Source organism: Electrophorus electricus, chromosome 9, assembly GCF_013358815.1.
Source record: "Electrophorus electricus isolate fEleEle1 chromosome 9, fEleEle1.pri, whole genome shotgun sequence".
In the NCBI taxonomy this organism is placed as follows: domain Eukaryota; kingdom Metazoa; phylum Chordata; class Actinopteri; order Gymnotiformes; family Gymnotidae; genus Electrophorus; species Electrophorus electricus.
In genome coordinates this window covers 11032299-11176477 of record NC_049543.1, presented here as the reverse complement: position 1 = coordinate 11176477, position 144179 = coordinate 11032299, and the positions used below count along the sequence as shown (strand labels likewise).

The 144179-nt window shown below is 39.0% G+C and overlaps 2 protein-coding genes across 6 annotated transcripts; both read right to left on the bottom strand.

Moving 5' to 3' along the window:
• Nucleotides 1-34171: 34171 nt before the first annotated feature.
• LOC113587343 (probable E3 ubiquitin-protein ligase HECTD4) lies at nt 34172-121894 on the bottom strand. 5 transcript variants are annotated; one of them, XM_035530083.1, is made up of 76 exons: nt 121288-121894; nt 118101-118711; nt 115585-115674; nt 115163-115290; nt 109847-109955; nt 109321-109459; nt 108794-108964; nt 108227-108419; nt 107405-107566; nt 105168-105281; nt 104867-105007; nt 103596-103831; nt 103348-103490; nt 100347-100417; nt 100059-100164; nt 99804-99924; nt 99247-99375; nt 97471-97595; nt 96535-96688; nt 96334-96437; nt 95114-95318; nt 94349-94468; nt 87161-87265; nt 78720-78883; nt 78374-78619; nt 77032-77224; nt 76744-76848; nt 76406-76494; nt 75250-75419; nt 74850-74985; nt 74415-74559; nt 67656-67822; nt 66892-67038; nt 66366-66550; nt 65721-65874; nt 65156-65436; nt 64496-64685; nt 60962-61043; nt 60504-60706; nt 59552-59687; nt 57897-58079; nt 57617-57781; nt 57067-57236; nt 56839-56954; nt 56231-56334; nt 55762-55923; nt 55312-55460; nt 55100-55179; nt 54802-54965; nt 54299-54536; nt 53729-53865; nt 53515-53641; nt 53128-53265; nt 52466-52602; nt 51317-51477; nt 50968-51149; nt 49776-49981; nt 49343-49473; nt 48938-49143; nt 48444-48623; nt 46963-48347; nt 46675-46882; nt 46173-46396; nt 45862-46007; nt 42567-42670; nt 42184-42313; nt 41630-41820; nt 41303-41449; nt 40971-41090; nt 40734-40889; nt 40516-40619; nt 40186-40407; nt 38189-38355; nt 37178-37373; nt 36713-36935; nt 34172-36096 (listed from the first exon to the last, which is right to left on the bottom strand). In XM_035530083.1, the coding sequence occupies exons 1-76, from the start codon at nt 121432-121434 to the stop codon at nt 35960-35962; spliced, it is 13413 nt and encodes a 4470-aa protein (XP_035385976.1). In that variant the 5' UTR covers nt 121435-121894; the 3' UTR covers nt 34172-35959. The 5 variants fall into 5 exon arrangements, with proteins under 5 accessions (XP_035385976.1, XP_035385978.1, XP_035385979.1 ...); XM_035530085.1 differs by having other exon boundaries at nt 60962-61040; XM_035530086.1 differs by having other exon boundaries at nt 99253-99375.
• A 7700-nt stretch (nt 121895-129594) lies between these two features.
• LOC113589082 lies at nt 129595-134723 on the bottom strand. The gene is made up of 8 exons (XM_035530024.1): nt 134207-134723; nt 133963-134095; nt 132888-133022; nt 131715-132589; nt 131334-131459; nt 130137-130266; nt 129908-130027; nt 129595-129775 (listed from the first exon to the last, which is right to left on the bottom strand). Exons 1-8 carry the CDS (start codon nt 134721-134723, stop codon nt 129595-129597), a joined length of 2217 nt encoding a protein of 738 aa, XP_035385917.1.
• Nucleotides 134724-144179: the final 9456 nt, after the last annotated feature.

Sequence of the window (144179 nt, the reverse complement as noted above, 5' to 3'; positions counted from 1 at the left end):
TACTGATGGCTGAGAACAATGAATTAATAGTCATTGAAGTAGGAATGGAAAAGATGACAGGAGAAGAGCTTGCCTCAGAAATCTTTAAGATGGTGGTGTAGCTCCATCTAGTGGCTATGCATAGTATTGTAATTTGTAAAATTACAACAGCAACAACAATATGATGATGATGATGTAGGTGTCTACATAAAAACAACGACAATAATAATAATTCCTCACTGTAATAATCATAAGGAATATGTTAAGCCCTTCTAAATTACTTTATGACTTTTTAAAGTGATATTACACAAGTCCTGGTGTTCATAAAACTAGTAGATTTATTTATTAGAGTTGTGGCGGCTCAGTGGTTAAGGTACTAGTCTACTAGTACCAAGTTGCCACTGTTGGGCCCCTGAGCAAGACCTGTAACCCTCAATTGCTTGAATTGTATTCAGTTGTAACTGTAAGGCAATTTGCATAAACCATTTTCTAAATGGCTTAAATATGATAATACAGAACAATGATTGACCCCATGATGATTAATATGATAGCCTTACTACTCTGGATCTTCCAGTTTGTTTAACAGCTGGCAACATTATTGATTACAGGTATCATGGAAAAGGATGAAATATGTTATATATGGTTTTTTTTCCCCATTCATTTACATTTACATGTTACATTATTGCATTTGGTAGATGCTCTTATTCAGAGGAACAAAAATGCTTTGTCATTTACTCATAGAATACATCCTAGCTAGTACAGTAGGTTAGAGTTCAAGATACCATTGAACTAGAATACTGTTGAAATACAGGGATCAATGGTGATGCCTAGAAGTGCAAAACACATATAAACTCTATAGCAGACAACAATAAGTGCAATAAACAATACATACTAAAGTTTCAGTTAGTCTACATAGGAGCAGGAGTGGTCATTTAAATATTCCACAAATAGATGAGTCTTCAGTCTGTGTTTGAACACTGCAAGGGACTCCGCTGTCCAGAAAGCCAGAGGAAGTTTGTTCCACCATCTGGGAGCTAGGACAGAGAATAGTCTCAATTCTTGTCTTCCATGAGACTTGAAGCATGGTGTTTCAAGCCAAGCGGTATTTGAGGTTCAAAGTACTCGAGGTATGGATCAGGCTTTGACCATTGACCTTATGTATGGAGGGGCTGGTCCATTTTTGGCTTTGTAGGCGAGCATCAAGGATTGGTATTTGATGCTTGCAGCTACTGAAAGCCAGTGAAGGGAGCATAGTAGTGGAGTGACATATGTGAACTTCAGAAGATTGAAGACCAGTCGTGCTGCTACATTCTGGACAAGTTGTAGAGGTCTGATGGCCCTTAGAGGAAGACCAGTGAGTAGTGAGTTACATTAGCCTAGCTTTGTGATTAAAAGATACTGCACAAGTACCTGGGCAGCTTCCTGTGAGAGAAAGGGCAGAATCCTTCATATGTTACAAAAGAGGAATCTGCAAGACCGGGTTACATTTGAAACATGAGTTGAGAATGACAACTGGTTGTCCAAATTTATGCCCAGGCTACAAGCAGCTTCAGATGGTGATACCAGCGAGTTCTCAAAGGAAACTGAGAGGTCATGGTAAGGGCTGGGAGTTCCAGGTATGTATAGAAGCTCAGTTTTACAGGGGTTGAGCTTCAAGTGGTGGACGCAATGTCAGTCATGCATGCTGAGATATGTCTGGAAACCTGCATGTTGGAGGGTGGGAAAGAAAGAATTAATTGGGTGGTAGGAGAAGCCATGAGAAGATATTATATCACCAAGAGAACAAATATACAAATAGAAGAGAAGAGGGCCTAATACTGAGCTCTGGGGGACACCAGGGAAGAGTCTACATGGATTGGATGTGGATCCTCTCCATGTTACCTGATAGGACCTTCCCCCCAAATAGGACTGAAACCATTTCCATGCAGACTCAGTCACACCATGGCTGAAGAGAACAGAGAGGAGAAGGATGTGGTTTACTGTGTCAAAGGCTGCCGAAAGGTCAAGAAGAATCAAGATAGTTTGGCAGCTTTGGCAGCATGAAGTTTCTCTGTCACTGCTATGAGGGCTGTTTTTGTTGAATGTGCAGGTTTGTAGCCAGACATTGGAATTGTGGAGCTTTTTCTGGGTGAGGAAAAGAGATGATTGATTATAAAATGTACAATAAAGAACCTTTGAGAAGAAAGAAGTGATACTGGTCTGTAATTGATTATGTTGGCGCTGTTGAGTGTGGCCTTCTTTAAGACTGGTACCACCCTGACGATTTTAAATGCAGTTGGTACATGTCCAGAAGATAAGGAGTTGTTTATAATGACAGACATGAAAGGAAGCAGATCTCTCGAGGTTGTCTGGATCAGAGTGGAAGGAATGGCATCCAGTGGACGTGTAGTCGGATTACTGGAAGTCAGGAGTTGAAGCATTTCATCTGAGGAGAGAGAAGCAAAAGAAACCAGAGAGTTGGATGTAGGGGAATGAACACAGCTTGGAAGAGTGGGAACAGAGGAAAAGGACTGGTGGATTGCTGCAACCTTCTCCTCAAAAAAGGTGATGAAATCGTCAGGAGTAAGAGATGAGGAAGGAGGGGGAGAGGGAGGGTTAAGGAAAGAAGAAAAAATACTGAAGAGCTTTCCTGGATCCGATGCTGATGCTTATAATTTTCCTCTGTAGTAGGATGACTTTTCAAATGTTACTTCCAGTGAGAACCTGGAAAGGAGAGAATGGTATGAGCTGAGGTCTGAATCTGGGTGAGTTTTCCTCCACTGCCTCTCTGCAGTCCTTATTTTTCTCATGTGGCAGTGGAGTGTTTCTGTTAGCCAGGGGGCAGGTGGGAAGGTCTTGCAGGTCTAGAGGAGAGAGCGCACAGAAGATTAATCGATGAGGAGAGTGTAGAAAGTATTAGTAACTGTATCCATGGAGAGAGAAGAAAGAGTCAGGGTGAGGAAGGGTGGACAAAATGGTAGAAGTAAGGGAAGAGGGAGCGATGGAGCACAGATTGCGACAGAAGGAGGAAAAACATATCGGGGAGACATGGATGGAAAGAGAAGGGAGGGAGAGAGAGAAGGACAGAAAATGATGGTCTGAGAGGTGGAGGGGGTGACTGCAATGCTGAGTGTTGTGGTGATCTGGGTGAAAATCAGGTCCAGAACATTGCCCGCTCTGTGACACCGATAAAACTGATAAAACTGACACCAATGCTCAAATTACAAAATTGCCTATGTTCCTAAATCATTCAAATTAGGAATAATCAGACCACTTATCAAAAAACTAACCTTGGCCCTTGTGAGCTGTCAAATTACAGGCCTTCCATTTATTTTCAACATCCTAGAAAAAGCTGTATTTCAGCAGCTAAGCTCATATCTGAATCAGAACCAGATACATGACGTCTTTCATTCAGGGTTTAGGCTTAATCATAGTACAGAAACAGCACTAATTAAAGTAGTTAATGACTTGCTGTTGGCTTTTGACCAGGATTATGTCTCTTTGCTTATATTGCTTGATCTGAGTGCAGCATTTGACACTATAGATCACAACATTTTACTAGATAGATTTGAAAATGTTGGGATTAGGGGAATTGCCATTTCTGGTCGCTACCAGTTTGTTAATATAAATGGAGACTTCTCAGCATAAAACAAGGTTAGCTATGGTGTCCCACAAGGATCTGTTCTAGGGCCTTTGCTTTAATCTTTAAATATGCTACCTCTAGGTGACATTATACATAAACAATGTGCTAGTTTCCACTGCTATGCTCATGATACTCAGTTATATGTCTCATCCAAACCAGAGGACGTTTCATCTTAGTATTATTGACAAATGAATAAAGGACATCAGACACTCAGGAACTTTCTCTCACTTAATCCTGACAAAACAGAGGTGCTTCTATTAGGCCCAGAGACAGCTATGTCCTCACTCTCTAATTACTCAGTGAACCTACATGATCTCCAATCACATCTTCTCTAACAGTTAAAGATCTTGGAGTGATTATGGATCCCGGTTTCTCATTCGAAGCTCATAGTATTTCTAGGACTGCCTTTCTCCTCCTTAGGAACATTTCAAAGATTAGGAACATGCTCTCCTCACATGATGCAGAAAATCTAGTCCATGCATTTATCACTTCAAGATTGGACTACTGTAATGTCTTACTATCTGGCTGTACCACTAACACATAAACAAGCTCCAGCTATTTCAAAATGCAGCTTCCAGAGTTCTTACTAGAACTAGAAAATCACATCCCTCCTATCTTAGCTACTTTACACTGACTCCCAGTAAAATGTCATATTGATTATAAAATACTTCTAGTGACCTACAAAGCACTGAATAGTCTTGCTCCACAGTACATTAGAGGACTCCTAGTGCATTACGATCCACCATGTCTGCTTAGATCAAAAGGTGTGGCTCTTTACTAGTACCAAGAATAATCTACCGCAGGGGGCAGAGCCTTTTCCTATAAAGTTCCCACACTATGGAATAACCTTCCTGTAAATGTTCAAGACTCAGACACAGACTCTAAATTTAAGGCTACGCTGAAAACCTATCAGTACAGTCAGGCATTTTATTAACTACTTCCCATCTTAGATGAAGGTGTAGATTTGGGGGTCCATGGCACTGAGAGTTATGGTAAACTGGGATGTTATGATGCTGTCACTTTACCTCCGCTGAGAACAGCGGAGTGTTGATGTTCAGGGTGCCCTCATGCCTGTGTTTCCTTGTGGCTCTTTCGTTTTAGCTGTGCTGCCATAGCTAGATCTGCCGGAGTCTATCTCTGCACATTATAGTGCCATAATTTACACACTCTCGTACCTGGACATGCCTAATAATCTAGTCTCTCTATCTGCCGAGGTACACTCGATTACAGTTTTTCACTTTTCCCTGAATAAGACAAGAACTAATCATATTATTGAGGACTAGTCTTAGGCTGCAATGTAGGCATGGGGCTTAGGTATATGCTCTGGACTTATCTGGTACTTGTCTTGGTCTTTTATCTATTTATTTATTTATTTTTTTATTTATCTACTTACTTCTGTTATTATTGATTTATTTATTTGTATGTTTATATTAGGCTTAGGGTTGGTTGGGGTCAGAGGTCAGGCCTTATGTTCAGCACCTAGAGATGGAGCGGATTATCTATTTGAGGGCTTCAGAGTGATGTTTTATAGGAAGACAAGAGAAGTGTATTGCCATGTAGAGGCCTTTTATTTTACTCCCCCACTATTAGTTATTAAGGAGTTTAGCAGGGGTCTCCCTCCATGTGCCTGTGGTTGGCTTAATGGGAGGTAGGGAATTGTGTTTTAGGGGATCACATTATTGTGCTTAGGGGTTTGGGTCAAGGAGTCATTTTAGTTAGTGTATGGAGAATTTGTAGGACACATCATCAGTAGTGTACCACACAATCACTGGATGTTTCAGCCTTTTAAACACTAGACACCCTCCTCTAGATGGCCCACCTTAGGTTGATCAGTCCCAGGCGTGTGTCCTAATATGTGCAATCAGGATTAAAGTTTACAGTCAAGGGGTAGGGGATAATTTTAGATTTTAGGCCCAATGACTGGTAGGTGGGAGAGGGTTAAGGTATTAGGGCAGAGGTGAGCATTGTGTTCGGTTGTAGGTGGTTAGGTTTTAGGGCCTGAGGATGGGTGGTTGGTTAAATTTTGGGGGATGGGGATGGGGGTGTCTGTGATTTAGGAGTTGGTTTAGGTTACAGGGTTATAGGTGGGAAATGGTTTTAGGTTTATGGTTAGGGCCTGGTTAAGGTTAGCGGTGGGGGCATGAGATGGTTAGGGTCAGGGCTATAGTCAGGGTTATGGTCAGGGCTAGGGGCATAAGATGTTTAGGGTTAGGGACAGGGTCAGAGTTAGGGTCACAAAGTCAGGGTTAGGGATAGAGATGCCTAGAGATGGAGTGGGTTATCCATTTGAGGGCTTCAGAGTGGAGTATTATGCGGAGAAGTGTACTACCCTATATAGCTCTTTTGTTTTTCTCCCCCAAAATAAGGGGTTTGGCAGGTGTGTCTCACTACATGTGTGGCTGCCTTAATGGGAGGTAGAGAATTGTGTCTTAGGGGATCACATTATTGTGCTTAGGGGTTTGGGTAAAGGGATCATTCTAGTTAGTGTATGGAGAATTTGTAGGACACATCGTCAGCAGTGTACCACAGAATCATTGCATGTTTCGGCCTTTTAAACACTAGATACCCTCCTCTGAGGTGGAGAGCTTTTCTACAATTCCAATGTAATTTTTCAGAAAGATATCAAGCTTCTAATGCTTTGGACCCATGGCGGGGTACACTAGTGGCAGACTGTCTCCTCACCTTCCACAAGGTCCCAGAACAGCCAGGCTTCTACCATCAGCGTTCCGTCCACTAATCTGTTTGTTAGCTATGGAGGAGTCTATTTCATTCATACTTTTTCCATTCTTGGTGACCTCCCTCTTTGTTCTCTATAGGAATGAGTGCAGAGGAGATTGAGAGCTTTCTAATGCAAAAAACACTTGATTCTAGGTGCTACCATTCCTGAGATATTACACTGCCTGGCCAAAAGAAAGTCACCACCTGGATTTAACTAAGCAAATAAGTAAGAGCCTCCCATTGGATAATTACTGCATGGGTGATTATGTTTCAGCTGGTAACAAGTTATTTAACCCTAACTGATGCAGTGAGTAGCTTCTTATTTGTTAAACAACCATGTCAAAAGACACATCTTGTGGTTGTGGAAAAGATGTTAATCTGTTTCAAAAGGGTCAAATTATTGGCATACATCAAGCAAAGAAAACATCTAAGCAGATTGCTGAAACTACTAAAATCGGGTTAAGAACTGTCCAACGCATTATTAAAAAGTGGAAGGACAGTGGGGAAACATAATCTCTGAGGCAGGAATGTCATAGGAAAAAAATCTTGAATGATCGTGATCGGCAATCACTTTAATTTGTGGTGAAATCAAGTCGTAGACAAAACAACAGCAGAACTCAGGGACATGTTTAATAGTGAAAGTAAGAGCATTTCCACACGCAAATGCAATGCAAAGGGAACTCAAGGGATTGGGACTAAACAGCTGTGTAGCTTTAAGAAAACAACTTGTCAGTGAGGCTAACGGGCAAAAACGGCTTCAATTTGCTAGGGAGCATAAAGATTGGAATCTGGAGCAATGGAAGAAGGTCATGCGGTCTGATGAGTCCAGATTTACCTTGTTCCAGAGTGATGGGCGCATCAGGGTAGGAAGAGAGGTGGCTGAAGTGATGCACCCATCATGCCTAGTGCCTACCGTACAAGCCTGTGGGGGCAGTGCTATGATCTGGGGTTGCTGCAGTTGGTCAGGTCTAGGTTCGGCAACGTTATGTGCCCAAAGAATGAGGTTATTCCATCAATGGATTTTTTCTTCCCTGATGGCACAGGCATATTCCAAGATGACAATGCCAGGATTCATCGGCATTCATCTGTGAAAGAGTGGTTCAGGGAGCATGAGACATCATTTTCACAGATGGACTGGCCACCACAGAGTCCAGATCTGAACCCCATTGAAAATCTTTGGGATGTGCTGGAGAAGACTTTGCGCAGTGGTCCAAATCTCCCATCAATACAAGATTTTGGGGAAAAATTAATGCAACTCTGGACAGAAATAAATGTCTAAAACAGTAGATTATGTAAATTCAATAGGCATTTAACCAACCTTCTAAAATGCACTTAGGTCCCTAACATTTAATTGACTACTATTTTTAGGGGGTCACCATCCAATTGTGGTATAAACCAAGAATGTTTTTCCTGAACTAGGGCTCAGAAGTTAGGGTTAGTAGGGTTGTATAATTTATCCAGGATTTGTCTGTTAATATATCTGCGGTCGTTAGTAGCCTAGAAGCGCCTGGTGTCATTCAAAATCTGGGTATCTGAATTTTAAGGCTGTATGGTTTCAGGGGAATTGGACGTAGCATGGCTGAGAAATATGCATTTAAAGTTGAATTACCCTTATATTGCTTGTTTGTGTGTGTGAGATGTGCTATGGAATCAGTTCCTTTAATATCTTCGGGGTCCTGCAGGCACTGCATGCTGCAGTCATTTGTCATAGAGAGAAATGTGAACTAAGGCAGTTTAAAATGGCACGTGTACAAAATTGCCACATCATTTAAACTTTAGACTGTATGTGTGTGTAATGTTCATAGCAGCCTTGACTTTCACTTTCTGGAGTGCTTTAGAATCTGAACAAAGAATGACATTATTTTAATATGTTGGCAAATAAAATGTTTGTTTGTGATATTTGTTTATTGCCTGTTGTAATGTTGTAGATCACTTCTCTCTCCAGAGAGATTAAGGCAACATTCTGATAAATTAAACAGACATCAAGCAGAAAATTGAGGGGTCAAATAGGAGAATGGAGATTCTTTTGTTATGGCTCTCAGGAACGGGCTGTTGGAACATGTTGTAACTGACGTGAGTGTGTTTTAATGTAAGCAGATACAGTGATTCATTGTCCTACTCATTGTGCCTTTTTCCCATTGTCCAAAAGCCAAAATAGGATTTTCTAGGGTAAGATGGACAAGGTTTGATTAAACAAAATGAATTAGTTGTCTGATTACTTTAGCCATCAACAGGATGATCTGTCTTACCACTTCTAACAGTGGCAGTCAGTGGTTAAGGTACTTGAGTAGTAATCAGAAGGTTGCTAGTTCAAGTCCCACGATTGGCAGGTTATTTCTGTTGGGCCCCTGAGTCAGACCCTTAAAGCTCACTTGCGCTGTAAAACATCCTGATGTTCCTTGACAGTGAATGTCCCTGTGGCTTGATTTATTACACTCTTCTTGACACATTATGGTTTTTGTGGCTGTTCACCATCAACTATGTATGGAATTTAGTTTTAAATCACTTTCCTGTTTGTGTGCTAACCTGTGCTCAAGCACATAGGTTAGGTGTTGTCTCTATCTCACACGTTTATGGGGAAGATAATGGATTATCTGGAAGTAGCTGTGTCCATTTGTGTGCCTGATGTTGTGCCCACCCCCATTACCTGATCTGATGAGTCGGCCTGACTTACCTGCTGCTCAGACATCTGATGAATCCCTGACACATTGCTTTAAGTTAGTTGGCAGAGAAAACAAACTGAAAGGTTATCGGAGCATATATTTTATTTGAGATTGTGTTTTATTAAGGACATGGGGTCAGTGATTCCAATGAGGAGTAACTCTGTAGCCCAGGTAGTTGTTCCCGTGTCATACCGATCACACATTATCACTAGCCCATGACCATCCCCTGTCTGGACACCTAGGTATCAGAAAAACTACTCAACAAATTCTATAATATTTCTTTTGGCCATCGATTAGGAGTGATGCTGGACACTGCCGTTCATGCCACACTTGCTAGTTGGCTGGCAAACCAAATCATGTCATTCTGTCCGTTCCTCTGTGCCCCATTCCTGCAGGTGGTGAGCCCTTTGAAAGGGTGTGGGTTGATTGTGTGGGCCCTTTGCTAAATTCCAATTCTGGCAATTGCTACATATTGACTATAATGTGTGCTGCCATCCATCCCTAAAATCCAAAACAGTAAGCAGAGCTATAATTAAGTTCTGCACTACCTTCTCATTGCCCAAACTTTACATCACACCTGTTCTCCTAGGTGACACGTTGTCACGGTTAGTCCCTCCTAGCTTCCTTATTTTCCCTGTCTTGTGTATTTTAGTTACTTGCCCTAGTTTCGTTTTCTCCGCCCCTCGTTTGATTTCTCACACCTATCCCTCGTTTCTACCTTGTTGAGTTGTATTTAAGCCCTGTCTGATGCCCTGTGTTTTGGTGGTTCATTGCATTTATGTGGTTGTTTGGATGTTTGAAAGTCTGTTTTCTGATATTGATGTGTTTGAAAGCCTGTGCCCATAAGTTTGTACTCGGTGCCTTCGTGTTTCTCCAAGCCTTCGTGTTTCTTAGCCTATGTTGTAGTCTGCTTCCCTTGTTTGTCTTTGTGTGCTTTTGTTTCTTTATCATGTATCCCCGTAATCTCCGTATCGGTAAAATGGCCCTGGACTGCTCCGATGACTCTGAATCTGAATTTGCCCCTAAAAAATCTTGCTATTCTCTGCACGCGTCCGCTTCCTTACCGCTCAACGTTACACACGTGAACTTGGTATACAGCACCAGTTCTCCAATACTTACCCCCCGGAGTCCCAAGGTGCTCTGGAGCGTGTTCACTATGACATGGCCACATCATCTCAAATTAAGCCTCAAACATGACTGGCGCATAATTTTCTCACCACATTTAAAAATGGTAGTGGGAAAACTAAGTGTTTATATTCAGACCTTTCCAACGAGCCCACCCTCGAATCTCTCCTCCCAGGGACCCTGGAGATATTAAAGAAATGGATTCCATAGCGCGTTTCACACACACACATGCAATATAACGGTAAAGGGTAATTCGACTTTAAATACTTATTTCTCGGCCATGCCACGTCCAATTCCCCTGAAACTGTACAGCCTTAAAATTCAGATCCCCAGATTTCAAACGACACCAGGTGCTTCTCTGCTACCAACGACCACGGTTATATTGACGGACAAATCCTGGACAAATTATACAACCCTAATAACCCTAACTTCTGAGTCCTAGTTCAGGAAAAACATAAATGGTTTGTACTACAATTGGATGATGACCCCCTAAAAATAATAGTAAATTAAACGTTAGGGACCTAAGTGCATTTTAGAAGGTTGGTTAAATGCCTATTGAATTTATGCAATCTGTTTTAGACTTTGAAAACTACTGTATTTGCAGCACACTGTCTCTGTAAAGCACTTGAATGTACATAACAGATATGTGGATGTGGGTATGCAGCTCAACTTCTACAGCGCTGGCTCATCTGCCTTGCAGAGTGATAGATGAGGAACAGGGTTACAGACAGCTGTGCAGGCCTGACAGGGACTCATCACTGGGTTCAAATTCAGCTCACTCTCCTTCCCGGTCCACACCTCCAGTGGCCTGCCAAGTTTTGCTCAACACAAAGCGCACACACAGCACCCAAGCGTAGTATGATGAAATGTTTGACTGTGAAGGACAACATCTTCTTAATCAGGCCATAATGTAACATCAGCAAAACTCTACATCTAAGGGAAGAGAATAAAAGATAAGAAAAAGAAAAAAGACAAAGGTCATATACAGCAAACTTGTAGTGTTACCATCTGAACATGCTGCACATATAACAAGTTTAAAAGCAGTTTAATTTCAAATTTCACTTCTACTCATGTCAAGCACCTTTGTGTTTGTTCTTTCTAACAAGATGGATGTCATGTTTTCTGGTGGAGGCTGTTCACCTGTGACTCCTCTATAAATCCAGAAAGAATGAGGCTTAAGAATAATGTGATGTTTTTCACTCCTCTTGTGCCAGTCACCTTTGTGTAGGTTCCACTAGGTTTTGCTGTTATTCTTTATATCTATGAAATATTTGTTAGATAGGACTACATATATGTATTAGTTGGGGAATACAGTAGTTTGGCAAACGCATCTTTAGAATCGTGTCATGTTGCTTATGGCAAACACAAATCAAGCATTCACGTATATGCATACCATTCATGAAAATATTCAACCATATTCCTGCATTGACCACTGGAGAACATGAGCTTACACTGGAAAACACAGTAGGCATCGATCTGCAAATCAATTCTGCTTTGTATAAAATAGGATAAAGCATGCCTTTCTGTTGGACTTCAATTACATTTCCTAGAAGTCATCGCTATGGAAATGCATTTGTGTTTAAGTATGAGTGCTTGATCTAAAAGTGGCGAAAGAAGGGCTTTTCTAAAGAATACATATAAGAACACATAAAGCCTAAGAGAGCTAATTTTTTTTTTTTTTTACATTTACATATTAGCAGAGTTGGAGTGTGAGTCACACTCCACACATACTACGGTTGCACTGCAAATTGTGGGAGAAATTCATATATAATGAGTCTGAGATTGAATATGTAGAGATTAACATGTACTGTCTTAGTTTGTGAATTGTGTATAAATGTGCCAGTAAGTAGAAACGTCTTTTCCGAACTTCAAATCGCACTCTTAAGCTGTCTGCAGGTGTTTGTCTTTGATACAGAACAAACGTGTTACTGTTAGTGAAGCTACAAGCCAGTAGATAAGACTAAACCAGTTAGATCAAGTCTTTTTTTACTATGTATTTTAAGGAGTGCCTCACTCACATCGGGCAGTACGTGCTCTCATCGCTTTCCTGATTTTTCTGCTATGCATTCACCTCTTCTCTTCTGCTAAGTAAATCTTCTTTGAACACGCAAGGATGATGCTGACTCTGTTAGAGAGTACCATGACAAATTTGTGTCCCTGGGTGGGCAACAAGAGTTCTGCTTTCCTCTAGTGGAGAACCGGAGGACGCTCATGAAATCTACGTTGAGGCAGGCAGTTCGGACTTTCACGCAAGGAGCAGACTGTCGTTCCCCCATGAATTACAACAAAGAACAACAAGGAATGACAAAGTAGTAATTAGAATTGATCTTCTATTTTGAATTGGATGAAATACAAGTTGGCATATTGAAGTGATGAGTATAGTAGTGTGTGGTTGCAGATGTTCGTCAGAGTTGAGACAATGAACAAGGAATTATGAGAATTCCAAAAGATTATAGGAGATAATCTTAAAAGACTATAAGAGATAGTCAGTGAGTGTTCAATGTACTGTGATAACGATCACAGTTGTTCAGCTAGTGGATGCAGTGAACTAGGAACCTTATACTGACGAGTATTTGTGTTTAGTGAAGATGCAGCAGTGCCAATGGAACAGTCTGACGAGCATATGTAACAGACCACTCTATTTTTTTCTTAAATCAGCATCTCCACATGTACAGCAGCCATTCCATTCAAGTGTTTGTTGAATTCCTTCAGGCACACCTCATTCTATTTAATGAGATGCTAAATAGGTGATCACCTTAACAAAATCCTATTCTAACGAGCAACAATATTAAAAACCACTACTGCTGTCATTATTATTCTCTTGTTATAGAACCAGCTGGATGGGAAAAGCAGTGCTAGGACTACCTAAAAATTAAGTGTAGTCAAAATACATCTACAGGCCATACCAAAAGAGTTGAAAAGAAAAGTTCTTAATGCGGAAAAGAGTGGTTCAATTGTAGCTTTACTGGCAGAGGGATACAGTGAGCGTCAGGGTGCTTCCATCTGAAAATGTAAAAAACTGCACTTCATAAGAACAAGGTCAAGCAGCAAACACATGGGACAACAGCTACAGACTGGCAGACATCAAAAACAACTCTCTACCAACCATGATCGCCACCTCATTCGAATGTCACTTAACAACCGTAAGATGACGTCAAGTGACCTACAAAAAGAATGGCGTGCAGCAGCAGGGGTGAATTGCACAGCAAGGACAGTTCGAAACAGGCTTCTGGAGGCAGGGCTGCAGTCGTGCAAAGCTAGAAAAAGCCCTTCATCAATGATAAGCAAAGAAGAGCCAGACTGAAGTTGCATAAGACTGTAAGGATTGGACTGTAGAAGACCGGAGTAAGGTCATCTTCTCTGAGTGCAATTTTCAGCTTTGTCCAACACCTGGTGGTGTAATGGTTAGCCAGAGACCTGGAGAGGCCTACAAGCAAGAGTGTTTGGAACCCACTGTAAAATTTGATGCGGGATCGGTGATGATCTGGGGATGTTTCAGCAAGGCTGGAATTGGGCAGATTTGTCTTTGTGAAGGACACATGAGTCAAGCCAGTTACAAAACTGTGCTGGAAGAAAACTTGCTGCCTTCTGCTCTGACAATGTTCCCCAACTCTGATGATTGTTTTTTTTCAACACCACAATGCTCCATATTACACAGCCAGGTCAATCAGTGTGGATGAAGGACCACCAGATCAAGACCCTATTACGGTCAGCCCAATCTCCAGACCTGAACCCCACTGAAAACCTCTAGAATGTGATCAAGAGGAAGATGGATAGTCGCAAGCCAAACAAAGCCGAGCTCCAGGAATTTCTGTGCCAGGAGTGGTATGAAGTTATCCAACAGCAATGTGAAAGTCTGGTGGGAAGCATGCCAAGATGCATGAAAGCTGTGATTAAAAATCAGGGTTATTCCATCAAATATTGATTTCTTGACTCATCCTAAGATGAAATATTAGTACTATGTTGTTTATAAATGAATATGAGCTTGCATTATTTGTGATCTGACATTTCTGTAACTGTTTTGTTATTTTCATAAAAATGCATACTCTAAAATGCAATATTTTTATCTGGAATTTGCACGAAATGTTGCCAGTTGTTTATAGACTAAAACAAAACTGCTCAGCCTGGTCAAACACATACCCATCAATTGAACTGATAATTGAGAACTGAGAAACTGAATTTTGTAGGGGTCTTTTTTTTTATATATAAATTATGATTAATTATTACTATTGATTACTATTGTTGATAGTGGGAAGATGGGACAGATCCATAGTAAAAATCAAAGAAAATGCCAATGAACCAACTCTGCCAGTTAAGGGTCAGGACCCCCCCTCCCCCATCATGAGATAGAGAACAGAGTGTTCTTTTGTCAGTCCAAATATTCAGTACATGAAGGTCAATTATGGAGAGGAATGTTTAGCACAGTTTAACGTGTGGGTTCAGGACTGTGGATTCCCAAATAAGGGAACTCTGAGCACTAGACAGATAGAACAACTCAAAGTGAAATTAGAACAAAAGGAGAAGAAAGTATGGATAGATAAAGTGTTTTTAGCAGACAGGAAGGCATTGTGGCATGGTAGATGGAGGCACAGTGTTCTCAGTGTTTAAAGTTACAGAGGGACCCCGACCTGGACTCTGCCCCACCTGTACAGCCGAGACGAGAGTCACCACAACGTGCAACCACTTCCACCTGTGAACCGACCAACACCTGAAGGAGGAGTCCCATCACTCTATCCTAACCTTTCCCAAGTCCAGGAGCCTCCCCCTTACACATCAGGTGTGTCAGCTCTACCTCGTGACTGCAAAGATCACCCCCCACTCTCCCCGCCATGTACTTGCTCCGGGACAGCTTATCATGCAGAGGAGATGAGGCATGATGAAGGGTGCATACTAAGTAGTCCTATGAGAGCCAATTCACAAGGTCATGTCCACCAAGAATTCTCACTACCTAGGATCGAGGTGTCAGGCGTGATTCTTATCCACAGGCCATGGACTATGAGCGATATCAAAGAGAGCACAACCACTCTGCAAGAGGTGGGAGGAAGAACGTTTGGTGAAGAATTACAAATCTTCTGCAGGGAGTTCCACCTGACAACTCATGAACTCCATCGCCTCCTCATGGCCAAAATGGGCATAGACTTTAGCAAGGTATGACATGGCTGCCCCCATGAAGACCATATGATGACCAATCCAGACTGGGGCCATGCTGACAAAATGTGACTGAGATCATAGCTTTTCACCAGCGGCTGGAAGCAGCTTTCCCAATCAGAATAGGTATAACCAAAATCAGCATGCGCAAGCAAGAAGATGGGGAAACGGTGACCTGCTATCTTGGACGCTTTACAGAGCTGCACGAGAAACACTGTGGCACTGAAAGGCCAGAGGAACTGGCAGCGGGTGAACCAGCTCCGGGAGTGTGGGAAGCCCATCTTTGAAATAGCTTCATGAATGGCCTGCAACAAGATATTGCATGCACAGTGAGGCAACTCTGTATTTTGTGGGAAACTGCTAATCTCACAAAGAACAATATGCTGTGCATGCTGAGAAATTGTTAAAGGGCAAAGAGAAGCAAAGGAACGAGAAACAGCAAAAAGATCTTGATGCAGCCACTCTCATCACGTTCCAGGCTGCACATTCCGGTGAAGGAGGAAGAGACAAAGGAAGGGGGAGAGGAGGATATAAGTCAGGTGGACAGAAAGGGGCTTTGAACATTTTGAGCTTTGAACATTTTGCTAAGAACTGTTCCAAGAAAGGGGGAGAAGAAAGCCCAGTCTCCACACAAGATCAAGCAGACTGATGGCACGGGCCCTCTGCTGGGAGTAGGGGAGGTAACACAAAGCACCAGCAAAATCATTTAGCTCACATTAATCAGGATACACAATATGAGAAGTACGAGAGGTTGGTTTAAAGACTCCAACATTAGTGAATGATTGACAACCACATTCTGGTCTGCCCATTACTGTGCCATACAGGTTCAGCTTGCTGTATGCACTGAAGGCTGTCCGGGGGTTGGAGTACCATCCCCCCTCATGGCTGTTGTCAAAATGATTTTTTATTTATTTTTTTTTTAATGCAATGGGCTCCAAACCCCACATTTCTCTGGCTAAGCTCTCTTATAGGGACTGGAAGGATGTGACCCGTTGGGTGCAGAAATGCTCAAACACAAGAAGTGTTTGGGTTGCCACAAAAGACCCTCCTCATTGTATAATGCATCACTGGGGGACTTTAAGCAAAGTCATGCCTCATTTGTACATGTTGAGTTCAGCGTTGTATTAACCTCTCATGACAAGCGCAGCACAGGAGTATTTGTTTCTGTTTCAGAATCAACCACACCAGCTGAAGTTCATCCCAGACTCTGAGAAGTTCCAGAATCAGTATGGATACGAGAAAAATGTGATGTGGGCTTAATCAAAGGAGTAAACTCCCCAAAATCTGATTTTAGGCCAGGACAAACCCATTATCCACTGAAGACAGAGGCCATTGAAGGCATTAGACCTGTGTTTAACTCACTAGTGAAAGCCAGAGTAACTGTCCCTCCAAAACATGGATGAGCTCATGATCTGTTCCCCCACAAAAGAAGTGTGAAGATGATACTGTAGCATTGTTGCAACACTTCGCTAAAGAGGGCCACAAACTTAGCCTATCCAAACTGCAGTTTGTAGAACAAGAGATGCATTTTTTAGGTCGATATCACGGGGGAAGGTAAACGTGTCAGCAATTCAAAAGATTCCCAGTCACAGTAAAACAAGTATCATCATTCTTGGGCATGTGTTCTTACTGCAGGACCTTTATTCCTAACTACTCCATCCTGGAAGCTCCTATTAGAGAGATGGTGCATGGCACTTTACTCAGCGCATCCTCACAAGTCACCTGGTCTGAGGAAGCAAGTAAAGCTTTTGAAGAACTAAAACAAACTCTGCAGGCAACTCCTATGTTAGGCTTACCTGATCCTAGTGAACCATTTGTACAAACTGTTGATTAAAAGAAAGGACGTATGACTTCTATTCTTTTGCAGAAACACGGGGACAGGCTGAGACCAGTAGCCTACTTTTCAAGCAAGTTGGACCTGTTGGCAGCTGGTCTTCCGGTGTGCCTCAGAGCTGTGGCTGCAGCAGGAAAGGCAGTGGCGGCTTCCAGAGATACTGTAGGATGTTATGATTTGACTCCTTTGGTTACTCATGCTGTTTCCCTGCTTCTGCTGGAATGAAAGACATCACACTTCTTGACAAAGATGGTTCACTAAGGGTTTCTGTAATTACTCCAAAAGTTTTTGGAAATAATGTGTAATTTGTGCACAACACAATTCAGGACAGGGTTTTAGAGTGGAATAGGTGGCACACCCTATACCAGACAAGCCATTTGATCATCTACAAATGGACTTTATAGAACTGACACCTAGTAAGGGAAAGAAATGTTGTCTGGTGATAGTCAATATGTTCTTCAAATAGATCAAGATTTTTCCAACGGCAAAGCAAGACTGATGCTGTGGCAAAAGTGCCTTGGAGAGATATCATTCCAAGATGGGGTATACCTAATAAGATATCTAGAGACAATGGTACACCTTTTGTATGCGAAGCATTAAAAATGGTGGAAAAATCCTTGGGAATAGATCTAAGACAGCATTGTGCTTACCACCCACCTAGTTCAGAAGCAAAAAAGAAGGAAAATGGCACCTTGAAGAATAAAACTGAGCAAGGCATGCGCAGAAACGGGGTTAGGAGGGACTAAGGTCCTCCCCGTTGTGTTTTGGTCTGATCTGTAATCTCATTTGCATGAGTACAAGTTAAGACCATTTGAAATTTTGTTCGGACGGCCACCTAACACCGGCATAGGCCCTGTGAAACCCTCCATATCTGATATATCAATGTGTGATGATGCAATGTTGAATTATTGTGTAACCCTGTCCTGTGCTCTTGAATCTGTTCACAAGCAGGTGAAAACATCTTTACCAGCCCCAGTGGCAGGACCCCTACATGACATGAAACCTGTGGACTGGGTGGTAATCAAACATTTCCAAAGAACAAGGTGGACCAGACCATTTCAAGTACTACTTACTACACACACAGCAGTGAAGACAGCAGGAAGAACAACGTGGGTCCACGCCAGTCAGTGCGGGAGAGTCCCTGAACCAACTGAACAATCCGAATCAGAAGAACTGAGTCAGTCAGAACAGTAGATAAGGGTGTATTTGTTAACAGCTAGCTTTGGGTACCACTAAGCCCCAGTAAGGTGGGAAGAGTGCATATTGGGTATACCTGCACTCTAAGCACCAATAAACATCAAGAAGGGCAAGGTTCTACCCTAAACAGGTTATACCTAGATTTTGGCCTCCTGCAATACCATTGTGTCAAATCTTTGGTCATAGACATTATTGTCAGGTGTGTTATCCAGGTGGAGTTACATTTCCACTGATACATAGTATGCAAACGACTATGGCTCCCTGGCAGCTTCGTTCCAACTCCTGACCCTAAGCCCTGTGCTGCCAGTAACTCAACACATTGTATTTCAGGAGGGGCAGAAGGGGGGGAATGTGAAAGAAATTAATATATAATTAGTCAAATATGTAGATAAATTCAATATGTAGAGATTGATTTTAACATGCACTGTCTTAGTTTGTGAATTGTGTTTAAATGTGCCAGTAAATAGAAACTTATTTTCAGAACTTGAAGCTGTCTGCAGGTGTTTGTCCTTGATACAGAACAAAAGTGTTGCTGTTAATGAAGCTACATGCCAGTAGATAAGACTAAATCAGTTAGTCTTTTTTTACTGTATCTTTTAAGGCGCGCCTCACTCACATCGGGCAGAGCGCGCTCTCATCTCTTTCCTGATGCTTTCGCTTCTTCTCTTCTGCTAAGTAAACCTTCTCTGTAACATGTAAGGATGACTCTGACTCTTTATTAGAAATTATCATGACAGATGGAATCTTCCAGCTGCTTACCATCCTCCTACAAAACAGAAACATGCTTAAAACACTATCTAGCTCAACAGGTTGTCCTACAATTTAAGTTGGATCTAAAATGTGACAACTTGCTGCTACTAATTTGAAGGGAATGGATGCTGTTCCGCCAAAGATTCAAGCCAGTTTTGTAAGCGCATCTTTTTAAGATGATTACGGCTTGACTTCTGACTACCAGTTATGATGCCACACGACTAGTATTTTATACCTATGGTGCTACATGGTTACAAGATTCAAAAGATTACCACTAGGGCAATATTGAAGGCACTTTAAAACATGCCCATTAATGAGTTTAACAGACAGCTATTAATTTGGATACAAAAGGAGAAATTACTCCACACATAGAGTTCAGTTACGCGTTAGAGGAAAGTAGTAGTTGGCCATATTGCTGTGAAATTGAGTTTCTTTCTCACCAATTTTGTACAAAACTGGTGTATTCCATTAGACTTAATCCTATAGATCGTGATACAATCTCCATACTAAAACCTCTGTACATTAGCATGATGGAAATTTATAGAATGTTGGAAGGAGTTCAGAAATCTTTTACTGCTGAAACAGCAGAAATTCTGTAATTTTACACCTAGTTTTTTTCATAGGTGTAAAATTACATAATTTCTGCTGTTTCAGCAGTAAAAGATTTCTGAATTCCTTCCAACATTCTATAAATTTCCATCATGCTAATTTCCCAAAGGCATATTATTTAGAAATAAAAAATAACTTGGATATTAGGACCCATGGGGGAAGCATTTTAGTTACATTTATTTTGCCAAAGACATCAATGACTGAAACAAGCTTCCTCAACCTACTACACTTAAATTGAGGAGGAACTCCATAAGTTTTTAACTTATGGAGTTTTTAACGCGTAACTGCGCTTTTTTGCTCCTTTGGGAAATTGTATAACTGTTTTCTTCTATATTATTGTGTTTTTTGACTTTCTTTTATTCAGAAACATGGGAGACTCAGGTGAAATAAGTGTGATGGAAATGATTCACTTATTATATCCTAAAATGTCTCAACTAATCATAGTTATCAGTTTAATGTAACAGCATCAGTCCTGCCCACTAGCCTTTCCCCACCCAGACATAGATCACCCTCACCTGAATATGGATTGACTACACCTGTACCTCATTTCAGTTTCTTTTATAACCTCCTGGTTCCCATAGCATACTTGTGAAGTATTCTATTCTCATGCAAGTTCAAGTTCAAGTTCAAGTTCGGTTTATTCATCACATACATAGTCATACACAGTATAACCCGCAGTGAAATTGTGGAGAGTGCTCTGTCCAAACTGAGGAAAGGAAACAGGGGTGCATAGAGAAAAATGTATATATGCAAGATAAATATATATACTCTATGTATGTACAAAATATATTAACAATGTATGTACAATATATGTATATTATGATTATATACACAATGTACAATGTATATGGTTGGGTATATATGTACACAATCTACAGAATGTACAGTGCAGGAGTCCATGTATTTTATTACCAACAGTCTATTATCACAGATGAATATCATGTGTTATATTAATTTCATAAGAAAGGAAAGATATTTTTGCCTCAAGATACATTGCCAAATGTATTTATTGAATATTATCTCATGTTTGTAAACATGTCTGTATGTTTTGCAATTATTGTGATTAATTTCACTACTGTAATTAAAATCCATGTAATTAATGTGATTGATTTTTGTCTTGCTCTCTGTTCCTCTTCAGTTCCTCTTCACTGGGTCAGACTGGTGGTTGGTGATAGCTGCTGCTCTGGGAGACTAGAGGTTCTATATGAGAGAGGGTGGAAGAGAGTGGAGAGTCATTTCTTTCTCCGCAGTGGTGTTGTGTAGACAGCTGGACTATGAGAATGCAGTCAGCGTTACAACTGGAAGTGAAGCTGGGGATGAATATGGGGGAAATGGGAAAGTTTACATTTTACTGTAATGGAAATGAATCACCACAGTGCCACCCCATCCATCACACCCATTCTAAGTTCCTAAACATCAGCACTGCTGCACTCTGTTCAGATGAGAGTTGAAACCTTTTCACCACATATTTTGGTTGTTGATTATTTTATGAAATTTGATTCAACATTTTAGAATAATTGATGTAGTTTATCATTTTCACATTTCACTCGTTTTTTTTGGCCTGTGTTTTCTTAGACTCTGTGAGACTTCAGGGTGGAGCTGGATTCTGCTCTGGGAGAGTGGAGGTGGAAGTGGAAGTCCCCTCAGTCCTGGAGCACAGTGTGTGAGACTGACTTTGACTCGCAGGATGCAGAGGTAGTCAGTGAGGAGCTTGATTTTATAAAATAAATGTTTCAAAAATGAGAATATTTAATACAAATATTCAGCAATGTATCCTGGGGTAAAAATATATTTCCCATATGAATTTAATATGATAACACATGATAATAATGGACTATTGGTAATAAAATACAGACAGGCCAAACCATGGATTTTAATTACAGTTGTTAAATTAAAGTAAGTGTAAAAGAATACATGAAGACACTTGACTGGGGTTTTTATTCACAGCAGAGTAATCAACAATCGTAATAATCAAACAGTTGAGGGTCAAAGCGAGAGCAGTTAGGTGAGCAAATCCAAGGGGAATAAACTAAATCTCAGAGAAGAACCAGTCCGGGGTCAAAACCAGAAGACAATCAAAGGAGCAGGCAAAATCAAAAGCACAAGTGAAACAAAACAGGTAGGTAACAAGCAGTCAGAAAATACATAGAAAGCCACTCGGTACATGCAGAATAGCAGCTGCAATGCCTTGCAGAAACTGCACGGAACAAGAGAGAATAAATAGGATTATCATGGTTAGAAACAGGTGACATTAATAATCTGGTGATGAGGTTGTGCCAGGGAAGCCAGGAGTTACAAACTGTGGGAGACAGCGTGACATTATGAAATTAATATTATAAAATGTCTAAAATCCAGCACACGCTACAAAACCCATAAGTGATCTACAGACTCGTTACCAAGCACGGCGACATAACACATGGACTTTATTGTCTTCGTTACTGGATTATTTCACACACCAAAACCCTCCCACTAAACTTTAAAATGTTGGCTTCAAACAAAAAAAAAATTGAAATGTCATTCCTAAAGGATTTGTCCCTATGCTGTTTCAGAAAAGAACTTGTGTTGCTTGTTCTTTTCATCATATATCGTTTCTTATACATTATGAGATGTATGCAGAAGGTGTTGCACACCTGTTGGGACTGTTACAAACATTGCACACACTTCTACCATTCATTCATATACAGATTACTTTGTCCATGCTATACCTCTGCAATCATTGGTAAGCTATAACAGAATGCTCCAGTAAACCACAAGAAGTATTAGCTTCTGTAACTTACAGGTTCATAATATTCTACCATAATAAATATATATTTTATGAAATCATAAAAAGTGAGACCCTCAGCTCACATTTATACCTATCAACACACACTGCTGGTACAATTTAAACAATTATCCCATATATCACAGCCTTTTCACTGTTCATAACACATTACTATACAAATGGTATGATATTCATATATGATCATTATTAAAAAGTATTACACATTGATTCATATAAGAACTAAGAGTATTATACATTGATCGATGCATCAACATTTTATGACTACTAAATAAAGGTAAAACACTGAGTTAAACAGCTTTTTATTGTTTATGTTTTTTCATTTTGTGCAAGTCTAAATAGGTCCACTGGGACACTCACACAGAAATGCTAACACAGCAATGGTCCCTTAATTTGGGACAATTTTTTTTATTTGAAATGGAGCCGAACTGAGCATGGGAACACAGATTGAGCAGCGTGTGTCTGGGGAGAAGGCTGAGGCTTAAGAGAGCCTCGTCTTCAGTGTCGGAAGTGATGGCCCTGGGACGGAAGGATGCCATTCTGGTGGAGGATGCGGTGCACCAACGAGACAGACGTGTCATGCCTGCAGAGGCAGATAAGCAGAGGGACAAGGTGAAGTAACAAATCTCCAGGTGCATGCATAACTTGAAGATAGTTATGAAAGCCAAATGGTCTACCACAGGCAGTGCCATACATTTCTAAACCAAAACATCAAAACTTGATGTGAATATGGATTTAAATGTTTCTCCCTCTATGTGCACAGTCTACACGGGCACTTGAGACAGAACTGTTTAATAAAAAGATTATGTTAAAAAAAAAACATAGTAACCTTTTGATGGACCATAATGTAGGCATCTGGTTCTTTAGTTACAAATAGTCTAAATTCAGCATAGATCATATGGAACAAATCATTTGTAATACGTTTTCTAACTTTTAAGTATTCTAGATCAGTGTTTAGTTACCCAGTCCAAAGGACACATGAAATGCCCCACATTTCTACTCTAACCCAGCCCAGTACACCTATTCCAGGTATTAAGTTTCCTAATGGCTTGGTTAAGGAGCTAGGATGATGTTGTTGGCAGCTGGCATAGAGGGAAAATGTGGGATGTCTGATGGATCCCAAGGACTGGGTTGAGAAATACTACTCAATAATACATGCAATACCTATTTTATTTTGGGGGTTATTTCGTATCTGACTGAACAGGTGGGAGATGACTACACTGGGGGGACCAAGGGCCCAGCTGGAAATCTGTGGAAAGCGTGGGTTGATCATTAGTGGGTAGAGTACACATAAGCTTTGATCAAATAAATTACAAGAGGTTTGACACTTTTATAAGCATCCCAAAAGAATGAAAATATGGGGTCAATTGTCACCATAGGTTTGGCAGGAAAGATTACCTGCAAACAGCAGAAAACTAAGAGTAATATGCTGAGAACTATTTTAGTATTCACATTGATGGTTCTATGGATTTTTTTTTTTTGCCCGCCACCAGAGGACTATTATTTGTATTTATGGCAATGATTAGAGCTGTAAGTAGTGCAGTGGTGGTTTCTTTCGTCGTTATTGTGGAACGATGAGCAGTGAGGATGCAGATGCATGTGCGGAGAAGAGCGAGATTTATTATGGGTTGATCCAGCGTCTGTTACGAACCCCAGGAACAACCCTCAGCCCCGCACAGCCACACCCACTTGCACACCCCCCTCCCGATCTGGCTCACCGGAATTCTAGCAGACACCTGATTCCCATTCCCCTCATGACCAACCCCCTTTATAAGCTTCCCTTCCCCAGGGACACATCACGAAGTATTGCTTACCTATGTGGTGTACCGAGCATTTCCTTATCCTGAGTGTTTTCCCGGTTATTGACTCCTGCCTGTTCTCTAGACTTCGACTCCTGCCTGACCCTTGGATACCTCCCGGACGCTACCCCGAGGTTAAGACCCAGGACCGACCTGACCACGATTCCCCATCTGGTTCCATAAATTAGTTTGTTTGCTAAAATAAAACCTCTAGCAACTGGATCCTCTTCTGTGTGTGCGCAAACATTACAGAGTCATAGTCATTAGAATAGTCCAGGGTGATAGAGCCAATATGGAGAGTTTGAGAATACATGATAACACAAAAACAAGGGCTGGGATATTATACACAAAGTCTAGGATAAACGAAGGCTAGGAAACACGAACAACAAAGACTCACACAAACAGGCTTGGATAAACACATGGCAGCAAGATTACATACGGGCTTACATACATGGGTTAGACTTCCACTGAACCTACTTACAATTCACATACGAGCTTTCAGTAAACATACAAGACACAGGGAACAAGATGGTTTAAATACACAAAGTAATAAGGGTTAAACAAAACAGGTGCAAATAATAAGGGGTGGAGAAAATGAGGCTAAGGATCAGAACCACAACAAGGAAGTAAAGCAAAACAAAAGACACGAGACAGGGAAACCATAGGGACATGGACGCTAGGTGCGACAAACCATGACATATTGATTGCTGATGTGTCTCCTAAAAGACATAATTCTGGAGATACAGGGATCATGATGTTTAAGCAGATTGTGTTCACAGATTGATAATTATTGCATTAGGCTCTGATAGCTTGTATGCTGCCTGGTCTGCCCAGCCATCTGCCTGAGCGTTAATGTTCATCAGGACAAGGCCCTCAACCAAGTCTGGGTACTTCAACTGCAAGACATTTATGCACGAGCAGTCAAAAGGAGAGAAACCTTCATGGCAAAATCACTTTAGATGTCAAACTGTTGTAGTTAAATGAGCAATTAGGAGTCTCCATATTTGGAGTTCTTGCTTTTTACATTGCACTTAGAAAAAGGTTTGTTTACATGTGCAAGCAGAGGAGCACTAGTGAAGTGTCAGTGTTTTGGAGAGTAGATGTCTCTCTAGCTTGCTCAGTGTAATGATCAGGATTATGCTGCAAGTATTAACACTCTGTTATGAAGCAAGAATTTCACTGAGGAGTAATCCTGGTTTGATCAATGTGTTGAAATACATTGGGAAGAAAGTATTGCACCTCACAGCGACCCGTGTGAGGATGTTTGCTCCTGCTCCAACTGCCATACCAATAACACTCTTAATGCTGTGGAGAGAAAAAATGTGCCTTACTTTGAACCATTAGAGGACAAGGTTTCAGTTTAGAACAAGGATGGACAGTTTAATCTCAGAGTAAATGGCTAATCTGATTCACTCACGTAAAATGCTTGAGCACAATTGGGAGAGTCTCGGAGAGCTTGTCCATTGAGAGATATGTGAATCTACAGAACAAGAATTACACTGGGTGAGTTATAATTCTAAGGGACGCCATTGATTCTCCAGGATTTGAACCTGCTAAACCTAGCTATGATATACTGGGAACCACAGTCAGCAATGTAGCATGTGAACACTAAGAAGTTCATGAAAGAAACCCAGGTACACGACAAGCTAGACATGCTGACAGTCAGGGCCTCCAGATGTTAGTTTAGATGGGTCTGCAGCAGAGCAGCAGATGCAGAATCTGCCCTGTAAGAGAGGGCAGATCTGTTCTTCTTCCCTCAGACCCTGGCACAAATGCCATGACATAGTCTTCCTGTCTGACTGCAAGGGAGGAGTGGTCTGAGGGCAGACGGATGCCTATGGAGTAGGTTCTGGCAAATATATACATTCCAGAAAAATGGTATGGGGTAGCTGAAGGTCACGTTTTAGATTAAGTTTAACCTTGGGATGTCTTTCAGAACCAACTCTTTGGAATGAGCTTCATTTCATGAGGAATGCCTATCATTTATTTATCATTTAACAAGTTAATTTGTTTACAAAAGATTGTGTTTGACTCAGAAGACATATGACAGTGCTTGAAAACATATGCTTTATTTGTAAAAAGCATTAGCCTATTGAAACAGCTGTGAAAAGGTAGTGCTGTCTACCACAGCTTGACCCCAAAATGCCCCCTTAAAATCCTTCAGACAAAAAAAAAGCAGGCGGCTAGGAAAAGAGGCTAGGAAAAACAGTCAGACTAGGAAGCACGAAGTACAAACTATCAGATACGGGCTTTCAAACACATCCATACAGATTCATTGAACAGCCAAGACACAGGGAACAAGACCGGGTTTAACAGGTGCAAATCATGAACGGTGAAAACCAAAACAAGGACTGGAACAGAATGGAGAAAGAAACATGACAAGGAAACCATGGCACATGGACGATAGGAGGGACCAACCATGACAAAAACTGAAAAAACTAAAGAGACCCTCAGAGGTCCTTTCGAGGCACCTGATCTCATTCGCGCCATCCCCGGCGTTCCTGGATACACGATTCACCCAGAAACCAGAATCTGCCCCAATTTCTGTCCTAGGTGGCCTCCATGACCTCCCCGGCAAGGATGCAGGACTATGGTGATAGATGGTGGGCCGTGTTTCGCATATTGAGTATCCATGTGCATGCATGTCAAGTAGCCATGTGCTTCATGCCGTTAGACTGATTTTTTAAAATCAGCGATCGTTAGTTATTTAGCAAACTCAATGATTCATAAATCAAAATAAAATTTGACAAATCGAATTTCCGATCCCAGGAAGCACGCAGATTATCTTAACTGTAAACAGAACAAGTTGTACCCTACAAGTGATTACATTTGATCCAAGGGCTACATAATGTACTAGAAAACTGCAGTTAATTAATTCGATGATGTATCATAAAAGGAAACAATGTGGTTAATGATTTCCTCAAGTTAGGTTATATTTCAGGATTGAGTCTTGTTTACTTAACTATGAAGTCATCAGAGTAAGACACTATTTTATAAGTTTATATGAGAAAATCAGCCATTTACTATCAAACAAGGACACACATTCACTGACAAGAAGCTTCATCATTTTCCTACCTTATGGAAAATTCTGAGAACTTTCTGAGAACTGATGCCACTATAGACATGAATGAGTGATGTACAAGTCAGGTCCATGGAGTGCTTCAAATCTAAAGCCTCTTGTCATAACATAGATTACAACTAATTGATTAATCTGTTGCCTGCTGTGTTCTTCATTTTCTGTACTACAGATTAACACAGTTTGCCCAGGAGATCAGCTTCCTGCTGATGTGTCTGCCCCCAGCACGAAAAGCAAGCAGACAAGAAAAGCAAAAAGCAAATGGTTTCCAGGTGTGCTTTAGTGTGGTAATATCTTACCAAATATGTGATGTGTTACAGTTATTTATTGACAACAGTATAATTTTATATAATTGAGTTTTTATAGTGGCATTTGTTTATGTGTAATCATTAGTGTCTGCCTCCCTCATGCTTAAAGGGAATATTTTGTCTGTCTTTCACTACAGCTCTTTGCTGTGCTGGAGTGGAAGAGACAGTGAGACAGTATCTCAATGTGTCTCCCTGTGGGAGAGCAGGTGGAGTAACTTCAGCCTCTGGAACTGATTCTGCAGTTCTAACTGTACAGTAAGTACACTCTTTACACATTATTCACATCTGTATTTTGGATATTAACACTTTTTTTGAATATCTTCTTCAGACAATGGCAAGAACAAAGGAACATTTTGTGAGTACAAAATCCTCTGTCAATTTGTTTGTGTGTTTACTACTTGAACAATACTCAAGTGTGCATAATTGTAAGAATGAACATTTAAAGGCAACATTTATTAAACATAGCTTCGAGAGTTGCATAACATTTTAACTAGAGGGACTAGTTTTTTGGCTCTTTAAAGCAAAATCAAGCTCTTATGAGTTACAATAGCAGCCCGTGCCTTAAGCTGTGACTGTTCAGAATTTCATGACTACATGTTCTTTGCATTTGCATTTGACTTGTTTAAACAAGTCATCAGTTTGTTTAAAAATCAGCTGTTTCAGTGCAGTCAAGCAATAACTGAAATGATTTTGTTGGCCTTTGTTTTATACATTTGATTTTAACCTAAAATAGATGACAAAGGAGGATTTTGTGGAAATCTCTGGATGGGTCAAAATAGCTTTAAAGAGGGTTCCAGCTCTTGAGTCAGGCCTATTAGGGTTGAAGTCCTCAGGAAGAATCTCAATCTCCAGCAGCCCTCGTAAAGTGGTGCACAGAGAGATAAATGATTCTTCCTCTCAGGTGAGAGGAAGACATGTTGAGAAGAAGAGCAGCAGTTGCAGCACCTCTACTCTTTAAATGTCCACTTCTCCATGCAGGTATGTCTGTACTAAGTCTGAAGCTTGGAAATGAGTATTTATTTAAGTAGTAATGGGACAATGAAAACCTAGCTCAGTTAAATCCAGAGGCACTGGAATTAAAATCCATCAGTACAATAGTATAATAGTTTTTGCTGGATTTCTAATATAATTAAGCCCATAATTGCCTTATGCACTCTGCAGTTTATTGGCAAACATTAATTCCAGTACCGGTTTTGATATGTGTCCTCAAGAAACAGCAGAACATCTCAACAAGAGCCCCTCAGCACCTTCTTTGGCATCAAAAAGGACAGGATTTTCAACAGGATCCATATAGAGGTCACCTGGTCAAAAATGGAAAATGTTACCACCAAACATAAAATATCTGAGCAGGAAAGCAACTTTCAGTCTCACGGCTGCTATTTTGAATAACTCCCTAAAGCAGGTGAGGGACCTTGTTGATTTAATTTATTTCATTATTCAAAACAATGTTTTCCTCCATAGCAGTATATAATCTTGTTTCAGTATATACAATCTGAAGCAAGATTATAAATGTTAAGACCAAGAGCTGTGATGAATGACTATAATCTTGCTTACTGCTCTTGTATGTGTTATTGTTACGCTAGATTAATTTGTTTCTTGTGGAGATCTGTTCCAACGCTCAGGGTCTTTTTCTGACTGGAAGTTCCACTGAGGATTTTGCCCAAAACCTGCTGCTTGCGACTTTGGCCAAGATGCAAGATTTTGTGCAGCTCTGCACACTGTCTGACTGATAGAAAAACCTTGAGTGCCACTTAACCAATCACGAAAAACTGGAAGAGATGGGAGTTATTGTTGTTAATAAGCTGAATGTCTGCAGTGAGGGAACATCATGTTATTTTAATGAATATGGCTCAGACATACCCCTGTGGCACTTCCTACAGGCTGTCTGATAACATCACCTCTGCCCTGTATGACCCAATGAAACTAGTTAGGATTGTGCCAAGTTATTTGTCATATGAGGGCTCATCTGATGAACGTTCGACCCAGCTGTGCTCCGAATATAAAGAGACTGATGCTACAGAGACACCAAGTCAAGTATCTCTCCAATTCTCCCAGAGCAGCTGGTCTGCAAAATCAGGTATGGCAGTGCAGAAATATATGAAGCCAAAAATCCGTTGTGAAAGGGTCTTGGAGGCAATCATTTTTGACTGTACAAATGAGGATCAAATCTGGGGCACAGAAACTATTGAGATAAATACACAGGCACTCTTCTGGATGTCCTGTGAGACTTTCCAGAGATAACCAAAGTATCAGATACCATCAAAGCCCAAGACTCAAGCTTTAAAAATTCATATATGAGCACATCTCAAGTGTCTGAAGCTAAGATGAAAAACAGTACATTTGCTTCAGCAGCATCAGTTGTAAGTGAACTTACTTATGTATTCAGATGCACTTTTGAGGGGATTTAGACATGAAGTTGGCTCATCCTTACCTGACCCAGAACTGTACAGATCCCAAGTTCAACTGGTGTCCGAAAACCTGAGGTCCACCCAGGATAAACTCAGGGAAAGTTTCTTGACAAACCTCCTCATGAGAGCTGAAGTAGATATGTCAGCCAAAAACAGAGCCAGCCTGAGCTACAAACTCTTATCAAGCGCAAAAAAACATAACAAAGAAGATTATTGAATGTATTGTGTCAATACTACCATGCTCTGAAGTGCATATTTCCAGATCTTTGAATGAAAATCTGGACATTCTTTATATAGGACAGCTTTTAACACCATCTGTGATACATTTAGAAGCCCTCAGTGACTTTATTATTGCAGATGTTTCTGAAAGGATTGCTGAAAAAGTGACGAACAGTGCAGCCCTTGAGGAATCTGAGTCTTCCTTGAAAGCAATGGACAGGATACTGTCCAAAGACTCGATCAAGCAGTTCTCCCAGGATCTGATCCCCTTAATGGGGAACCTAATGCTAGAAAGGATCAATGCTCTGGATAGTGTGAAGGCACAAACAAGCTGTAGGGTGGCTCAGCCAGTGATCTCAGCTGACATCGCTGACATCTCCTCTTATCAGTCAATGCAGGAATACGCAAGCTCTAATCTGAATAGTTCTGCACAGAAAGTTGGTATGGGGCTTGGTGAGAAAATGTCTAGTTCGTGGTTAAGGTTGCCCAAGTTTCTGAAGCTCAGATTCAAGGTATCTGTTTTATTCTTTAAAAATTATTATATTTATTCCCAGTGACATCAGTAGCTTTAGATTCTGGTCTTTGAAAAAAATTCCAATTGTACATTTATATATTACTATCATATAACCATATATTACTATCATATTTTGAATGATTTTAATCAAATTGTCTCCTCTTTGTAAAGAAACAGAAAAACAAAGTGGGTGTTTCGGCAGAAAAACGGACGCTGGATAAACATATTCCATATGGTACTTCTTTCAGTATCTCTTTAATTCATGACATGTATTATGTATTTTTAAGTTTTTTCCAAAGCCTCTGAAAAGGAAAAGGTAAGAAGGGTTGTGTAAACAAAAAAGCTAAATTAACGATTATTAATCTTCCTGGTGGCACACCACATACTGTATCCCCTGTACCACCAATTTATGTTTAACAAATATGGTTATTATTATTGCTTCATGTATCAGCATTATTGGCTTAATGGTATATTTGACAAAAAAACCAAAACAAAAAACCCAAAACTTTCTACCCATCCCATCTCTAATTCTCTACTCGCGGACATCCCAGAGGAAGATGAGAGAGCCGAGGACAGGAATGCCCCCTGGAATTTCCTGTGGGGGGGCCTAGGGCTACCGAGCCGGGACCACAGAGAGCTGAAGGGCTCCACTGAGACTGCTATGTAGGTGGTCTGGTGGAGTTGGCTAGGTCCCAGGCTAGCGATGTAGTAGCCTGGGTTCTCCCTCTTCCTAGTACAGGCCATGAGCACTGGATGGGTCCGCCAAAGCCCTAGAGGAGAACTGCCTCAGGGGCTCTCCCTGGGCGGTTGGAAATAGGTGGGCAGCAGTCTGTGGCAGCATGCCTGGACCCAGGGAGGACGTGCTGCACTACAAATCGGTTGAGTCATGACCACATATTAAACTGTATACCACTGTGATCTCATCGATCATATCAGTAATGATTCAATGTTGATTCAAATATAATTCACAAGAAGCAAACTTAGCCGTCTCCCACTGTTATTGTGGCATCCCTCGACAATAGTAATCTATTGAATTTCTACTAGGTAACAAGTTAGCTCAAATTTTCTTAATGTTTTTTTCATGCATAACCTGCTGAGTTGTTTTCACACAGTGAGAAAATCAATTTACCCTTTTTCTACCAATAGTGTATAGTACAAAAATACACTTGCTAAATGTTGTAAAAGTTTAAAATAACATTTGTACCAACATCTTTACAGTATTTTACTTGACTCAACCCGTATCGTAATTTTAATGAGAGACATGTTGCCTGAACTGGCCTTTTCCACGCATGCGCATTCCACTACTTTAAAAAGGGCATTGTAATTTAATGTATTAAAGGTTATTTCATGTATATTTGCTTAAATATCAATTATATTTTCATTTGGCAAAAGTTGCTGTTGAATCTAACCTTACTATGTTAGGCTATGTTAGCGTAATTAAATACAAGATATTTGCTTTGATGTGTAGCTATATAAAGCTATTTTGTGCCTTTGCTCACAATTCATTCAGTGGCAGCACAATGGCCAAATGATATACTCCACGTGAGGCTATTGATTATATCGTCAATCAAGACACTGTTGGGGATAGAGGCCATGAAACTGACAGTGACAATGCAATAGAGGAGAATGTCAGAAGATGGTGCAGAACATAATCCAGACCAAGAGACAGCCATACAGAACAATCCAGTGATGAGGACATTACATGCATTACATTATGGTTGAATACACCATGTCTTGTTCTGAAACAGTGTTTATGGCGAATAGCATGGGTGGAAATGCTGTTTCATAGTGTACAGAACTGAACAGACAGAGTTGCAATTACATTTAATGTGCATATTGCAAACATGTTACAATAGCTTTTCACTTGAACAAATTGTATTCACTTGAAATACATCATGCCTTACATTTACTTGCAAACTCTTTCTTGCACTGAAACTCTTTAATTTGATTTGAATGCTTGGAACCTGTTTCATAGTATGCAGAAGTGAACAGAGTTGCAAATACTTACATATTTCATTTGCATATTGCAAACGTGTTCCAACAGCTTTTTTCCACTTACACACATTGTTTTCTCTTGAAATACAGCTTAGAAAGTGTTTTCTTATCATGCCTTACATTTACGTGCAAACACTATGTTTTGGCACTGAAACTGTGAATGCTTTAAAACCCTTTTAAAGAACAAAACAAGAGCTGCACTTAAGTACATAGACAGTGTTTTCTCACTGCCAGCTATTCCTGTAAGTCTGTTTTTGGGTGAAGCTGAAAGCAAACAAAGGCATCATACCTAGACAGGATTGTAACATCACTTACAAAGTGCATTTCAAGTACATAATCATTGTAGCAACAAGGACACTAGCAAAACTATAGTACTGTATAGATGAATCAGTGAGGAAGGATAAGGTGTAAGTCTGTGGCAACCACCTGCAAAACCTTCCCCTTTTTGTTGTCTCACAGTGCAACTGTTGTCACTTTCATTTGCACCAAAGCAGGTGAAAGTGATTCACAATCCCTTATGCTTCCAAACTGATATCCCTGAAGTTTAATTGGTGTTATACTGTGATGACTAAGGGTTCCCTTATTTTTTGAGCAGTGAATAATTCCATATAGTACAAACAACATACAAACAATGAAGCAATCAACACTACAACAAATATCCAAGTCATATGCCTAAATATCTTATGTTGAAGATGTGCTTCATATGAAATTTAAAAGGATTAGAATAATGAGTTCAATACTTCACAGAAGTGGTCATAACTAGACTGCACACACCCAGGGCTCAGCCTGAAATTAGTGCTTTCTCTATGAAATGTTTGTGAACTCAGATCCAAAATGAATTCAGATCTTACTGTAAGGGGCTTTGCTCTACTGGTACAATTTTTCTGAAAATACAAATTATGTCGCAGGAATAAATTTAATGAGATTACTTTAGTATGTGACCAATAAACCTCTAAATAGCAGGATACCTCACTACAGCGCTCAAATTCTGGGTAATTCTCACCTCATATGGCTAACATGATCTGGATGCATGTTTCTCCTCCACTATTTCTCTACTAAGGTGCTTGATCAGTCTCTTGTGATTTCGAGATTGGACCACTGCAACTCTCCTGACAGGTTTTCCCCTCTGTGCCATCGGACCCCTCCAACTCATCCAGAATGCAGTTGCATGGTTTGTTTTCAACTTCCACCAGTTCTCCCACACCCTTGCTGCGCTCTCTTTACTGGCTCCCTGTGGCAGCACACATTAGTCATCTATTAAGCAGCTTCCACATACCTAAAAGCAATAAATCAAACCCCATTCTATGAGTGAGTGAGTTCATATAAATTCATATGTACCCTTTCCCAACAAGGGTGTTGATAATTCTGCAGCGCACTGTAAATATTAAATGAACCATTGCATTCTAAAACAACTCTGCTTACAAAAAGTGTACATCAAGATGTTTTATTATGTTTTAATTGTGACACAAATCTCAAAATCAATTTCACTTCAATGGACATTTATACATCTGCATTATGTTCTAGACGTGTAGAGGTAAAACAGGAAAAAAGTTAATGCAAGCATAAATTATTGTAATAAATATCAAGTAAATGTATAGCAGATTTTTACTTTGCTTCAGTGGATGCCCTGTAGACAAACCAGTAATGCTTCCTCCTAAAGATAGACTAAACAGAAGGAGTATCCTTGATAACAGCATCACATCAAAATGTACAGCATGAACAAAGTCTGAAGTCTATTTTGAACATAGGGTCAGGTTGTCATGTCTATGTTACAATGGATCCAGAAAACATAAGAAAGCATTTCTTCATATCCATTAGAGGTAACGCATCTGAATTATAATCAATTTAAGTAATGCATTAATATTTTTAAACTTAAAAAAGGACCACTGGAAATCCCACAATGAACATCCATGTTCAAAATAAAACCTGTTTGTGTGCACATTTTGGAAGAACAAAAAGTAAGAGTGGTGACTGAAAAGGGAAAAAAAAATGCTTCCATATTCAACATAGAAGCTTATTAAATAGCTACAAAGTACAGACATTTCTACATAGCTAAAGCATGTTGGATAAGGAAATTAAAACAGACCAACACAAATGTAGATTTGTCTGTGCAAATCCAGCAGGCAAAAAACAAGCAAACAAACTAAAAAGATTTCTCCAAACCCTGTTGCTATAATGAATGATCCGTGCAGGGCTTTCCCCATCAGAAAAGGGAAAGGAAGAAATCGATTAGTGTAATCGCATACAAACATTGAGGGCGAGATGCCAAGTGAGATCACCTTTAAAATAAAACGCATCTGAGAGGCTGTGGCAGTTCCATTACCACAGATATGAGTGCACTCCACAGGCTGGACCAAATCTTTGCTCATTTGGCAAAGTCACAACCTACATGTTGCATGTAATGGGCAAACATTACATGAAAACAAAATACAACTTAATATATTACTATAGCTTGACTTTATACATGCCTTACATACTCTTTATAGGCTCAAACAAAATATATGCACCTTTACCAATACAGGCAAATAAACCCTCAAGAGATTGCAAAGCAGTCCAATCTTGCTTTTAAGAGTCGAACTATTTATATAATCTTGTCATAGCACATGCTAAGTTTTTGTTGTAGAGCTGAGCTAGTAGCATCAAAAATTTATGTGAATGGTAATAAGTTTTTAATATCTCTTGATGTAGGAGGTAGTCCTTCTCAAGTCATTTCCTATCATCGGTAAATACACATGTGAATACTATTGTCTTTTGAATCCAGACTGCTAAACTCTTAAAGCTCAAGCAGCATTGCTGTAAATGAAGGCATGTAAACAAGCACCACTGGTGCTGACAAGAAAGGGGCAAAGAAAGGGGGAAGATGTAAAAATACAGAAGGATTAGACGGGAAAAGGAGATGAATGGCAGAGAGAAATTGCAGAGAGTGAGGAGTGGAGAACCAGAGAGGTGAAAAAAAGGAGAAAAGGAAAAGAAAATCTTCCCCAGTCGACAGACCAAGGGATAAATACCACCGAGTACAAAATGTGTACCACCAAAACTCTGATCTTTATGACGGCAAGTGGAGCAGGGCTGCTTTCAGTCAGTTCTGGTCTAATATAAAAGAAAGGACTTGAGGAGTTTCCAGTGGATATCAGCCATGGTGATAATATCTGTTTGCTACTGAACTAATATAGGTGACGCTTTGTGTGTGTGATGTGACATAAAGAGCTTTGGAGACTATCCACTTAGGGGGTCCTCACGATAGTGTATGGCATAGCGTAACTTCTCCAACATCACATCAAGCGAAGAGTACTGGGGCAGCTTCACCATGAACATGCAGGTTTCCACTCGAATGTAACGCACATCTGGTGAACCTAAAACACACACACACAAATATTTAATTTCTGCTGATCCCTAGTAACAATTATATTAGTACAAGAAGTTTCCAGTGTAAAACGTAAAATATGAATATAATAAAGAATATAATGTGGACTGGATCACTGCATTGGTTGGCTTGCTCGAAATATGAGCAGTTCCCAAGCAATAAGTAAATTACTCAGACTGATAGCTAAAAATAAACCACATTTAAACCCAAATGTTCAGATCTGGATTCATATTTTTTTGTTGTTTTAAATTTTGTATATTGTTTTTGTGTGAAGGGTGTCATGCAAAAATGAAAGGAGCTATACAATGAATGAAACTTGATTCTTGTTCTTTTATTATTTCTTATGTACTCTGCACACACTGCAACATTTATTTATTTTTTTTTACAGTGGGGATACCATTTGAGGGTTTTTTTTAAATTTTTTTTTATAGTGACATGCAATATAGCTTTTCCAAAAAAGCATCTTTTTACAATCACAAGTAACAGGGCAATAATCAGTGTCTAGATGCAATCTGAGTGGAAAAAGCTTGTTTTTGCCTTTCGTCTGCAATGTCCTATTTTACTCATCCACAAAGTAGCATGTAAACGTAGTCTACTGCACATACCTACAGCCCCATCTGGTGGTGCTATCTTCATGGGGTATGGGGGTACATGAGCAGTGTCTGGTCCGCCATCCTTGCATGGGCAAGTGAAGGGAATGCGCTCTTGATTACAGGCGAATTTTATGAACTTGCAGAGTTCCTCCTGTGTAAACATCTCCAGTGCCGCCCAGAAAAACTCAATGTGCTGGTCAGTCTCCATTAACCCCACCTGGTACATAGTGTGAGCCTAAAGAAAGAATGTTATGATAAATGGAGGCTGTGAACTTGTGAACTTTGAACTATGTGAACTTTGATGAGGACTCGGGGAATGGAAGTATGGTTCAGTTGTAATAGAAAACACCCAATTACCAGTAGGAAAATAATATTTAACTCCAAAAAGCCTATTTTACACTGGAATAATAAGGCATACTGGTTGCATTTAATAAATATTAATGAAGGTAATTTAGGTACAGAGACAAAAGATTTCACCTTAAGGAATTCCAGGTTGATGTAGTGGAGGCCACAGGTACGTAGTTCCATCTCTAAGGGGCTAAGTGCGGTAAGGAGCTGCAGAGGGATGATAGAACCAAGGCCTGCACGCACAGCACTCATACACTCCACATTTTGCAGCTCCCGCAGGCGTAGAGCACGTATTGCCAGTGCATACATATCTTTGTTCTCCCAACTGAAAACATACAGGACAAATGGTAGATCTTGGTAAGTCACAGAAAGGACTGGGTGGTTTTGTGATTTCAAGAAAGTATTCCATTTTTTTTAACCAAAGAAAGCAAGGATAGGACAGTCACCACGGTAATGAAAACATGTTTTTGAATAAACAGGCCTTGTATGTCTTGTATTCAGAGTATTATTTTATGCATGGCTCTGGATGAGGTAGCTACATTATAGCCAAGTTTGATTTTTTCTTTTAAAATCAGAGGTAACAGCTCTATTTAGGCTATGTGTTTATGAGCCATTTCTGTGCAGACTTTGAGCAGTCACCGATCACATGCAAATAAGCAAATTACAACAACAAATGTAAGCTACCAAAACCATGACAATAATAGATCAAAGAGATAGGCCAATGCAAAATATTAAAATAATGAAAGATTCAGTTGTTACTGTGCACAAATGCTTTTCATCGGTTGCCGCAATGCGATACATATGGGTTAATTTAATCCCCCATGCAAATTATATATATCATATTTAAATATATAAATATAAAAGCTTTTGAAATAATTTAATTATCTCGGACCCATATTCAAATATTAAAAAGGCAGGAATTAACCTTATTCATTAATTTTTTTTTGTTGTTGATAGTGGTTTTTATCTTGGAACAGGCTGGAATGCAGGAATAAAATATGGGTTCTGCTCAAAACAAACAAACAAACAAACAAACAAACAAAAAAATCCCAATTTTAATCCCAAACCCCTCCAATCTACACCCATTCTGATCATGTATCTTTCTTTCCACAATTCTTCCAAAGTTCTTTTGGATGGTACCTGACAGCAAGGTTATATCCACCCTGACACAGTTCCACCTCCTCGCCTGTCATGGTGATGTAGGTGAAAGTACAGCATGGGCGACTGGGAGAGTCAGGGCTCTCGCCAGATTGGTTCTGCGATGAGATCTCTGCACACAATACCTCCAATTCAGCCTCATCAATCACCTAGAAGGAAAAGTAGAAGAGTTTCCCTACCAAGGTCAGTTGCTAATTGCATAAAACTTATACAAGTTATTTCCTTAATCCTGCACATAAGTAAATAAAAAAATATTCTTTTAGCATCAGTTTTTCTTAGGCAAACATCATCTCCATAGCAAGAGTTTCTTGACACTTGCTATGGAGTAGAAAAACCTGCTTTGTATCTACATTCACTGACCACTTTAGAAGGTATATATGTGCATTGTGTACGACTATACAATTGCAATCTAGTCTGCTAGCATGCACTGTTCCTAAAACACTTTCAACTTCCTTCATAACTGGTCAGTTTTTGACAAAAGGACCACTGCTGGAAAGATTAATTGGGGTGCACAGATGGCATATAAACTTGATCTATACTTCTACAAGTTATTTCTGGTAAAATGTCTGGTGAGTGAATTCGTTATAGCTGCCATAAGCAATTTATTTTAAGAACACTCTGACTAAATCCCATTACAAGTATGGCATTTAGGAGGCACTCTCCTCCAGACTCAGAGAGTGCTAGAAATAGTGTTATCCCTTTGCTGAGATAGTGTTTCAGCACTAAAAACACCATCCATCTCCAAATATTGTCTGTAATAAACCAGATTTTTTTTCTCCCTGTAGAAAGCAGGCACATGGTGGTGGATGAGGGTGTGGGTGGGTGTGCATGTCTGTCTGTCTGAGACTGGTGGAGGGGAACGTTCCAAATTAGTATATAGGGATTTCAAAGCACTAGCAATATGGTAACAGCAGAAATTTAATGTTGTGCTGAAGCGTGTATAAACTGCATGTATTGTTGTCAGTGCTGAAACAGAGTTCAAGTGCTTTTCATGGAGATGATGTCTTCAGTCGGCATATAAAGACAGCGAGGGACTCTGCTGTTTGGAAAGCCAGTGGAAGCTCATTCCACCAGCTGGCTACAATGTCTTCATGCATGTTTTCCATGAACTGAAGAATGACTGGTCAAATCATGCTGTAATGGTAGCTTGACAGGCTCAAGGTGTGAATTTGGTTTTGACAACTGTCATCAAGTAGAAGGAAGCAGGTCAGTTTTTAGCTTTGTAGACAATACTTTTAAATCTGATATGAGCAGCTACAAAACACCACTGAAATGAATGCAGTGCTAGAGTGACATGGGAGAACTCAGGACCGCTGAAAAACGCTAAAACAATTGCTCTAAGCAAATGTAAAAAAATAAAATAAAATCAACATGTGGCATACCTAAAACAGTGGGCACAACAAAACTTTGAAAATTTCAGAAACACTACTGCTCAGCTTACATGACATTATCACTTGTGGAAGCCTTGTTGATGCAGTAGTGTGCACACGTCATGATCAAATATAGATAATGCTATAGGAAAGAGTAGGAAAGAGTAGGAGGAAAGAGTCCATGATTCCCAAATCCCACCATTTCATGAAAATACATGTGAGAAATAGCCTGGCTAAGGCTAGGGTTGTTGGCACCAGGAAACTTAAAAATAAAGGAGAAATTTACAGTTTGTATCAGGCACACACAGGCTAGCATCAGTGGCAGTGAAAAAAGTGGAGGGTTTGTTCAGAGTCAGTGAAAAATATGGATGTAATTTATAACACATTATATAGAAATAACAAGAGTAAATACTATAATAACAATATAGAGAAGAATGCTTTTTAGTTCACGGTACCCCTAACAGGATGAGTTTAAACATTCAGGAGAGAAAATCCTGCATTTAATTTCCCCCCCAATATAAATGTGCATATTCAAAAGGATGATTATATCTAAAATCAGATTTTTGGATTTGCTTGGGCAGTCACTGAAAAAACATGGCTATGCCTTACACTTTCAAACTTCTTGACATGGTTGTAGGTGAGGAGGTCAGCTTCCTGCAAATCTGCATCTGGGTCCAGCACCTCACCCACTAGACCTTTCCAGAAGGATCCCAACAAATCCAGTGGCAAAGGCACATCTGCCCGGATGGCAATGCCCAGCAGCTGGCCGAAGAAGTGTAACAGCTGCTCTTCAGCATAGCTAATGGGGCAAGGCGTCAAGATGTACTTCCCCTAGACACAGACATGCATTAGCTTTATGCTGCATATAAACTTGATAAATAAAGGGAAAACATACAATTCCTATTACCTCCATTTTGTATGAGATGAAGAAGACTGTACCTTGTTGTGGTTAGCTGCAGCACTGGGACACAGGAGAAGCAGAGAAAGGGCACTGCTTTGCAACTCCTTGCAGACTTGCCAAAGGAAATGGCGAAATGAACCACCTAAAAAGAAACAATTTAAAAGTACTAAACAGACTTAAATAAAATCTTGGATTGGATTAAATATATGAAAAAATATTTTGACTGTGTTTGTAAATGCGAATGCCTTGAACACACTAGTGCCATGAACTTCCTCCCCAGTGAAGCGGATGTTGAAGGCATAGGTGGGGTCTCCTCCACTTGCGAGCTTCACACAGAGCTGAGATGAAGGTACGCTAGCCAGCTGTCTGGCTGCTTGACAGAAATAGGTGTTTTCTGATGACCGAATCTCTCCTGGACAACATGAACATATGCATATGAGAGTTTATAACAAGACTGAGAAATTATTTGAAACTGTTGCTCTGTTCTCCATACCTCCCACTATCTCTAGAGGGTCCAGTATGATCTCAGGGGCAGCATGGTCAGCAGTGCGCTGCACTGTTGCATTCAGCACTCTGTTCATAAATGTCACTTTGGTGTCATAAAAAATTAGGCCTGAGAGAGAAATTAAGTAAAGCATAAGAAATATGAGGGCTTTAACAGCAAAATATTTTATAACTTACTACCACTAGTTGCCAGGCCTAAAATTAAGACTTACACTGTCAAAACAGATTTTATACTAAACAGGAGGTTTCTACTTAGACTGGAGAGAAAAAAAAAAAAGGACTTAAATAACCTCAACAACAACAACATATGCAGGATCCCACCTTTGGCCTCACACAGCAGGGCAGCAATACTGTTCTGATAGGCATGTGTCTGCCTGAGCTCTACAAGTGGCAGGAAGAAACTCTCCAGCATGTTATTAAGAGACTGCAACAAGGCAAATCGCAGACGCAAACTTTCCACAGGTACACCTAAAGAGTAAATTTTAGATATTAAAAATTCAGTAAAAATGGGGAAAAAATAAATAAAAATGTATGACCCACTTCTATTGCAAATGCTCAAATAAAAAAGCCTGAACTATTCCCATGAATAAATAATGAAAATGCATCATTAACAGCATGTAAAAGTGTAACGTATACAGCTGTTCTTACTTAACAGACATGAGACTCTGGGGTCTGCTGCATCTGTGGGGTCCAGGTAAACTTCATGTGGATGGAGGCGTGTAGGTGTGATGGCCAGATGACGACATAGGCGATTAACATATTGGACTAGTGCGATGTCCATCTCCAAGGTCCATTTCTTGCTTGTCTTCTGGGCATATCGTGTGTCAACACACGAACATCTACAGAAGACACCACACCAGTAGTAATATTCAGAATTTATACCCAATTTACTCCAGACTTAAAAGGACAAAAAAAAAAGAAAAAGAACGGGCAACCCCGTACCCCCCAACCCAAATTAAATATAACAACTATACATGCAGTTTATACAAGCTTCAGCACAACATTACATTTCTGCTGTTACCATATTGCTAGTGCTTTGAAATCCCTATATACTAATTTGGAAGGTTCCCCTCCACCAGTCTCAGACAGACAGACATGCACACCCACCCACACCCTCATCCACCACCATGTGCCTGCTTTCCACAGTGAGGAAAAACCTGGATTCTATACAACATTTGGTAATGGATAGTGTTTTTACTAACCTTTCAAAGTGTAGGTCATAACCACATGCCAGGATGGCTCGCCAAACACTGCGAATGTCCTGCTTGGACCGATCAACAGTAAACTTGTGGAAACCTTCCAGAGTTAAATATTTTTCTTCTGGGACTGAAACTGAGAGTGGGGGAGTGAACAGGGGAGTTTGATCTCTCATATATGGACCTCAGAATGCATTTATACACAGGCACCTGGACATTTTTGACATACAAAAGTTCCAATTTGTTTATGTGGAGTTGTGCAAAGGGTAAATTCTTTGCATAGAAAGAAAAAAAGAAACACATGTACATCTAGATATACACCAACAAATACGTAAAATGACATTTCTAAACATAGCAAACATTCATTATTGCTATTCTATTGTAAAAACCTTCCATCTTTTTGGTAGGTGACTTTTCAAGGTCTTTCTCATCAGGCCTGGATTTCTCTGGAGACTTAGGCTTCAGGACTGGTTTCTTCTCACTTAATGCAGTCCTGAAATTAAAAGTAATGGAAGAGAAGTATGACTGACAAATTCTTGATGCATACCCATGATGTTTAATCCATGACAACCTGTACCAAAAGCTCACACACAATACAGTTTGTCACTGATCTAACACAGAGCAAACCACTGTTGCTATTTTAGACAACACTACAAGATATCACAGTACTATTAATCACTGTTGAACACTGGCTAAAGTGACTTCTTAGGCAAACTAATATAACATGGAGATCATTTAAATACTTCAATATGTTCATTTCAGTAACTTTTTTATATTCTCATACATGCATGCTACATATATGCTGCCCTCCAAAATTACTGTCACACTCAATTAATATGATTAAAAAATCCACTTTATGATTTTTTTTTTTTTTTTTTTTTACTATTTCCAATTTTTTTTTGGAAATACACGAGCTTTCATGCAACTGTCAACAGCATGACATCTGAAATGCTTGTAAATCTCCTGTAAATGATCATAAAGGACTGTCTATGGTCTGTGTCAAATAAATAATTTCCCATATCCCTGCTACAGTAATAATTAAACTGCTGTATAGTGTGCTAAAATATTAGTCCAGTTTGTACTTGTCAAATATAGGCACAGGTAACAGTAAATATGAAGCATGATCTTTCAGCATATTTCAGCAATGGAGAGGTTGCTTGCATAAAAAAAACCCCCTAACCTTGAGAAAAGACGACCAATTATACAGAAGTTCAATTGTAACTTTACACAGGATATGATTTGAAATATCCTATGCCAGTGCATTAGACCTTCATATAGGGCCCATCCCTCTCACTTCATACCAGCAACCAAAACATTGCAACCTCTTCCAGGGGTCATCAGGTAGGCACATTCCTTTGGTGTTTCACAGAATTAAGACGACGACACCTCAAGAAGGCTCAACAGTGAGGGCTGGCATCTCAGCCCCACCTCTCTGCAAGCTCACTTTTAAACCAAGCTGCACTTTAGACATAAACACAAATTGGCTTCCCTGAAGGAAGGCTGAATTTATTCCCCTGAATAAGGCTATACACAGTCCCACTGACACTGTTTGACTACAGTGTATGTGTAATTGTTATATTACAAATTTATGTAATCTTTGTCATTTTTAATGCTAATTAGTTAATAAATATGCTTGGCTTGCTAATAGTACTGAACTGGGCAATCTGTAATGCTCTGGATCAATAATAATTACAAGAATAACTACTACAAAACCATTCCTGAAAGTAATCAACATAAGGGTCAGGGGAAATATGGCCAGTAATTATCTGTTACATTAGCTACAAAGGCACCCTTCATTTAGCTCGCACCTCACAGCCCAACTTTTGCTAAACAAATGCATCCTATATATTTTCTACAGAGTACATCCTTGGTAGGTATGTGGAAAGATGAACTTCTCCATTTCAAGAAACTGTGTGGTCTAGCAAAAGCACAAAATGTATATTTAACAGAAAATGTATTTAGTAAATAAACTGGTAGATTAAGATTTAATTAATTTGATTGTAAATGTAAAATTAATGAATGTCAAATTAATGAATAATTTAAAATACACTGTTATTTAATTTAAAAATTGACACTAATAGCCCCAAGAAACCTAAATCTGTGATTTCATTCTAATTAGTTTAATGTTGTATCAAATTATTAATAAGTGACCTTCCAATTTACTTTATTTTCCAACGCTTTATGCAGCACAATCACAATGCTGATGTCACATGGTGCTCCCACATACCATTTATTACAATTAAAACGTGCACTTGAACAGTTCTTTAAGTCTGAGTAATCTATTGAGCAAAGGCTAACCTAGCAAGAGCAGTCTCCTGTAATAATTCTCAAAATTGCATCAGTAGGTTTGTACCTGTATGTTAAAGTTCTAATTCTCCTTGCTCGTATAATTATGTTTAATAACAGTAGACAAGTATGAGTTATATCTGAAAATTAATAATCAAATCAGCAGCAGTTTACCATTTTATTTTACTTTAAATATCACTTTAAAATACCATTATATATATATATATATATATATATATATATATATATATATGATGGAAACATCATAGTCCATGCTAGAAGCCACTGAACCATCACTCTCAGCTTCCAGCTAATGCACCCAAACATCTGCACTTAAACTTCAGCTAAAGTAAGTCTCCTCCTTTTCATGATGTCCAAACGTACTGGCGATCAAATTATCCACAAAAAAACCCTGACTGCCAAAATATCCATGATATCCATATGTTTTGCCAAACAGGATCACATGCATGCGCTAAAACTTATCTGGCTAGAGCACACCAGAGATATATTGTTTTACTCATTGCCCTCCCTCACTCAGTGGATGACAATACAAGGCAAGTGAGCTGTCAACGTTTTCACCTATGGGAGTGGAACAGCTGCTAATCAATCTGGGTGCGTTGTGAAAACCCTTGTGAAGTAATTTCATGACATCAAGCTGTATGCCAGAAGTGATTGACAATGACTCACTTATCCATCACACCAGGATATACAGCAACAGCATCACAATATCATCTGGACAGGATAAATAAAGTTGGATGGTTACAAAGGGAGGGAAGTTAGCTAGAATAACTCTTCCCTCTCATCTTTGAGACAGTCTCCTCAATCCTGTAATTAGTCCCCAACCATTATCATTAAGTCTGCAATTAATTAGAATTACCTCAGAAACTAATGATTATTTGTTATACAAATACTTATATTGTAACAGAACTGCAGAAAGAAGCTGGAGAAACCACACTGGTATATATATTTTAGGGTCCTAGATACTTTTGCATCAATTATTTGGAAGAATTTTAATTATTTGGGGAGAGGAGGAGCTGAGTGGAGGAATATAATGCTTGAGGCAAAACAAACATATCTGGAAATTTGGTACAATGCATGGGGTCTACAATCAATATACACACACAGTGCATGTTCAGAAATAAGCCAAGAGTCTGTAAGGAGTCAGTAATGTAGACTGTAGATTGAGAAAATAGTATTGGTGACTACAGAAAACAATCTGATCATGTGCAAATAAGTGATTTGGTACAGATATAAATGTTACAAAATTTTGATTTTGATTTTTAATTATTTAGAAGAATTTGTGAGGAATTTTTACTTTTTCTTCTTGTTGCCAGATTATTTTATAACATTTAGCATTTGTAACAACTGGTTTTGCGAGCAGTGTGTGTGATGACTCACCGGACACTGTTGAGTACAGACTTCTCTTTGATGGGGGGCTTGGTAATGGGTCTCTTTGTGCTGACCACTTTGCCTTGGTGCTGCTCCTTGCCTGCCTTACTGTACTTGCATTTGTTTGGTTTGACTGTGCCATATTTGCGGAGAATCTGGTGATAGAAATGTAGTTTATATTGTCATTTTTAGCACATTTCAATAGAAGACTGACATGAAAACTGGTTGATGACTTCTGAGTCATTTACATGTACATGGTAAATGGATTTCTGGTGCATAAGAAACATTCCATATATGTAATTATATACGTTAGCAGTAACCTGTGTAAGCTGATCTTCAAGCACTTTCTTAGGAGGTCGTACATGGTTGAAGAACACGTACAACAGGTTGCCAGGTGTTTGAGAGTTGATCTGTTCTTTGCTGAGATAAATGTCAGACACTTTCACTGGCTTTGTTGGGGTTAGGCTTAGCATCTGCTCTGACTGAATACAACTTTTAAAGATGTCTGTCAACACATCTCGTGCCCCAGGAACAAGCTTGTCTCCTGTTAGAATATCATAATGTAAGTTAGACATGCAAAGCAGTCTGCCTCCTAAAAATTAAACATACTATTCAACTGTAGTTGAACTGATTTTAGTTAACTGGCTTTAATTACTACTGCAACAGCTGGGTACTTTAACAGATAGCATGCATACCAATAGCAACTGGACTGATATCAAAAAGATATTTTAAAATTAAGATTAGAATAACAAATACTTTGTGTTTTACTCTAAAGCACATACAATAATTATCAACAGAAGAGAAAATATAAAATAAAACAACCTCTGACTGTCTTATCAAGAAAGTAGTCCTCAAGTGCAGAGCTTCCTTGTGTATCAAATAGGCTTTGATTAACACTGGAAGCAGTCAGGATTTCTTCATTGGTCATTTCCATTAGCTCCTCCTCTCCTTCAAGGCTGGACAAACCAATGAGATCACTGCTGTTGAAGAGACTGGCACGAATTTTCTCTACTTTGGCCCTGGCCCGTACCTGTAAAGCAAAGACAAGCGATCTACCAGCTGGCAATAACCAATATGATATCCTTTCAAATCTGTTTTTTCTCCACCTACCTCTATTACAGCATAACCTTTAATGGAGCGTGCCATAGTGGTGTTGTTGCCAAGTGAGTTGACTGTGTACAAGGATCCCCCATCAGACACTGAGGCTGTTTCTCCCCCATCTAGCTGCTCCCCAAGACTACCAAGACTACCAATGCTTCCTGTGCTACAAAGTGAGATATCAAGGCTTTCTTGACTGGAGATATTGTGGGGATCAAGAGGTCCTTGTGGCTGAGCAGTGGTTACTTGTGGAGTCACAGTGCATGCTAACACTTCCTGGTCCACAGACAGCTCACTGGCAGTCCGGGACACACCCTGAGAGGAGCTGCAAATGGATGTCTGGCTCGTTGAAGCTGAAGCACTCATGCTGATAGCTGGGGTGGCACTGCTGGAACTATCTGGACTGTCCATAGTGCCTGGATGAGACTTCTCTGTTTTAGTATCCTGGGCAGTGCTTGGAGTCCCAACCACAGCTCCTTTAGTCTTCTTATGGTCCTCGACCTGAAGCGGAATGAAGATCTCATCTTTGAAAAGGCCTCCGTGTGCATTGCAAGCCCTTCGGATAGCCTTACGCACCACAGCTTCTTCCAAGTGAGTTGGAATGCCAGAGAGCACCAGCAGCCGCCCATGAGCAGTAGGACCAACCAGAGCTTGGCAAGCATCAGCTACAGCATCCCCAGTCACGGCCAGCCCCTGAGGGTCCTTGTTAGTTAGGTGCCGTATGATCATGAGTAATGTCAGCCCACGGTGGAACCACAGCATGTCTTCTGGCTTTCCCCCTGCCACATTCAGTAAAGCACTATCACTCTCGGATAGTCTTGAACTACTTCCAGAGCCCCGTTTTCCTGAAGCTACAGCTGCAGCAACCACAGCTGCAGCTGCCCGTTCACGTTTCAGCTTGACCTTCTTACGCTTAGTCAACAAGCTTGGACTTTGGGGGGTTTGGCCTGGTGAAGATGATGATGATGATGACGAATCACTAAGGTTTGGTGCATTGGATGATGAAAGAGTGCCTACAGAGGAGGCTCCACCACCCACATTTAGTGGCAATGTGACTTCTGCTACAGCCAGGCATACCTCCATTAGGGCATGGAAGTACGTGGAGAAGCGGCTTTGCTCAGCAGTCAGAGCCAAAGAGCCACTACTTCCTGAGGTAGAAGAACTTGCAGTAGCCAGCCCCCAGCCCTGGGTCTCCCGGTCATAAAGCTTTCTGAGCTCTGTCTGTAGAGCCATGAGAACTGCCAAGCAAGGATTCAGGAGCAGTGCAATTGAGCTGGATAAGCCTGAGGGACCTTTGCACTGTTCTAAATGATGGATCTTGCGAAAGAGCTCAGCAAGCAGGTGAAAGATTAGCTCCTTGATACAAGGTGCAAGATCAGTAGTCCACAGAAGACCACCTTATGGAAGAAAAGTATGGATGAATAAACTGACTGATTAAAAAGCAGAGGCTAGAATGATCAGACCAACCAGTTAGTGAAGAGGATGTTTCTTACCCAGTAACTCCACAACCTGCAGTAGCACAGAAGATGGCACAGTGTCTAGTTCCTCCTCTGAGTGCTCACTGCCCTCATCCAGTGTCCACGTCAGGAGCTGTTCGGCAAAGGCCATGGCCAAAGGAAACTCCAGAGGCAGTGCATGCAGTACAAGCACCACCCCAGGGGGGGGAGACACACCTTTGAGAAAAGTCCAGAGAAATCTTAGCAAGAGATGCTTATATGTAAGCACATACACATGATCAGTTACATTTGAGGACACTTGTTGGAACCTAGTTCCTTTACATGTGAATGTATAATGTAAAATTATATTACATAAAAATAAAAATAAATGGCCTCTAAATTTTGAATTCCTCAGCACAGTCTAATTTCCCAAAATAGCAGCTTCAAAAACAAATCATTCAGTAAATTTGATCTATGAAACAAATTGGGAACCAAGTTAGATTATCTATAATAGAAACATATTGAACTATACAATGTATTGCTGTTCTAACCTAGCTTTATATGCAATCTGTCAGTAGGAATGATGATGCTGGGGTATTGGTTGGTTGTGGGAGGAGGCGTAAGGCCTGTATTAGAGGGAGATGCATCCAGTGGGTAGCAGACGGCCTCCATCAGATTCAGCTGGCCATTGCGCCGCACCTTGTGCCCCAACCCATACACCATGATCCGGGCCCAGGGAGCCTTATATAGAGATGAGCTGAAGGAAAATAAAGAATGAAAGTGAGAAGAGGTGGTACAGAAATATCAACAGACCTTTAATCTTATATTCACATCTAAGGTGGAATCATAGGTTTTATTGTACAATGTCCTTGAATTCTTTTTTCAAGCAGTTTTTTTTTTTTAATAGAAGCTTCAAATTGTTTAATAGAATTATTCAAATTGTAATGTTTACTCACTCTTTGCGGCATCCAAGCTGTCCTTCTTTACAAGATACAACCACAAATGCAGCACCAGGGAAGTTGACATCCATGCTGACTTTTGATTCCGAGATTGGGAACTCCTCTGATGTGAACTGGTCTGGGGCACTCTTGAGTTTCCCCCCCCAAAAAAAAAAAAACCCATCATGTAAGAAAAAATCTGTCTATTATTGCACGTTCACTGTCACTTTAAATAAGTTTGATATGTTTGTATGGGTGAGCCCTATACAAATGAGTAAATATAACAGCATGTGGGAATACAGAGTTCATATAAAATCATATGGTGCATGTAATATTCTAAGTTTAACTACAAATTATTAAGTATTTACAGTGTAAAACCAATGGAGTCATATTGGAGAGCTTTCACTAGACTAAGATCTCAGACCAAGTGATGGACTCTGAGGGTTAGTACCTGGAGAAAGCAGCAAATCTGCTTGGTAAGATCCAGCAAGCTGTCTTCTCCCTGGTGCAAGGCTCTGCTAATAGCCACAGTCAACCACTCACGAATGGTCTGTGCGTTACCTTGATAAAAGAGCTCAGTTGGAGAGCAGCTTTGCCCTTGAAGGTTGTGAAGCACAGACTGGGCCAGCAAAATAGAGTTTGAGCTGATGGAGCCATCTAAAAGGGGTGAGATTAAGAAGGAAATATTTCAGGGGGAACTGACAGCAGAATTAACGAAATTAATGAACTTACAAAAGAGCACACCCAATGCTCTTTAATGCTCATCATGTGTAAAAGGTAGCAGCTGCTAGTTAGCCTTATGCAAATGAGCTGGCTCATTAATGAGTTAACATGGGTAAACTACTCAACACAAAAAAAATGAAAGCAACTCATCCAAAGTCAGAAATAAAAAAAATAGTGTGTGTATTTTAGCTGTCTTTACCTTATCTGGAACTACTCAACATTTAAACAAATTAGCAACTTAAGAGCATATATAAAGACAAATTACACAGAATACTAATACTTCTGTTCATTTCTCTCTAATGAAAATTACAGTTTAATATAATACTTATTGTAAACCAGTTTTTTCTATAATTGGTGCAATGATGCATTCTTTGGATAGTTGTAGTAACTGATCCTCGGTTACGTGTACAATATATGGTATCTACTGAATGCTTCAGCCAGCTACGGGTCAACAAATCAGTGTGTTGCTGTAATGATGTAATGGTAAGAGTTGATTTAAAGAATATTTTTTGTTATGCAAAATTTTAGATAACTAAATAATGGGCTTGTACTATCACCAATTTGTTAGTTTAACAAAGTCTATACAGATCATGTAGATCTAAATAGAATAAACAATATTTTCTCCTTTTAAAATTCACCAGCATCACTGACAGGAAAAATGCAGCATTTCATTTAAACCTTCATGAGTGAAATAACGTTGTAGCTTTAGCATTGACAGACGAGCCTGGTACACCCATATGCACATACATACAAAACATTTTACATTTCAATGTTACATCGCTGAGTTAAGCTGTCACTCATCACCCTAAACAACATTGAAACCCCTGTCCCAACCTAAGAAGGTCTGAAGCAGTTTGATTTTGGAAACCCTGTTTCACTTTTGTTACATTAAAAACTGTTCTTCCAAAATATAGTTTTACCTGCCAGTGGTGGAGCAAGCAACTGATTAGACAGGAGTTGCAGGTGTTCAAGGGTAATGTCACGAACAGCTGGGATGTGGAAGAGGCGTGTGAAGGTGTGAGGGCTCTTTGGGGCAAAGATATTGAGTAATGCCATGCGACAGTACAAACGTGCAAGAGCACTCTCACAACGCAGTAGCTCCCTGAAACACACAAACACACAAATATCTTAACAAAGAGTGAAAGGCCACCAATGTGTATTTCATTGGTAGCAGGGATAGACAAAAAATAAGCAGGATATACAAATAAAATAGTAAAGTAACTTATTATGCTGCAGTCATTGAGTTTATAGTGGTGGCGTTTGTTTAACCTGTGAATCTGAATGTTGCTGCTGTCCAGAGACACAAGGCCATTGGCTGCAATTCTACGAGAACCTGCAGGTGGGCGCTCCAGAATCTCAATGGGGTACCAGTACCTAACCAGTACACCTTCACTGCGTAAATATGTCTCCACCTGGACCAACTCATTTACCTGGACAAATGTGTGCATGCACACACATGCATACACGAGTAAACACAAGCACACACAAACAGGCAAACACACAACAACAATCATCTACATAAATCTGTCTTGGCCCAAGTAGTACATTCTTTGTTGAGGTGTTCCTAGATGTCTGGGACTAGACTTTCATATTTTTTCATAAAATGTAAGAATTTAAATCTTGGTAGAAATGTGGACAAATATGCCACGTGAAACACTGCACTGCAATAAAGACTGAGAGACAGTCAACACAGTAACAATCTTCCGGAGGGCACGTCCCATGAGGTTATAGTGCATCCTTTAGTGCATCTGGTTTAGCAGGTAGCACATGGTGCTAGTAACACCAATGCTCAATTCCAAGAAGCACAAATATTGTTATTCTGATAAATGTGTAAGTTGCTCTGGATAAAAGCATCTGCAAAATGTGATAAATGTAAACATAATAGATGCTAACAATTAGGCCAACAGACTTTAGATCCACAGATATTTTAAATGAAGGTTTAGCAGATTTTCATGTTTTTGAAATATTTTATGACAATGTGTGTTTGTCTAGTAGAACAGTATATCAGTCATGTGTATGGGTGCAATTGCATTTCATTCATTGTCCAAGTAATGATGAAACATGTGGGTGTTGAGTATTATAATGACTAGAAGAAGCTCAATGTGTTTAAAAAGTAACGAGAATGCCCAGCAATTTACTCCTTGGCATTGAAACTCTGAAGGGAAAAAATATGGATGTGGACAGGGGGGACTGGCTTCTATATTTGCAAAATAGTGCATATTTAAGAAGAAAATGTAACCAATCTCAATGCAGTCATGCTAAACCAACATCAATCATCTCAGGCTAATATTAGCATTGTCAGCCATATTTATATTCTCTTTAGCGTAATGAAAATCTGCTCCATATTTCTCTCTAAATAAAAGTACTTATTCTAGAAGAATTGTTTCACAATTAATTTTTTTTTTACAGTAAACTTACAGAGTCAACATCAAGAACCATTCCATGAAGGCCAAATGTTTTTATCATGCCTCGGACAGCAAACTTGGGTAAGGCTGTTCCTCCTGTGCTGCTGCCAGTGTTGTTGCTTTCAGGGCAGCGTATAACCACAGTCAAACCTAGAGGAAGTTACAACCACCACAACTGGGTTTGAGGAAAATTTCCACTTTTGAATTCAATGAAAAATTTCCAACAATTATTTATTTATTAATTTACAGAAAATCTAATCTCTCAAACATAGGCATTCTTTCAGACAAACTAGAACAAATTAAAACTGTGATGACAGACTATTACCCACATGTAGCAGGTTACTAGTTTCTGCTATTACATCTGTTGAGCTCATAGTAAATATTAATTAAAATGGTAAATAGTGACACACAAGCTTGGTATAAGGATCTCAATAAATTCGGGGAGACAATGTTAGAGTATAGGAGCCTGATGCAGACATTGTGTCCAAAACAAAAGGGCCCAATCTCTATGAATTTACTTTGTCCTAATATCTACACTTACTTAAAAGGGGAGTCTGAAAAGAAAAGGTGCTCTTATTCCAAAATAATAAAGCAATAAAGCATACATGATGCACATAACTAATGGTGACATAGACATAACAAATAAAAATGTTCACTTTAAGTGTGGGTGTGTACCTTTACGAACTTTGTCTATAGTAAATTTATTAGCTTCATCCTTGATGTCCTCAATAGTGGGGAGGTAGAGGTCTCGGGGAATACCACCATTCTCCTCATATAGGAACTCCACTGTTTGTCTTGCTATGTCCACCATTCCTGTCCACCATGCACACATACATGCAGACAAAGCAAAAAAAGCACAAACAAACAAACAAACAAATAAATAAATTCTCCTCCCTTATATTTTTTCACTTAAGTAAAATTTCACCTAAACATAAAAAAGACCCTGCAATTATCCAGTTATTTATTTATTACACATTTTGTGTTCTCAATTTTGTATTGTATTGTATTAGGTACTCAGGAAATAAACCTGTGTTAACTGCCTATGTAAAAGATTGTTCTCACCAAGCTGGAGGGCTCCCTTGATCTGATCTAGACCCGATTTCCTCTCAGCTTCATTCCTGAAGCGGCGGCGAATAGTGGGGAACACTTTGGTCTCCCAGGCTTTCACAAGAAGGGCATAGTGATCCTCCTGGGACAAAGAGAGGTAGAATAAGATTGGGGATGATGGTCAACTTCAAATAAGTGTCTATAATGACAGTAAGACCTCTTTCCTCACCCTTGGCACATCTTCGTCATCCTCATCATCACTCTCATCATCAGCAAGATGTGGGGGGTGTGGGTTAGGGCCTGAGGTCACCAGATTCTCATAGCTAAGCTCAACTTTGTAGTAGCAGGAAGCATCACTGTTATACTCTACTCAGAGAGGAGGTAAAGTAAGAAAAGATAAGTGTAAAGGCTTCTTTTACTTCATTTGCACATCATGGAGACTTTGAAATACGAATCCCAGCAACACCTTATAACCTAATGAATTACCAAAAGAACAGGAGAGAAAATAGTTTTTTGTAGCATAGCAGAGGAAGACTACAGAGGCAGGCAGGAAACAGATACATTTTCATTTATGAAACAAAAGTGAATAAAAACATTTATAATAATATGAATAATAATAATAATAATACTAATGATAACTGGTTAGGTGTGCTCTTGGGAGAGTAGAATAGGAATACTTAGTGTAACTGGAGGTCTCTGACAACTAGATTAGAGCACATTACAGGACTACATTGCTACAAACAGCACTACAATCTAGCTAACTGTCACTGTTGCGTTAACTGCATGAGATGAGCCTTACGTTGCTGAGCAGCAGCAACAGCAGCGATGCGACAGGGAGGTCCATGGGAGCCCGAATCAGATGTCACACTGGCACCAGTGTCATTGTCACTGTCTGAGGCCATTGCAAATGGCAGGGCCTCAAAGTTGGCACTAATTTCCTCTGAGAGGTCTATACACAGATCAGCAGCATTCCGGTGAGCCTGCCCCTCTGCGTATGCAAATGGTCGGCACCCAAAGTTAGCACGGATCTTTGTGTTCTAGAAATGGGCAGATACACAAATACATCGTTTAGGTACGTAGAGGGGGAAAAAGTAGAGTTCATGATATGTCACACAAACCTTCAGCTACTAAAATAAGCATTAAGCTTTTAAAAACATACTGAGAAAGAACAGTATCACAGAAATCATAAACATCACTAATCTTAGAGTAATTTAACTACAGACTGAAAGCAGTTCTAATCTACTCAATTGACTAAGTAAAATAGCTTGAATCTATAGAGAACCAACTGCAAATAAAGTTCACCTTCTTCTGAATGTGGACTAGGGGCCACATGCCTCCAGCCACATCTTCCAGGCAGGGGCTGAGGCGCTGGCCACAGTAGGTAAAATATACCCTGCCTTTAGGGGCCTGCCCTGGAGGAGGTGGTGTGCCCTCCAAACGCTCCCAGCCTATCCCAGCGATGTCTCCTGAGTAAGACGAGCAAAAGAGAGAAAAATGATATTACCCTGTGACATAACTTTTATAATTATGTTCAAAACATTATAAACGCAAAAAAAGCCAGTGTACGATCAAAGCAGAAAACACGTCCATCACATCTCACCAGGAAGCAGCGCCACATCTAGTCTCACACTTTTCCACTGGAGCAAACTGGAGCCATTATAGTGTACTGCCCTCCCATTACTGACAAAGGAAGAAAATAAAAAAACATACGAGTATTACATCAAACAACGGGTCTAATCTAGAGTGATAAAGAGTACTCAGTGTAAGCCAACGCGAAGAAATGGAAAAAGAGTAAAAGGACATAAAGAGTACTTGTGAAAGAGGCAGGTTCCAACAGGATTAGTCCATGCACCATCTCTCTTTTCTGCTTCTGTGGCAAAGCCAAAAGAAACAATTGGACCGCTGTCATCCTCAGAATCTCCATAGGTCACTATCTCTATCTCCCAATAAAAGGATGGAGCCTAAGAAAGATACAGGAACAATGAAGAAGTATAATGAAGTGAGGCAAACAAGTGAGACTCTTTTCAAAACACTCCTTTGTTTTCCAAAACAAACACACCGGAAAAAATTAAGCATTTGAATTGTAATTATAAAGGACACAAATCTTACATTTCGTACATATATAGTAATAAATTTGCAACATTAATTTCGCCTTTGCTAGGCCAGGCTAACTTACTGAAAAGATTTTTAAAAACACCCTGCAAACAGATGATGTATGCAGTTAAGGCTGTATGCTGTTTATATGTTCTTCATATTCTATACCTGAACAGGAACTGCTGAAGTGGCATAGATGAAAGTGCCTCTGGGTAGGCCACCCCCAGCACTGGGGTCCGCAAGAAAGGTCACAGAAGTCAAGTGGGATGAGAACATACAGGCACGCACAGGTGGGAAGACACGTGACGGACACCATGTAATTTCCTTTGGCTGCAAAGAAAGACCCACAGAAAGACGTGCTAAGAGAATATTTTAAAGTAAAATACATTTCACTTTTTTATATTATGTAAAACATGATAGGATAAAAATCCACTAACTTGAAAAAGCTGAGCTTTTATTGAATAGCAAAGTTCAAATCAGCTTGGCAAAAACAACAACTTCCAGAACATGAAAACACGTAAAATCCAAAAGGAACACATTCACTGCTTGTTTACATATTTAATTACAAAAACGTGATAATGCCACTAAACTCTTTTACTATGATAACACAATATTCCTAAGGAACAGAAAAACATACCTGTCTTCTGTCTGTCTGCAGAGGAGGAGGTGGGGGGCGGGCACAGTCTCGATACAACATTCGGACTCTCTCACACTGACACTCCACCATGCCCAACCTCTCACCTACACACACACACAACACAAAGAACCTACTGAGCAACCAACCAAGAAGAAAGCATTAAAAAAGAGGAAGCAAAGCATCACAAAGAGTCAAATCATATACAAAAACTGGGCACATTTCCAGATAGCTGAAAGTGTGCATCTGTTACATTGAAAAAGGCATATGGATTAACATTATCTTTTGAGGAGCATAGAAATATGACGAGTAATCTATTTTGAATGTTAGATATGAGAGAGTATCTGGTTTTACTTGCTGATTTACTTGCTAAGTATCTACAACATCAACTGCATAAGAGCCAGCAAGTCCGTGAAGTCAGCAAAGCAAACTTGAAGACTGCAAGATGACTGCAGATATAGTGAGATGACTACAGATATAGTCAATAAGATATAGTCAATGAGTAGCATAGCATTGAAACTACTGAGAAACATTCATGAATGTTTATTTATTATTTACAAGTCCAAATGTAAATTGTGTGCATTTGTTCTACCACATGTCTGGTACATTACCAGGGCTACACTCCTGTGCCACTAGGTTGAGAACCTCCACAGCAGCAGGGCACTGCTGGATAAACTCCTCACAGAATGAACTGTCCTCCAGCAACTGAGCCATTACCAGACATGCTCTGTGAAGGGAAGACAAACAAAGCCACAATCACACCATTTATAAGATCCATTTACATATAAGACAAGAACAAACAAGTGTGAAAGTTCTGCTTTAAATTTCTACGTTCTGACCTAGTCCTTATCTCAGCCAGCAGGCGCACAGCAGCCATGACTGGACTGGCGCCGTCTCCAGAGGCTGGTAAGGAAGTATGGATGGAGAGGCTGCCCTCCTGTGGCAGAAGCATGGACTGCACTGCCTGCACAACCTTTTCAGTGATTGAAAGCTTATAAAGTGGCAATGCCTGTAACAGAGCGGGACATGACCATATACGGTATTACAGAAGATTATCAATGCCAAATAAAATATCAACATTTAAGAAAAGCCACAAAAAGCCCCAAACATGAGGAAATGTATTGTAATTTATTGTATATATATATATATATATATATATATACAATATATTGATCTTACTAAATTGAATTTGTTTTTAATTAATGTGTAAAAAAAAAAAAAAAAAAAAAAAATTCATAAATTACACTCACAAATGATTGTGCTACATGCAATAGCTCAATAGCTCCTAGCCATAGGTAGATTTTCCATTTCATCATTAAATTTAGGAAAAGTTGTCTAACAACAAGGCAAGCAAGTCTGCAAGTTTATCAGCTTCTTTAACAGCTTTACCTCTGAGCGAGGTGTGCAGAGGCGGGAGATGGGTACGGTCAAGATGTCAGAGGCCTTACAGGTTCGCCGATATTCACATGAGGGGAACTTAACTGTGGCAATGCCTTCTTGCTCATTGATGGACATGACAATACCAATGCTTCCCAGGACTCCTTTACCCCCAACCTTTAAAAGAGGTGGATGCAACACTAAATCGCAAGCAAAAATTAAGATGTGGGCCAGAAAAAGCCTATGGAATGTCTGTCACTGAGCCATCTCATACATCACTTTATAGTCCCACCTGGACCTCTGAACCGATCTTGATAGTCTCCTTGAAGCCGCCCAGGGCGCATAAAGCTGCCACAGCCTGTCTTCCAATTGCCTGCAACTTGGCCAACTTCCTGCCACTGCTGCTCCCATTCTCCAAGATGCTTTCTGCATATCTCCCCAGCTGAGGTATATACATCAAGGCTCGGGACAACACCTGTAAGATGGAGAGTGAGTGAGTGAGCGAGCAAGTGTGCGTGCGCATATGTAAACTGGGAAGACAGACAGATCATTATGGTAAGATAAAAGTTGTTAAAGAAATCATCAGCATATTTCAAAAAACAACAATGGTGGGTTGATATTAAATAAGACCACTAGGCAAGCTTGGTTTTATCGGGACACTAGCAGTACCCTTCATGTAAATGTCTACAGTCTGACATCTGAAATGGTTAGACATCTTTCAAGGTAGAAATGGTTAGAAACCTTGCAATATAATCTGCTGAATAAAGTGCCAAACTATTAGTTTACTTTTCCCTGTTAGTTATAGCTACAGCTAATAATAAATGGTCAAACGAAGTCTGTTAGACGTGTTATGTTAAACTCTTAATTCATGTTAACACACATTTCAAGCAATGCAGAGGTAATCATTCATAAAAAGTTACCCTTAGCGAAAATATTATAAGGCAAGTCCACCCCCCCAAAAAAATCTGACAAGTCATTGATATGTTAAAATGTTATTAATCTTAGCTAACAAATGCCTGTGGCTTACAAATAGCAGTTTGCATTTAAGTCTTGAGCAGCCAAAATCACCATTTGTTTTTTGAAACTGGGTAAAAATGAACACGATATTTTAAGAATTATTATATACAATAAATTGAGATAAAGCACCCACATAACTATGCACTTAATTATGTGAGAAAAAACAAATTATTGCCCCTCAAAAAAACAACAACAACAAAAACAACAGCAGCAGCAAAAAAAGATTACTCCTCACAAGCAACAAGGTTTTTACTGCTGTCTTGTTATCTACTTTGTGCAATTTGGCTAGTTGCCTAGTTTGTTAGCTACTGCACATGTGCACTAGGAGTTTGTTAGCTACTGCACATGTGTTCTGAGCCTCAAATGTAAGAAGGCTCAAATGTAAATACATTTAAAACTAAAAACTTCTGAAAAACCTCAAAGCAATATAAATAATAAACAAACAACAAAAGGGAAAACCTTTTTAAGGCTCTATATCAGGAGCTAAATTTCAGTAACAATTTGATCAATCAAAACAATTTCAAGCATTGTGACCTTAGGGGTCACAAAACCTATCTAATAATACAAAAAGGAATGGCTAAAAACCTCAGAAAATGAAAACCAAACAGCATAAACCTGACAGCATCAGAAAGTACATGCTAAAACAACATACCTGATTTGGCAGTGAATATTTTTAGTTTTGTTTTCAGTTTAAGCTTTTGTTCGGAGTTTAGTTTTCTAATACTATGCTATCAATACTTCAGTCTTGGAATGTAATGTGTTGTGTATCCGTTAGCCTTGACATTTGTGATCGTGTTTAGTGTGTTTGCTCTAAGAACTGAAAGTGAACTTGAGCATGGGAAAGGTACTCTATACGTAAAAGTGGTGGTGGTGGTGGTGATGATACAATCAATCAACAGGTTTTAAACCAATCTTGAAAAAGATGCTCACCTTCTCTACAGTTGTCGTCCAGATCTGAGCAGTGTTTGACTCTGGTGCGGTAAGAAGACTGTGTAGCAGAGCAATAACTTCAGCAGCCATGCTATTAGCCACGTGGCCACTAATGAATGGACGGATCGGGTCAGACCTGTAGGAAAAAGAGAGAGCGAGAGAGAGAGAGGGAAGGAGTGAGTGAGAGAGAGAGAGACCACCATATTTAGAACTGTGTGGTTCCGCTTTTATCTGATCTGTTTTAAATACTGATCTGTTAAATGTCATTCTGTGTGGTTTATTAACAACTTTGACCCTTATAAGTAAAACTAATATAATAATGATGCTTGTACTTGACTACAAGTAAAAACAATGTACTTGCATTACTCTTATGTTTTTAAATAGTTAATATCAATTACGCAGAATGTATCCAAAATATAAACCCTAATAGAGTGCACTTCCATTTTCTGTACATGTATGCACTTCTTGCTATAGCTGTGGAGCTATGTGGACTTAGAGCATAGAAATCTTCACAAATTCTTACAGGAGGAGACTGAGGGAAAAGTGGAAATATTACTTTCAATTTGTTGTCCATCCACAACTGCAGGTGAAATTTAAAGAGTACTTAATCTGTTTAAGCAAATGGTACTTAAACAATCAGACAGCATGTTACAAAACATGAGAGGTTGGTGTGTGCACCAAAAGGACTTGCTGTTCTTTAGCACATTTCTAACCAGTGGTGTTGTATTTTCTGTAGTTGTAAAAGTCTGGTTTCTATAGAGAAACATGGTAAAGAAAGAATAGTCTGAGCAAAGTGATGTACATGTGGATTAAAAAATTCGCATAGGTTTCAACATCTGACTAAGAGCTGTGTCAGCATATTTTGCTAAGGCCATATAGACGTTATAACTAGTTTGGTAGCCTGTGAGTTTAGAGAACTTTGGAGTCCAGATTAGAGCTTTATTGCTCTTACCTGGCCAGTTCAGAATTCCTGTCCCTGCACACCACCGTCTGGGCACTTTTCTTCTTGTCTCCAGTCGTGGCTCCTCCTGAAGTCTCCTGAACAAGGGTGTCTACCGGGGGGCCCACGCTCACAATGAGGCCAGACTGAGCCCACTTATTCGCCTTTCGCAGCGCTGCTGAAGCTTCCTCTGTGATCACTTCACAGCTCCCAGTCTGTAAGCAGATGAATGAGGTGAAGGAGATTCATTGGTAAGATCCACTTATATTTAAACAGTAATCATTCTTCTTATCAGTAATCAGCTCAATAACATGCTTATTACAGAATTCCACCAGGAAAGTAAATACTGGTGCAAGGCTTTATAGGCATACTTTAAAAAAAATGTAGCTTTGTATTAATCATGACTATAGAACACAGTGTTAAAACTTTTAATAGTAAATAATAATTAAAAGTAGAAATACAAGACTGACCTTAGTCATATCTCTGTCCATCTTCACCACCTTCTCCATGTTGGCCCCAGTACCAAGCCGAAAAGGACGTCCCTCTGAGCTGCTGCATAAAGGCAGGGACAAATAACAGGGGCATAGAGAGCCTAATATAGATAATAACCCTGAAACTTAAGATCCCCCAAGCACATTCAAGTTGTTTCGCAAAACGTCCCTGGGCAGTAACACTTTAAATTTGCTAGTACATATCAGAAGACACAATCCCGACATTGATCTCTGCAGTTTGCAAAAGAAACCTCCACAACAGATAACATTTCTTAGAATTTTTCAAATGAAGCTACAGACAAATCAGAGAATCAGACCAGTGCCCTTTTGCAGTTGCTGAAAATAACAGATTTAAGCATTTGCTCAGTGCGATGGAACTGCCAAACTGACTGCATTTCCGTCAAAATGTGCTGCCTAAGCTTAACAATGAAGTACAGACTAAACTGCTGGAAGACTTGCAGAATGTAACATTTATTGCATTAACTACAGTTGGGTTGACAAAAGAGTTTTATCAAATCATGGCTTCCAACACTTCCGACAACTGGGTTACCCCATTCTCAAGACACGCACTGTCTATGAAAATCACACAAGTGACCATTTTTAAGAAATACTACAGGGAGCTGTATCAAAGTGGAAAATTAACAGACCAAATGCCACTATTCCCATAACAATGGACAACAGCAAGAACATTGTGAATACAGTTAAAGCAGTTAAAGGTTTTAGTACATTTAGTACATACATTCAAAGATTTAGTATATACAATTAAGCTGGCTTCATAGAAGGGGATGAGCATTAATCAGACATCCAGGCTTTTAGGCAGAATTAGAAATGTGCTAAAGAATAGTGCTAGCCATATTACTACTGCTGCAGCAGTGTTAAAGGGAAAAACGAGATGGTCCAGCTTCCTTCACACAAGCCAATTCATATACCCATGGCTTGGAAGTCAAGCCACCTTGGACAGCACACCTTGGACAGCAGTTTTCTCAGCACTTCTCAGACAGGAGTATTAAGAGGAACATTAATACCAATACATCTGATGATGTAAAAATAGCTGAAAAACATGGAACAGCTTAAAACAGTTCCGATGATAATGCCACTGAAACACACAATACTAGCATTCATAAAGCAGAGTGACTCAGAATCAGCAGTTGTGAATAATGTCAAATGTGCCTGTGCCTATGCTCCTAGTTTCAAGATAACTGCTTTTATCTATTTATACCCCTTTTTAAAATTTATTTACAGTACAAAAAGCAAGCTTCTCACTTGAGAATGTGGAAAAGATGTTCTGGAAAAAGAGCTTTAAACTTAATTTAAGCATGTCCACAAAAATGTGTGGTTAACTGAATGGACTTTCTTTCTGACTGGTTTTCAGAGAGGTTTTTAATTAATTTTTGTTTAATTAGACTGGTCTTCAGATAATTGTTTTTTATTGGTTTAATTTTGTTTAGGTAGTTAATATGAAGATATATGCAATTAAATTAATCTACAATGTTATGTAGCCCATGTTTTTCTAATTCACAGCCCCACCAAAAAAAAAACAACCCAAAAAACAAAAAAAACAGATCTGAACCAAACCATGAATTTGGAGAACACGCCTAGGTAATATAGAATGATACATTAGAGGGCGATAAAGAACATTGTCACGTCACGGCCCTGCCCCCTCCTCAAACGTCTTCGTGTGTGTTCCTCTGTGTTGCCACGCCCTCTCGTGTCGTTCACCTGTTGTGTGTTAGGTGTAATCATCTTGAGTGTATATATGTCTCCTGTGTTGTAGTGCGTGTTGTTGGTGTTTGAGTTGTGCAGAGCGTTTTGAGGTTGTCTTATGTGTTGCGTGTTAGTAGAAATAAAACTGTGTTTCATCGTGCCTCCTCCCCACATCCTGCTTGTCCTTGAATTGTCACAGAAACACTAACCGAAGAAGGATGCCTGGGATGGGTAAGAAGAAGGGGAGTAGACGCACTTCCCCAGCCCGTACATGGGAGCCCCCCCATGTTCTTGGCTACCCTATTGACTCCCGCAATAGGGGAGCGTGCTCCTGGTGCAGAAGCAGAGGAGTCACACGGGACTACATCTGACTACCAAGACTGGTATAATGATTTCCAGTCCTCGGAGTCGGACACCGTGCCCCTGAGAGACCATCGCTCATCCTGGCCTCGCTCCATGGGTCCACAGCGGGGGAGGGACCCGTTGGGTTCTACGGAGACCAGCCTGTCCGTTATGACCGGTACTCGGAGTTGGAATCCGCTGGGCTTTCCGGAGACCAGCCTAACTATGTGGATCGGTATTCGGAGGTGGAATCCGCTGGGTCCTGCATGGACCTTAAAGAGGGCTATGCGGAGTATGGCGAGAGAGGGGAAAGTAATGATGTTGCTCTGGAGTCGGACATGGGGTCCGATCGAGAGGAGAACCCATCAATGAAGGGGGAGGAGGTACCTCAGGAGGATCCTCCCTCTCAGATTGACATCACAGGCTCCTAGGAGAATGAGCCCCCAGCACCTAAGGCCCCACCTTAAGCTCCACCCAGGGCACACCGCTCCGGAGGAAGCAAGCTGCCCCGGGTGACTGGCAGAGAAGCGGCGTCATCGTCAAAGGAGGACCCTCCTCCCCTTGAGGCGAAGAATCCCAGAGCGCATGTGCCTACGCCGAAGCCTCTGGGAGGCAAAAAGGCAGCGGCACCGGGACTTGCTCCACAACCAGGCAACACAACCGGTGTGCTTCCCTACGCGCATGCGCCAGGGTCCGGACAGCCTTCGGTAACCGAGCTGGCGAAACACTCCTCCCCAGGCTGGTTGGCATCCGACCCAGCCGACAGCTGGGGTTCCCCCACTCTTCCCCGGACTGTTTAATTTATGTAGTGCAGTGCCTGTCCCTGTCACTGTGTCTGTCCCCATTACGGTTAATGTGCCTGTCACTTTGTTCCCCTCTGTGTCTGTCCCTGTTAGTGTGTTTGTTCCCATAACTATTGTCATGTTGGTCCCGGTATTTCCCCCTGCGCTGACCTGTGGCGGACTGCCCGGTCCTCTAGCCTCGCCGTTTGGTGTTGGTTTTGGGCCCGCAGCCAATTAGTCTGGTGCGCCGGGAGTCGCGCCCTTGAGGAGGGGCTCTGTCACGTCACGGCCTCGCCCCCTCCTCAAACACCTTCGTATGTGTGTGTTCATCTGTGTTCCCACGCCCTCTTGTGTCGCTCACCTGTTCGGTGTAATCATCTTGAGTGTATATATGTCTCCTGTGTTGTAGTGCGTGTTGTTGGTGTTTGAGTTGTGCAGAGCGTTTTGAGGTTGTCTTATGTGTTGCCTGTTAGTAGAATTAAAACTGTGTTTCATTGTGCCTTGTCCCCACATCCTACTTGTCCTTGAATCGTCACAAACATAGGTTTAATCAAAACAAAACAAAAATTTCCTTATTCATCTCTTTATCCCTGTATCACTACAAACCTATAAATTGTCTATAAAAAGCTTTCCTGGTCTAGTAAACACAATGATCAACTTCTCTCGTGGGAATATCTTTTTTTACCTGAGTAATGGCTGAAGTACTTCATGGGAAGATTGATCTTCTCTCTTATGAATGAAAATGGAGAGTTTGCCATCCACAGCTTCTCCCTCCTCTCCAGCATCTTTGTCTGTCTTGATGCTGTTCTTTGGGGTAGCCCGGCTAATGCTGGTATCTGGCTCAGAAGAAGCAGGAGAAAGGAGTGTCTGGCAACCTAAGGATGATATACAGGCATGGAAGACAGTAATACTCATGTGAATGAACTAAAAAATACAGATGGACAGATGCACAGATAAACAGAGAGAAAACAACAAATGTATTTTTTCTTCTTATATTGTTATTAGCAATAACCTTTCTGAGTGATTCCACCTCCACCTGAGGATCCTAAATGGCTGGTGCTGGTACACAACCATGCAGGCCATTACTAGAATTCCAGCTGTAAAGTACACTTCTGTTCTGAGAATTTTACTCAGTTTTCATAAAACTGAGCAGAGTAACAGTCTGAGTGAGCCATCTTTTGCTCAACTGGACACAGGTCATGCCTTAAGTTATTATTATTGGGAACAGTTTAAAACAACAAACAAATGTAAAACAATAAATTCCTAGAAAATATGTTCGAGACAAACTAAACATAAAAACACTAATACTGCCCAAACTCTTTCATATCTTCATCCTTGGTCTCACCTGGCACCACGTAGTCAGCTAACTTGGCCAGCAGAAGTGCTGCAATGCAGGAGGCTGGGTCACTGGCATCCTGTTGTTCTGTTTCAATGGCATTAATGGAGTAGCTCCAGGATGGCAGTGCCACATTACCACAGTCCTCAACACTCATAAGAGGTAGGGCAGCACGGCACAGCTGTAGGATAATCAACACCAGTTTGGGAGAAGGCCGCTGGTCGAGGAGCAGTGAGAGGAGCTTGGAGACACAAGCCGGTTGGCTCAGGATTGTTTTGCCTATATGGCTCCTGGAAAATGCATAGGTATTGAAGGTGATAATGAAATGCGTTCCTGTCCAGTAGGATCATACGATTTGAACAGAATCCTTCTTTTAAAAAATACACTTTATATAATGAGTCTCACATAGGTATTTCAATAATATATCCAATCATTATGCCCTTAACCGTTGCTTCTAATGTTTCTACAGACAAAGCAGGGCTAATGGGACTTTCTTTCAATGACAGCTGAAGACCTAGACAAGCTGGTCATCTTGAATACCTAGACAAGTAGACAAGTTGGTTATCTTGTATACCTAGACAAGTCGTTGAGTAGACTTAGCACATCCTGTAGGGCATCGTTTCCAGCTGCTTGGTTACCACAGCATTCTGTTGCTCTCGCCAAGTGGTTGGTCAACAGACTGGACACCTGCCTCGCTAGCCCAGAATGCACTGCATCTGTGGAACCACCTGAAACACAGTCATGCATTTAATTCCTTACAGATTCTTTTTAGGCATTCATATTTATTTCTTCAGCACAAGGATTGCAATAATTGTATTCCTCAGAGTGGATATCACTTTTTTAATACTGTTGAATTTATTTGGTTTCTTTCTCCTGGTCCCTTGCATTCATGCCAAAATACAAAAACAGATCTGCTGAATGTCCAGATGCTCTATGAAAACAGAAAAGTCAAATTTCTGAGAAAACAGAAAAATCAAGTCCCCTTGCTGAAGTAATTTTAAATATCACCTTGTAACTTACCTTGTACCACTATATTACATCTGTAGTGAGAATACATTTATATGTAAACAGAAAAGAAAAGTATCAAAAGAGTGACAAAAAGGCACAAAAACATTACTACCTAACAAAAACAGTATACACTTTTAAAAGTTGTCATATTGGTTGCCATGCTAGTCTTAGGTAAATGGACATATGTATGTAGCAGCACATCAGACAGTACCTTCCACCTTCTCCCACTCAATGCAGCGGTTGGCCAACACTTGGAAGGCTGCCCAAGCCATGGTGGCCACTTTCTGCTTTTTGGTTTGTTTCTCATTGGAACTGCAATCTCTTTGGCTGCTTAGGCTGCACAGCCGGTCCATCAGCTGAACCAGGCCACTGCGTACCAGACATTGTTCCTCACTCCTAGAAATGCAAAAAGTTCTCATGTTTAAGGGCTTTGGAGCGACACATTGCAGAAAATTTGTTACTGTATTACTGGCCTCTTCAATATGACAAAAGGCTGAAAATGATGGAAATGGTCTTTCCTTGTAATCATAAAAACAACTGCAGAAAATTATAGTATGTCCTGTCCAAGCACACTGGTTAATTGCAGGTCTGAATTCTATCATCACAAATTACTTTGTAAATACTTGTAAACATATAACAGTGCAGCCTGCCTTCTTTAAGTTATGCTTTCAAAAGTTTATGCACAATCTTTCCAATGTTAAACTTTAAAACATTTTATGTGAAAGCGCTGTGATTACCTGGTGTAAGGGATGGTGCACAGCAAGCCAATGCTATTGGCACAAGCAATGGGATAGCGAGCACACAGAGACACCACAGAGGTCATAGTCTCGCCAAAGGCTTCCTGAACCTGCTCCACCACACCACCACAGGTAAGTTCCTCAATCCTACAAGCAAGCATAAAGCAGACACACAATGCATTTTAACAATTTCTCAATAACTATAAAATACAGTGATCTAATGTACAATTGAGATGTTATATGGCAATTGAACATTTGAACACACTGAACATTTCCTCAAGAGACCAAGAAATAGAATATAAAGGCATTTATCCCTTCCTTGTAACGGATATTGAAACTAAGGAATTATTGCAAGTTAATGAAAGAACAAATACATATTGAACTTAAATCATTTTAATCACCAACACTGACTTTCTTTATATTGAGGCAGCCTCTAAAGTGCTTTTAATGAGAGATATTGTTTCAAAGTAGCTTTAATTATTACTGATGTTAGAGAAAACCGCAAGTGTGGAAGGAGGCCTTTTTGTAAACACACACACACACACACAATATATATATATATATATATATATATATATATATATATATATATATATATATATATATATATATATATATATATATATATATTTTTTTTTTTTTTTTTTTGTGTGTGTTTTTTTTTTGGTTTTTTTTGTGTGTGTGTGTGTGTACAGAAGGTCTCTCCCTCTCCCTCTCCCTCCAAATAATTATTAGTATCAGTTAGCTGTATACTGGGGACGTACCTGGGCCCACCCTGCAGAACCATGGTGACAGGACCCACCAGGTGAGTTACTCCCCCCACTCGAACAGCGGCAGTGAGTAGCTCCCTCATGTGGACAAGAGCCTGCTTCCTGGTGCTGCCTCTCCTCCATCGTGTCTGAGCTGCTGCTAGAAAACTACTACTGGACACCTACACAAGATCAAAATGATTACTACGCAGTTCTAGATCTTTGTACATAAATGATTGGTGGAATAAACATCACATCTTATTATCTTGTACACATTTTGTATACAAAATATTGAGCAAGAACAAACAGAAGTCAACAGGAAAATAAGAACCCTAATGCACCCCTCTCCAGGCACACAAGAGGCAGTTGTACATTACCACTTCTCACTCCCTGTGTGCCACTCTCATCATATTTAAAGTAACACCTGCCTCTTGGATCCTGCCCTAATAAGCTCATAATAATAATAATTAAAAAATGATATAATACACAAATGATAAACAAACAGTCATTTACACTTCATATTCCATTGTCCATACAAATGTCCCCGCTATCTGAGTTAGAAGATTTTCTTAATCACTCAGTCAGAGAAAGTCAAATCAAGGTAATATTATGAATCATCATCATCACAGCTGAATACAAATTTTTGTAATTGTTGTTCAAGGAGCTTTTACAGGTCTTGACCTTTACTCTTTTCATAAACCCTTGTCTATCTGGGATAAGATACTCATTTCTTCCAGTAATCCAAAGATTCTGAGGTGCAGATCATCAACCACAAGTACGGCATCTTCAGGATTAAAATTGTGGTTAGCAGCTGAAGTGATGGTAGGAACTCTTTATCCTGCCTGTTCCAAAAATCTCCAGACATGCACTGAACTTGCCTCCATCTCTTATGGAGAGTATGATGTTCATCCATGTTGCACCTTCAGTATAGATTTAAAAACAACTCTCACAAAGCTGATCAACCTTTCCCAAGCGTCTCTGTAATGTGAGCCCGTAGGAGTATTAAAATTCCATTTAATGCCTTTCTGCAATAGTTCAAGAATATCTCTCATCCACTCTGCAACAGTCCTTTTCAACTCTAGATTAGCAGCCACAAATTTAGTCCTGTTGTATGAAGACATGGTAAATCTGCCATTCTGCCAAATCCATGCAGATAAACTACACACTTGGAGAGAAATCTTTGCTTTGTCACACTGGCATCAACAATTCAATATCTCCGATGTCTTGATAAAGTGGTTTCTTTCTTTCATTTTACCATGGGGACTCAACCTTCTTTAACGTTAAGATACAGCTCATGATTCATTTTAATTGAGTCCATGATGAATTTTGATTGATTAACTGTCACTGAATTCAGCTGCTCTTTTGCATTGCACTGGTTAAAACAGGTCTTCTGATTTCTAAATCTTCATCACCACCTGACGTCAAGACATTTGAGCCTTTAGGCCAATATTCCTGAGGTAACATCAGAAAGTGTGCAACCTGTGCAATCATGCGATCCCAAGCATGTCATCTCAACCAAGTAATTCCTTCACAAATTCAGCCTTTAAAATAATTGTTACCAAGATTCCTAGTGGATTGTAGATTAATCTAAGAAATGACAATACTTCTGCAGATTAGAGCTCATTGTTGAATTGTTCCTTGAACTTAAAATCATCCTCAGGTATAGCAAAAAACAACTTATGACTTGAAGAGCGTCCTTTTATTGTCTGTGCACTTTTGTAGTTCCAAAGTTAGCACAACTTGGTGATGTTGCCCCAAACAAGTGTACAACATCCTGTAGGTCACTCCTCCATTTCCTGATTGAAGTCTCCATCTGCCACCAAAGGAACCTTAGCAGATATCAATCCTCAGCTAGGACTAGCATCAGGTAAAACATTTCACCAATGTCTGTCTTCAAAACAATAGGCTCTTTCCAGAATCTAGCTAGCAAACCCCAGGCAAAATCAGGTCCCTGCAACAACTGTGCATTCAGTGAAGTTCCTTGAAATGAGGCAGTCAAATACTACTCTGATCATCTTTCTGAGGGTATGCAGCATCATGCATGATGTATCATATTTTGCCAAGATTTTGTTGCAGTTCTTCATCAGGAACTTTCTCAGAATGACCTTTATCAGTGATGGCGTTCATAAAAAGCAGTGTCAGCATGAAACAAAGAATGAAACAAATGTTTTTTTTTAAATCACTGTCTTTTTATTTGTAACAGATATTCAACATAAAAAAAATATCCATCCCCCTCCCATGAGACAAACATGTAAATGTAATACATAGCCAGACTTCCATAAAAGATAAATAATAATAATAATAATAATAATAATAATAATAATAATAATCATAATAATAATAATAATAATAATAATAATAAACACTGTAATTTTAAATTATTTGAAATCCAATTTGAAATGGCACATGACTTCTCTGATTCAGTGATGATGTTTGTGAAATAGGATGTTTCAATTTAAACAAGAGCATTCTTCTGGCCAAAAGAGGGAGCTGAAGGCCAACATGACAGATTCCTCCCAGAGAGAAGGGTGTCTGCCAAGGCCAGGCTAGAGAAGGATTTGAAGATGAATTGCCTGAATGTGAACAGCATGTCCAAAACGTGTAGCAGAGAAGCTGGGATGGGTCTATTCTGGAGTTGCAGTCTAACTGTAGACCAATGCAGAATATGTACAATTTTAAATTGTACAATACCATGCTTATTAATATGAAAGAGGAAAAAATTCCTCATATTTTGTGCCAAATTTCTTTTGAAATGGGCTCATCTCCCATTTAAGGAGGTCTAAAGGCATTGGTTTTAATATTGAGTAGTTTGTAAATTACACTTATAGTCTGCTTTTTACTGATTTATAGCTACAGATTCTAAAGAGTCTAACAGAGTTGTGGGAGGGCCTAACAGAAAGATACAAAATCCAATACCTATTCAAGGCTACAAAGTCCCATACCTATAAAAGTGTGATCTGGAAAAATCACTTATCTGTACTAACTGTTCAAAGAATGCAAAACTACAGTCAATACTGAGAGCAGACAGTGATACCACACCCCTTTTATACCAGAGAGTAAAGGCATCATCCATCACTGATGGAACAAATATTTGATTGCAGGTGGCACTACCTGTGAGATACTCCTAACGGAAAAAAAGATCTCCTAAACCGATTCCAGATTGAATTTGACCAAAGTGAATGATAATGAATGATTACTTCCCACAGTTTAGGCCATCTAAGACGATCCTACTGCTGAGATATACTGTTCAAAGTCACTGACATTTCTGTGTAATGAGGACTGGAAGACACTAAAAATCACTGTCTAATCCAGCTACCTCTAAATCTCACTCTGTTTAATCCAGCCACTCATAAATTAATCTGCAACTCTGTATGATTCTCTCTTGGCCCATAGTGCATAGAAGAATGTTTGTTCCTCTTCCTGAAAGACTTAATTTATTCATCAGACCCACTCTGCTGAACTCCCTTGATCTAAAATGTATGGGTTTCCACAAACCTCAGACCATTTTTGGACTTCACCTTTACTGGAACAACTGTTACGTTTACTTTCCTGCTCATCAGCTCCAGTAAGACCACCTGTTTGTACTGCAATGACAGAACTGGATTCAGCCTTTTCAGTTTGCTCCTCCTCAGTGCTCTTTCCATTTTGTTAAATATGAAACATGCATGGGTGACTGGAACAACATACTTAAACTCCTCTTACAATCCTTACATATACAACTTAGTTTTGCCCTATACACAAACAACTAAAGGAGATGCAATTTTCTTTTAAAAAGGTAATTCCATCGCTATGAGCTCTTCTTTCCAATAAAGAGCATAAGTGCATGACTTTAACATTACAGATACTCCTTGTCAAATCTAGATTTCTCCTTTCGTTTAAGCTCCTTCTGGAGTTTTTCCTTCCAGTATGTCAACTGTTATAGCAAAGCTATTTCTTTTTGGCCAAACCTGGATCTTAAACATTGCTTTAATGCCCTCTTTAATAGATGGAACCTCTTCACAAATATCTCCACAAATAGAGTCAATTCAAATTGACTCCATGAAGTGTACAGTATCAGTAAATGTTGATGTCCAGTGGATTCTCTCCTGCATCTCACAGGTCACCCTCCTTCATTTATCTGTCAACCTATAAGGAACCTCTATCACCATAAGCAGGCATGTGTTGTTCCTAAATCCCTAATCAGCTAGTTTTAAAATTAAACATTAAAATAAAGATGCAAACTTCAGAATTAGTTGAAGAGAATAGCTGGTCCCGTATTTTATTGCAAATCAACGCCATCAAGAATTACTGAGGCGCCCTCATGAGAATGTCTAACAATCACATAAAGAACCCACTTTTGCTACATTTTTTCAGAATTGATTGTTTTTACCTCACCTTCTTTTATATATTAGTGTTTACATTTCCCATCATTACATCCAAACCATACAACATTGAATATCAGTTTGCATATATTGACTATCTACACCAGATGTGACCCATTAGCACTACATTCTAAGATTATTAATATGTCTAATTCAATGTTTAAACCTTTTTCCTGTAAATACTCATTTTATTACCTCACATGTACGACTCAGTACTGAACGTCTTTGATGGCATTGCTATACCTTCTCAAAAGGAGACTAAGCTTGTAGTGCCTTTACATCTTAAAGGCCACAGTGACTTAATCACTTGTCATGTATGAACCTTCTGCAGATGGGCTGAAGCAATTGTCTGATCATTTCCTGAAGTGTTCTTCCAGAAGTGCCTTTGCTATGAAATATCCTCTGTCTGCACCCATTTGTTGACAACTTCTAACAAGCTTTCTTGGCTACTCCAAGAGCTCCACGAAGAGCAGGGAGTCAGTTGTCTGTTTTAGTCTCAATCATTTATTTGAAAGCCCTCATAAAGGCATGATACTGCAGAGGATCTCCATCAAATATGTGAATATCTTGGTTTTGTCAGAAATGATAGAGAGCTGCTTTGACCTCATACAAGCAATTCAATTTGTTTTTCCTTTATAGTTAAATTCATAGTTATCATGAACACCTGGAGCAAATGTATTTGAATGAGTAGGTAATGAGGGAAAGTGACACTTTGTATTTTGATGCCTCCTGCTGCTAAACACCAGCAAGACGAAGGCGCTGGTGTGGGCCTTCTGCTGAAATATAATTTTAATCATTTTCCACAAACGTTCTAGGTGCAAGTTGATCTGCATCTACATTCAGTAAAAGGTGTTTACCATTTCCTATGCATTTGCGCCATCACTTTGCTGAGTGAGACACAGTGCTTGACAATAATTATTTTGGACAGTACAATCTTTAGTTTAGACATCAATGCTGCTATTTCTGTTTCCAGTTCTAGCTGCTCATTTTGCTTTCTCATTTGCTCTTCATTTTCTTCTAGAGCAGGTTTTTTTTTTTTAGCAGCTCCTGATGAGCTGTAAGTGCAGCAACTTCAGTTTTGGCTTTTAAGCATGCAGAGGATGTATAGCTATAATTTTATGATTTACTAGAAACTGGACTGTGATCCGTAGCATTTGTTTAAAATGCCATTTAGCCTAATGTCATAAAGGAGGTTAACAATTTTTGGTCTAAATATTATTGATTTTGATCATGAGACGATTGCTTGTTCTTTTCTAAACTGTGAAGCTTTTCCAAAGTGTCCATGGAGTCTTCATTCCTTTAGAGTATCCCAGTTTGAGAGCGCCAATGTTTTACATCCTCAATATAACCTTGGATATAAAAACTAACACTTAGAAATCATGGATAGTGTTTCTCCTTGGGTAGTAATAAAAGCATTAATATTTCATGCAAAGTGTTTGCATACTTAAATCCTTAAGTCAGAATGTTCAACTGAATATGTACTTAAATATAATCTTAATTCATCAGCTCTTTCAAACCTATATCATTATATCGTCAACATTGCAAAGCATGTAACTTAAAGCACCATTTCATATTCAGAGTGATCACTCAGACAATCAACACAGACTTAGCACCACCTCTATGCAGTCTCAATTACTTAAGCAGCAGTAATAACTCAGCGATGTACAGACTTCACAGCACTAGGAGCAGCAGCACAAATTTCAAAGTATATCCATAAAATAAGAATTCCATATAACACCTTTGCTGCACTGATTAAAGCATTGCTCGACCGTTTATTCAACTGACTGATATGACTCGGAATTAAAATTATCATCACGTGTCATTTCCATTTCCATCCGTTTCCATGTGGTTCAATGCATGCTTAAGTTTTCTGTTGACAATGAATTAGTAAATTTAATCAAAATCGCTGAGTGGCTAAGAAAGGAAGTACTGCCTGACATGTCTTGCCCAAAAAGATCCAACAGACTGCATGAATTTGTTCATTTATTTAGTCCATAAGAGAGTCATGGCTCCGTCTTCTTTTACACGAAACATCAAATAAGGACCAACAGTGATCAACATAAAAATAAGACTGCCTAACAAACTCCCTCTACAACATTTAAATTGACAATATATTTAAACATACCTGGTTTTTACATCTAGGCCTTTCCTGATCCTGTTCAATAGTCAATTTTCACACCCTAAATATGGTCATTTCTTATTTGATCATACAGATTTAAGGCAAACGTAACACAGATCTGAACAGGCACAGACCTTTTCTGTTGGTACATAATTTAAACCAATTTATTCTAACATGAGCACACTTCATTTTATATTAGTAGGCTCCATCAAGATATTTTCCAGATGATTAGCTCTTATTGGAAAATTAGACATAGTAAACTATTCAATAAAATGTAAAGGTAAAGGTACTCACTGCTTGGTTGGGTGTGGTCCCTATAAAGGCAAAGAGCTGTCCCAGCAAAACGCTGTATGTTGGTTTGTCTCGGCTGTCTTCAATGGCTAGAGACTGCAGCAATGTAAATGAGCTGCTTCTGTGACTGGTGGGATGATGCCGCCTCCTACAGAATAAGGGACATTGTTAACTGAATTGTCACATTGTGTACTGATCTGAACAAACTGCACATCACATTTTCTTTGATCTCACTTTGACTCTCCCTTTATGTCTTCACCGAGTTTCCATTCTTTTCCACTGAATTTCCTATGTCTTTACCATCAACTTTCGACTAACTTAGAAAACTATAACTAAATATCTTAATGTCAGTGAAGCTTACTGACCAAATTTTATTTTTCACTGTTTTTTTGCTGCAGTTAGGAAATCCCATGTCTATAGAAAGTAATGTCATCTCACCGCTGTGTTCCATGTGTGAACTCCATGTCTTGGTTTGCTATCATTTCAAGGTCAGATGGAGCAGACATACTACGCAGGAAAACTGGCTGCTTCACCAAAGGAACCATGGTCTTGGTGTCAGATACTGACTTACATGCTGAAAATGACAGACACCAGTTGATTATTTGCATATGTACGTGTACAAATGCATGGGAGTTCAATTCACCTGTGTGCAAATATGCAATAGATGTGTATCAGAATAATTTAATTAGATGTGCATGAGAATAAGTTTCCCTGTGTGTTATTACACACAGTGCTTGTAACTGGCAACATTCCTGCAATGGTATGTGATTCTGAGTTGTACAGAGCAAGTGTGAATTTTTTTTGAGTGCTTGTATATTTGTATGTACAAGTTAACTACCTGGTGTGCCTGTAGGGGTTGTGGTGAGGCTCCTACAGTGCGGGGCAATTGTGACATGTAGCAGTAGCTCTGAGCGATTCATTAGGCTCTTCACTAGGGCTTTGGTTTTGGCTAGAGGGACAGCACTTCTAGACTGCTGCATAGAACTGACCTCCTGAAAAAATTTCTCCCTGCAACACACACACACACACACACACACACAACGTTTTAATATGGTTACTACTTGTTCACATCCACAGCATAGGTTTTCAAGCAAGTGTCAATGTTATAGTATCTAAGTTAGAAAAAGAGACATCTATTTGGGACAAGTGTGTGTCTTACTGCTGAGAAAACAGTCTTGGTTCCTAGAGGTCTGCTAGCTTGCAAGCTATTCTGATTCCAAATCACAACATCCATTGCCTAGTTTTCTTGGTGCTTTAGCAATAGTTAAAGTCCATGCACTTGCACATTTACCTGACAGTTTTATCCAAAGTGACTTACAATTCTGACTGAACACAACTTGAGCAATCAAGGGTTAAGGAATTTGGCATTGATGAGGCTAAAACTGGCAACCTTCTGATTACTAGTCAAGTACCTTAACCACTGAGCCTTCAGTAATTTATGCATACTTTAAAAATAGGGAGTCAGTAGTATAAAAAAAGATACTTATACTACTGTTACTAAAATATTAGAATATAAGAATGTACAATAATGTTTTGCCATCCAAAATCTTTGATGGCAGTGACTGGGAAAGCTGACATGGTTAAACAAAAAAAAAAAACAAAACAAAACAAACAAACAAAAAAAAGGACTGATCTTTTATTATTAACCACCTATTTTTGAATATCTCCTATTGCTTTCTAGTGTTTTACATTTAACAAATGTTAACTCTAACTGAAAAATAGACATCTGATATCCATCACCTTTTGGCAAGTGAATAATATATATTGTTTAATATTTGTCTCCTGCATGTGGGACAAAAATCTTGCCAACTGAAATAATGAGAAAAATGAAAGCATAGCCAATACATATTATGGTGTCAGATTAATTCAGCCATTAGATTATCAAACACATCACAACCATGTTCCATCACTGGCAGAAGAAAGCAGACTTAAATTTAAATATAACAAGAAATCTACAAGATTTAAAAGATGTGAATGTACAGACTAAATCTTACCGCAGTGCCATCACTGCATTCTCTAGGTCACTCCAGTCTAATGGAATCTCCTTCAGAGAACAAAGAAGTTCAAGTTCCTTTATTTTGCTCTAAAAAGAGAGACAAAAATGTACACTCTGAATGTTAATCAACTTGGCCACCTTTTTAATTGTTAACTGCGAAATAGTGTTACTCTACTGTTAAACCAACAAACTATTCAGGTGAGCACTCTAGATATGTTAGATTTTTCATCATTATAAGAAAACATTTTGGGTAACTCAAACTGGATAAAAGTTCATATGGAAACAATAAAATGTCCATTACAAGCATGACTGATTGACATGCTACCCCCTCATTACCTCAAAGAAGTGGTAATCATGAAAAAAGGGTGTGTTGTTCTCTAGTTTGCCCTGTTGAGCTTCACCAACTTCACTCTGCCACTTCTGTTCTAGCTCAGCCACACTCTTGAAACACACACACACACACACACACACACACACACAGAGAGAGAGAGAAAGAAAAGAACCACAATTACAATTAATAATAAATAATTACATATAAATAATTGCAGTAAATAATGACAAAATAAACAATTACAAAAGAAAAATGCCAACAGACCACCATAAGCACACATACTCTATGCATACCTGTAGCTGTCTTTCCATAGCATTGATTTTCTTGAAGGTCTCAACCATGATCTTGCATAGCAAATCATGCTCCTCTCTATGCTCATCTCGGTACTGAAAATTTACCAGAGACTGCAGTGCATCTATTAGACCCAAGTGCTTTATGACACATGACACGATCACCTCTTCCATTATGTCTGGCTGTATTACCTCTCTAGAAAAGGGACAGAAGGAAGCAATTAAGAAAAGAGTTTAAGTATTTAAAGGCACAAGAAAGATCTATAGTAAGGTAGTATTGGATGGAATATGTAATTGGAACAAACACGAAAATTCTACAACAATTTGATATTTCCATGTCCATATTTGACAGTGATACCAGAATACTGGTATAAACAGCAACCGTATTTGACAATGACACCAGAACACTGGTAAATATTTGGGCAGTGGTAGCCAAGTTGCCACTGTTGGGCCCATGAGCAAGGCCCTTAACCCCCAACTGTACTCGGTCATAATTGTAAGTTGCTTTGGAAATAAGTGTAAGCTAAATGCCATAAATGTAAATACAGCAGTAAAAATAGCAGTGTAGTTTTTCTCCAAGGTTCTTAGAGAAACCTTGGAGAAACAGGAGAAGGTGCTTCTGAAGTTCTAAGAATGGAAACATTTTAATGTTATGTTCCCACTTAGAGTGGAGAACAGAGCACTGTTGGAGATATACACACACATTTTATATATATATATATATATATATATATATATATATATATATATATATATATATATATATATATATATATATATACATACATACTTTATATATATATATATATATATATATATATATATATATACACATACATACTTTATATATATATATATATATATATACACACACATACATACATATTTTATATATATATATATATATATATATATACACACATACATACATATTTTATATATATATATACACACATACATACATGTTTTATATATATATATATATATATATACATATATATATATATATATACATATATATATATATATATATATACATACATATATATATATATATATATACATATACATACACACACACACACTATACATACACACACACACACACACACACACACTATACATACACACACACACACACAATACACACACTATACACACACACACACACACTATACATATACACACACACACACTATACATATACACACACACACACACGCACACACACAAAACTGTTACCAATTATTATTATTATTTTTTTTACATTAACAGGTTAAAAAAACAATGAATTACAGTTAAAAACCTTTCAGTCTTCGCAGCCGTCTTTATGTTATACACTCACTTGATGCTAGGTCGAAATTGAGGACGCGCTCTGCCAGAGAGTTCCCTTAGGCGGCCCATTATGCCTGGTGGAAGACGAATGCGTGGCAAGTCACAGTACACGCCAGGAATTTGTCCTGGCGTGGGGATGAGAACATCTGTGGGGTAGGTGAACTCCCGGTCCTCCTCAATGGTGAGTGGAAGGGGAGAGGGAGAGGGCGTGAGAGCAGGAGAGATGGCACCGTTTGCTTCCACCTGCCATTGGCATCTGAAAGTGAGAGGAGCCATGAAAGAATAGGCATCAATTTTAATTTTTTAAGGATCATATTTATTAACTGAGAAACGGGTCACATCCCAAATCAGGTCACCTCTGCAAAAGTTTGGAGCAGAGCAGATCATGACAAGCTTCTTCCTCTCGTGTAATCTCAGGACCATTGTAGAGAATGCGCAACATGGAGCAGGCCAGAACAGACAGGCCCAAAGCCAGATCAGCCAGAAAGGGCAGACCCCCAGAGACATCCTCTGAAGACTCCTGGAACACACAGCCATATAAGTAGGTAGTCAATATTAGAATTATTCACCTCATCTGCAAGCAGAAGAATAAAATAATGGTAATGTTTTAAAAAGCATGACCATTTAATGCCATCTAAAAGGCACAGAAATAAAAGTACCAAATAACATTAAAGTTACACTGCCTGGCGAAAAAAAAAAGGTAACACGTTCTAATATTTTGTTAGACCACCTTTAGCTTTGACTATGGCATGCATTCGCTGTGGCATCGTTTCCACAAGCTTCTGCAATGTCACATTTATTTCTGTCCAGAGTTGCATTAATTTTTCCCCCAAAATCTTGCATTGATGAGAAATTTGGACCACTGCGCAGTCTTCTCCAGCACATCCCAAAGATTCTCAATGGGGTTCAGGTCTGGACTCTGTGGTGGCCAATCCATGTGTGAAAACAATGTCTCATGCTCCCTGAACCACTCTTTCACAATTTGAGCCTGATGAATCCTGGTATTGTCATCCTGGAATATGCTTGTGCCATCAGGGAAGAAAAAAAAATCCATTGATGGAATAACCTGGTCGTTCAGTATATTCAGGTTGTCAGTTGACCTCATTGTTTGGGCACATAACTTTGCTGAACCTAGACCTGACCAACTGGAGCAACCCCAGATCATAGCACTGCCCCCACAGGCTTGTACGGTAGGCACTAGGCATGATGGGTGCATCACTTCAGCCGCCTCTCTTCTTACCCTGATGTGCCCATCACTCGAACAGGGTAAATCTGGACTCATCAGACCACATGACCTTCTTCCATTGCTCCAGAGTCCAATCTTTATTCTCCCTAGCAAACTGAAGCAGTTTTTGCCGGTTAGCCTCACAGACAAAAGGTTTTCTTAAGGCTACACAGCTGTTTAGTCCCAATCGCTTGGGTTCCCTTCGCATTGTGTGGAAATGTTCTTAATTTCACTATTAAACATATCCCTGAGTTCTACTGTGGTTAACATCTTTGACACAACCACAGGTTGTTTAACAAATGAGAAGCTACTCACTGCATCAGTTAGGGTTAAATAACTTGTTGCCAGCTGAAACAATCACCCATGCAGTAATTATCCAAATAGGAGGCTCTTACCTATATGCTTAGTTAAATCCAAGTGGTGATCTTTTTTTTTTTTTTGGCCAGGCAGTGTATAATACACTTAAACTAAATGCAAAAAAAAAATTAAGCATTTGACTTCCTAGTTAACACAAACACATCTATATATAGCAATTGTTGCTACATTTATTGAACAATAAACACTCGATGTCTTAAGATGTCAGCAAAACCAAACAAAAAATGATAGACACAATGCCTGCATTCTACCATTCAAAACTTTGAAGTCATATTCAAATCTACTGTAAAGCTAAGCAGGTAAGAGTATCACATTATAAAACAAAACAAAACAAAACAAAAAGCAGTTCCTAATGAATCTGTGATATTTACATTGTATTTGTTATTTGTAAAGGCTGTTCTTTTTTATTTTGGTATATATGGTATATATTGGGTGATAGCTAGACTTCATGCAGCTAAAAGGGTGGACAACAAATATATGTGATTTCCATGCAAGAACAACATGGAACAGTCTAACGATTGCAGGCAAAACAACATTCTGTGCCTCTTGGAACATTTGGGGAGATTAACCTGCTGCTGAAGGTGCTCGTCATCTTAACAAGCTGGTGGTGGAGAGAATGAGAGGTGTTATTTAGAAAGATCACTAACTTGGAAAGCATCCTCCTTTCCACCATTGACCTAAGTACCTAAGTAGGTCCAGCTGAATTCCATCTCCTATGACAGAGCTGGCTTTCTTGACAAGTTGTTCAGTTTTTGAGTGTCTCTCACTTCTTGACCACACCACTGTGTAGAACATGACACAGGATACCACTGACCAAACATCTGCAGAACCTTGTTGCAGACATTGAAAGAAAGTAGTCACTGCAGTAAGTAGAGATGACTGTAGCCCTTCATGTAAAGGGCCTCTAGGTTCTTGGTCCTCTCCAGCCAGTTCCACACTTCCCTTCTGTTGATCTTACATTTTTTTCTGGACCCTTTTAATCCCCATTTGTTCCCACTCTGAGTGCTATCAAATGTCATTAATGAAAGCCTTTAGGTCTCTAGTAATCCAGGGTTTATTATTTGGGAAACAATGCACTGTGTGGGTGGGGATGACATTATCCACACAGAAGTTAACATAACTTGTGATGTATTCTGTCAGCTCATCTATGTCCTTATCTATGTCCATGTGGTTCAGTTAGAACCTCCCAGTCCATAGCTTTGAAATGGCCTCTCAGAGCCTCAGGTACATCATGTGAGCATCTACTGAATGTCTTGAGGGTAGCAAGCTGCTGCTGAACTAGATTACTGGGGGGAGAGGTGGAGGTCATAAAGAGTGGAGCTGTATGTGTCCTTAATGTTGGAATACATTAAATCCAGGATTTTACTGACCCTGGATGGACAGTCAACAAACATGAACTTGAGTGCAACATGTAACACTACCGATCATTATATTATCAACTATGTACTAATAATGGACAAGCTTGAGAACCCAGACACCGCTACCCATGACCGAAGATGATCACAACAGTTGTTTCATATTTCCTTCACTAGATGAAAGAGATTAGAATCTCTGACCGACAACAATGCAATATACACTATACCTTTGGAAAGATAATACTGGCTTTCATTTACATCAGTGATACACTTATCTCTTCAGCTAGATTCAGCAATCCAGTGTTAAAGACCAATAAAAATGAGTATACAAGTTTACTCATCTAAGTTTATGGACTACTATGAAACAAAACAAATCCTAAATTTATAGGCCAGTAATGGATTGTTTTTCATGACTGTCAAATATTTAGTGTTAGTATAAATCTATTTTTACATGTTATTAAACCACACAGCTCGCAACATTTATCTGAAGCCCTGGGTTTAATTGGTTAAATTGCCATCTGTTTCATTTTGAGGCTTGCCATCTTTGCAGGACAGTAATGTCTGGAAGTTTTTTTTCCATGCTTGTCACCGCATTCATCTTTATTCTTTTGTGGTTTACAGCAGTTAAACAGATTTGTTTTATGTGATGGGCTGAAACTAAGCACCACAATGTGAGTACTAACAATGATACTGGAAAAGCAAGCTCTTTTAAAAGTGTCATGAAATTGTATTACCCTTATCTTTGAAACAAATCAAAAATGAGGAAATTTACAGCTGTGAGGCAATTTTACAAAACTATGCCAGCTACATTACTGAAATTATAATTTAGTAGCTGAAAATCATAGTATTTGAAAGATACTGACAGAGACAGTCTCTTTTACTTTGTAGCAAAGACACTGCCTTATTGGCTTTTGGTGTGACTTTGTATATTGGGGGCACAGTTAGTTCTGCCCCTGTGAAGAGTTTGCCTTGGGCATATGTTTAACTTGCACATACATGTTTGTCTTTTTCTGCCAAGTTCTACTGTGGACATAATTAAATAACTGTTTTTTTAGTTTCTGGTCATTATGTTTCTGTTGGAAAACAAAGGTTTGTAAAAAAAAAAGTGTGTAAAGTTGGTAAAATACAGCTTTGAAACTTCTGTACTTAATTGACCTTAATGATAATTAAGGTACTGCCTATGTCTCTGGATTACTCTCTGCCTGTTCCCTATTGGATCCTGCTACCTGTGGATATTATTTTGTATGTACATGGACTATGCCTTTGAACAGCTCCAGTTCTCTATGAAATTGCACCCATTATACTGCACGAGTCCCGTCTCTGTTCGTGTCCAGAAGCTGGATTCAAATTGAAGCGTTTCAATTCTTTAAACACCTGCTGGGCTTGGGTGGACCAGCAGAACTGACCCGACGCCTTCCTGGTCAACGTGATCAGTGGGGCTGCAACTGTGCTAAAGTTCCTAACGAACCTGCGGTAAAAATTCATGAAGCCCAGGAAACATTGGACCAGACGCACCGAGGTGGGTCTAGGCCAGTTCTCTACAGCCTGCATCTTGGTGGGGTCCATGCACAACTTATTGTGGGAGATGACAAATCCCAAAAAGGTGATAGTACAGGCATGGAACACTGACTTCTCCAGCTTGATGAAGAGGTGGTTCTCGAGCAGAACCTGGAGGACCCGCCTAACATGGGTGACGTTCATCTACCGTTTGGCTGTATATTAGGATGTCGTCTAAGTAGACGAACACATATCTATCAAGGGCCTCCCTTAGGACCTTGTTAATGTACCGCTGGAAGACGGCAGATGCGTTCATCAACCCAAATGGCAAGACCAGGTATTCGTTGTGATGAACGCCATCTTCCATTCGTGTCCCTCTTGGATTCTCACTAGGTTGTAAGCTCTGCGCAGGTCCAATTGGTAAAACTGGAGGCCTGCTGCAGTGCCTCAAATGCTGAGGTCATGAGAGGCAATGGATAATGGTCCTTAACAGTCACCTTGTTAAGGCCCCGGTAGTCTATTCTTCACGACAAAAAACAAAACAAAAAAAACAACAACTAAAAAACCCTGCGCCAGCCGGGGAAGCAGATGGCCGGATGAATCCTAGGGCTAAGGCTTCCTGGATATATTCTTCCATTGCCTGACGTTCGAGCCCCGAAAGGGAGAACAAGCGGCCTCTAGGGGGACTGGAGCCCAGGAGGAGGTTTATGGCCATATCATATGGCCGGGGGGCAATAGTTGGGCCTTCTGTCTGCTAAATGCCTCCCTAAGGTCCCAGTATTCCTGGGGAACTCGATACAGGTCTAGACCGTCGGGATTGTGATCAGCCCCAGACGGGGGTTTGGGTGGCTGCAGGCAGGAGGCCTGACATGTTGAATCCCAAGACAGCACCAACTGGCTCAGCCAGTCTACCTGAGGATTGTGTTACTGAAGCCAGGGGTACCCCAAAATCAGCTGCAAGATGGAAGCATGGATAATGCACAGTACAATGTGTTCGGTGTGTGCACCAACTTGCAACGTGACTGGTCTGAGGACTAACAACTGCTGGCTCGAGGGACCAGCCATCAATGGCAGCAAATGGGTTTGTCCAGTGGGACCAGCGGCAGGGCTAACTTGTTGGCCAACCCAGCGTTGAGAAAGTTGCCTGCTGCTCCAGAGTCTACAAATGCCTGGAGACGTGTTTGAGACGTTCCCCAAGCCATTGTGGTGCTGAGGAACAACCCTTGAGCTCAGGGAGGACTGGTTGAGTCTGTCAGAGGTCCTCCCTTCCCTGACAAACGTTGTCTTTTCCCTGGAGCTAAGGAAAAGCTGGGTGGAGATGATCCGAGCTTCCGCAGTACAGACACCTCTCTTCCCGCATATGAACGTGGCACTCACTCCAGGAAAGGCGGGTGTGTCTGAGCTGCATTGGCTGGGATCCGGACTCCCCCTGCTTGTCAGGCACATGAACAGGGCGCGAGCGCCTCGACTGATCTCTGGTCCCCGTGTTCAGTGCCTCTGCCACATGCGATTGTCAAAACGCAATACCAGATCAATCAGGTTGTCGAGAGAGGCGGGAGTATCACGGTGGACCAGTTCGTCTTTAAGCTCCTCGCTTAGGCCCTGGTGGAAAGCGACCATCAGCGCTGTGGGGTTCCATCCACTCTTGGCTGCCACAGTGCGGAATTCAATTCACGTAATCAGCCACTGCTCTTTTTCCCTGAGATATATTAGAGAGATGGGAAACCGTCTCCTCTACAGTGACTGGATGGTCGACAGTCTGCTTAAGGGCAGCAGCAAACTCTGCTGCAGTGGAACAGACGTCAGAGCCCGCCCAGTCAGAAGGGAGATTATGTATGCCACCTTTGCTTGCTCTGTGGGGAACCGAGGTGGCTGCTGCTGCTCAAAAGCCAGTGAGCATTGAAGGGGGAACCTCACCAGCATAGCGCTCAGGGGCAGGGAGCAACAGCTCTGAACATGAGGTGGGCAGGATTTGGGCTGGCTCTGCTGCTGCTGCCACAGCCCCAACTGCCTCCTGACTAGGGGCAGCCGGAGGCACTGGTGTTTGTGCCAGGAGGTCTGTTCATGTCAATCAACTGATTAGTCAGAGTCACCTTTACCTGTTCCAGATCTAACTGTTGAGCTGGGTCCATGGCTGGGTCTTTCTGTAAGGTGGGCTCAAACCCAGGTCAGCTAGGTGATGACACCAACAGCCTACTGGGTGAGCAACCATGCTCTAATGATGGTGGGCCTGTGTGCAGAACAGTTAGATCTTGGATCAGGTAAAACAAAAGGAAAAACTAAACACCATGCCGAGCGTGGGAAAAAGAGAACAAAGGACAACACGGGAAGAATGGCAACCCCGGTGCACTGGGGAAAACCAAACTAAAACTTCCCAAACAAAACCAGAAAACGGGGTGGAACTTTAATGACTAAGGGAAGCCTCGGGAGAGAGACAGACTCAAGAGGGTAAAACTGGAGAGGGGACATGTAAAAACACCGACACCCTCACAGGGAAGAAATGATGTTTAACACAAGGGCTCACAGACCTCAATACCTGAAGTTACCAGCTAGGAGCTTGGCTCAAAACTTTAGCAAAGACCCAGCACTGAACGACTAGGTCACTGGGCTTTTATAGATCTAGCCCAGCTGTTGGGCATCAAGCCTGATTAGTAGTGTGGTTGACTCGAGGCCTCCCTCTGGTGGCCAGAGGGCGCCTTGGCCTGGTGCCAACCCTTACAATTGTAGTGTCCATTAGCGAGGAGAATGGGCCCCGCCTTTGAGTCTTGGTTCCTCTCAAGGTTTCTTCCTCATGCTCTAGGGGGGTTTTCCTTGCCACTGTCATGTTTGGCTTGCTCACTGGGGGCTTGGACTCGGACATGTGTAAAGCTGCTTTGTGACAATGGCTGTTGTAAAAAGCGCTATATAAATAAATGACTGGACTAAACGATATTAAGCTCACTGCTAATAGGCTAAAATGTTATACTGGGGAATATACTGTAATACTGCAAATAAATAATATGCCTTCTCTTGTGCACAAATGTTTATTTAGACTTACAAAATTTCACACAGGAAGCATTACAAACTTTTTCCAGCAGGAAGCATTTGTGATGGAAACATCGTAGTCTACCCTAGAAGCCGCTGAGCCATCACTCTGCTTCCAGATCATAACTACACCCAAACAACTCCACATAAACTTCAGCTAAAGTAAGCCTCTTCCATTCCATTGTGTCCAAAAGTATTGGTGATCAAATTACTAAAAATATCCATGACTGCATCAGTTTCACCAAACAGTGTTACAAGTACGCGCTACAGCTTATCCGGCTAGCACGTACCAGAGGTCTATTGATTTGCACGTTGGTCACTCCCTTACTCAGCGGATGACCATACAAGGCAAATGAGCTGTCTACAGTGTCAGCAGAGTGACCACCACTTCTTTAACCAGCTGTCACCCGCTCCAGGTGCATCTGGTAAACACTTTTGCTAACATGCACAATTTGATGTCTAATGCACTATTAGGCCTCTTTTCCCTCGTAACACTTTTTAATACCTCATTAACATGTATTGTCTGGTAACTAAAGGCTTGAGTATTTTGTGTTAGGTTACAGAGGAAATGAAGCAAGGATATAAAGAACTTTACTTACATTCTATACACTATTTAAACATCACACGGTTGCTTTGGCGGTAAATAAATTTATGACAAAATCTGAAGTTCTCATTTTAAAAAATCCTTTTAAAAGGGAGTTGTGCAATCACTGTATAAACAACAAAGAAAAACAGTGTACTCAGTGTGGGATTTCTGACAAAGGGTTGGTTGCATGTGGACGGCTGATAACTAGCATGCTGGTAGTTACACTAGTTCTAAGACATGTGTGGCTGAATGGACTGTATTTTAAGCATATTTGATGCTATGAAGTGATTCATTTTAGTATGCCAGAATGGCTAAGGGGAGCAGGTGGAGAATGAGGTTTTAATAAGTGCATTTATTCGTTATTCATCCATTATGTACTTGTAAAGTGCTATAATTAACAAAGAAGGTGACAGAAATAAAGTGTATTATTATTTTTATGAATACAAATTGTCAATTTTGCCAAGCTGATTCTGTAAAAGCTTAAAAACAAATCAAAATGATAGTATACAAGATTAACTTCAGTCCAGAAATGTTTAACCAAAAAAAAAAAAAAAAAAAGAAAAGAAAGAAAAGGAGAGCGAGAGACTGCCATGTTCCAGGTAATTTATGGCTAAGTTTGGAACTATCCAAAGACGGTAAAACTTGCCATCAAGTCAAAGAACGTAACAACATAAGTAAACTTTCTTTGTTTTGAGACCAATGCTACCACCTAGTAAAATGTAAAAACATGCTTGCCTGTGCTCGGACAGTGCAGGAGAAACCCCACATGGCTTTGTCCGGAGTATTGTGCTCACGGCCACTTCTCATCTCGAAGGAGAATGTCACCGTGTCTCCTTCCACCTGGATGACAACAAAAAGATGCGACAGTGATTATGTATGTTCGGAAAGTAGACTTTGATTGATGTATTCTGCACTTAAAACTTGCTGTTTGATTTCAGGTCGAGTTCACATTTAAACGTGAATTTATTTATTTATTGTTGTCTAGAGCATATAAACGAATGATTTGAATATACTTTCCCATTTGTATACTTTACTCAATGCATGTGAACTTCTCTTCACATAACGTTGTGCATGATTAGGCAACATAATAAACAAACAACCACAATCAATACCCCCCCCCCACATTTCTAAGTTCTTTTGTGTATTCAATTTTAAAAAATATAAGAAATTTGACTAAATGACCAAGTGCCAGACTCAAAACACTTGACTGTAATGGCACTATGCCAAACAAAATGTGCAGCATTGTATTTAATTCCTATTCATACAGTTAGAGTGCCGATTATTAATGCTGCACTAAATACATCTATACCCAGTCCAATCAAAATCGATGTAACCGAGACCCTAATTATTAAAGACCCATACCTAGAAATGACTGACTAGCCCCAGTTATGAGACCAATTGTATAACGAAAACTCAACTGTAAACATTTTTAAGTTTCATCAATACAGGAACTAATTGCTTGCATTGAGTTAAAGACTTCAATAATAAACCACAAAAGAACAGCAACATTGTATCAATAGTCTATATTTATTTATAGTTTCTTACTCTAATGCCTAAATTTGCATTTCTTATGGCAACTGTTTGTGGCATTCTGAGATCCTGCTCTATTACTGCAGTTGTAAAGTCTGCCATCATGTTCACTCCGAACAAACAAAAAATACGACTTTTAAATACATTTGTTAGCTAAATTGTGCATGTGGAGAATTTGTTGAGGACTTGCATGTGTAAACAAAGAGAAAAGAGAAAAGATTACCCTATCCACTTCAGATTCTTCAGAATACTACCAGACAGGTTTAAATTAGTACTTTTTCAGAGTGGTTTTCTATTATGGATTGTTAATATGCAAATGAGGACAGTGGCACAATATAACATGCAAATAAATACACTTGTAATCCACATTTATGCACGACAAAACATTACTGCGGCACTAGTGATAGGTCGTAGGAATTTGGCCATAAATCTCTTCCAAGAAAAGTAGACAAAAAACAAACATTACAGAGGTCAGAGCTAAAGGCTTTAGTTATTAAAACCAGTAATCATGAAGGTCTTTGAACGTCTGGTCCTAGCAGAGCTAACAGGTTTGTTGATGTGGTCAACTTGGCCCTGCACCTCATGCTACAGCTTTTCAACAGTCCTGGAACCTACGCTAGAGTTCTGGTTGTGGACTTCAGTTCAGCTGTCAGCACCATAGTGCCAAAGATGCTGCAGGTGGACTGTGGATTTCCTCGCAAACAGGAGACAGCAGGTGCGGCTAGGTAAACACACATCAGATCCCTGAACCATCGGTGCTGGAGTACTATAAGGTCATGCTTCCTCACCCCTATACCAATGACTGTGTCTCTAAGGAACCAGCTGCAAGATCCTGAATTTTGCAGATGACACTACTGGGCCTCACTGAGTCTGAGTACAGACTACAAATTATTCCCCTGATGAAGCTTTGACCTGGTTGTGCAAAAAAGCCATAAACAGCATAGCTATCAAGATGGCCTGCCTTTCTGAACCTCAACCCCCTCTCCTTAGGAGTCATAAATTCATGGATGGGAAGGCGAAAAGCTTACCAGTCTGTTTATATTTCAAGACACTGTGACCATAAATTCCAAGACTTAAATCTCTCTCAGGACAACCAACTTTTCTCACCCCATAGATTCACAAAGTAACAACTTGGCATTTAATCTACTATGATGTAAAATGATAATCAACCAGTAAGATATGGTTATTTTAATATAATCTCCAAATTGTGATGTTTGCTCCTGTTATTTTATAAATATCTGCTGTCACATTATTCTGTTCATTAGTTGTTCCTTTTTAATTTGCAATATTCACCCAGATTAATGACCTCGTGCATGTTTTAAACAAATTGTTACTCACTCCTAGTTGTGCTTACCAGAAATCCTATATGCACCAATTAGACAATATCGTGAAGTTAGTCGTTTGTAACTACTAGAAATTAGGGAAGTAATTAAATCAATTATCCATTTGCTCTGCTCCTCCCAGGGTTTGTTCACAAACCTAATTTGAAGACCAGGAGGCACAATTGGGTATTAATGTATGATTTGCTTGGTTTGTTGTACTATATTTTAATTTTTACCAATTTCATATTGTTCATGTGTATTCGTCGGAATTTGTCCATCATGTCTTATACTGAGCAAACCCATCTGGTTAAGACTGGTGTTTCAATACACTACCAGAAACAAACCAATTATTTGGAAATGTCTGCCAGAGGAGGCCTAAATGGCTCTCCTTCAAGACAGCTCTGAAGACCCAATCCCAATCAGTTTGGAATCAATAGTAACCAAATAACAAAATAAGGTTAACTCTCTCCTCTTGTCTGTGATGCAGCCTGTGATATGTGCCACAAAGGCTGGCCCTTGTTCCTCTGAGCTGCCTTTTAGAGTACAAGTATGCTTGCATCACAAATTTTGTTTGATAAGTTTGCTTTGTTGTTCTTGTTTGGTCGATATGTAGACTATCCAGTTGGTCAGTTCCAGAGGCTGGTTAAAACAGTTTCCTTTCTCTTTAGTTTTTTTAATCCCAATTAGCTAACTCATCCACCACAGATCACCTGCATTAAATTCTAAATTCTAGTCAATGTTTGTCATGCATGTTTTTCATACCTATTCAATTAATATCCCTTGGATTCGTCTGTGAGTCGAGAATGATATTCTAATGTTTAGTAGATGAGACAGACAATCACGCATCAAATTAGTGACTTTCATGAGTTGAGGCTGAACTATTAATCTTTAATAATTAAAAAAAAAAAGTCCCTATTAATCAGGGTGGTGCCCTTATTAATTTTATCTGTTGTAACTGACAATCCATTAAAACCGCTACACTTTCTACCACACAAGCGTGATAATAAGAAGAAGCCAATATGAAGTCAATATCAAGAAGCCAATCCTGACTTTTTTTTTTCTTTTTTTTTTTTTACATTTTTGCATATTTTATTGAATCATTAGCAAGCAACAAAGAGGCTATGAATAAACTCCCAGAACCCGTATCTTCATAGCAGTAAGGTTGAGCAGGTTCTAGTGAAGACCACAGGTGAAAATGTTTATTTAAGAGCAGACACCAAGCCTAGGCAGAGTCTGTACCATCATGCATGAGTTATGACTGCAGAGACAGGAGAGGATCACACAGTAGGGTGTCCGCGCATGACTCAGGAGTTCATGTCACTGCTAGCTCATGAAATGTTAGCTGACAAAGTACATAAACCTACAAAACTACTCAGGACTATTGAATTCTCTCAGAGCAATTTCTCATCATGTTTATTGGTAGACACATCAAATTAAATGTATAAACAAATATACTTTTAGGGAATCACCTTTTGCACACTAGGAAAGTAATAATCTGTTCTATGTTCTATTTTCAAAACTCTTTTTGCTTTACACATATGATGAGGTTCACTGAGTGCACTGTAAAGGTTAGGGAAAGTAGCAAATGGCAAATTACTTAGTTTTACCTGGTTTATATTTTTCCTCTATGTAAACCGAACAATTTTGTGTTTGCCATTCGTATCAACAACCACTTAGCATCGCTACACCAGATTTGTAAAAATAACTTTTAATGACTCAGTTCACAAACAGATGTTCAGCACTGTAGTGAATTTTGTACTTTTAAAAAATTGTTAGTTACAGATGTTAAATTTAATCTGGGCACCACCCTGATTAACACGGAAAATTAAACAAATTTAATTTAAATTAGACTAATTCAGTCTCAACTCATGAAAGTCGCCAATTTGATACGTGATTATTTCTCGCCTACCAAACATTATATCATTGGCTCACAGACGTAATAACTAAGGTATGTTTATCGAATAAGCCGAGATAAGAAAACATGCACCACAATCAGTGACTAAGATTATATTAATGATCAGAAGTGGCTAGTTCAGTAGAATCATTATAATAGACTAACAATGTAAACATGCTAAAGTTAATACAAACAATTTGTGGTGGATACAGGTAACTAGATAAGCTAATAACTTTTTTACAAATACAAATTTGAGAAACAAACTAAACAGAGTGATTTACGCAATCTATTGGAGGAATCAACAGGTAATCTACTTATCGATCAAGACCAACAAACGAAACTGAATCAACAAATTTGTAATAAAAATATGCCTACAGTCGAATAGGAGGATCAGGAGAGAAAGCCATTGTGAACTGAAGTGGGGAACAAATTAAGAGTTATGAGGCTGTGTCACAGGTGAGGTTAAAAAATGAACTAATCTAATTTGATTAATAAACACTAAAGCCAACAATGGTATCAACTGGTAACATCTGAAGGAAATGTCAGCCCTTACGACTCACTGGCGAACAGTCTCGAGCTACATGAGTGTGTTCTGTTGGATCACCCAGAGAGTGCGGCGAGTGCAAGGGAGAGTCCATTTGACTTCAGGCATCAGGCCAGCATGATCAGTCTTTCATCCAAATGCCTGAATGGCAGGGAGAGTAGCATCCTTCCTGTGAAATTGTCCAATGACTGAAACGGTCCACTGTTCCTTGTAGTTCTTGACATTTGGTGATGTGGAGACCAGGGTTATTATACCAAAGTACTGGACCTTCGGGTCTGTATTGGACCCCAAGGTATTGGACCCCTGGGTCTAGTGAAAGTCACATAGGGCTTTGCAGGCAGACCTTTTCCGAAATTAGTGTGTGTTCTTTATCGGCAGTCTATTGGAATTCCGGGCTCGATCAGACGGGTTTGTTCAACAAGAGCCATGATGGGTCAATTAAGATGAATATACAATAGCGAAAAGAAATTAATAAGATAACAATAAAAGAAACAATGGTATCCAATTAAAATATGGTAAACAAAAACAATCCAGTATTGTTAGCTGCTTTTCCAGAAGTTATTGACTTGTTCAAGAAACGATAAAAAAAAAAAAAAAAAAAAAAAAAAAAAAAAAAAAAAAAAAAAAAAAAAGTGTCTTCGCCGAAGTTTGGGGTTTTTTGCCCCCCTTCTTTGTTTCAGCCGCAGTTTACACCTCATACCCAAAAGAAGAACTCCTCTCCTCACCTCTCAACTCCACTCACCAACCCAACTTCTCCACAGTACTCCACTGAGGGGGAAGAACTTATCAGATATCTTTTGGAAGAAATGAGGTCTGCCTAGGTCATGCATATTCACTAACTTCTGTTCATGATTGGGAGAAAAGAATTTAAGAGATATAGGGATACAGGAATACATAGGGTCCACCACTAATCAATTATAAAGAAAATAAAGCAATAAAGGGATAATAATAATAATGCAAATCAAAGTTTCCTATCCATTTCTACGTCCTGGTCTTAGAATGAGAGCAGCGCATTTAGATAATAAGTTTTATTACTTTCCTGGTTTCTAGATGTTACAGACTACTAACTTTAATATACTACCTAATTGGTTCATATAGGATTTTTGGTAAACACAACTAGGAGTGAGTAACAATTAGTTTACAATATGCATGAGGTTAAGCAGTATACAGATGAGGTAATAGGAGTGAATAATACAAATTAATGAAGGACAAGTAATGAAGAGAATAATGCGACATTAGCTAATTATATACAACAGGAGCACACATCACAAATTGGAAATTATATTAAAATCACCATTACTGGTTGATTATTTAACATCATACATTAAATGGTAAGTTGTTACTTTGTGAATATGTGGGTTGAGCAAAGTTACTTGCCCTGGTAGGAATTTGAGCTTAATATAATTTATGGTCTTCCTTACTATACCCAGGCTCTCACCTTACCATCCATCAGTTTATGAACCTAGGAAAGGAAGGGGCTGAGGGACCAGGCCATCTTCATAACTGGGCCAATTATGGCTTTGTTGCTAAACCTCCGGACACCAGCATATCCCAGGTCTAGTCTGTGGCCCAGAGGTGGAAGAGAGCCCCCCTTTTGACCAGGTTAGAACTTCATCTGGGAATCATTTTTTCACTACAGCACATAATAATTTCTGTATTTTAGAAAATGTTTTATTTAAAACCCAGAACATAATTTGGTTCTTAAATACACAATTTAGTTTTGACAGATACAGAAATTTAAGCAATAAAAATGATGATTTTTTAAAAATAGAAATCAATTAGTTGTTCATTTTAAGAGACTTGTCATATTGTCTTTTGTATATTTACTACTGATCTCTAATAAAGTATTTCTTATCCGATTACTCGATTGAGTATTTGATAGAATACAAGATTGCTAAAATTATCCTAGTTTCTACTTTGGAGTCACTCAAGTTTCTGGGCACCACCACATCCAGGGACCTGAAGTGGGTGAGGAATATGGTCTCCAACAATGACAGAGCAGAGCAGAGGATGTTCTTTCTGAGACAGCTGAAGAAAATTCAACCTGCTACAGAGCAGGTTGAATGAGCCAAACTCCACTGAATGTTGAGGACTGCAGAGAGGATCTTTGGATTTAGTTTGCCAATGCTTCAGGACATCTACAACAGTGGGGTGATGAAGTACACCAGCAAAATAATAGCTGACCTCTCTCATCCTGGAAATCACCTCTTCCAGCCATGACCCTCTCTTACAAGATTCAGGGCTATCAAAACCAGCACAACCAGAAATACCAATAGCCTTTTCCAAGACCTGTAGGGCTCATCTACCACAGTGGGCACTTTAAACTTTAAACCTTAAAAGTAACCTCCGATACTGTATACAGTATACTGTATACATGTGTGCACTTACCAAAACAAATCCCTTGCATGTGTAACATGTGTACTTGGTGAAATAAAATGATGCTAATTCTGACTCATCGATCACTAGCAGTTAAAATAATTTGCATGCACATTCATTAGAAACTGGTAATTAGAGTGCAGAGATTTGACTTTGTTCTACTCCATTTTTTGAAAAATAATTGGGATTTTAAATAAAGCACATAAGAATGAGTTACTTATGCATCTTTTAGAGTCCAAAGAGTTTATTTCTCTTACCTTGACTAGGTCTTTTGGCCAGCCAGTACCCAGGACGCTGCGGCTGCCATACCCCAGAGTGTTGCCTCCATACTCTGTCACTTTGCGACTGTTTGTGTTAGGCCCAGCATATATAACAAGCTTCAAGTACAAAAGAGAGAAAGGAGAGCACACTTTAAACAGTAAATATTACACTAAAACCATTTTCATACATTCAGCCTATTAATAAAATGCATATTTTTATTTCAGTACAAATTAAAAACTAATTAGCAAGAAAAGTGTTTTAAGTTTCAAGTTTGGTTTATTTGTCACATACATAGTCATACACAGTATAACTCGCAGTGAAATGGTTGAGAGTGCTCTGTCCAAACTGAGGAAAATAAAACAGGGGTGCATAGAGAAATATAGATATTCTATATATGTGAAATATATATATGCAAAGAGAAATATATATATTCTATGTACAAAATATATCAACAATGTATGTACAATATATGTATATTATGATTATATACACAATATACAATGTATATAGTTGTGTATATATGTACACAATGTACAGAATGTACAGATCCATTTTGTAGAATAACATTTACAGTTGTGTTACAAGGTAATTGAATATATATATACGTATATATACACACACAGTTATGTTACATGGTGGTGGTGGTGCCCACATGAAATTAAGTGCCTCATGAAATTATGCTATTAATATTATCATATGATTAAAGAAAGTTAATTAAAACATGACATTGAGTGTGTGCCATACATAACTATTATAGCTACCTTATCATAGTCATACTGAGAAGAGCAGCGAGGATCAAAACGCAGATAAAGACAGCGAGCGCCAGGGATATGGACAGTCTCTTTAAATTTGTAGTTGTCCCGTACTGGATGGACAGTCTCAACAGTTTTTCCAGCAGCCCATGGTGCAGGGATCTTAAGACCGGTCAGGAACCCTGGCTCTTCCCTTTCATCAAGAATCCGGAAACTGAGGGATAGGTTTGTATTATACGTTGGTTTTACATATGCTGGCCACCAAAAACAGTAAATACATTTTTGGGGGATTTTTTTCTGTTCAATCAGGAGGCCCTGATCACTGCAGGAGGTTCTCGGCAGCAGCCTAGGCAGAACTTTGCAATAGTCTGCCCCTGCTTGGAGATTGGATTTTAAGAACCATTGGGGATTATATTTAAGATTATATTTAAGAACCATTTAAGGCATTAATTCTGCAATTCTGCAAAACTGACTTCTTCCTTTTTCATATTTTGTAATTACCCACGATACCTTTGTGTCTTTAATACAATGGCCACTTTGAATGAGTATGAATGGTGCTATATAAATAAACTTGCCTCATTAAAGACACTACAATAACTCTGTTTAAATAGCAGATTTAAAAAAAGTCAGATACTTCTTTCAAAGAGGACAATCTTAACAGTTATATATCAAACAAATTGAGCTTAATGAAATAACTTGTACAAGAAGTCTGGACAAATGGCAAATTTCATTTTAGCCTGAGAGAAAAAACGAAATACAATGTAATACTACTACTACAGCCATCAAACCTGGCATAAGGAATCAACCTCAAAGCAAGAGCATATAACTGCTTTTCATATTGGTATTACTTATTTATGTAACCCTTCAATACTTTCTTCCTCACAAAGACAAAAGGTCAATTTGATATTCCTAAAATTCTGAAGCTATGGCAGTAAAAAAGCTTAAAAATATGACCCAAAGAAAATACTTGCACGTCATACTGATAGGTATAATGCTAGGCAATTCCATGATTATTTATTTCCATGCACTTGGAATGGTCTTCGCAAGACCAACTGAAATTCATTCACAAATTCACATTTATTTACATCCTACTTTTAAACACACTGTTGAAAAGGTTATATAACTGAGACCAAATAAATGCCCATGAACAAATATTTAAACAGAGTTTAACAGTTTGCAGATGGTAGCAAAGTGGAACATCTAGAATAAAGGACAACATATGAACCTACTTGTCATCATTACAAGGCATCTTCAGTCCATGGGTGAGTGGGCCACCACTCAGTGGAGAGTCTTCAGTAAATAGTGGGGACTGGGTCTTCAAAAGTAAAGCAGTCTAAAACAACAGAGAGGAACCTGTAAATGTAAATCAATTAAACTGCAAAATATTTTGCATGTATGTACTCCCTTATGTTACACACCCACAGACATACCTGACTGGTGTAGAGGACGAGCTGGACAAGCTGTGGCATAAGAGCATCAGCGAGTGACAGAGTCTGAAGGTTGGGGTGCATAAGAGAGGTCAACAAGACTGGCAGCAAATGGCCCAACATGGTAGCTTTAGTCGCTTGTTCCAGTCCTTTTAGTCTGGGGAGTAAAAACATTGAAATTGTGCATATGAGAGACAGCAACAAAGTGGAGGGGGAAAAAAAAAGTGTGTGTGTGTGTGTGTGTGTGTGTATACATACATGATAAAATAAGTTTTCCAAATTTCTCATAAGTTAAACAAGCTTTGTCTGAGAATACACACTGCAAAATGATTGCTTAAATAACTTTGCAAAAAATGTCCTCAATATAGGATTATAATACATTAAATTTGACCAAAATTTCACACAAATGTACAGCAAAAATATACATAAATAATGAGTTTAAGAAAGCATTTAGCTGTGTTCCTAGGTCTTAACCAATCACTATGGAATTTCATTTCAGAAATAATATTTATTAACAATGTATTCTTGTAATTAACCATTTTCCCCTCAGATTATGCCAATAGTATAGTAGGCCTAATAAGAGAATTAAATTTAATATTATGAAGAAAAGCCAATGATTATTCACTAGTACCTGGATTTATTTTTTTTAATATTTAGTAATCCAATTAGTTCTCCAGTTCTCTAACTGAACATGGAGGATGTTTTCTTTTCAGACACTCCTGATGTGTAGGTGCAAAATAAAAATGCATTAATTTGCACTCAGGTCAAGGACTTGAAGCCAGACATTTTCAGGTAAGCAAATGTCTGTTGTAACCACTGCTCAATATGTAAAGGTAAATATTGTTTCACTTCATGTCTGTTCTAACACTTTATCAATGATGTTAGGGTATCACAAACTGTACGCAATCATACTCAAACAGTAAATATCTACAAACTCACCTGCTTTCACGATCATTAATGTCACTGTTGATAAGGGCAGTGGTGACTTGCTGAAGAGTTTCTAGAACTTCATCACAGCCCATCAGGATCTTGGTGGCCAAGGACAAGATGCTAGTCTGCAGTTCCTGATAGGAACATATTTAGAGACACAGGTGAAATTTTGACTTTGCAAATATGAGAAATACAATAAAAATTTGAGATAGTACTGATATTTTTGAAAAGCAACAAATATGTGCAGCTCACTTATCCAATAATCCAAACAGGGTTTTCAGTGGGCATAATTAATATTCCACTATCACATAGCTGTAAACCACACTGGTCAAAATTAAGTTGCCCTTTATACACCAACTATAATGCGTGTCCAAGACCTAGAAGCATACCTATAGTTATCTACTAAAACCCAGATGTATAAAATGATGTTGCCTCCACCATCTGATATCAATATTGTATTTGTACTACTGAATAATGGCAATAAACTATGGATTCCTAGGTGGTTTTTCAAATTCAATATCAGATTCACTTCACCATAAAAGAATCTGAAATGCATTCAGTTTAATGATCTCACATATTTAGCAGTCAAGGCAGCTAGTCAATTTTTTGTTTATTACAAACCTGTAATGCTTTAATGAATGTATAATTCTAGTTACTGCAACAAATGTATTGCTTTCCTTCTGTTCTTGTTTATATGGTATAGTGAAGCACAATTAGAAGCATTTCATAAGTTTTTTAACTTTTTATTGACAGATACATCCTGTTTAAGCAAAGACTTAATATTTACAGTGATGACCCTTCTTTATTAAAGACTTCTGCAATTCACCTTGGCATGCTGGATATCAGCTTCTCAGCAAAATCTTGACATTCTTGCCTAATAAGTGCTTTGAGTTGATCAGTTTCTGTGCTTTTGTTTGACCACACTCATTTTGAAGATTGACCACAGGATCTCAATGGGATTGAGATCTGGGGAGTTTCCAGGCCATAGACCAAAAATTTCAATGTCTTGTTCACCGAGCCACTTAGTTATCACTTTTGCCTTGTGACATGGTAATCCGTCATGCTGGAAAAAGTATTGTTCATCACCAAATAACTCCCGGATCATTGGGATAAGTTGCTCTTGGAGGATGTTTTTTGATACCATTCCTTATTCATGGCAGTGTTCTTAGGCAAAATTTTGAGCAAACCCACTCCCTTGGATGAGAAGCAAACCCAGACATGAATGGTCTCAGAATGCCTCACTGTTGGCATGACACAGGACTCATGGTAGCGCTCACCTTTTCTTCTCCAGACAATCATTTGTCCAGATGTCCCAAACTGTCTGAAGGGGGCTTCATCAGAAAAAAAACCAAAAAACTTTACCCCAGTCCTCTGCAGTCCAATCCCTATATTTCCTAACACTTTCTCTTGAGCTAACGAAAAGATCACTGAATTTATGTTAGCAGGCCATTTTGTGGTAGGGCTGAAATTCAGTGGCTGGAATACAGTAATTTTTGTGATCAAGTTGATTGTCATGGCAAGGAATGACTTTGCAATTAATTGCAATTCATTGGATCACTCTTCACAATCTAGAGTTAATGCACATTGCCACCATAAAAACTGAAGCAGCAAACTTTGTGAAAACCAAAATTTGTGCTAGTTTAAAAGCTTTTGGCCATGACTGTATAAAGTGATGAAAACATTATCATTTTGAAGTAAACAATAACTCCAGGAAGAGCACTATGTATGGATACTCAGGCATATAGAGACAAATAAGTGTTATGGGTATTAAAAGGGGATGTTTACCTGTACCTTCATTGTTTCCCCTTGAAGGGAGCTGTCGCTGTCATCACTGTCATCAGGACGAATCAGAACAGCGTTGCTGAGTAAATGGTTCTGCACAGCCATAAGGTAGTGCAAACTGGGTGAGGCCACCTGAGGTGAAATACACACATTTAAAGCCATCCTCTGATTTGTGTACCTCCACAAATATAAGGTGTCTGAACTGCTTTAACTATTGCTGTGCTTAAATCCTAGCCAATAAAATAAACTGTAAAAAAAAAAAAAAAAAAAAAAAGTGAAAGTTTTAATATAGCTAGTAAGTCTGACCTGAGCCAGTAGTATTTAAACTAGTTATTATAGAATTTATTTTGTGTTCCATGCAACACACCCATGTAGTCAGCAAAACAGCAACTTAAAAAAATACCGCCACCACAGAATTAACTATACCTATTCTAACACAGGTAGAGAAACAGGCAGTTTACTACCTACAAATGATCGTAGGTATAAGGTTTATTACAATAACAACAATAAATGGCTTAAATAAATAATTTTAAATGCTTGTGTTTTAGATTGTGACATACAGGCACGGTGGACAGAAGCTTCTGGAAATCGTCCTTGGCAACTCTTTGGCATTTAGTGATGAGAAGGCAGGATTCACGTACCACCGTCTTCAAGATGTAATGCAGCAGTTCATCACTCAGCCTGTAGACCAAACATATGAGGAACTGACAAGACTACTTTAGCCATTTTTCTGCAGGCCAAAGTATGACAGTAATATAGTAAATATATCTCTGAGTTAAACTGCAAGATATAGAAGAAAATATGGAGCTCTTAACCTGTAGTGGTCATCATCCTCACTTCCAAAGCGATTCTTCTGTAACTGGTCTGCTAGATTATTAAGAATAACATCACGCAACTGTGACAAGCCACCGTTTCTCTCACCTAATGGATGATAGAGAAAAAAGTTCAAATTCATTAATAACATTATATACAGGGAAACAGGTTAAAGATTGGTACAAAAAGTTGCTACATTCTACAGGGCAAATGGCTTAGCATCGTGACATTCTAGCAATTCCACAGAGACTTGATGTAAACCTTAGAATCCAACAATCTGTAAATCATACCTTCAGTGAGAACCAGTTTTAACAATTTGCTCAGCTCGGACTCGCCCTGATACAAGACATTCAACCCAGAGCTGAAATGAAGTAAAATAAACAAAGCAAAAATCTTGTTTAGTAATCTAAGCAGATTTGAAAACATGATTTATGACACTTCACTTTTATCCCTTTTGATTTATATTTTTATTATTCTTTTTCTACCTTATTGATCCTTTCTTCAATACTAGTAGTGCTGAATGGAATAAAGTATGATGCATTTATTGATATCTGAAAAGTATAACCTTTGATGCATTTGATACTATAGATCACAAAATGCTTCTTAACCTGCTTTATAATTTGTTTGGTCTTCCTGCAACTGTGTTAAAATGGTTTTCTACATATTTAACAGTAACTTATAGGTATATAGTATAAAAGTATAGTAGTTAAGTATAAGTGAATGTAGTATGTAAGTGTACATAAGTGGATATATTAATATTCTTTCTAAGTATTTAAGAGTACATGTGTATACAAACACGCACAGGCACACACGTATTACGTATATATAAATACATGTCTCATAAGGATGATATTCGCTGTGGGGTACCACAAAGTTCTGTACTTGGACCACTTTTAATCTCTCTGTAATATTTTGCACTGGAGCATCTGCGTCAATATTTCTCAATGTTTTTATCAATATGTTTGCAAAAACACAACAAAGAAATATTGTTCAAACATTCCCTGCCCTTTCAATTTTGACAATACTAACAGTTAAGAGCCTATGAGAGGTTATTCATAACAGTTAAGATACACATCATCTGCCTCTCACCATGTGATTTATGTGTTCATGTGTCACTGAGGTCTTATCCATCTAAATCACTGTGTCTAACTGATGAATGTGTGTCAATTTGTGTGAATCTAACCAGAAAACAATCACTAAGAATTTACCCTTCACATTGAAAATATTTCCTTTCTTGTTCAATCAACATTTAGCTAGCTAGCTAAAATGTTGTGCAGAAAGTTTACAGCTGCTAAAGTTTACTGAAACAAGATTGTAAAGTAGTGACGAAAATAACAGATTCAGAGCCTGAGGGGTTTGACTCCTTTTTACAATATCACTATTTTACAATATCACTATAACAGTGGACATAGCTCAGAGGTAATTGGAGGATTGTGAGTTCAAGGCCCACCACTGCCAAGATACCACTGTTGAGCCCCTGAGCAAGACACTTAACCCTCAATTGCTCAAGTTATACTCAGTCATAATTGTTAGTCGCTTTGGATAAACGCGTCAGCTAAATGCTGTAAATGTAAATAGATAGCTAAGGTCACCTTTAAGCACAATGTTTGGTAATAGCCAGCTAGCTAAAAGCTGAGCCTTTTCTCTTTGTTGCCATATTTTGTTTATAACTGTAATGCTAATTTTTTCACTTGCACACTCAAAGTTTTATATTTTGATAATCTATGAGGCTTCATATCTAAAATACAGTCATTGATCATTTTATCCCAGTCCCTATAAGATTTGGTGAAAGTAGTGTGAAACTAGTTTTACTCAATAAATGATTATACAAAATGTCATTTTAGACATTTATTACAAATTTCTACACATATTTATTCATGTGTCACTACTTTTGTAAACCAGTTTGGTAAACTTATTTCAAATAAAACGGTTCACAACTAAAAGTAAGTAATGTTTTCACAAAAAATATGATACATTTCTAAAACCTGTCCTCACATTTTTAGATTTTCATATTATGTCTTTATGCAGTGCTCTAGGTCAAATAATACTTCATTAGGAAAAGAGCTGAGATTGTTCTGAAATTTTTGGTTGCATGTTATAAGTACCTTTAAAGTTAATTTAAGAAAATATGCAAAAACAGAGAAAATGTCCTGAGACTTCAGAGGGATAATGAATATAGTATGAGACCTCATCTCCATTTGCAAAAGGCTAAATAATTGATCCATGCCTTTGTTTTTTCTTTACTACTGTAATGCACTGTTTATGAGACTTCCTGGAATGACAACGCAGCAGAAATTAATGCAGACTAGAAAACAAGATATTAGGCCAGTTTTAAAATCACTCTGTCTGTCCGTTTCCTTTAGAACTGACAACAAAACTTTACTACTAGAGATTAAAAGATTTTTACTTTTAAATCTCTTAACGTTTAGCACATTCATATGAATGCCTAATGTTCCAAATCATGGAACATTAAGATCAAGTAGTGCAAATGTTCTCCATATTCATTCTGTTTTTAAGACACCAAAGATCTAGAACACATTACCAATAATTTTCAGATTTTAGAAAAACTCAAACATATTTATTTACCATTTAACTAGATGTTTGTTACCATTTCTCTTAGGTTACTGGTATAATATTTCTGTTGTATTTTTATTTTATGTTCATCTATACTGTTTGTCTTGCACATTATATAAATACAAAATAACTATATAAAATTATGTATTATTTAGCACTTACATTTATTATTTTTTAATTTTTTTATTATTATTATTAAATACTATATATTACTTATGTTTATATTATATATATTTACATTAGTGCTATTATTAGCATTATTATTTATTTTTATTATTGCTATTGTTAAACAGAATACATATCTATTCCATAAAATTTAGATTACACTTGCCAAATCAACATAATTTTCATTATGCACTTTTCCGGCAGATTATTACTTCATAATTGATTCTGTAATCAATTGCTCCATGACTAAAAATGAAAATGCAGAATACATTACTGAATATACAAAAGTATAGTATATTGTAAAGTATATTGATGATGACAATAAAATTACAAAAAGTAAAAATAACTGCACCTATGGTCCTAAGAGATTACTCCTCTCAAATTACAAAAATAATGAACAATAACAATAAACAAGATAACCCATACCTTCCCAATAAAACCATCATCTTTTATAACTCACACCCACCAAACAACTATTGTTACAATTGTTCCACAATCACTGTTTCTGAGCTGCCAGTTCATACTTCACATGGTGCAGCATGCAAGCCTGACCTGATGGCCATGCAGACTTCTCTTTGGATTTCTGCCCCTATCTGATCCACAGGAGCCATAAGCAGCTGCCACAATAGCAGTCCAGAACGCCTCACACTTTCTCGGTTCTGCTCTGAGTGGGGACGGAAGAACCGAAACACCACCTGCAAGAACAGCAAATGATCTGTTAGAGCATATAATTCTGAGAATACAATTCATCTTATTTAGTCTGTTCTAAAACTACCAGATACCGCAAATGAAGGAATCACCTGGAAGACCACAAGGATACACCGGATGATGCACGTGTCGGAATGCACCATAGCCTTCTCCATTATGTCACAGATGGAGCTAAAGTGATGGGCTTCCATTGGCTGCTGTTTTCCTAGGAAGGATCCCAGTGGCATGCTACTGCAGCTGGCAGCCAGTAGGTTCAGCTGGTGGATGCACATGGCACCAACATGGTGTAGCAGCTGGCTGATCACCTCACCTGTCTCCATCATCTCTTCTGTAGCCAGAGATGTGATCCATTCAATTATTAAACAAGCAAAATAAAAATTTTGGTTCAACAAATGGAAAGATAATCCCAAATTCTCAATTTAAAATAACTAAATCTATTTTAAACATGGCCTACTCCACGTGGGGACCCACTCTATGGCGCACAAACTGGTTGAAAGAAATTTGACAAAGCAATTTGATTCCAAAACACATTACAGGAAAAAAAAAAATCAATTTCAAAAATAACTTGATACTGCAACTTTTTGGAGGAAACAATTACTTCTTAATTGTGAAGATCAAAAGGATGAGCAATAAAGAGGGGTAGAAGTGAGTGCATTTACATTCACTTAATCTGATTATCATCAGACTTCTATATTTATCTGATTATTTAAGTAGTTAGCATGCTCTGATTTCTTAGATTGGTTTAAGACCTAGAAACCCAATTAAGAAATCCAATAAAGAGAGCTTTATTATTTTAAGTCAGTAATCAGATTTTTCTGTATACCCTTATCCTGATTCGGTGTTCTCAGTCTGCGCAAGCACTCCAACTTAACTAGGCAGAGTGTAGAGCTGTCCAGAAAGTGGTTAGCAATATTATATGCACCCATGAAACGGCTACCAAACACTTTGCATTAATATAGAGAAATCTGTTAGAAGGGCAACACTCTATACCATTAGTAACCATAAAAAAATAAGATCCATTTATCAGTAAAGTGGGTCCATGTTTACAAAAAGATGTCAGGCACTTTGAACTTTACATTACATCCTTCTGTGAGATTATTGGCTGATTGCAAAGTAGAAATCTATTGCATGGCTCAAGTAAATGCTGAGTATTCATGTTATACGATTACCCAAGTACATATAAATGCGTTAATCGGATTACTGACAAAATCTTTTATCTGATTATTAAGTGCATGTAAACACACTCAATATTTTTATAGAGCACTGCGATTTTCCAGAACACACGGAATTGTTATACATCTGCATTTGGTCAAAAACAGTTTCATGCTGTGCTGCAAAGCATTTTCCTCAAACTGTCTTTTACCTTTGGGCTCTCTGATGACATGGCTTACACCAAGTCGTTGGCACACATGATGAAAGGCTTGGTTGCCAGGATTACACCACTGGTCCATGTAGTCGCTTGAGCAGGTCCAGATCAAGTTGTTCAGGGCATCATAGCATGCCCCTAATTCATTATGAAGAAATCCATAGCCAGTTAAATGAATGATCAAGAGCTTTAAAAACATTATGGTAATGTTAACCGACTAGGGCTTGACAAAACACATTGGTGTCAATTGTAGCAAAACATTACTAGACTACCAAAAAGAAGCAGTCGGCGATCATACCTAGTCCTGCTACCTGAGCGCCACGACCCAGAGAGCTGCCAGGGGCATCAATGAGATCTGCACGATTGATGAACTGACCATCAGCCAGGTTGAACACAAGACTAGAAGCCAGGACTATGAAGTAATGAGTGAGTGAAAGAGAGAGGAAGAGAGAGTGTGTGTGAGAGAAAAAAAGAATGAATGAAAGAAAGCAATGCAGCAAGCAAACAAACAGACAAAAATAAAGTCATTATTGCCCCAGGTTTTTCAAAATCTTTCAATGCAACATAGGGGGAAAAAAAATGGAATTTTTAAGATACGCGTATTCCATCGGACAGTTACGGCATCCTGTGTTATAACAACTCTGACACTACGTAGGCAGGCAGATTTTTTTCTTTGACTGTGAAAACTTAAATCAAAGAATGCTCTCATTTCATCCATTTTAGATGATGACAGGAAGCATTTTGCTACTGATAGCTTTGAAGCCATATTCAAAAAACTATTTATCAATCAGTTTTAAATTTGTTTTCCAAGTTATTTACTTTTTAAGGAAAGGCACACGCTCAAATGTTATTTGGCAGACACATTTGGACCTGTGTTCAGACTCAGAAATAATAAAACATCTGTGTTGATGCTGTGGGTCTACTTTTTTCCCACCACAGGGAAAACTGATCAGGAATCAACAAAATAACTGATCAGGAATTGGACTAATGGAATCGATGATGACATGGGCATCAATTAATCATGAGCTGCCTCAAAAACATATTAAAATAAATAAAGTAAAAAAATCTTAAAAAGAAAACTAATTTTATTGTTTTCTTTGTAAAGCACCACCAACTGTGTTGGTAGTGGCACAGCAGTTTTCGTTAGTTTTCCGAAATCCAGGATTTTCAGATACTTGATTGGCCATCTCTGTCAATAAAGTATGCTACTGCTGATTAAGATTTGATTGATTATGCAGTATTAATTTAAATTTTATATATGACTAAATGTAACAACAGAAACTGTTAATGAAAGATACTCGCTGGACATTTATTAGTTTCCCAGGAGAATGAAATGGTTTATTAATTTGTTGCTAACAACTCTGTTGTGTTTCACTTTTCCTGGCCAGGCAAATCTAGCATGAAATGGTGCAGTTTGTATGAAAGATACTTATACACATCTGTAGGCTCATACGCTAACAGTATTGTTAGTAGTCTTGTGGAAATTCCAATGATTCATGATTGCAATTATAGTAGTATAGTAGTATGTTTTTGAATAGTCTACAGGACATTTAATTACAGTATAGCTACATCTTAATAATGCAAAGTGACCCATCAGTGTATTGTATGATAATAAAAACTGAGCCTTACTGCTTAGTAGTAATTAAGATCTGAAAGTTCCCAATCTAAGCTCATGTTTTGGAGTAAGATAACAGAATCCCCATTTGATGATTTCAGAACAGTTCCTCCTCTGAACAACTGTTAGCCACTGCCCTAAAGTTTCTTGCCATAAAATTGTTACTTAACAATACTTAGATAGATAGCATACTTCAGGCGGACTTCTACTAGCTGGATAAGTACATAATATTTCAAATCAGAGCCCTACCCAAATCCTGATACCCATCAGCCCCCGTCAGTTTAGGGTCAGGTTGCAGACCTCCAATTCCAACTAACCAGAACTTTGTTTTACACAAAATGTTATCAGAAAATGTGACCATTAAACTATCATCACACTGATCAAATGGGAATGGGAATGTACGCTAGCAAAATTGCTTTCAGTGATTATCATGGAATTGTGCCATCATATTACTTGTGTTGGCCAACACAGCTGGCCAATATACATGATGCAGGAAGCAGCGATCTTGGAGAGGTGATCAATCATTTAATCTAAAGCTGCAATATTTCCATAATTCTGGTTTAAACTTTTTGGATGGAGAGAAAAGTTCTGTGGTCATGCCACCTTCCACTGTGCTCTGGCATCTCTCACAGCATAGAGGACAGTGACACAATCAGAGCACCACACAGCAGTGCAAGTGAGAGGTTATTAAAGCAGGGCTGGTTTGCCTCTCTGGAGAAATAAATAGTCAGCTTTTTTTTAAAGGCAGTGACGGTATTTTGAAGTATCCACAGAATTACCATATACTTGCACATGCCAGATAGAGCCAATATCAATAGCCACCCCTAAACATACTATAAAACAGTCTGAAATACTCTTACTGAAAACCTTTAATGCTATTGTAAAATGATTGGTGTCATTTGAAACTATAATGAACTTACTTTTAAGGGAGGAAAGGCTGCTGGACCCACCAAAGAGTGAGCGAGTGGCAGAACTACCAGCTACACCAGGAGGAGAAGCCAGCATTACCAGGTAGGTCCCACACACATACATAGGTGTTTTCCTCAGAGTCTTTAGAGGGAGACCACAGCTAGCATTTACTGCTAGGGAAGAAAAAAAACATAGTGGAACAGTAAACAAACTGATATCCGTAAAAGCTTAATTACTCTACCTCTACTTCTGCCAAATTGTACAATGCATAACTGTAAACACATAATTGGCAGAATTGTCCAAACACTTTAGTATTTCTCCTTTTTCATTAAAATACTATTCTCATCTTATCTTGAACTCTTAAAGGAGCCGAAATTACCACTATAAAATGGCAAACAATTTACGAAAATAATTATTAATTTGACATTTTTTATATTTGTGCAGTTCACATTAGATTAAGAATCAGATTTCTTTGTAGTCTTCAAATGAACTAATATTTGCTCCATGGTCCCCGACATGCAAGTGGTTTTAAAATAGATTTAGTTTTAAATAGTTTTAGTACAAAACACTCATACATCCAGGCCACTAGGTGCCAGTATAATGGCTGTTTCATAATGTCAAAAATCATTGCAAAAGAATGATTTATTGTGCCTTTAAATTCTCAGTGATTAACCTGACAGCATTATGATGTCACCATTGTAAATTATTCATTAGCTACACTGAAACTAATATGAAAAGTATATAGCTACAAGAGGAAATAATGAAAGCCTGGACCTGGGTCTTTAAAAGTTTAATGATAAAATGATAAAAGTTTAAAATGGTATACGAGTTACCAGACTGCTCCTCTTTGACTGGGTTGGTGATGGCTGAACCAGTGAGGGCAGCAAGTGTTGCTGAGTGTGACGCACGAAAACGGGACATGCGGCTTATCAGCAGTTCGTTCAGACATTTGGATGACTCGCCCTCTTTCCTTGACAAAATCACCCGCTCCCGCAGAGGACTGGCAATACACGGGCCAGAGTCATTCTGGAGGACAAAATTATTATTTATAAATATCTTGGAAATTATCATTATTAGGCCTGCACAATATTTACTGAGACTGTTTCAGGGTTATTTGAGAATGTTTGAGGATTATCCAACATATAGCAATATTTAAAATCATCATTCAATATATTTATACTTCAAATAATAACTATTTAGTCGTACAGCACAGCTACATGTCTATTTATTCTGCATAGTGACATTGCCTTTTTATGGATGAGTTAAGAAAAACAGCTTTGAGATTTTGGGAGCCATTGAGTTGAAAAATGTATTTATAAAGATCATAAAATAAAAACTACAAAACTCTTGAACTAAAAGAGTGCATGCTTAAACCACATTCCCCTTTTCCAGTCTCTTACCATTAACTGGAAGACATCCATGAAGACAGAATGGCCTTTCTGGGTCTTTTCATTGAGACTTACAGGTGACCACACCCAGTAGAGGTAGGTACCATCAGAGCAAATGTGCAGTGTGGTCAAACTGCTGCCCATGGGGAAGTGGTGAGGGGGCATGGACACAATCTGGCAAACCTTCATAGACGCATGTACCAGTTAAGAGAATTAGAAAGAGCCACATTCAAGCTAAGATAGAACACACTCAACAAAATATGGACAGAATATGCTGCTCCTATATGCACAAAGTCCTTTCTATGGCTGTTTTACACATACGACCTGAGCACAGCCTGAGCACTGCTTTTCTTTATGGTGCTCACAAAAAGCTTAGATGGTTTGCTTGAGCAACATGGTGCTTTGTTCCAGAAGCAGTACCATAGCCAAAATGAAAAGCTAGATGTTATGTAGCATTCATGACATGCTGAGATATTGTGGGAGACTGGTCTAAAGCTCTGACAGGAATATATAGGAGGGGTGTGTGCATGCGTGCAAACCTGTAAAGTGAAGGGGTCTATAACCTGACACAGCTGATGGGGTTTAGTGTCAAAGGAGGCAGGGCGGTGGAGCAACTGACCACTGCTGTGCACTACCCAACCAGCCTCCAAGTCCTCATTTCGACAGTACACAAAACCCCTGAAAGAGAGTGTTATATCAGGTAAATGGAAAAAAATAAACAAAGAAAGTAGGGGAGGGAGGGAGAAAGAAGTCAACATAATAAGCACTGGAGATCACACACACACAAAGAGAGAAAGAGAAACCTTTATCACAGTGAAGTAGTTACGTGAGGACTGGAAGTGGGTGAGAAAAAGAATAATTAAAAAAAAAAAAGATTTGATGCAAAAGAGTAGAATCTATTACAGAAGAGAGAGAAAGTGATCAGACAGCAAGTGCAAACAGATGTTGGGGCAGGGAAATGAGGTAGAGCAAAAGGGGAAGATGGACTGGAAGGTTAAATGTGACCATGGCTGCATGTTTGCATGCATGTTAATGCAGGAAACACAGTAAGGGATCTCATTTTACCTTAAGGTCCCATGAAGACCCGAGCCCAGCTTGCTCAAGCCCCTACCAAAAGAGTTAGTGGTGTAGAGATACAGGCCATCTGTAGCCAAGCAGCGGCCCAGGTCTGTGTCTGAGGGACACAAAGAGAAAGGAAAGAGAGAAGGAGAGAGAAAGGTCAGATGAAGCATTTAAAATTCACCAAATGGTCTAGAATTCACCGCTTGTCTAAAATTCACCAAATCACTAAATAGTGCAATGATGATATTGTTTGAGATTGAATATTGATCTTTACAACCATCTACACTCTTACTCTGATTACGATGTATGATTTCTTTATCAGTACACATAATTGAAACAAGGATCTCCATTTGATTTCCTCTATAAATTATACTTCAGTGGAAACACTAATATCAGTGGAAATGAAAGGTAGAAAAGGTTTTTTGTACTTTTAAGATATGCATTTTTGAGACAAGGATTAAGGGGCTGAGACTGACTACATTGATTATGTACTGCTGTGGGAAAAAAGTTTCTGAATCCTTTTTAAAATAACACCAGCCATGCCATCTTATGCCTTGGTCTGAGAAAAGAAAGACAGAAAACAGTCCAATAAATAATAATAAAGGTAACAAAACCTAGTCCCAGCTTCTCAACATCCATTTTTCTCTCAACTGAACACATCACACCACCTCAAGACTGAATGTGAAGTTACTGGCAGACAAAGATTTCTTTAAAATCACATCTATGGCAATAGACACTTCTTTGCTTTTTAGCTCATTAATTAGTAAAGTGGCATTTGCATTTCAAATATTCATAATATGCCCTCAAGAAGCAGAAGCAGATCCTTGAGTGATCAAAAACATTTTAAAAAGTGCTTTTTAGCTTTTTTGGAATGATAATCTGACTGCTTTAAAAAACTGGAAATACTAGAAATACAGGAAATGCTGAACAAAAAAAGGAAAAGAAATCAAGTGTTTTGCCTCTAGAGTGGACAATCAAATGCCCATAATCTTTTGCAACAGTTAAGATTGGATTCACATTGATTACTGCCCATCTCACCATGTTTGTAGGCTCCTCAAGAGTTATATAAAAGAGTTTTTGTCCATAGATTCAGAAAAAGCATTCTAGAGTCAAGTGGAACTGGATGGAACTGAGACAGGTACATTTCTCTTATCTCCTGGGTTTACGTGTTCTATTCTTCTCACAAAGCATCTAACACATGGAGACAACATAGGGGATATAAGCCCCAGTCTATCCCATAAATACCAACCAACATCAATAAGCAATACTAAAGGTAGCACAAGTATTGACAAAATCCAAATGATACCAAATCCTTATATGTCTAAATGCCATGCAGGACTCAGCATTTACAGAAACCATTTGGTTGAGGTTAATGCTAATAAGAGATGTCTCAAAAGTGTTCTGAAAGATCTTTTCAGGCAATGATTCTTGTTAAAAGAACTTTAAAATTCAAATTGCATCAAACTGAATTGCATTTCTTGCTTAATAAAGAAATCTTTTGTCAGTGTTGATTACATTTCCATGGAAACACATGTCACACAGCAACATTACCCAAGCTAAATGTTAGTGGAGTAACTACTAAACATTAGGCTATCATTTGTCCTCATGTGTTTGTTGTAGTCCTGCAGCACTGTATACTGGAAAGAATATGTTTGCATTAATTGTAGTTACCAATCCAGCTGTGTATACTCTTGTTCAAACTTCTATCCAAACTATCCAAACCAAAGAGTTATTTCCTGATCAATTTTGCTGACGAGGGCAAAGACATTATGATTATATACATCAGTCAGTTATCACTATAAACAGTGAGTGTGTTTACATGCACTTAATAATCCAATCATAAACAGAAATCAAATTATGAAATCTGATACAAAGAGCTGGATTTAGCTCAGTAATCTGATTTCTCAGTTCATGTATACCCTTACTCTGATTGCATTCAGATTTCTCAGTTTGTATATCCTAACAAACAAGAGAGTGTAAAGTTGTTCTGGCTTGTTGGGGGGGGGGGGGGGGGAATAAAATCTTATTTCCTGTAAAATGGGCAGTATTGCACACTATTAATAACCATTAAAAAAAAGATCCATATTTGCCAGTAAAGTGCAGCCATATTTACAAAAAGCCACAACAGGAAGTTTGAAATTTACATCACATAATTTTGTGAGATTATTGGCTGGTTGCTAAGTAGAAACCTGATTACTGCCTGACTCATGTAACCCAGTGTTTTCCCATTGTCTGAATACCCAAGTAAATATATTACTGACAAAATCATATTATATGCAGTTATTGGATTATTAAGTGCATATAAATGCACTCATTGTTATGCAAGTTTAGTTTGACATTTGCATCTACCCTTTTTAATTAGATATGTATAAAATACACAGGTGGAAGGATGACTACTTCTACTAAAGTACTGAAAATAAAGCATCTGCACAATTTTAGAATAACAAGATTAAAATAAAATATGATCATACAGGCTTTTTTCATGCATAAATAAATTAAAGGAAGACAACCTTCTCAAATTGTGAGGTGCACTTCAGGGTTGATATTTCAAAACGACCAGTAAAAGCCCATATATAAAAATCTACTGTTATGCTCGGTTTAGTACCATCATTAATGATTTTAATGGCACATCAGTCTGCTGTTGCTCTATATCAATCAAGAAGGCAATGCCAATAAGCAGAATACAGTACACTGTCAATTCGTTGCACAGTTCCAGGTGCCCCAGTCCTAGAAAAACAATGATTTGCATTTTTCATCGGCACCCAAGATTGTCTAAAGTTTTTACAGAATAATGAGTTTAAAAAAGTGACAGGCAGTAATATCAGGTAAATCAAGCCATTAAAAAACTATTTACATTATTGCTAATTCATGCCAAATTAGAAAGTGGAGACAGAGGCTTGGTACACGTCGAGAAAAAAAAAGAAGATAATAGTAGTTCTGGATGGAGTCAGAAACAGTAAACAGAATTAAGACAATGGAGTAAATGAGCTCACAGGACACTTCAAGAAAGTCAGTTCATGAAACTTCTGCGGTGTTTGGTCTTCCCCAGGTCACACTTACAGGTGTGCTAGTACTGTCAAATGGAAGCATCTAAAAGCAACAACAGCTCGGCTAAAAAGTGATACACCACGCTGGGTGCTGAAGCATGTAGCGCATAATAATAAAAAAAAAATCTATTGTTGCTTCATTTACTAGAGTTCCAAGCAACCTCAGCAAAGAACTATGCATCAGGATCTTGATAATGAAATCAGTGTTCATGAAAGAAAGGAACATAAAATGGGTTTCTAATGCTAAGCAGTACAAGACTGCTTTCAAGAAAAGTATGTTCAGAACCTTCTTAAAAGGTGCAGTTTCAGGTATGCATATACTTCTGATGTCCATACCTCTGCTTTCGCCAACTCCTGCTATGGGTAATGCTGACTTGGTGCATTAGATTGTCATGGTTGAACAGTATAACCATTTTCTTACTACTCATAAGCAGGTGTAATTATTAAGCCATTACAAAAAGTAGTTATCCATACCTATAGTTATCCAGCAAGTCAAATGACCAGACAGTATTAGTTTTCGTATTTCAAAAACTGGTAGAACAACGTTGCTCCACAAGTAGTTTCATAAAAAGCTTCCTTGACAACAAAGAATAGGGGAAAAACTACAAAAAAAGTTATACAGATGGTAAATTCTTGTCAACTTGACTCTTTTTTTGTTGTTGTTGCTGCTGAACACACAGCTTCAATTATGTTAAGGGAAAGGTTCTGTTATTTCTAGAATCTTTATTCAATGCTTTGCAGAAGCCCCTTTGGCAGCAAAGTTTGTCAGAAATTATGCTGCATTTAGCTGCACACTGTCCTTCAATTGTTACGTTTCCCTATACATACCACTGAGAAGCTCCCCATTACATGAGTACAGAGTACATTTTTTCATCTAATTTGACCACAGAATCTTATTCCCCTTGTTACATGTGTCCTTTACATGGTATTTAGCAAACTCTGAGTGGGTGGTTATATGGCTTTTATTCAACAGTTGCTTCAGTCTTGCCACTCTGCCATAAAGACCTGATTCATGAAGTGCTATATTATCCCAACTCTGCACATGATTTTACAATCACTGGGTTCTTTATTACCTGCCTGACCAAGCCCCTTCTTACGTTGATGTCCAACTCTAAGCAAAGCTTATTCCATTTGGCCACTGTGATCCTGGGAACACTCAAAGCCTTAAAGTTTTATATCCCTGCACTGATCTATGTTTTGCCATAATTCACAGACAGTTCCTTGGACATCATGGCTTCATGGCTGGCTCTTATAGACCCAAGTCTGTGCCTCGCCAAACTATGTCCAGTTAATTCAGATTGCAACAGGTGGACCCCAACTGAGATCTAGACATATCCCAAGAATAATTAAAGCATACAGTTTAACACTGATTCCAGTTCAGTGACACAGCAAAGGGTATATTTGTGAATAAGACCCTGTTCATACCTGGCATTAACAAGCATCCTGGTTAATCAGATCATAAGTGACCAGCTCTAAGTACAAGTGTGAACAGGGTAAAAAGACGTCTTGGAGATGCATTGTAATCTGACCACTCAAACTACATCTAGCGGTGGTGGGTCAAGATGCATCAGGCCACATTACAGCTGTAGTGTGAATGGTAATGCATCCTGATGGTTCCTCAAAAGCATCAAAGCACTGCCCATGTCAATAGTGTCGAAATATGTAATAATAGTAAGACAGTGATTACTCTGCATGTAGATAAGCAAGTCAGGCTAGTGGATAAAAGTGATAATTGTGGCTGATGCATCGGAGAAATGAGAAGCCTCATTTCCATTTGCACTGAGGACTCAAAGATTGTAAAGGCCATACTGGAATATTTGTGAGTATTCACTGGACCTTTCTGTCTCAAAATAAACAAAGTGGAAGAGAGATATAGTAAATCGGCTTTCTTCAGCAGAAATTATGGAAGTGGTCACTTGAGACACATTCAAAATGCCGGTGTAAACGACTAGGTATTTTGGGAATCTTAACATCCAAGAAGCATGTTAATGCCAGGTATGAACAGAGCCTAAGAGAGTTCAGTTTTTAATTTTTAATTCATTTTCAAAAACTCTAAAAAGATGTCTTCACCTCATCATTACGAATATTTAAGTGTAGATTAATGGGTAAAATTAGCAATTATGTTTATTATATTTTGAATTAAGTATGCATAAATGGGTCTGAATACTATCTGAGTCCAGTGTATTTAACAGCAAGAAAAGGAGTTGTCTTCTTTTAACACTTCTGATGAATAACAGGAAGGACAATGACACAATCCTTAATGTGTCCTTACCTTTACTCTCAGATCCTGCAGCATTGCTGTCTGGGGTAGGGAGCATGTCCTCAAAACCCCATGAGACACTGTGTTTTCCTCCAAGCAAACAAGATGGAGAACCTGGACCACCTTCCAGAAGTAATAGTCTGAGAGAAAGAAGAAATGCAGTTTTTGTACCATCATACAGCTATAGCACCAGAAATAATGGTTTTAATTTCAATCTAGAGACTAACACTATGCATACTGATTAATACTGAATGACAATATAAAATACAAATTTAAACAACAATCTTTGCATAGCACTTATAAAAAAAACAGTAACATTCAATATGATAAAAGAGAAACACAGTATATATGACAAGTTTGTTCAAAACAGTAAAATGGCTCTTTTACAACTGAGATTTCCATTTATTTAAAAATAAAAAGGTGTATAGCCTAACCTGTAGAGGACATCTGCCACAGGAAGTTGCCCTAGGTCTGTTTGTTTCTGCAGCAGGTGAACAGTATGAATGAATGTCTTTAGAGATCCCCTAGACGCAGAGAAAAGAATAAGAGTAGAGCTCATACACACACACACAAAAAAAACAACAACAGCTTAGCAAGGCTTTGCAAATGGAAGTTGGAAAGTTGGATACATAAATAAAAACCATCAAAGAAAATTTAAATGAGCATGATAATGGGGAACCCTCTGCATGCTTCCATAATAAATGCATCACTATACACATCATTGAACAGCTACAACTTGTGTGTCTCCATGTATCCCCTTGAGAATATTTCCAAAGTATTCATTAAGTGGGTTTTAGGGAATATACACTGCACAAAAAAGGGAACTCTTAAATCACACATCAGATCTCAATTAATGAAAGACTCAAGTCAAAAAGCTTTACTGATATCAATTGTGTACTTTGGTCATAATAAAATGATATATTTGTCAATGGAAACCTTAAATCAACAACCCACTGAGGGCGGGAATCAAAATAATACCAAAAATCAATGTAAAAAACTGAAATCACAGACAGATCCAATTTGTTTGAATTTCATAATGGCAACTGATAATGTGACTCAGTAGTGCATATGGCACCGACATGCCCTGTATGCACTCCTGACGATGTCTGGGCATGCTCCTGATGAGATAAGGGCATCAGTGACCTCCTGTAGAGTCTGTGGTGCTAATGGATGGCATCAGATGCACTGATACCAGAGGTTCTCAATTGGATTCAGATCTGTGAAAGATGAGGGCCATTTAATGGCATCAATGCCTTCATCATCCAAGAACTGGGCTGGGCATTGTCCTGCTCCAGGACCCAGGGTCCACTGTACCAGCATAAGTTCTGACAATCACTCTGAGGATTTCGTCACGTAGACCCTCTAAGGATATGCCTTCCTAGACCATCACAGACTCACCGCCAAACCGGTCATGCTGGATGATGTTGCAGGCAGCAAAACATTCATTATGGCATCTCCAGATTCACATCTCACATCTGTCACATGTGCACAGTGTGAACCTGCTCTCATCTGTGAAAACAACAGCATGAGAGTGGCAGACCTGCCAAATCTGAATGCCAATCTAGCAGCACAGTGCTGTGCTGTGAACAAAGGTTCTACTAGAGGACGTTGGGCCTTCATGCCACCCTCATGGAGTCAGAAATATGCACACCAGTAGCCTGCTGGATGTCATTCTATAGGGCTCTGGCAGTGCTTCTCCTGTTCCTGGTGTCTCCTCCATTCTTTTGAGACTGTTAGGAGTCACAGCAAACCTTCTTGTGATGACACCCATTGATGTGTCATCCTGGAGGAGCTGTACTTCCTGTGCAACCTGAATTATCTACTGGTACTGCCTCATGTTACCAGTAGTGACAGTAGCAAAACACAAAACTACAGTACTGTAGAGAAGAATCAGTCGGAAAGGATAAGGAAAGTGCAATTGTCTGTGGCCACCACCTGCAAAACCAGTGTGCCTGTTGTCACTTTGATTTGTGCCAAAGCATGTGAAACTGTTTCAATCGTTTATACTTCCTAACTGGGTAGATCGATATCCCTGCAGTTCAACTGACTGTGTTATATTTAGATGATTAAGTGTTCCCTAAATTTTTGAGCAGTGCATTAAACCTGGTCTTCCATTTTTAGAATTTATGTGAAACACAACATTCAGTGAGTGCAAGCAAATAACAGCAGTAAAGAACAAAGATTTGGGTGGTATGTAGAAAGTGCTTTACAGGAAAGATTCTTAGGTTTTTAGAAATATAGACTGGTAAACATTAACAGTACACATACCTAAACATGCACATCACACACAAAATGTCTCTAGAATCAAATTGAGTAAATAGTGTTTTTAAAAGGATAAAAGGTCTATGCATGTTTTTCAGTAGGGGCATTTGAAGCAGCCCAGGCTGGATGTTTCAGTGACATAATGAGGGGTTAGTGAGGACAAAAAAGAAACTGAATAGTATAGTTGCTCTGGTTTTGACAACTCTGTTATCGTCGGAAATTTCCAAAATAAATAAATACATTAGTTAACTGTGGGAAACTCACCAAGGACAAGATTCACACTACTAGAAGAACATGAGGGAAAGATGTCACATGGCAAAAATAATTTTTTAAAGTAATCTTGAGGTTGAGAAGAAATAGCAGTTTTCTGGCCGAGTTAACTTATACAGCCAAACCACTGATATCAATTCTATATTTCACTATAAAGGTAAATTAAATAATCTATTACAAGCACAGATGCAACAGTATTGTGAGTATGATTAGAGAGTAATTAAATTGATGACACTCATAATAATTGTTTGAACCATACTAAAATCATCAAAAAAAAAGAAAAAAAAAAGACCATAGAAGATCCCAACCATGAAATATAAACTTCCAATTACAATGATCATGCTAGATTCAACGGCCAACAACCATCTCTAATCTATAACTTTAAAATTTGATGGTCAAGAATTTTTAATGTACACACCTGGCACATGCCAAAGCCACAAGGGCGGCAGCTGCATTCTCCCTCTGCCTCTGGGTTAGTAGTGGTTTTTCTTGTGCTATAACTTCTCCTTGTTCACCCCCCTGCTCCAACCAGGTGCACAGCAGGCCCTCTAGACCATTGAGGCAGTCTGCAGGCTCTTTACCCAAGCTAAGTGGCTGACAGTCACGCAGACAGGCCAGCAGTACTTCGGCAGTGACACCACCAAGTGCTGGGTCATGGCGGGTTTGAGACTGCAGCAGGGGGAAGACGAGCAGCAGTCCCACACGGGATGTGAAAGGCGCTTGGTCTGAGCTAGAGGGCAACGATGGGTGATGGTGGTGGTGGTGGTGCTGCTGCTGCTGCAGGAAGCCCTGCCGCTTCAAGAGTGACAGCGCCTCTTCATCAGCCCCGGCTCCAGCACCGGCCACTGCTGCAGCGCCCTCTCGCTCTTGTTGCTCTTCCAGGGCCAGCTGCCTCTGCGCCCCCCACAGGCCACGTAAAGCATTGAGCCGGTACTCCAGGAGACGAGCATAGGCATTACTCTGAGTACCACAAACAGCACGCAGGCGCTCAGCTAGTTCCACAGGGTTCTTGGTCTCAAAGGTGAGTATCTACACAAGGTTAGGGAGAAAGAAAAACATGCGATAGTGTTATAGCTGAGGTAGTTTATTAAGACAAGCATGAACATTTATATATAAAGACGCACTTAAGAAAAAAACAGCAACAAGACAATACTAACTGAAACTATCTGGACACATACAGACAATAAATATGGTCCATAATATGAATGCTTTAGGAAATAACTATTCTGCTTTGGAGAACACCAGTTAACCCTTTTCATACAGAGTAGATCAGACCCTTGTCTAGCTCCCCAAATCAAAAACAGGGAGTCACAATGATTTAAGTGCATCTGACCATGTCAGACATTAACCTGATGGCAACCAGGCAACCCGATGGCACTAAACAAGATCTGATGAAGTAAAATGGAAGAGGTCAGATGTGAATTGCAGTAAGACCATAAAGACTATATGAGTGGAATAAGAGAACATCCATTAGCCTTTTAGCTGCAGCATTTCATATTGATTTCATACCAAATGCACTAATGTGACCCAAAGGCAATTTATCAGAAAAAAAAAAAAAAAGACAAGACAAATCTTAGAATATCTCCATATGCAGGTTGACCCATAGCCTTCCTCCTGTGGGTCACTGTGGAAACATTCTTGAGTAAATATTTACAAACAAGACATAATCAATCATAAATCACATTTAGTGGTCAAGAATGAGCATGCATTCACAAGTAGTACAAATATCAATCATTTTGCTTCATCTCCAGTAAGTATACTACTGAATCAACTATACAATCTAAATTGTGAGGTGTTCTGAAGTCTTTTAATACATTGTTTTTTCTTTAATTATAATCATTTTATTGCAATTGTGCTTTATTGTGTAAACTTTATTTTTTGTGTAAGGCACTGATATTTTAACTAAATTTGTATTTGTATAGAACTTCAGTTTATCATCATCATTTTTATTTCTACTGCTACTACAAATCCATATGCAGTCAGAATGTAATTTGTGGCACCGTTCCTTGCCTGAAAGGCTACAGGGGTAATGCTATAGGGTTGTCTGTATTTCTATTTGAGCCTAGAAATAATATTTCTGTCTGCTCCACATGTCCTTTCCTTTGGCAAATCATCAAGTTCCCTCTGTCTTCAGTGGATGAACTCTCATTAGGTTACTGTAGTCGTCAGGAGGCTCAGGTTGCAAATCACTGCAGCCTCTGCCATGGTCAAACTGCAGTAAGGTTATTACATGGAGCATCTTTCCATTGGGCTGATATTAGCCTAACACTAATATATATATATATATATATATATGTGTGTGTGTGTGTATGTGTGTGTGTGTAGCACTGTTGGAATGAGATACCTGAAACGCCTGTAATGACAAATGTACAAAGTCCCACAAAATATGAAGATTAAATATTTTAATAAAACATAATACAAAATACACAATAACTGTATACAAGAAGCCACACTGAAACAGGCTGTAGCAATACTGACCAATCAAAAGCCAATACTAAGCTAATCATAGTACAATTCAACTGTAACGTCTAATACATATTGCCTGTATCTTGTAGTTAAGGAAGAAGATTGGATTAGTGGTCTCATGACCCTTCTGTTTTGAAAGAAGCAAACCATATCTGGTTACTCGCAGGCCTTCCAAGTGCTGCAAAATGATAACTAATCTTAACAACGAAAACTGTCGCGACATATAGCCATTAGCTGCCAAATGCTAGCCAAAGTTTAGTCCAAAGATATTCAACCGCCGTTATGATATACATGGAGCGACCTAATGTATCCAGCTAATCAACCAATTTATCTGCAAGAATACTTTCAAAACATAGCTGGGTTAGCTAACTAGTTTCCTAAGTAGCTAGCAGACGACACAATTATTTAACATTATCATTAATACCTAGCTAGATATAACCTGTAATTACCGAGCGTTAGCTAGCTAGCTAGTTACTGCATTAGCTAGGTAGCGTTAACTAATTTCCCATGTGTTCAATAGGTCGCAATGACATTCAATAACAAATGAGTTTTGATACCAGGTAGCTTGTAAATAAATGACGTTGCTAGCTATCTCAACAGCGAATTTCATACTGTTCTCGCTACCTAACTAGCTAAATAAGCATATAAATACGAATCAAACTATTGAACCTAACGTTAACCATTTTTAATTATAGCTAGAGCTAATACTAGCTAACGTTACAGAGACTATAACTAACACTGTCATCGCTTGTCTACCTAGTTATGATTGGCCAATCTTAACTAGATAGCTAACGCTAGCTAGCTGGCCGGCTACACCTGCTCGGCAGCCCGATAAAAGAAGGGCGTTTAATAAATCAGCTTGCTAGGCTATACTGTAGGATAGCTATCCAGTTGTGTTGTATTCAAATGTTACTCTATTGACAGCACAACCATTTAATTTAGCTTGCTAGCTAGTTAGCTAACCCAGTGACTACCGGGAGAATCCTACACTAAGAACACGATGCTATAACGTTAACCTAAATGTGGGCCAAACCAAACAGCCTGGCCTACAACTAACACGTTATGAGACTATTAAGATGCTGGCTGTTTTAGTCATCGTTCACATTGGTTCACTTAAAGAATCAAAGTCTTAAGGTTACCTCCTGCTCGGTGTCACCCTGTTCAGAGACTCCAATTTCGCTGGGTAATTCTGCGAGGTCCGTGACCCGAATCAGCCCATCGTGAAGGAAAATAGTCTCTTCCTTCACGGATAACCACTGAGACGAATCCACAGAACCAGATCCCATCTCTCTCTCCCCCTTCGGAAACTGAAGAAGTTGACGAACATTAAAATGATGTATTCGACGTTTCAACCAAGTTCTATCCGACAGTGTACATAATACTATCCGTCAGCAAAAACGCGACACCAGTGTTAGCTGAACAACGCCCGTTAGCTAGCTAGCTAAAGCAGCTAGAATAAACGTTAGCTTCTAGAAGCTGTCTAGCGTTCACTTGGCACTGCAGAATAGCTCTTCTGCTCAGGCTATGCTTTCGTATTTTCGTAAAGGTGGGCGTGACAGATAGCAAATGTTCTTTACTTCCACACCTATGTCAGTAAAGCCATTTTCAGTTTAGATCTAACTCCGGGCAAGCAATTTAAATTGCCACTGCCTTACACTCACTGAATTATCAAACCTAGTTTATTAGGAGGCAACTAGATAGATAATGAAACTGCACCGCTTTCAGTGAGACGCCATATTTTCCAAAGCCAAGTGCTCCCAGTGTACAACGCGGTTTTGGACAAACACAGCACACTGTGCCAATGAGAAATCAGGATAACCAAGATCAAATGCAGACAAACTTTGTGTAGTTTGAGTATGCGTTTTACTGAGTGTACGAAAATTCAGAATTTCAGATTTATTTTAGTAATCTGAAACATTTTCTGCCTCTAAGATCACTGCATACGTTTGAATAACGATGTCGTAGTCTCTAATACCAAACTAGGTAATGGTATATGCAATAGTATTCTACGGTTTCTGATGAAACAGTAGCTCCATCATGTGGAAGATTGGCGATAACACCAATTAAACTGCACATTTACAAAATAAATGGTAAATTAATGGACAGCGCCATGTGAAATCATTCAGGCACTACATAATCAAGTCAAGTCAAATGTATTTATATAGCGCTTTTTACAACTGTTGTTGTCACAAAGCAGGTTTACAAATGTATGTAAAGAGATGCGGGAACAGACACAAAACCAGCGAAGCAATAGAAGAAGACAGAACAGCACAAGAACCAGGAACAGATGCGGAAGCAGGAGCAGGAACAGAACACTGAACAGAAGACTGAGGATGACAAAAGGGAGGACGAGGAGACATGACAAACAATGAGGGACAATTGGAGGCACAAAAGTACCAGGAAAACAAAAACACATCACAGACCAGGCAAGGGACAACAGGACAGGAACAAAAACAGACATGGGCACTGGAATAAACACACGGACGGGGACAGACAGAAACAAAGAGACACACAGGAACTGTAACGGGCACAGAAACAAGCGCAGGGACAGACACCACAGCAGGGGCAAAAACAAAACCAGGCATAGGTGAAGGCAAAAACAAAGGAACAGCAGGAGCAGGCAACAACCGAGACACTGGAGGCCCACAGGGAACAGGAGACACAGGCTGGGTGAGACGGGCAGGAACCACAGGTCAGAGGCGGCAGGAGACACAGGCTGGGTGAGACGGGCGGGAACCACAGATCAGAGGCGGCAGGAGACACAGGCTGGGTGAGACGGGCAGGAACCACAGGTCAGAGGCGGCAGGAGACACAGGCTGGGTGAGACGGGCGGGAACCACAGGTCAGAGGCGGCAGGAGACACAGGCTGGGTGAGACGGGTGGGAACCACAGGTCAGAGGCGGCAGGAGACACAGGCTGGGTGAGACGGGCAGGGAACACGGAGCCTGCGAGTCAGGAGACAAGTCTGAGGGTGTTGAGGTGACCGGCGAAGGATATGGGGAGTCTGGGGGTGCAGCTGCAGGGTTCAGCAGCGGGTCCGGAAGGTCCGGAAGGTCTGGAAGGTCCGGAAGGTCCGGGGGTGTGGCTGCGGTGTTCACTGGCAGGTCCAGGAGGTCTGGAGGCATTGCCACAGGAACAAACTGAATGGCATCCTTCATGCCAGTGACAGGAACTTAAAGGATGTAAAGGAGACTTCTTCCTTCAGACCAGCTGACCATCAGGCACTCTCCAACTGAACCTGAGCTGTCAATCTGCATGTTACACCTATTCTCCTGAAGAGATCAAAAATAGATCTTGGGTGCCATGGAAACTTTACCAAAAAACCCATCATCACTGCCATCGACTCTCCTACTACACTGTGTTTATTTACTTATTCTGCAGACCCTAATTTGATTGTCATTGTATGCCAAATATTTGTATAGTATCTTAAGGCTTAAAAATGCTCATAGAAGTTTTATAGGAAGTTAAAATCTAAAGTAAAAGCAACTTTATTCATTTTGTGCTATTAGTTTGCCAAGTAGAGGAGGATGGATTCCCCATCTGAGCCTTGTGTTCTCTTAAGGTTTCTTCGTCTTGCTGTGTTACCATTGTCTCCTTGATTGCTCATGAGGGGACTGGATCTAGAATTTCTGTAAATCTGCTTTTTTACATTGTAATAGGTATTATATTGTATTATACAATATACTGTATGGTATAATATGTACACCATATGTATACCATATACTGTATGCCTAACGGTACTTTCCAATATTGTATGGACTACCAGAAAGTAAATGACAATACTAGATTCATTCCCTCTTCCCAGAATGGAAGATTGTGTTGATAGAGTGGGTTCTGCAAAGTTTGTCAGTGCATTAGATTTACTAAAAGGTTACTGACAGGTCCCTCTTACTGCTTGTGCATCAGAAATCTCCACACCGGACAATTTTGTACAATATATGGTATATACACTCCAAAGGCTTATGACTATTGTGTTGAAAGCGGTACGGAATTGTGAAACGTATCTTGATGACCAAGTTGTATATTCAGAGATATGAGAACACCATTTGAGATTATATTCTCTAGATTACAAGGTGCAATTCTCTTAAAGAAGTGAGAATTTGTAAAAAGCATAATTAGCCACCTTGGTAAAATGGTGAGTCATGGATAATCTCATAATCTGGTCTATTCATATGTATATAGTTACTGATTGTAGGGAGTGGTGTCTGTTTGTTTGGGATCAGTGTTATTTTCTGTTTATTGTCAGAGATTTAGTGCAGGATTGTAGTGTAGGTGTTTCTTTTGTAGTGTGGGTTTTGTTTGTTATGTTGGCATTCAAATCACTCCTGAAGCTCTAATCAGTATATATCCATGTTCACAATTCTTTATTTAATTCAAGTCCCATCTTACCTGCTGGTCATTTGTTTAGTCATTCTACATACCATTCTACTACCAATCTTTCATAATTATGTTGCTGTTGAGGTCTCACTGCATATATTATAACAGGTCTTGTCTTGCAGTGAAGGTGAGGTGCAATTTCAAGTTTAAGTTATTAAAAGGTGCAAAACAAAATCAAGAACAAACAACCTGAGCACAACTAAGAGAAACCTAAACAGATGAGATTCAAAACAACAGAGCTCAACAGAAGAAACAGTACTTATTGCCAGTTTTATCTCAGTCTGTTTGTCTCTGGTTTATGACTCTTTGCCTGTTCCTTGTTTAAAGGGGTTTTGTCTTGCTGTTGTACTGCTGCCTACCTGCTGTACATTTTGGTTATCAACCTTTACCTCTGGCCCTACCAGATATGATTCAGTAAAATGAACATGTACATGAACCCTACCACTGTGTAAGCATTTCCTTCATTACATTCAGAATGCTAAATAAGTTATAAAGGCTGATAAAACTAAGTTTATACCCCCCCCCCCCCCCCCCATGTGGCTCATATGGTATGATAAACGTTTTTACTTTAGAAAGAATCAGTATTATGCAATGAGAATCACAACAGTATACATGTTTTAAAATGGTGGCAAAAATGTGGCTTCTTTTATTGAAACAAATCCTCAGTGCACTGCAGGAAAATGATTCTTGGCTATACCGAGATACTGTACAGAAATACATACAGCGGTCCAGGTTCATACAGCTAATATTAACACTACTGAGATGCATGACTACAAAAGAAAGTAACACACAAAAACCGAGAGAAAAAACGAACTGGCTATATATTTATTTTAATTAAAAAAAAAGACACATCAAACACTGGGTTTAAATACACAGCTAAACAGGCTACAAACAAGGAACAGCTGGAACTAATTAGTGGCAGAGACTAGAAACGAAACAAGGAACTAAACCCGGAAACGTCAAAACAGAGACACGATAGCTGTTATTAAGGAGGCAGAAACACCAGACCTACCCGCCGATTCAGGGCAGGCTTGCGAGTCAAAACTACTCATGGCACACAGTTTGGTGGATCAGATCACTGGTACAGATACCACTGGTTTAAGATAACACGATTTGGCTTTCTTTCCTGCAGACCTCTCTGTGCTATTGGACAGGTACGAAGCATTCCTGCTCCAGCCTACTCCTCCTGTCTAATTACTTGTCTGTACTGTAACTCATTCTTGAGTCCAGTTCTCTCCTGTTCCACATGTCCAAGTCCAGCACCCTCTCCAGTCTATCAAGGTTCCTGTCCCTGCTTGATGACACCGGCCTCGTGACATTGGATGCACTCACCAGCCTGGATGCGTGGCTGGAGCTATGTGTGTGTGTGTGTGTGTGGGGGGGGGGGGGGGGATACTGTAATGGTAATGGCTCCCTCAACAGCATCCTCCTCTACTTCTCAAAGCAATTTTTTTCTTGTAGAAAATTCTCCTTCAATAAATCATTCACGGGTCTGGCTATTTTAGCAGTCTCAGACAAATCTCTGGTATACACCTGAGAAACCTAGTAAAACCCGTAACTTGTTAAGAACATTAAAGATAAAGACCATAAATATTTTTTCATTTATGAGAGTAGAAAAAACTTAGCAGAGTGCATTTACTTTACTGGGGTGCAATGGTGAGGTAGAAAATCTCCAGTTTATTGTGAATGTTAATGTGAATATAGAAATGGGGAAAACAAGGTCATAGACACAAATTATACAAATTCAAATACAAACACCAGCCAAAACCAATTGCTGCAATAGCCATCAACAACTGCCTTCCTGCCTAACTACCTCCTTCTCCTCTTCTGCCACTGGGAGTTGTCTTTATATAAGAGGTGCCAGTGCACTGGTAGACCTGGAGAGGAGTGAAGTGGAGTCAAGGTCAAAAGGTCAAAAAAGATGAGGAATGCTGGCACCAGATCTACAATCTGAAAAAAGCTGGGGAAAGGAATGTGTGTATGATGTTACATGTGTATGTATATATGCCATGGGACGCTCCCCCCCCCCCCAAGTCATGTGGTACGGGGGGTGGGGGGGTGTCACTCTTGCTTGTAGCCACACCCCCGTGAGGCTGTACAAGCGTTAACGTTCGCTAGGCTATTTAAACCCCGGTCAGTGCGCCTTTCACTGTGGGTCATTGTTTGTTTGTCAGTCAAAGCATATCCATTTTTGTCTAGCCTGTGCTCATGTTACAATCTTTGTTTTTAGTGTTGTGTGTTTATGTTCTCTGTTAATGTCATGTGTGAGTGCCACCGTTGTCTGTTACATGTTGTGTTATTAAATGTTTCACCATGTTGAGGGAGTCTGTGCATCCTGTTCCGCACCCTGCAGCACTCGGGCCATCACAATATATTTCTTTCCTTTCTTCTCGGTGTTTGAAGGAGAAATGGTGAAATTGTTTGATTTTCCATTTGTATACTTGATTTATGAGCATTATTGATTGCAGCATTGCGGGTTGGGATGAGCCAATCAGGGGGATTGGGGAAAGGAAGGAAAAAGAGTGGGAAAGGAAAGAGAGAGGAAACGGTAAAGAAGAGTAGGTAGAAAAGCTTGCAGCGGCTATAACGTGGAGAACATGGTAAATGTCTGAACTATAGAGTGGAATTGGATGGTCAGATAGAGAGTCTTGGCCACCCACTGCTGAGGACACCGGAGAGCTGAAGAAAACTCCAGCACGGACTGTCACTTTCAGCGAATGTCTCAGGCTGAGGGCTTGCAATATGAGCTAATCAATGCTCAAGAGGTTACTGCACAGGCTAATAAGCTAACCTAGGTGGAGTTGCCTGGAATAGGTAGCGTAATAGCTGGCTAGGTAGTGTAGAAAACGACGAAAGGAGATACGAATATCTGGACTGAGTTCTGGGTTTCCAGGGACATTCACCTTTCTTTCCTACATACTGAAACTCCATACGCACCCTTGACCTGGATTCCCCACACCTCTACACATGTGAGTTATAGTAAATTGTTTGTGGTGCTCCGTGAGGAGTGGATCGGCCATTTTAGTTTTTTTCCGGCCTTCATGCACCCAGGCAACGCTTCGGGCACGCAACGTAGGACAAAATAATAAACTATAGTCCAGAGTTTATTCATGATATCCCTTTATATTGCCATTTTCCAGTTTCCAGAGCACATAGAGGTGGGCACACACTTCATTGCTAGACATATATGATTTGAATGTTTATGTATATCTAATTTTGGGGAGACGCAGTTGGTAAGGCCTAGGGCCTTTTTCTTTTTCCTTTGTTGAAATGTGAGTTCTCGCGAATGCATTTATACTAAAGAATATGTGTGGTTTAAGCAGTAAATATGTTAATTGGTGAAAAAAGTACTATACCCTTTTCTTTTTGATTTCACTGTGTGGGATAGCTTGCTGGATATCTATTGTTTTCAGGGGATAATTTTACTAAAGCTTGGAGTGTGAGGGAAACGAGATAATTAGATAGTAGGCTTAATCACTAGTGGACTATAGTAGAACCACATTATCCTGAGTAGACAGGAGAGCCTAGCCTTCATAATCATTATAAATGGTTGTGCAGAGGAAATATATATCTAATTAATTAATTGATTGATTTTTTTCCCACAATACCCAAGGTAAAAAGGCATTTATTCACAGTGTGAAACCTTTTCTTTGACTAAGGACTGTAATTTTTGCAATTTTCCTTAATTTCTTTCTTTAAAAAACTGTACTGAAGTTGGACTCCATTTCCAAATATAAGTCTAAAACTATTCTTGACTGTGTAACAGCCCCCTTGCCAGCATTTTGTTTTGTTATTGTCCTCCTGTTACTGTCAGCTTTTATGTGTACATGCCTCCTCTTGTGTTGTCATGATCTCCTCGTTGTTTGACTATCACTTTTATATCAGCCTCACCTGTGTCTACTTCCATTCCTTTATTCCTGTGAAAGCCATTTCAAACACAGCCTGTTAAATCTGAGAACACTGCACCCACATACACTCCAGTAACTAAATGCCTCTCAGCTAAACTAAAGGAATTGAACTATACTATTAAATGAAACAATTGAGAAACAGTGAAAGCTTGTCTACCAGGGAACCCAATTTTAATTTGTACAGCTAGGAATAAAAGTAGAGACAGGGACAGCCTCAGTAAGCATCCTGGGAACATGCCAGGAATCCACTAATCACACGTCACAATCACCTGCTTATTATTTATTACTTATACCTGTTCCTCATCGCCTGCTCTCCTTATTTAAATCCCATGGGCACCTCTCTCCAGCGCTTTGCATTTGAGCCCCCATAGCCGTATACTCATCCTTCTGTCGATGCTGCCGCTCTTCTGTCTGAGCATTCTGCCAGCTCTTTCCTTTTTGTCTATTGCTCATTAAACACTGTTCCTTGTTTCCAGAATTGCATTAAAAAAAACATTGTCTCTTACACATGAAAACTGTAAACAGAACTGTAAACAGAACTGTAAAGTAACAATTTTGTATTTGTGGATAAAATTAGATAAACATTAATAAACATGCCTATACAGAACACAAGAAAATTTTTTAATAATGACACAAACACACACAAAAGTTCAATATTGAAGGAAAATTACTAGACTATGATTGTTAATTGTTATAAGGACTTTTATGCAAAAGTATGCACTCTAGAAGCTGACAGACAAAATGTATCTTTATTCAAAAATTGCAACAAATGTATTTATAACTTTTCTTATGCAGTACAATAAACTCTTATTGAAGCTTTAAATGAACTGTACTCATCAACATTATGACAAAGAGAGCACCCAGACAAGATTAATACATTATTGAATTTGGTAATGTTTGTCTACTTAAAGCTACAATATATACCACCTTTACTGTACATTTATCCAAGCAATTGCCTTTAGAAGCATATATTTAATAAAGTTGTTTAATTTGTCATTTGTTCTGCTAATCCTTGGTGGGTAGTCAATATATTTTTCATTTCTGAGGCAATAAGGCACAATCTCAGTTTATCATTAGGCTCTGGGTGTTCTGATAACTGCAAATATACCAGAAGAATACAGATACTGGAATTTTGCATTTTCCTGTCAGTATTTGTAGTCATCAAGATAGACCATTTCCAACAAGTGGGTTTCTAGGATAAAAAATCCCAAGGCAATGTTTGTAAAGTTGATCAGAAGCTCTTTTAGTTGCAGACTTTCTTTCATCTTTTGCTGTAACTTCATCTTCTTTATTCACAAACGTTGACTCTAGTTCTGTCACCTTGGTGAGGACAGCAGGACAACTATGTATAAAGAAAAAAAACCAATTATACATTACTCTCAAAATAAAAGCAAAATTTTGATATTTTAAAATCTTTCTTGTTATTTAAACTTTGGCAGAATATTTGTGTATTGGTTTATGCATTATTACAAACCCTGTGTGTTTGTTGCATTCTTTGATATTTGGTATTTCAATGCAAGACAGGGATACAAATTTTGCAAGAAAAAACTTGACTTTCTTGATTTTCTTAAGTTGTTTTAAATGACTGGTCAATCTGGAAGAAAATGAGAAACACACAAGAAGAGTGGATAAAAAAATATACATAAATGGGCACATAGGAATGTCCTGGAATGTTTGGCTGCAATAACTATGTATTTATTTACTTGTGTATGCAGTCACAATGATAAATTGTTCTTGACTCTGTGTTATAATGTCCATATATCTTCTCCATGGGACGGATTCTGCACTTGCAGTCATCCAAGTATCTAGCTGCATCACATATTGATGGAGATTCTGGAAAACGTGCAAGTCCACCTTACAGATTTTTTTCACAAAAAATACACTATTGTAAACACAACAACAGGTTAAAACAGTGTTTATTTCACTAGTATCTGTTGAAACCTAAATATGAGCAGTACTGGAATCTTTGTGCTGAAGCTCTAGGAAATAAAATAAATGTATGCATATTCAGCTTCATCTAGAGTAACAATGTTATAGAAACAAAGTCTTGCATTTTATGTAATTTTAGAATTGATCACCAGTTAAATTGATGATTTTGGTAAGCTTTGATCCACCATATATACATTCTTCGATAAAATAATTAAATTACAATTATTATCATTAAATGATTATTAATAGGATTGTGCAATAAAGAATGTTGAAAGCAGCTGGCAGTGCTACAGCAAAAGTCAAAGATTCATTTTATTTCAGAAAATGTCTTTATTGATAGTTCTCTGCAGACACACAGGGGCTCTATATAACACTGAATTTACCTTACAGGTAAATGCTAATTAAGCCCAAAATGGTTCACCTTTTAGGAGTATATATTTAATTTTTCTCTCCAGGGATTAGTATATGGACATTCTTCAGTTGCCTCAACACTTCAGTGGTATCTCAGGAATCTCAGATACATAATGAATGTAACCTTTGGTCACAGCAGCTGTAGTTGAAGCAGTTATAGGCCTAAAGGCATTTCTTTCATTTTTACACAAATGCCTTGTTACATTGCACTTTCTGGTTGAAGCGGCATTAAAGCAAAACTTCACTCATAAATCGTACTGTTGTTACTAATATATGAAAGCTACAGTATGCTGTTGCCAAAATTAGGTCATGCTAAACGGTTCTCACAAGAGCTACATTTACACTTACATTTATGACAATTAGCTGAGGCTTTTATCCAATGCGACTTACAATACGATCTAAACAAAAACGGATGTCATATTTTTTGCACAATTGTTTTAATTGCACAATAAATGTTGTCAAGTAATGTAGCTCCAATACTGTATTTGATTGATGCTTTATAAAAATGTAATAAATAAGAGTATGCACAAGAACATGATTGAGAACATGAAACTAATTACCTGTTGGTTTAAAATCTTCAGAAGTGAAGATGGTGATATTCCAAACAGAGGAGTTTGGTGTTCCTGTTGTTTCAGTTGCAAATACCATGTTTTCTTTTAGAATGGACATGGACTTCTGCACTAGAGCTGCAGATCCAGACAATGTGGTTTTGGTCTCACAAGCATTATTCATCACTGCGGAGTTTTTATTTGGAGATTTATACATTTCCTTTAACAAAGTGTTTTTCCTTATTGGTGACATTGATTCCTGTTTTGTAGATGAAGAATTCTTAAACCTAGAAGTTGGCCATGAAGTTCCTTGGAGTAATGATATTTCATTAATCTTTGGGTGTGAAGTAATGTTCCTCCAGAATGTGTTTCTAAGTTTGATAAATGGCATACGTTTTGCCGAAGATGGCTTCCTGGTTTTAGAAACTTTGGTGACGTACGTTAGTTTGTTTTTTATTTCTACAAATGTGCTAATGTTAAATGGATAGCTCACTTTAATTTTTTGCTTCTGATTTTTTTCCTTTGATTTCTTCCCTCTGATTTTTGCCAGAGATGAGGTTGAAAACTTTGGAGATATAGTTGTATTTAATTTATGTTTCGATGCACTGTATCCCTTGCAATATTTTCCTCTTTGTTGTTTTAGCTTGAGGTTATCACCTCTTGGAGGCCCAATAGAAAGACAATTGATCTTTGCCCTCAGAGGTTTAGAACTTTGGATTGTGTCATTTTGTTTTGCAGTGGTGTGGCTTTGAGATGCGGACATCTTTCTCCTATGTGTAGACTTTTTCTTTGAAAATTGATTTATAAGTGGTTTTTGATCATGGCATCGCTGTGATCCTGTCATGCGTTCATGAGTGGAAATTGTTGGGCATAGTTCAGATCTGTTCTGATTAACTGTTTGCGTCTTCTGATGAACCAACTTGGAATTATGGGTTGTGAGAGAGCTGAGGTGTGTTGTGGTATTCCAAACTGAAGACAGAGTTGTAGTTCTCGTTAAGGCTGTCTTGCTTGTACCATATTGGTGCTTCAACTTTTCACTCAACTTCAATGCATCCCGTCTTAAATGTGTTAGATGAACATATCTCCCTTGAGATTCTGGTCGTTTTCTTTGTTTAGGTTTGATATTTATTTTCTTGCTATTAATTGATGATTTTGCATGATAAACTGATTGCTCAGTAATGACAATTTTCTCATGGTTTGAACTCACAACATTGTATGGTGTGGGATATTTGAGGATTGCAAAGGGGGCAACCTCAACTGATGTGCACCTGAAAGAGAAGAGTGAAGACTTGAAGCAACACACATTCATGGCTCATTAGAAATAGTTATGCCAAAAGATACCACTGCCAAAACTCAGAAAGGCACAGTTTGTGGGAATGGAACAGAGGTGTGTTTTGTGTTGCCACCGGAGGTAAAGACAGACAAGGGTGTAAGACAAGTTAACACATGCAGTTCAACTAAAGATACTAAAAGTCTGACATCAGTATATATACATCTACATAGAAAATTCCTTGCAGAACAGAGTGGACTGATTAATTGTTGGCATTCTGTATTTTCAACACTCACATTCCAAACCAGTTTATCTTTGTGCACCCTTTCTTCTTGATAAGATCAAAGCAGCGGATCTTAAGGATATTGAAAAAAGTGTATCCCACCATGTTTGATACTGTGCCATTAATATCTAGAAGACATTGCTTAAACCTAAATGTATGAGAGAGAGAGAGAGAGAGAGAGAGAGAGAGAGAGAGAGAGAGAGAGAGAGAGAGCGAGCGAGAGAGAGAGAGAGAGAGAGAGAGAGAGACATTTGGTGCTGTTAAAAATGTGCTCTTCTCCTGAAATGAGAACAAAACAGAATTAATAATGCCACCCAGACTGGTAGCACTTCATGTAACATATAATTAACTCCTTCATGTATATTTGCACTTTGTACATGCCAAAACATAGTTCAACAAATATTCATCTTCAGGCTATTCATGCATATACCAATACTCAATGTGGCAAAAGAGGTTTACACACACTGTAAAAAAGGATCCTGCTAAATAATACACAGTAATACAGTGGCAGCAAATATATCAGCAAGCTACAATATATATTACTACTTGAACATAAAAACTTCCACCCCAAAACTGTAAATTCAACAGCAATTAATAGGAGATTCAACACTGTAAAAACAATGCAATGCAATGCTCATATTTTGTAATATAAGTCGTTGCTTTATAGTAAGTAACTGGCAATTATGCTGTAAAGATTATAATTCAGTGCTGCAATGACACAATTAAAAAAATATTTTCACTATCTCTATTTGTTATTCTTTTTCTGTAACTTTTTTCAATATATGCACACAGAGAATATTCTTATAGGTACCAATTAAAGACAATTGGCAGCATTGTGTTGTTTCCCCAGTTGGTCTGTGAGATCCCTGCAATGTACAGTTTGCTGTTAATTGTTTTACTATTAAAATAAGTTTTTAATGTGTAATCTTTGCTCTCTCCCATGTTCCTAGCTCCTCCAATGAGAGAAAGACTGAATATATACAAGTAAGAGGATAAATTATGATTCTCAAGAGTCTTCCTGTAGGGTACAAACACATATCATATAGGAATGGAATGCAAGTCCATGCCTTCCAGCTAGCAGCAATCACCTGTGGTCACAGTCGCAATGTGAAATGGTGAATAAGGTAGGATTGAACACCCCAAAATTAAGAGTGAAGGGCTGAATGATGTGGTTGCAGTGATCATGCTCTCTGCAGCATCTGTCTACAGGCTCAAACATCCCTAGGTGAGAGTAAATAAATATGACAATAATGAACCATTTTAACTGCTTTTGACAGACATTCGTCAGAATTAATTTAGATAAAGTCATACAGTAGTCTCAAATCTACTCACCCAACTGCTCGTAGTCCCCAGCCCTGCTTCCGAGGCCGCACCACAATGTCCCTGGTAATATCCAAGCCCGCTTCTGTCGAATTTTGCCTCCAGAATGATGGAGCAGGTCCAAGTCCCTCCTATTCCACCTCAAGTGTCTAAGCGTATTCGGTAGAAATTCACATGGACTATTAGGCTCCAAAAGCTGACTTATATTAAGATTCAGATACTGCGTTTCCTTTAAATCCCAGGTGCGCCTTTCACGACACAAAGTAAAGTAATTTTCAATTAAACCTGGCTCGGCGCTTATCGAACACTTTTCAATGTGTTTGTCTGTTGTCCAAATAGTCCAGTAAAAAAGAAGAGGCGCTAACGCCGCTGATCTTCTAAGAAAACTACAATGAGTTTGCCCAAAAGCTGATTTCGTGCGAAGACAGAAAGGCTCGTGATATTTGTTCCTGGCATCTGGAATTACAGCTCTGAAATAAGAGAGCATCACCACAATTTGCAGTAAACGACAATGAATTCCGATTTTCATATTATAACGATCTGTTAAATAAATAATAGAGCAACGGACATTAAAAAAAACAAAACAAAACAAAACAAACAAACAAACAAAAACGTGTGTTAACAAGCGCGCGATACTTTTTAATCACTCCACAGTATTTTAGTCACTCACCCACTGATCTAGCAGCGGGCTTTGAGAGCGCGTACAGAAGATATAGTCCCAGCAACGGTACGGTAATAAGTCCAAAATTAGCCACAAAATGCATACCTAAAACGCCAAAGCAAGGATTAAACTGCTTTTATTTTATATTCTAGAGCCAAACACATGGATCACATAATGACAAGTTAGCGGAACGCAGATTTGCCCACTTTTAGCACAACGTAGACGTGCACTAAACTTCCCAACGGACTGGACAAGTTTTCACCCACCTTCAACATAGGATCAAATGGGTGTGGCCTGTGGGTGTATGCACACCAATCTACCAATGAGAGGTGTGCAGCTCTGCTCATGTCAGTGTCTTTTTGATGTTCTTAGCCTAGAATATCAATTTATTTGTACATAATTACATAAGTGCATTGCTAGCAAGGTTCCTTAATGAGTTCATAACCTTATGAAAAGATCACTACTCAGATGAAAAGATGTTTATGGTTAGATTCTAATGCTAATAGATTCTAATATGCAGATTGCTAATTCATAATTAAAATTTACAGCGCTCTGAAATCACTGTGCCCTTCATCGAGACAGGGATCAGTGTGATGGTGTCCAGGAACAATAGAATAGTCTCTCCCTCAGCCTTTCTAGGTATGAAGCTTGTATTCCACAGATATACCATAGGCATTAGTGCTTGCTTCTGATTTGCATATCATTGCCTAGAAGTAACATTGTTTTACTTACTCTTGATGAAATGTTCTGGTATTCTAGTTATAAATTAAGCTTGCAACCAGTCACATTGCTTTAGTCTCAATACAAATCATTATAAGTGTGCCTGGAATTGCAGTCATGAAACTGGAGGCTAAACTCATATCATAGCACTAAGATAAGATTCAGATTCAATTTACTGTCTTCACTCAGAAGAACTACAAGGTAAGGAAATGTAGTCTTCACATATTCCAGTTTTTTTGGAAACTGGTGTCAGAGTGCAGGGTCAGCCATTGTACAGCACTAAATGGCTTCCCAATGTATCTTCCTGGAGCTAAGAGTGTTAAGGGCCTTGTTTAAAGGCCCAACAGTGGCTGCATGGCAGAGCTATGATTCAAACCAACAACCCTCTGATTGATAGCCCGATGCTCTACCCATATAGTGCAGAATCTGCCCCAAGTCTAAATTGCATCAGTTCATGAGGTTCTTCTCTTTTTCTGTGACAGAGCCCTGTCTTGTGGGTGATGATCTTTGTGATGTGTTTGACTGTGGTGGCAGTGACTGCATGTTTGAGTATTTCAGTCTCACAGGGTACAACCGCAGCCTGGAGAGTGTCAAAGGTGAGCTTTTCCTCTGTCTAACAGAGACAGATAGTCAAAGACTCACCCTAAAAGAGCTGCATCACTCTCTAATGACTGGCCTGACAAAACAAGTGCCTGTAGTCTGGCTGAAAAGGTAGTGCTCATGTGGTAGTGCTCAAATGGTAGTGCTCATGTGGTAGTGCTCAAGTGGTAGTGCTCATGTGGTAGTGTTCAAGTGGTAGTGCTCATGAGGTAGTGCTCATGTGGTAGTGCTCATGAGGTAGTGCTCATGTGGTAGTGCTCATGTGGTAGTGCTCAAGTGGTTAGCTCTTGTAGATTTTCGCTATTTTCCTCTTATTAATGGTTTGGGTGTGAGACAGAAAAACTTGTCATTTTGGAATTTAAGAAACGGAACCTTTTGTCTGAGAAACACAAAATCAGTAGAAAAACAGTAGTAATCGGGCCTATACCAAATTAAAATTTAGCTAAGTGCTAAGAACAAATAACTAAATGCTTATGGAACGTAATAAAAAAATGAAAATGGGATTGTTTATGTTTTACTGATATCCTATAGACTGATACGTATGGAAACATACGTGTAAAATAAACTTCATTTAAGATCCAGGCGGGCCGACGTTCACCATTGGGAAGTCAGTGTGGCTGTTGTGGGGAAATGTCTTCAATAATTCAGTTTCCACTGAGAACCACAAAGGCACCACGAGCAAGATCATGGTACTGGTGTGGACCTTCTTTGCTATTATCTTCTTGGCCAACTATTCAGCAAACCTGGCAGGATTCATGATTCAGGAGCAATACACTGACATTGTTTCTGGACTCAGTGACAAAAAGGAAAGAAGACTGAGGCTGGTGTCATTTTCTCAAAATTAAAAAAAAAAAAAATTCTAAATTTATTTATATAGCGCTTTTTATAACAGATGGTGTCACTGTTTACAAATGTCCAAGTCCAAGCCCACAGTGAGCAAGGGTGATAGTGGCAAGGAAAACCCCATAGAGCATGAGGAAGAAACATTGAGAGGAGGCTAAATGATCTGGATTTTCATTCTAAACACTTCAAAGAAGTACAAAGCAACTCAAGTAATCTCAAAGGGTATAACATGATTAAGGTGATCAGGGTTGTATTCAGGTCTGGTGGAAGGTACAATTTGAACATACATAAATTTAATGGAATTACCATTTAGCTACCTAAACTTGTTCAATACCTTATTTCTTGTATTGTCTTGTGGCAGTCGATTTAAGAACCACTCATGTACTTACTGAATGATTGATTTCTTTTGATTTGCCACCAGCAGAGCATTTTACAGCAGAGCATTTTAGTGGAGTGTCAAATGTAGGGTTCCAAGTATTACTTGACTACTTAAATATGATAATTTGTGCATGTTCTCAAAAGAACAATTCAGATTTGGTACATGTCTAATCATTACTATTCCAGAGCAAGCATGCTGTGAGTACATCATTATGCATTCAAAACAGGAAGGCAGCAACAACACTCTAGAGGAAACATTTGCATGGCAATACTTTAAAAGCTGCTCTGCCACTGTAGAGATCTTCCTCGGTTGGGTTCTTATAATGACTTTACTCTGCTTCTCTGACTCTTTCGCACATCATCGTGAGATTGGTTCAGCAAACACTAATCCTCATGCACATTGGAGGAATAAGGTAGCAAGACTCTCGCCCAACATTTACATTTACATTTACGGTACCTGACAGACGCTCTTATCCAGAGCGACTTACAAAAGTGCTTCCTCATTTACTCAAAGAATAAATCCTAACCAGTACAGTAGGTTAGAGTCCAAGGTACCATTGAACTAGAATACTGTTGAAAATCAGGGATCAATACTGATGCCTAGAAGTGCAAAGTACATAAGCTCTATCTCAGACAACAATCAGTGCAATAAACAATACCCTACAATAAACACTACTATCAGTCCCCTGTCAAATTACTACCATGCATCAAGCAGAGAAAACATCTAAGGAGATTGCTGAAACTACTAAAATCAGGTTAAGAACTGTTCAACGCATTATTAAAAAGTTGAAGGACAGTGGGGAAACATCATCTTTGAGGATGGAACGTGGTCGGAAAAAAATCTTGAATAATCATGATTGGCAATCACTTAAACGTGTGGTGAAATCAAATAGTAGAAAAACAACAGTAGAACTCAGGGATATGTTTAATAGTGAAAGTAAGAGCATTTCCACACACACAATGCAAAGCTCAGTGGATTGGGAATAAACAGCTGTGCAGCCTTAAGAAAACCACGTCAGTGAGGCTAACCGGCAAAAATGGCTTCAGTTTGCTAGGGAGCATAAAGCTTGGACTCTGGAGCAATGGAAGAAGGTCATGTGGTCTGATGAGTCCAGATTTACCCTGTTCCACAGTGATGGTTGCATCAAGGTAAGAAGAGAGGCGGCTGAAGTGATGCACCCATCATGCCTAGTGCCTACTGAATATACTGAACAACCAGGTTATTCCATCAATGGATTTTTTCTTCCCTGATGGCACGGGCATATTGCAAGATGACAATGCCAGCATTCATCAGGCTCAAATTGTGAAAGCGTTCAGGGAGCTTGAGACATCATTTTCACACATGGATTGGCCACAACAGAGTCCAGACCTGAACCCCATTTAGAATCTTTGGGATGTGCTGGAGAAGACTTTGCGCAGTGGTCCGAATCTCAATATAAGATCTTGGGGAAAAATTAATGCAACTCTGGACAGATAAATGTTGTGACATTGCAGAAGCTTGTGGAAACGAATTTGTGCGGTAATCAAAGCTAAAGGCGGTCCAACTAAATATTAGAGTGTGTGACCTTTTTTTTTTTTTTTGGCCAGGCAGTGTGTGTGTGTGTGTTTATGTGTGTGTGTGTGTGTGTGTGTGTGTGTATGTATGTATACACACACACACACACACACACACACACACACACACACACACACAGACACACACACGCACACACACATCTTATGCTGTTAAACCAACTGATTAAACTGGTAGACCAGCAAAAGCTACGTTTTGGTTCAAGTTGGATGGCTTAGCTGATACACTACAAATACCAACTAGACAGAGGGTCCAGAAGCATAAGCAACTTGGCCAAGCTATCCAACCAGTATGATCGAGCAACATGGTCATACTGGTGAAATGTCAATCTGATTATACTGGGTGACCACTTTGGTCATTGGTAATGCTGGTCAACTATCTTGTTCTTATCTTACCTGAAGTGTGATGTTTATAGCTACATGCATACCAAATGTGATTTGAAATTAATAGCAATGTAATTGTAGGTGTTTAGTCAAAAACCAGAGTTGTATTATACAATATCTCATTAGGTGGAATGGGACTGTAAAATAGTAGCCAGTGTGACCTCTGTGTTACATCCCACTCAATGATGCACACCAGATTGTGGATGAAAGGGGTTTCCTTTTACAAGTTCAGCAACCACATTTAATTTCACTGAGGGGTCAGCTAGCCAGCTCACAGCAGGTATTATAACATTATAACAATATAATAAATATATCTAAATAAAATGAAGCTGTGATCGTATAGTGTAGTTGCTTGATTATAAATTATGATCTCATAATAATCTTATCTACATATAATCATACATTTACATAGTAACATTCACTCATATACTCAAATTCCATATCATACACAGGAAACGTCCACATCATCCATTTGATAGTTTTTTCCTGATCAATAATACAAAAAAAGAACAGCACCCTCTAGCGATGAACCTTAATTATTTCAAGCTAACTATAAAACATAACTAGAATAAGTCAACGCTAGCTCGCAGCTAGAACAAAAATGCTCAGATTAACTTGTGTCTCATGGCAAACAGCTGAGTTAAAAAATTAAACACAATGAAAACAAATGAAATTGCCCCACCTGCAACAAGTTTAGCAACCACATTTAATTTCAGTGAGAAACCAGCTAGCCAGTCTATACAAAACAGGCTATTTGTTAGAAATTCTCCACGTGTAATTCACTTAACTTTACATCTCAGACTGAGTGTAAGTTAACGTATCCACGTTCCTAATAACGTGGTGAAATCTGCCAAAAACGGTGAGACGGAGCATAATAAGTAATACGACAAACTTTGGAACATGACTGGCAGATGAACCTACCCACAGTTCACTCTTCTTTATATAGGCTGGAGAGTTTCTGACCAATAGGTGGCGCTGATACCACTTTGCAGGGATTTCATAAATATATAATTTTTAACACTGTTACATTAGCTCAGGATGTCTCTGTACATATTGAAACGAGGCAAAGTACAAAATAGGAATGGCTTCCTTTTTGGTGAAAATCTCCTTGTTTGTTCTACTGCTTGGTGTAGGTTTACATTTGGTTAATGTTTGTTCAGGGTTGCATGATTTATCATATTTTTTACTGTTTGGAATGGCTGTTTTATAATATTACAAGTTCATAATATTACAATATTCTCTTCAAACCAATGTGGTACCAGATGAAGGTTAATAGAAGAATGTGTGACTTTGGTGCTGTTTGTTATATATGTTTATGTCTACAGTTTTTTTTTTGTTCAATCCTTTGTTGTGTGGTCTGACTGGAAGCATCTAAGGACTACAGTGACCCAAGGCAATGACTTGACCCCAAACCCTTCACCTGTGTGACTCAAACCAACTTCAAAGACCTTGTTCACCCATTTGGCTATTATACCTGCGGTCCTTAATCTATCTGACAAACAACTGTGGTTACTAAAACAATGCTGGACTGTGGTGAGGACTGTCTAGTTAAACCTCCAAGCACTGCCTTGATATGTGCAGACACTGGTTTCAGAGACAGACACTCTTTTATGTATTTTGTGCATAATAGATGGGTGTGGGTGTGTAATGTATTTCTGCATCTGTATGTTTTGATAACCCCTTAATATAATAACACTTCTGGCCAAAATGGGGCAGGAAAGATTATAAATGATTAATGTTTATTTTGTTTTGCATTCAAGGTACAAGCAGTTTCCTTCAACCCACTTTGTGAAGGACAAGCTGACTGTTTGAACTGATGAGTTCAGGAAATGGTGAAGACATTAACAAAGCCTCTTTGATTTCAGTATGAGCTACACTGCAGCATGTATTCAATATGTAGTCTCAGTGCTAATAGTTGTCCAGTAGCTTGTGATGCTACACAACCTCGTAGTCTGTGTATCCATCTTAATATTCTAGTCATTTAATCACATCGGTCAAATTTGCGCAATGTTGTATTTTATAACAGCGTCACCATGTCCAGCGGCTATCATCTTTGTATGTAAATGAATTTACCCATTTTACACATTTTGGAATTGTACAGCTTAGTCCAATAACTCTTCAGGCAAGATGGTTTTGCATGTAGCTATTTAATACAAGCATGCAGGGGCCACCTGTCAACTCAAGGGTCCAGATTGTGCTCTTTATATGCACACTGGTAGTGATTAAGGGAACAGGATTAGTAGCATATTATCAACCTGGAGAACAGAAATACAAAAGATTTCATCCACTGTATTCACTTTCAATGGCTTTATTTGAAACAGACCCTGTGGAGACTTGGCATGTCTAGGGTTAGAGGTTGTGTTAATACCTGGAACTCATTGGTAATAACTGGCCCCAAATCTGCCAAAAACAGTCCAATATCAGAGGTACCTACACCTACTCATCCAGCATGGCCTGATGACCCACTGTGTCAAATTTGGTTGACGTAGCATGACATTTGGTCTTGTCTACAAACCTTAATACAACATGTAAGTAATAGGCTGACCACACAGGTAATATCAGCCTTTCAAAAATGGTTTAAAAATGGACGAGAGTCAGATCTGACCACACCCTCTTAACCAGGATATGTTCGTGATACACTGTGTGAGGTTTGGCCGTCCTGACAGCCTGGTTGGCTTTGGCAGGCCAGAGACCCTAATGGGACGCGTAAGTAATGGGCTGACTGCATAGATAATATCAGCCTTTAAAACAGGGACTAAAAATTGACTATTGTCCGATCTGACCAGTCAGGCAATTAGTGTTTTTTTTTTGTGGCATTTTTTATTTTTAATGTAATTTTGAACACTTACATAATCACGAGAAAGCTCCTCAAGCATTGCATGAAATAAATGACATCAACATAATTGAAAATGATGTAATATTTCTACAACAAACATATAACAATTACACATTTCTTCTTTTTAAAATTAATACTTTTTTTGTTGTAGGACTCATTTTCACCACCAGATGGGAGCGTTATGTAGTATTTTGTCCTTAGATCTCAGATAAAGACCAGATTTGTATTGCAGAACGTTTACAGAATCTTTCTATGGAGTTCTAGAGAATTTAAATTTTTTATATAATCTGAATTTTTACAGAATATTTATTTGTTTTTTTATAGAGAATATTCAAACATTTTATATGATGAGTAACCATTGTAATTTTTCTCATATTTAGTCAACATAAAGGTTTTGTAAGTTTAATGAAATTTACATCACATACAATTTTCTGCAATTTTTCTCCTTTTTTCAGGGTTGATTTGGAATATTGTGAGGTAGAATGTAAATTGCTGTATAGTGAATTAATCACAGGGAATCACGGATATGTAATGTGCAGGAACAGACTCGTGCAGAACAATTATACAGTATATACAGGGGGATTTGTCACACCGTCCACGTCTCACAACCGAATGTCCCGTATTGAGCAGTATATGTCATCCTCTTCAATGTTGAGGGTCACAGACTTTTTTTTTGGAGGCAATGCATCCTCCAAAATATCACTGCCCATATCTTGTGTGCTATTTTTGTTTCTTTTGTGGCAACAGTTGAATAAGAGCCCTGTAAACAGAATCAAGGCCAAAGATCCTCCAACAGCACATGGTAACACAATGTTTTAAATGTTCTTGGCTTGTGTAACATGTAGTTTAAGAATGCAGATGTGCTTGCCTGCTAAGTTCTTCACTGTGCCTCTGCATCTGTTCCCCTATCATTTGGTTTTGCTGATGTCGTTCCTAGATCTTCCTAATTTCAGGACTGTTTACTCACTAAATAGAAATAAAGATGCAGACTCTGGAATTAATTGAGGAGAATTGTCTCTGGCATTCAATACCTGGAACCTTCTTCACCTGACACTGGTAGGTCCCTGTGTCTGACCACATGAGCCCCTCAATGATAACTGATGCATCTGCTTGACATGGATCTGAAGAGTTAAAGTAAACTCTGTCCATCAAGGGGTAATAGAAGTTCGAATATAATTTATCAGAGGTATAAAGAAGTATGGTAGGATCTTCCTTATGAAGGTCTATTAATTGTCTATCTCCAGAGGTCCGTGATCCATACATTTCAAGGTAAAATGTCATCCAAGAATAAATAGCCCTGCTTCCAACTGCCCTAGAACCAGTTGTGGGACCACTTGGAAAGATTTTCAGTGCTACTGTTGACAGCAGCATAAGGAACACCACCCTCACCAGTACCAGCCCATTCTGTAATATGTTTATGCCTGAGAAACCTAAAAAAGGCAAAAATCTAAACATTTTCAGCATCAGAACTCTGGTAATGTTTAGGGAACAAATTAGCGAACAACTAGGGAATGACATAATGTTTCTGCTTTTAAAAATCACCTTTAGTAGAGAAATTACATACTTTTTGGAAAAAATAGAATGGTTACATATGTTTGCTGAGACTATGGGAAAAAAAAACCTAATTTCTCAAGCAATACAAAAAATGTCTTACCTCCACAAGTGCAAGTGTTGAAATGAAGAAATTAAACAGTTTAAGGTCAGGGTTAGAAATAATTTTTTTTACATTTACAAAATCTTTTTGTGTCCTTGTAGATAAAATACTTTTTTTTCCCTGCACACTGGCAGGACCTTTACAGAATTTTTCTGTGTCCTAAAAGAGAATCTATATATTTTTTCTATATGCTGTCTTAACTTTTACAGAATCTCTCTATTTCCTTACAGATAAAATATACATGTTTTCTATGTTCTGTAACCCTAACCCTAGTATCCAATACACAGGGAGGAGCCAGATGGCCTGATTGCCCCACTGGAGATCTCTGGGGTTTAGG

Coding starts and splice junctions, on each gene's coding strand:
- LOC113587343 (XM_035530083.1), bottom strand. CDS start 121,434: ATGGGATCTGGTTCTGTGGATTCGTCTCAGTGGTTATCCGTGAAGGAA. Junction 78,884..87,160: donor CCTGCACTGTCCGAGCACAG/GCAAGCATGTTT, acceptor TGTGTGTTCCAG/GAGTCTTCAGAGGATGTCTC. Junction 40,890..40,970: donor CCCTCTAGAGATAGTGGGAG/GTATGGAGAACA, acceptor CATGTTGTCCAG/GAGAGATTCGGTCATCAGAA.
- LOC113589082 (XM_035530024.1), bottom strand. CDS start 134,723: ATGAAAATCGGAATTCATTGTCGTTTACTGCAAATTGTGGTGATGCTC. Junction 134,096..134,206: donor TGGGGACTACGAGCAGTTGG/GTGAGTAGATTT, acceptor ACTCTCACCTAG/GGATGTTTGAGCCTGTAGAC. Junction 130,028..130,136: donor CATTGTGACTGCATACACAA/GTAAATAAATAC, acceptor ATTTTCTTCCAG/ATTGACCAGTCATTTAAAAC.